The 144179-nt window shown below is 37.8% G+C and overlaps 1 protein-coding gene across 1 annotated transcript; it reads right to left on the bottom strand.

The window, feature by feature from the left end:
• Positions 1 to 32089: 32089 nt before the first annotated feature.
• THEMIS (thymocyte selection associated) lies at positions 32090 to 135277 on the bottom strand. The gene is made up of 5 exons (XM_056126237.1): positions 135187 to 135277; positions 89145 to 89303; positions 61347 to 61796; positions 40732 to 41780; positions 32090 to 32164 (listed from the first exon to the last, which is right to left on the bottom strand). The coding sequence occupies exons 1-5, from the start codon at positions 135275 to 135277 to the stop codon at positions 32159 to 32161; spliced, it is 1755 nt and encodes a 584-aa protein (XP_055982212.1). The 3' UTR covers positions 32090 to 32158.
• Between the last annotated feature and the right edge of the window lie 8902 nt (positions 135278 to 144179).

The following is a 144179-nucleotide window of genomic DNA, read 5'->3' as shown; positions in this document are numbered from 1 at the left end:
CTACATAACTCTCTCTCTACTTTGATTACATTCATTATTTCGACAAAAGATGTACCATTATTGTTTGGAATTTCCCCCTCAACAATCAGAACTTCTGAAAAGGCATTGTGAAATAATTTGTTTTCTATTGCTGGTTATGAAACCATATGATGTCACATGGTTGTGATTGTGGCCATGCAATTTTCAATTTCTAATATTTTACTAATTGAGTCTGGAGGGATTTCTGCCAAGAGCTGGATAATTACGAGATTGGTTTCTGTGCGTCTGGTGCCATGGCCGTGCTGGACAGCTGCTAATGGGGGGCAGCTCGTGGCCTCGGTTGGTCGTGAAAGACGAGCCGGTTTTGCCCCCCTTCCCATGAGGCTGAAGTTGCCCTGTCACAGTCGACTCATACCTGGCTTTCCAATAAGCTCTAAGGCAGCAGCCACCATGCTTCCGGGGGATGAGGGGAGGTGGAAGATACACTGTATTTACTTTTAAATACACTAAAATAAGCAAATTTAAAAAGCATATGCGATTGGGAGTGCATGAAGCACTTTTCAGCAATATTTTTTTTGATCTCCCTCAGGAACTTGCGAGGTAGACATCTCATTTTAACAGAGAGAGACAGAGACAGAGAGAGACAGAGAGACAAAGAGACAGAGAGAGATTGGGTGGGGAGGGAGAGAGAAACACAGAGGACATGCACATATACATATACCTGGTGGTGCATGAGGTAAAATCAATACTCTCAGGCGTTTCTCTCTGGTTCCAATCTGACTTGTTGCTTTGGTTTAAGAAACTTTTAGTTCCATTTTATTTAATATAAACCTATAAATTACCTTATAATCTATAAGCAATCATTAACCACATATTGAAGGTTGGAATGGGCTGGAGAGAGAGTGCAGGGGTTGAAGAGCTTGCCTTGCATGCTGCCAATTCTGCTTTGATCCCCAACACCACATATGACCTACCAACTTTATTTTTTTAAATTTTTATTTATTTATTTATTTATTTTGAATACCCATCCTTCCACCAGTAACCATTTCCCATCACCACGGATCCCAGTATCCCTCCCACTCCCCAACCCCCCCATCCCACCCTGCCTCTGTGGCAGGGCATTCCCTTTTGTTCTCTCTCTCCTATTGGGTGTTGTGGTTTGTAATAGTTAAGCCTGATTTTCAGGGAGAAACGTTGGATGATTTACTTTCCATTGATCACTTTGTATATAAGGAGATGTCGTGCAGCCGCTTATGCGGCCGCGTGGTTTGGAAAAAAAGTCCTGGTTCTCGCATGACTGAGCTATGCTTGTAGAGGCTCATGGTCACCGTGGTTCCGTCTGGAGAAGGCGGGATGCGGCACCTACCCCATCATTGACTTCCCGGTGATCTCGGTTCTGTTTGGGACCTGGAGCATTCTCCGGGAGCTGTGGAGCCTCCCAGCGGTTTTTCTTCTTTGCTCCCAGCTTTATTTTAAGGGGTTACAATTAGTAACTTCTGAGCAAAGAACCAGGAATAACCCCTGAGCAATATCAAATATGTGCCCCCCCCAAAAAAAAAACATAAAATAAGATAGCACTGTAGCACTGTCCTCCCGTTGTTCAACAATTTGCTCGAGCGGGCCCAGTAACGTCTCCATTGTGAGACCAGTTGTTACTGTGTTTGGCATATCAAATATGTCACAGGTAGCTTGCCAGGCTTTGCTGTGTGGGCAAAATACTCTTGGTAGCTTGCTGAGCTCTTCGAGAGGGGCAGAGGAATTGCAAGATAAACGCCCTACCCACTGTGCTATAGCTCCAGTCCTAAAATAAGACGTCAAATAAAAGTGGGAACAGTAAAAGTGTTTGTTTATAGTTTTCCTAGGCAGAGTTCAGAACCAAAGATGGATTTTCCCATTTCCTTTATTTCACATAATTATAAAATTAACATTTATGCATGGCCCCGATATCACTATTTCTCCTTTCTTTATCCAAGACTCATAGTTTTCAGCATGATATGGGGGACAGATTGATAATGCAGTGAGTAGCGTACTTGCCTTTTATGTGACCAATGCAAGTACCATCCAACCGAAAGAACAAAACCCAGCATTATAGCTGCCTATTACAGCAGAATCCTGTATCAAAAGACATATATGATCTGATGTAAATGTATATTTTAATTTTTAAATATAAACTTTAAATTATAAAATTTTATAAAATTATACCATCGATGATCGAGAATCAGGGACACTTTCTCATTTGCCAAGTCGTCAAAAATCAGATGGGCCGGACACATAACGCGATTTAGAGACTACCGCTGGGCTAGAGCTGTTACCGACTAGATTCCACGGGACGTCAAAAGGAGATAGTCAGACTTCTTCAAAACCCTGAACAAACGGTTTGAGACTATGTTCCTAGAGCAAGAAGATGCCATTGGACTACACCAGCATGCGAGAGGGACAAATGGAGACATTACTGGTGCTTGCTCGAGGCAATCAAAGATCAATGGGATGACAAGTGATACAAGTGATGATTTTTAATAAATTTCCAGATGATCTATATTTAATTTGCAGTTTTCTTTTCTAAACAATACATTTTAGTTACTTATCTTGCAACATTCCCACAATTGTCTTATTTAAAAAAATATTAGCAATATCCTTAGATGATCCATACTTTTCCCTGTTGCTTTCTCATTTTCATTTTTTAGAACAATGCAACAATATTCTTCTGAATGTGCATAAGTGAAAAGATATTTTAAATGAATGAGAGCAAGTGGAAATGTTGAGTCAAAAAGTATTCACAATCTATTTGACAACTTACTTTTTGAAAAATTTTTTGGCCTTTGGTAAATTAAACTATCTGTGGCGGAGGTGGTTACCAAGAGGTACAACTAGGTCAGGGTCTCTTCCCAGTTATATTCAGCTAACAGTGGTGGCATTTCACTGAAATGATCTAAGCAAGTAGTGTGAGTCCAGCCCTGTGGTGTGGGGGTTGTCTGTATGGAGGGCCTCTAGTGCTGCACCTACTGGTGCATGGGGGCTCCCTGTACTCTTAGAGATAAAACTCGGGTCTGTCACAAGGAGACATGTACCTTAATCCTTATACTAACTCCCAGCACCTAAAATATCTTTTGTTGACATCTTCATAGAATTAATTTTCAGTAAAATTAAGAATAGTTTTGCATATTTATGCCTCCTTTGGATTTCTATAGTTTCATGCTCATATCCTTTTCCCATTGGCAGACTTTCTCCATTTACTGAGGAATTTTAAGGAAGAGTCATTATATTTGAACTCTAGTTGTTCTCCATATAATTTAATTACTTAACAATTAAGCTCATGATTATCCTCTGGAATATGATGACTCATTTCTTTAGAGAAGAATCACTCAAATATTTCCCTATTTCTGCCCTTTTTTGTAGACAATATACTTTTCTTTAGCAAGTGTACTTGCAGATATACTTTAATTCACATGGCTTTTATCCTGGAACCAACAGCAATATCATTCCAATGTAATGCTATTACGATGTTTATACTTCCATAGAAATCTAAAAACACAAGAAGTTTTGATGAATGATTTAGAGGTCCAATCTTTTCATTTAGGCAGCTCACAAAGAAAGAGGAGAGGGAAAACTCAGTTTTCAAGGAATTGTCATTCTGTAATAAGTAAAATTTGTTTATTAGATTTCTCTTGGGTCTGTCAGTCATGATCTTCTTAGCATAAAAATGCAGTTATGTTAAATCAACTTGATAGTACTGGATAAGTTCCAGAATTTAATATCTGCATGCATGTAAAATATGCTGATTCAACTTAAAAACTAAAAACCATGTTATGTTTTTGTATGAGTTTGAATGTGGAATAATAAATAAGAAACTAGAGTTAATCCTAAGATTTTGTTTGATAGGAGAAGAGATCTTTGGAAAGAAGTGCTCTCCCTTGGGAACAAAACCAAAAATATAGCTTTTCATAACGTTCCATATCATTATGCTAAGGTGATTGTATTGAGACCATCACAGAGATTTTTGAGTACCCACTTATTTTTTTACAGTATCTCTGATCATCATACTCTGATAGATTTAGCATAATAGTAATGCAAGTTTTAACGCTAAAAGTTACAAAAGAATTTACATTTTTAGAACATGCTTGAGCCTCATTATTTCATTTTGCATCATTACAATAAAGCCAATTAAAATAGTGATTTCTTCAAAATACTTTGTATATTTAAAATTACATATCTGCTTTCCCATGACTGACAAGCAACTGAAAGTCTAAATTTCCATTAGAGAACTTTAAAGTACATTTTTTACTGACAAGAATACTGTGTATATTTTCATCACATACACGACATCTGCTATTTTCTTCCATGCCAAGATCTACAAAATACTTAAACTGTTGCTTAACTTTGTCAAAAGCTAAGCAAATCTAAATAATAATTAATATAGTAACAACTGAACAAGGGTCTAATATTTGTGGCTATGCAATTAAGTGCTAGAGAAAGAGAATTATGATTCACAATTGCCAATCTGTTCATTTTAAATGTGCAAAATCTTTATTCTCATACAAATTACTAGCTGTGTGAGGACATAGTTAACTTTTACTAAATACCAAATCATCCTTAAATATAGTGGTTTAAAAGCAACTACAATCACATGTTTGTATGACAGAGCCTCAGGTTCAATCCACAGCACCACCAGTTACTCAAAACATCACTGAAAGTAATGGCCAAGCAACAAGCCAAGAGCATCCCCAGAGAACTGCTGGGTAGGGGCCACACTGGGTGCTGCTGGTGTGGCCCTAAAAACAACAACAAAAATGCAACCAAACAAACAAAAAACACCATGTTGTTCTTGCCATCATTCTATGAATTGACTAAGCCATCCACCTCCAGGTGATGTGGTCCTGGTCCCCAACAACTGCATTTGTGGAGGAAGCTGGTATTGGTGACATTCTTGCTTGGTTGTAAGGTTTGTGTATTTCGTTTTATCTGTATTTTATTAATCTGTCAAGGGATATTTAGGTTGTATATATATTTTGGCTATTGACAAACAAACACTGGAGTGCACATAACTCTTAAAATCCTGATTTAAAATGTGTTAAAAATAATTACATTAAAAAACTATATACTTCTCAAGTGTACATCATTTAAAAAAAATCAAGTGTATTTAACCCAAGAATAGTTGAGATAAGTACCAGGAGGTCTACTCTATGGCTTGGAAGCCAACAGCACATGCTGGGGAAAAGGTAGCTCAGCTAGAGAAGGGAACACCAGGAACACCAAGTAAAGGATGTTTGGAGGACTCGCTCGGGATGTGAGATGCATGCTGAAAGTAGACTATAGACCGAACATGATGTACACTCAATACCTCTATTGCAAACTATAACACCTAAACGAAAGAGAGAGCAAAAGGGAATACTCTGCCACAGAGGCAGGGTGGAGAGGATAGGGGAGGAGAGTGGGAGGGCTACTGGGATCATTGGTGGTGGAGAATGGGCACTGGTGGAGGGATGGGTACTCAATCATTGTATAACTGAAACATAAGCATGAAATTATGTAAGTCTACAACTATACCTCAATGTGTTTCACTAATAAAAAAATCAAGTGTATAAGCTACATAAAGTCCAATACACAAAATGTCTAGTCTGTCTTTCACCACTTATTAGGGGAAGGACAACTGTCTACATTTACTCACCTTTCCTCTGGCAGACACTAATTGGTTGTACAATCTGTAGCTAATTTTTGTTTGATTTAGTTCTTCTATTTGTTTTCTCCATAATGCCAAATAAGAGTGAAAATATGGTTTTTTTTGTCTTTCACCACCTCGTTTACTTTACTAGACATAAGTACCCTTTAAGTCAATTAAAGTAATACATGTTATTGAATGAGACCCATTGTAATTACCAAGAGAGAGATAGCTGCAAAAAAACGCCTGTCTTCGAAAACTCTTGAGCTCATTCCCCAACGTGACTTGGTGCAAGCCTCAGGCAACCGCAAGCAAACGTCTGAGCTCGAGCTCGCAAAGCACTGCAGCGATGAGATCAAGGAAGACCTCAAAGAGAGAAGAGCAGCAGTGCTGGCAGATGGATCAGAAGCCAGGAAAAGCATTCGCAACGCTTGCCTGTCCTTTGCCAACTACAAGACCAAGATGACTGCCCTCCAACGTCCTGATGGGATCTATCACATCTTCCAGAAGGGCAATGGAGAAGATTATCCATGACTTCTACTTGAATCTTTTTGATAGCCATGTCCACCTGCCCATACACCAAATTCCACAGGATGGATATGTTGTTCCCAGTGTTCTCCCTTCTGAAATCCAACACTCCATTTTGTCCGTAAAGAAGCGAATAGCACCGGGCCCAGACAAGGTCAAACCTGAACACCTGAAGAACTTGCCGTGAGTACTTACCAATGCACTGGGTTCGCTCTTCATGCACTACCTGTCTGAATGTAAGGTTCCGTCCCAATGGAAAACCAGCAGGACTGTACCACTGTACAAGAAGGGAGATATCCATGATATTGGCAACTGTTGCCCAATCTGCCTGTTGTCTGTCGTCTACAGGCTGTTCACTCGAGTCATCCTGAATAGGATTAGCAAAACACTAGACGAAGGACAACCATGCAAACAAGCTGGGTTCCACAAAGGATTCAGCACCATCGACCATATCTATACGATAACCAAGCTCACTGAGGTTTCTCCGGAGTTCAAGATGCTGCTCTGTTTAACATTCATTGATTTAAAGAAGGTCTTTGATTCTGTTGAGATGGAAGTGGTCACTGAAACCTTAGCCAATCAGGGCATTCAAACTCAATACATCAGGATTCTCCGTGAGCTGTATTATGAATTCAATACCAGGATCTCACCATTCTACAAAGAAGTGATCATTGATGTCAAGAGAGGGGTTCGGCAGGGTGATACCATTTCACCGAAACTCTTCAGTGCCACCCTCGAAAACATCATGAGACAACTGGAATGGGAAGGAATGGGAGTGAAGATAGTCGGCAACTATACCACCTCCGCTTTGCTGATGACATTGTTTTAATAACACCAAACATTAGCCAAGCGGAACAAATGCTGACCAACTTCGACAGTGAGTGTGGAAAGGTCAGACTACAGCTGAATCTCACGAAGACAATGTTTATGAGAAACAGTCTCACTCCTGACATTCCATTCGCTCTCAAGGGAACGACCATCTCCGAATGCAAGAGTTATGTGTACCTAGGTCGAGAAGTCAACATGACGAATGTCCTGGCATCTGAGTTGCGCAGGAGAAAAAGAGCAACTTGGAACACCTTCAGGAGCATTGAAGAAATAGCTAAGAGGACAAAAAACCTCCAGCTCCGGGCATATCTCTTCAATTCCACTGTTCTTCCTGTATTGACATACACCTCAGAGACCTGGGCCCTACGAAAACAGGACAAGAACTCTATTTGGGTCTCCCAAAGAGGAATCGAAAGAGCTATGCTTGGAGAATCACACTTCACTCAAATGAGAGTAAGAATCTGTAGTTCTGACCTCCATTGAAGGTCAAGAATCAAGGACTCTGTCTCGTTTGCCAAGGCGTTGAAAATCAGATGGGCCGGACAGGTAGTGAGATCTGGAGATGACTGCTGGACTAGAGCCGTTACTGACTGGATTTCACAGGATGTCAAAAGACTGTGTGGCCACCGACCTACAAGATGACTCTACAAGTGATGTTGAAAATGTCAAAACCTTGTCTTCTCTTTATATAACTTAGTCAAATTCCAGTAAAATGCACTGTAGCTCTGTCCTCCTGTTGGTCATATATTTGCTCAAGCAGGCACCAGTAATGTCTACATTGTGAGACTTGTTTCTGTGTTTGGCATATTGAATATGCCACGGGGAGCTTTCCAGGTTCTGCCACGGCGGGCAGGATACTCTTGTTAGCTTGCTGGGCTCTCCGAGAGGGATGGAGGAATCAAACCTGAGTTGGCAGCGTGCAAGGCAAATGCCCTACCTACTGTGCCATTGCTCCAGCCCCACCAGTATAATATATAGAAATATTTTCTTTTGTGGGGAGGGGCGAGTTGGGTCACACTAGCCACTCCTGGCTCTGTGCTCAGGAATCATTCTTCACAGGACTTAGGGGACCACATGAGGTGCAGAGATTGAACCTGTGTTGGCCATGTGCAAGGCAAATGTCTTACCCACTATGCTCTTGCTCTGGTCCGACACTTATTTTTTCTTTATATATTTTTTCTGCCAATAGATATAAGTTATTTCCAACTCTTGGTTGTTGTAAACAATGCTGCAATCAAACATGAAGGTACGTGTATATCATTGAATTAGTGTTTTTTCTATTTTGGGCTAAATACTCAGAAATGGAATTAAGTAAATCATAAGGAATTTTCTTTTAATTTTAAAAGGAATCTTCATACCTCTTTCTACAATGGTTGCACAGATTTATAATCCACAAGAGGGCAATAGGAGAGGTTTCTTAGTTCGAGTCTTTCTAATATGAACCTGAAGAAGGATTGCTGGATTATGTGGTAGCTCTGTTTACAGTTTACAATTTTTTTTATCAAATCAGATATTGTTCTTAGACTAATTACATTACTTCCATAATGTTTGTTTTTTTTTTGTTCACAATTTCAAAATCCCTTGGTTTGTCTTTCGTCTTTTTCTCTCATAGTATCTGTCCTAATAGAGGTGAGTAATCTTTCACTAATATTTTGATTGGTATTTTTATGACTCTTAGTAATATTAACACATTTTCACAAACCTTTGCTTATTTTTATGCCTCATTTGAACAAATGCTTTTTCAGTTCCTTTGTCCATTTTAAAATCAAGGATATTTAGCTTTTTTTACTGTTCAGTTGTATGGAATGCTTTTGTATTTTAGAAATTAAACCCACATAAATTGTATAGTTTGCAAATCTTCTCTCATTCAATAGGTCCATGGTTGGAGTGAAAATATTATTAATTAAAAATTACTAACTGAAAATAAAATTAACTAAAAATATGAATTTTTTGGCCAGAGAAACAGTAAAGCAGGACAGGTTCTTCCCTTGCAGCAAGCCAGCTGGGTTCAATCCCTACCACTCCAGGAATGTTCCCTCAGTGTAGAGCCTGGAGTAAGCTCTGAGAACTCCCAGATGTAGTCCCCAAAGAAAAGCAAACCAAAACTTGAATCTTGAATTTTAAGAAATAATTTTTTTCAGTGATACATCTTACAATAAAAGTTTTGTGTGAAATATATTTCTACCCCTGGATCTCATTTAGTATCCTGTTTTCCTTATGAAAATATTTCAGCTGAGTCTTAAAGATGACAAACAATGGGGAACCAGTAGAGGAGTTATGTTTCCTTGCTAATTCAAACCCAATTAAAAAATACTAACAAGTAGGGGAATGGAATATGGCTCAGTAATTTAAAAGACCCAGCTGTGAGTTGAAACACTGGTGCTGTCTCCTCGTATCAAGGTAATTTAGAAAATTCTGCTGTTTGGGATTTCTGTCAAGAGCAAACTTTGAAGAATGGCTTCAGAAGTGTCCAGGACAATCACAAGGCTATGAGTATAGTTCCAGTGTTCACATATGCCAAGTCAACCCTAACAGACCTACTGTTTGGGGATCCCCCAAAATGGGAAAATACTAATAAATATATCTCCCTACAGAAAATGAGAATTTCTTTTTTGTTTTTTTCGCTTCACACCCCCCAATACACAGGGGTTACTCCTGGATTTACACTTAGGAATTACTCCCGGTGATGCTCTAGGGACCACATGGGATGCTGGGAATCAAACCTGGGTCGGCCGTGTGCAAGGCAAATGCCCTACGCACTGTGCTATCATTCCAGCCCCAAGAATTTCTTTAGTGACATAATTTATTGCATAAATATTTTGCTGATATTTGCATAGAATAGAAAACAAATTAGTTTTTAAAGAATCATGTATTATTTTTATGTATTTATTTTTTGTATTTATTTTTTAAATTTAAATTTATTTTTATGAAGTTATTCATGATTTATTACATTCAATATTCCAACACCAATCCCACCACCTTTGCACGTTCACAAAACCATTATATTCAATTTTCCCAAGCATACCTCATGCCGGCCCCCCTAGTAAGCCCTGAATAATTTATTTTATATTGCTTGTATAATTTGCTAAAAATTATTTGAAAAATTGTCTTAGAAGAAAGTATGTGAATATTGTTGTATCTCACCGTGGAGCCGTTAAGCACTCTAGAAGAAATTACCAACATGTTGTTACAGGTTAAGCCTTCTATGTTTATATTTTACATATTTTAGATTAGCCATTTTAGTGGGTAGGGCATTTGCCTTGCATGCGGCCAACCTGGGCAACCCGGGTTTGATTCCTCCGCCCCTTTCGGAAAGCCCAGCAAGCTACCGAGAGTATCTCGCCCGCACAGCAAAGCCTGGCAAGCTACCCATGATGTATTCGATATGCCAAACACGGTAACAACAAGTCTCACAATGGAGACGTTACTGGGCCCGCTCGAGCAAATCAATGAACAATGGGAGAACAGTGCTACTGCATATTGAATCCATTTGTGGAATTTCCATCAACTTTATAATAGGTTAGAGAAAAAGAAAAATAATAAGTTAGTAATTTGTGATGTATAAGGCACAAAAATAATCTCTCTCTTTAAGTTCTATTCTCCCTTTTAAAGACATTGATTGAGGAAATATTTTTATCATAAAAATTTAATATTTCATGAGACTCACTAGGTATCTCACAAAATGATGTACATTTTATATTTTCACCTTAAGACAATCCTCTAGAAAAGTGTGATTTTATAAGCCACATTGGAAAAAGTACATAAAGTAATAGTCTTATTTTTCTGAGGTAATAAAAGGCAAAATTATCCTGTTTTGCTGTGGTTTTCAGCTTACATATTTGAACAGTAAATATAATAATAATATCTCCTACATATTGGCCATCTGTTATTGTTTCAAAAGCCTTAGGGAATATTTAGTGTAATGAAGTGTAAAACATTATCAACTGCTGTGATCTGAAACTTTAAGAAATATAATCCACAAATCCATATACCCAGGTATACCAACTGATAAAAAGTAAATAAATGTGTCTCAAACTGTGAATATAAAATCAAAATTTGAGAATAAAGCAGTTATAAGTTTGTTAACATCTTAACCATATTGAAATATACATGTATGTATTATTTATTTATTTTTTGGCTTTTGGGTCGCACCCAGCAATGCACAGGGGTTACTCCTGGTTCTGCACTCAGGAATTACCCCTGGCAGTGCTCAGTGGACCATGTGGAATGCTGGGAATTGAACCCAGGTCGGCCACATGCAAGGCAAATGCCCTACCTGCTGTGCTATTGCTCCAGCCCTGCATGCATATATTTTTTAAGATTGTGACTAGCATTGAGCGTTGGTGTTTATTATAAGCCTGATTCATTATATGCCAAGTATTATTCTCAGTGCTTTTCCTAAAATTATTTGCTTAATCTTCACAACAACTTTCTGAGACAGTATTCTTATTAAATATGAAATTTGAAAAAACAAGAGGCTAAATAATTTCTTCAAGATCAACCATTTACAACGAGGGACCTAAATTCTCTTTTTATTCATAGAAATAATGAAAATTTACAGTGAGTAAAGTGCTTACCTGGCACACCATCAACCCGGGTTCAGTCCATGGCATAGGCATGTGGTCTGCGGAGCACTGCGAGGAGTAATCTCTGAGCACAGAGTCAGGAGTAAACCCTAGCCACCTCTGAGTGTAGCTCAAAATCCAAAATAAAATTTAAAAGTTATTAGATGAACATTTTTAGATCACTAGATGACTAAATAGTCATAAAAATCCAACAGTGAGCTCTATTCCTTTATCCATCTTTCCAGCTCTATGGTAGAGCTGAATACCACCAGAGGGCACACTGGATTTGAAATTCCTTAAAAGAGTAGTATAAAGGTTTCTCAAAAATTAAAGGGAGCTCCTATTTGGTCCAGCAAATCTTATTCTAGGTATTTCTCTTAAAGAATTGAAATCAGGGACAGGAGTGATAGTGCAGCGGGGAGGGCATTTGCCTTGGAGGCTGATCTGGCTTCTATATCCAGAATCCCATGTGGTCCCCTGAGTACCACCAAGAATAATTCCTGAGTGCAGAACCAGGAGTGACCCCTGAGCATTGCCCAAATACCATTTTTAAAAATGTAATCAGGATCGCAGTCATATTTATTGCAGCACTGTTCACAGAAGCCAAGATGTGGAAATAATCTAATGATCATAAGCAACGGTCGGATAAAGCAAATGTGGTATATACCTCCAATGGGATACTACTCTGTCTTTAAAAATTGAAGTTCTGAAATATGCAACAAGATGGATAAACCTTGAGGACATTAGTCTAAGCTATAGAAAACAATCTGATAGGGGCCAGAGCCATTGTATAGTGGATGTGGCATTTATTTGCCCTGCACATGGCTCGCCCAAGGTCATTCACAGCACCACACATATTCAACTGAGCTCTGGCAGTATTTATCCTTGAGCACAGACCCAGGAGTAAGTCCTGAGAGTAGCTCACGCTCCTACCCCTCCAAAAACAAACAAACAAAAAAACTCAAACAACCAAAAAAACCCATTGTCCCATAAAGTCCAAGAGTACCTGATTCCATTTATATAAAAGATCTAACATTGATTTGTAGTTTTAAAAAATGGAATGATATCTGATTGAAAGGAAGGGTAAATAAATGACTAAATATAATAAAAAGTATTTACCCATATCCATCTGGACTATATGGCGCATATAAAAATTTGTCAAGAGAATAGATCCTGTCAGGGATGTTTCTCCATGTTTGAGCACTTGCCTTGCATTTGTGAAGTCCAAAGTTTATTTCGATTCCTGCTTATCCCCCTACCCCAAAAGAAGTAAATATCTCCAGCTATTTTCTTATAAAATAATTATTTTTAAAGTTATTTTCTTGGAGAACCCTCTCTAATATGCCAGTAATTGTCATCAGTATACCTCACTCACCTGGCAGTTTTCTTGAAAAGAAAAAATAAACCTTTAAAGAACTAAAAAAATAATATGCCTCACTTCACTATATTCCACATACTCTCTAGAAACGACTGTCTTTAAAGTATTTTTCAAAAAATGATCAACAGCAATTGTTTAATATTGTGTTTTCCTAAACCTGTAACTTGTGGTGAGAAAAACGTAAGACACTAACTACAATTCCTATATTCTAAACACCTCCAACTTTCAGTTTTGATGACCAATTTTTTAGCACACACACCACACACACCCCATACCATCTGCTTCCTTTAACCAGAAAGTAAATCCTTGACATATATATTTATGCAGATAAGAAGCCAAGCCTCTAATATTACCAGTCCACTGGGTCTTTCATGTGATCCTGCTCTGTTTGTGTCACTGTGTTCTTCACATGATGTCACTGTCACTGTCCTCCTATTGTTCATTGATTTGCTCGAGCGGGCCCAGTAACGTCTCCATTGTGAGACTTGTTGTTACTGTGTTTGGCATATCAAATAGGTCATGGGTAGCTTGCCAGGCTTTGCCATGAGGGAGAAATACTTTCGGTAGCTTGCCGGGCTCTTTGAGAGTGGCGGAGGAATTGAACCCAAGTAGCCCAGGTCAGCCGCGTGCAAGGCAAACACCCTACCCATTGTGCTATTGCTCCAGCCCTTCACATAATATTATACTAAATTTAGTATGCTTTTGCTTTCTATCTCAAGTCTTTCCAGATTTTGTTGCAACTTGGATGAATTTGAATGGGTTCATGATAAAAATAAAGTGAGTCAGGAAAAAAAAGGGATGGAGCAATAAATAGTACAGTGAATAGGGCACAGAACCCACCCAGGATCAATCCCTGGAGCCCCCATGGTCTCCTGAGCGTTGCCTGGAGAAATTCCTGAGGGTAAAGTTAGGAGTAACCACTGGGTGTGTCCCAAAACAAAAAGAGAAAAGAAAAAGAATACAAATGCCAGGTGATTTTACTAATATGCAGAGTATAGAAAAAGAAAGTGAGAGATTACAGAGTTCCCATGGAAAACTGTTAACAGAAAATGCAGGTCCTGGGGAGGGGCTAGGGAAAGGAGCTAGGGATTACTGGACGGATGTTAGCATCCTGGTGGTGGGTATGGTATACAGCACTGATGATGATACCAGTATAATTGTAAACTAAAATACCTCAATAAAAATGGAATTTAAAATAGACCTGCAATTAGATGTATAAAGAGAAGTTCATATTTATGCACACATTATTTCTGTGTTTTTTTAAGATCATAGAAAATAAATGGTGTATAGGATGATTTAATTATACTATAAAATGAGAATCATTCCCATCAGTGAAAACATCAGCATGCTATAAAACTTCTGTAGAAAAAAATCAGTGTTTAATCTTAAATTTGAAGTTTCTCAGATGCTCTGCTTTATCAGTTAATTAGAAAGTAAGTAGATCAATGATGGATAATTGAATGAGTGAATAGACAGAGAGATATAGATAGATAGATAGATAGATAGATAGATAGATAGATAGATAGATATCTTAATGGGAAACAAAGTTCCTAAATCCTGAAGCAAAAGAGAGTTTATCATTCACATCTTTGGACTGATAAGACTATACAAAGTGTCACTGTTAAAATTATCCTTAAAAAATGCAGTTGAGATATCTATTTAATAATTTTTGGATGGGGTGAGGTGGTAGCTCAGTGCTAGAGTTTTAGACACATAAAACCATGTTAAATCCCAGGTACCAAAGTAAATAACAATTGAAGGGTGGATGTGGATTTTGCACATATATAAGGATTATTCTACAAATTCATAAAAGTAGGACATAAGAGCATTGTCTGGCTTACTACCCAATCATCATCTCACAAGAGGGAAAATCTTTTACTTTAGAATGCAAGCAAATATATAAAGGAGAAAGAAATATCTAAATCTCTCTGATGTGAAATACTGCCACTGTCTTTCAGGAAATGTTTGCAATTCAATCATCCTTTAGGCAAGTTTGCTTAGGGATTTTTGCTCAGAAAGTTTGGTCATGCAGTGACATATAAGCATTCACAGAGAATTGCCTTCCTACAATCAGATCTATGGATTGATGTAAGCAATCTTGTAATATTTTTTGATAGACTAGAGAACTTTCTATTATTGAATAACAAAAGGTTCAACCTTCAATTAAGGTTGAATAACACAAGAGAAGCTTTCATTCAATAAAAAAGTCAAATGCATTATTTAACATTATTGACAATATTATTAAGAAAATTAATAATCTTCGTAATAATCACCTTATTTGATATACCTGAACTTTTCAAAGTAATTATTCATTGGCAGGAACAGAAAACTAAAATTTATTTTCACACTTCTGTAGTCTATTTTCAAGCATACTCATATTACATCTACATTATTTAATAGTCTATTTACAAATATACATGATTTTTTTCTTGTGATATATCTACATATTCAAGCTACTGGTATATTACTTGATAAAAATTGAAAGTAGTTGATATGTAGCTAGAAATACATCCTATAATTAATGAGCTTTGAACTGAAACTGGATGAATTCTGAATATGTTTTTCCAAAGAATATTCTTAAGTTTTGTAAACTTTGTTCAACACCAGAGAAGCTTACTTAATAGCTTTTGTTGGTAGCCACACTCATTCAAAACATGCAGCATTAATGAACAAACTAACCCATATCTAATTAAAGAGATAATATACTTACATCCATATTATACTAGCAAATAAAACAGTAAAAATAAATTAATAAAATCACTTGTATCACTCGTATCACTTGTTATCCCGTTGCTCATCGATTTGCTGGAGTGGGTGCCAGTAACATCTCCATTCATCCCTCTTGCATGCTAGTGTAGCCCAATGGCATCTGCTCACTCCAGAATCATGAAGAGCATCAAACTGTTCATTCAGGGTCTTGACGAAGAAGTCTGACCATCTCACAGGTGGGCAGCCAGGCATTCTTTTAACGTAGCATGTAATCCAGTCGATAACATCTCTAGTCCAGCGGTCATCTCCAAATCACATTACGTGTCCAGCCCATCTGATTTTCTATGCCTTGGCAAACGAAGCAGCATCCCTAATCCTCGATTGTGGGTGGAGGATGGAACTCCTTTAGCATAATAAAATAAATGCTAAAGAAAACTTTGTTCAAGATAACTTGATAACATTATCCAAACAGAAAAATTCACCAGGCTGGAGTAACATAGACTTGCTCAAACTCAAAGAAAAAAATCAAAACAATAAATTAATAAAGTTAAAAAAAATATGTATTGTCAGTGATCAACATATGTGTTGGTTTCTCACACAGTGTGTTTATCTGATTAATACTCAGAACAGTATCATCAGCATGGATTCAACCAGGAAATAGTATATAAAATATTTCTTTCCAACAATGTATCAGCACACCATCTTTGAACGGAAAATGTGTTTATTTCTAAACATGCTCCTGACACACTGAATCACAATGTCTTTTACCCAGAAGAAATAAAATTGTTTCAAACTATAAAAATTACTATGTGAACAAATGAAATCACTAAGATTCACTCTGTTTTAGGTGAGACTTAAAATAGATTGATTGTCTAAAATATATTTTCTTATATCACTGTTTCTTTCAATTTTGCTCTTACAACTATCCTGTGGTAAACTTTATAAACTTTATGAATATAAAATACATAAAAATTGTAAAAAAAATAAAAATAAAATAAAGGAAAAAAAAGAAATATTTAGGTTCTGCAGGCAGGAGAATAGAAAAGAGATCTGCACTTAATCTGAGTGCAGATATATGAGAGTACAGTCATAAAATTGGGAGAATTTGGTAAGTTTTCTTTGATATTTGGTGGTAGTATTTGTACCATGAACTTTTGTTATAGAAATCAAATGATATGACAGATACAAAACCTCTGGGTATTATTAGTACCAGTGTTAAGGAAGATGCCACTTAATATTTTATCAATATCTCAATGTTAGCTCAACTTTGAAAATCATCATTCTAAATACTCTTTTCTGGCTTTCATAAAATGCTTTTTATTTTGAAGTAGTCTCTGAAAAATCTACATTGCCAATCAAATCTGAATTATTGTTTACCTCTAAGGGCAACTCTCTTGCAGACTTATTACCCTCTAACCATGATTTGAGATTTAGGTTTTTATAATAGAAAATAGCAGTTCCTCAGAGTGATCTGGCAGGGCTTTATAGCACGGCTTCATCAGGATGACATGTGCTTTTATTAACCATATTTCCTGTAGTTACACAATAAGAAACCCACTTCGGTGAGCAGAATCCATTAGAAGTGAGCAGGTTCATTGTTTCCCCTAGCTTAGACATGATGTCAAATGTTTTATTAGAAAGGTCTTGTGCTTTTAGCTAAATGGAGGCAAATTTCTTTTCATTGGCAGAAATAAGCTGTTTCTGTCCTTCATCCCACAGAGTCTTAGTATCTTAATTCTGGTTGCTCAAAGTCAAAAAAGAGCCACAAATATAATACCATTGAGATAAGAATAACATTATTATATCGGTTTGAAAACTAATTGAGTTAGCTCCAGGAAGGAACAGATGAACATGTACAAAATTGAAAGCCCTACGTTGTGAAGTAGAGAACAGAAAGAAGTTACACACAAGAATTGATCCCAGTGAAGGCAATAGAGGGATCGAGTTGGTAGCCTCAGAAAGGAATCTTTAGGAAGTGCAACAAATACAAAGGGAACTGGGAGATGAAACAAGACAAAATGGTGGGTAGGAACATTTCTTGTGTACATCTAAAGTAACCTCACAACCATAACAAATCAGTTTTTGTACGTGCAGAACTGATATAGAGATAGATAATTATGAAAAGAGGCAGCTGCTAATAAATTCTTTCTAGGAAACATCAGAAGAGATAAAAAAGAGCTATGTTCCTAAATCCAGTGTTACGAAGTAAAAATGGGTCCCATTAAATCAAGTGTTACATTTTCTGATATTTCTTCAGATCATAAAAATCTTTCACCTTCTACTAAGGATTTCTTTGGAGAGAAAATCCTGCACCTTAAACCATTTTTTCCCCGGGCTTACCTTAACAAGGCTACACTGTTTCCTGAAAAAGGCAAAACAAAACAAGCATTACACCCTTTCCCCTCTGGGCAGAAATGATGGCCTGGGTTAACTCATCGTCCGTTCGCTTTTCTGCTCTAAGCTGCTGGGTTCTGCTCATGGGTCGGGGGGCGTTCCGGTCCGTCCTTCACGCCCTACCGAGGTCACCAGTCGCCCCCCGCGAGCGGCTCTCCAGCACGGCCATGGCCCCAGAAGCACAAGGACTTAATGCAGAACCCAGCAGCTTGGAGCAGAAAAGTGAACGGACTATGCGTTGATCCAGCCCATCAAGTCTGCCGGCGGGGAAAGGGTGTTGCCCCATTCGCCCTCTCCTCTCTGGAAAGAAAGATGGCGGCCACATGGGAGCCTTGTGGACAGCAGGTATGAGCCGGGAGTGTGGGGCGACTAAAACTTCATGGGAAGGGGGGCGTTTCGCTCCGCCCTTCACGCCCTACCGAGGCCACCGGTTGCCCCCCGCGAGCGGCTCTCCAGCACGGCCACGACTCCAGAACACAGAAACCAATTTCTTAACTATCTGACTTTCAGTAGAAATACTTCCAGGGTCAATAGGTAAAATAGCAGAAATCCAAAACCAACATTTAATTCTTGAACCCAGCTGTAGAAAGCAAATCACTTCACAATGCTTTTTCAGCATGTCTGATTTGGGGGGGGGGGGGTAAACTCTAAATAATAGTGGCGAATCTTTTATTGAAACAATGAATCTAATCAAAGCAGATAGATTGTTAACTAGAATTCATCTGCCTCACAGGGACGGGGAGGGGTGGGGGGTGGGGTTTTATTGGGGTTCTTCATGGTAAAAAATAAGTATTGGTAAAGGGAAATGTGTTTGATATTTGCATGACTGAGACATAAACCTGAAAGCTTTGTAACCTTTCCCACAGTGATTCAATAAATAAATAAAAAAAAATAAAATAAAAAAAAAACAAGCATTACAGATGAGGAGGGGTCTTATTTGAATCCTAAAGAGAGAGAAAAAAAAATGTCACCAAGAAAACTACCATCTACATAAAACATCAAAAACTCATGCTGTGGGGCGGCAGTGATAGCACAGCAGGTAGGGCGTTTGCCTTGCACTTGGCCAACCCGGGTTTCATTCCCAGCATCCCATATGGTCCCCCCCCTTCTCCCCCAGCACCGCCAGGAGTAATGCCTGAGTGCAGAGCCAGGAGTAACCTCTAAGCATTGCCAGGAGTGATGCAAAAAAAAAAAAAAAAGAAGAAAACAAAAACAAAAACAAACTCATGCTGAGATACTTCCTGTTTCTTCTATTTAAATTTAGTAAGATGAAGTGCAGTAAAATTATTCAGCTAGAGAAAAGCATCCTGTTGATATTTTAAGGGAGCCAAATGATAATTTTCACTACTTTCTAACTCTGTGTTAATCAACCCATTGGTATAAAATGAGATTGGTAGAATATTTAAGCTAAAAAAATTAATTCTGATCATTTGCTCTGATATCATGTTAGTCAGTGATGCTAAGATTATCCTAGATAGCATGGTAAGCTCAGTAAGAGCTCAGACAAGAATTATATTCTCCTGGCCTGAGCAACAATATAGCAGGTAGAACATGCCTTACATGCAGCTGATGCGGATTTGATCACCAGCACACCATAGAGTTCTCCCAAATCTTCCAGGAGTTACTTATCAGTGCAGAGCCAGGAGTAAGTCCTGAACACTGCCTGGTGTGGCCCCAAAACAAAAATAAACAAAAAAGAATTATTTATCCTAATTTCTAGATAGGGAGGACAGTGCTACAGTGCTACAATTTCCACATAGGAGTATCTTTTACTATCACTCTCTAGAATTAAAATTTTAACATTTTTATTAAATCTTAACTGACTATTCCAATCCTGAATAAAATCTCGAGAAAATTCCAGAGCTTTAAGTGAACAAATAGTTCATATAAATCCACATTTGTATAATATCCTCTTAATTCCAGGTGATTTAGTATAACAAACATATCTCAAAGTCCTTCATTAGTTTAAGGCTTTGAAGTCCAAAGCGGGGTTTTCAAATCTATAGCAGAGAAGAAAGTATGGTTTACTTTTAATTATTAACTATCATCCACTTCCACAGCTGAGTAACATTTAAAAAATTTTAAAAAAAACTCTACATAAGGTCTAGAGAAAAAGGAATTAAGGAGAAAATAGGCACAGTCTAGGGGTTCTGACCTCTCTGTAACTGGATGAAAGGAGGAGTTAAAACCTAGTAATTTCATAAGATACTTCTACGATTCACTTGAAAACCATTCCTAAGGGGAACCATCCTATACCTTCTTTATATACTACCACAGTCCCTCACCAGACATCACAAAATAAATCTATTGGTCAAGTTTTCTTTCTTTCTTGCAACTTCACATTTGTTTCCAGAGAACTAATTTTTGCTCTGCCACTGATGAAAATGCATTAAACTTTCAGTGTCATTCACCCCGAGGATATAGAATCTTCTTCATAGCCCTCCCCTACATGAAATGCACATTTAATCTGTCTCAAACTTTCACACCCATGACAAGGATCCCAGATGAATCATTTGATGATTCCATCACATAATTTAACATGAGAGAAAAAAAAAACTTAACTTCCTTCAAAAAAAAAATCAGAACATATGGCTAAGACTGCCAAATAAATATTTTCTTTGCCAATTTTTTAACTTTTTCTTAACCTGAGATAAGAAGGATACCCTAACACATAAATGGCATTTGTTGCTGGATTCTAAGATGTGAGACTGGCTAATGTTGGTACTGACATTTATTTTAAAAATCTTGGTCCTATGCAGATCATCTAGGATTTACTTTTAAGTGTGGAGTTAATGGCTAATAATTAATTTTCAGTTTGGGGCCTCTCGAATAATTCCACTACAAAGGGTCAAATGTAACAATCTATTAGACTATTAACTTGTAAATATTGACACATTACTTTATTACAGAAATAGTCATACAGATATGTGTGTCTGGCTCTGTTTATGAATAACTGAAATATATTTATATGGAATAAACTGTCAGTGTAATAAAATTACTGGTGATTTCTTTTTTCTATTTGTTTACTGGGCCACCCTGAGCAATGCTCAAGGCTTACTCCTTGCTCGTCGCTTAGGGATCACTCCTGGCAGTGCTCAGTGGACCATATTCAATACCAGGGATCAAACCTAGGTTGGATATGTACATACAAGCACCCGACCTGCTGTGTGCTTTCTCTGGCCCTTCTTTATATTGTTATTTTTTAAAGATAGCATACTTTCTTAAGATAGTATACCTTATTCCAAACCACTTATTTTTGTTTGTTTGTTTGTTTATTTATTTATATCCCTCCCCAAGAGCTCGGCAAGCTACCGAGAGCATCCCACCCACATGGCAGAGCCTGGCAACCTTCCCATGGCGTATTCCATAAGCCAAAACCAGTAACAACAAGTCTCACAATAGAAATGTTACTGGTGACTGCTCAAGTAAGTCAATGAACAATGTGAGGACAGTGCTACAGTGCATTTTTATTCAGTCACCACACATACAAAGTTACAAAGCTGTTCATGATAGGGTTTCAGTCATACAATGATCTAAAAACCATCCCTCTACCAGTGTCCTTCTCCCACCACCAATGATCCCAGCTTCCCTCCTGCTACCCACAACCCCAGCCTGCCTCTATGCTCTATGGCAAACACTTTCCTTCTCTGTCTGCATCTGTCTCTGTCTGTGTGTGTGTATGTGTGTGTGTGTGTGTCTGTCTGACTCTTTATGTGTGTGTATGTGTGTATATATAATTTTTTTCTTTGGACATTATGGTTTGCAATACAGATACTGAAAGGTTATCATGTTTGTTCCTTTACATACTTTCATCACAGTTCTTACCCAGAGTGATCATTTCCAACTACCTTTGTCATAACGGTCCCTTCTCTATCCCAATTGCCTTCTCCCCTAGTACTTGAGGCAAGCTTTCAACCTTGGATTAATCCTCCTTGCCATGTTTCTACTGTTCTTAGGTATTAGTCTCATATTATGTTTTCCTTTTAAATTCCACAAATGAGTCCAATCATTCTATGTCACTCAGAATCACCTAAAAGGCACATTGATTGATTTATTCATTGATTGATTGATTGGGGACACATCCATCTGTACTCAGGGCTTAGTCCTCACTGTGCTAAGGAATCACTGTTAAAGGTGCTCCGGACACCATATGTGATGCCAAGGAACAAACCAGGGTTGGCCACATGCAAAGTAAGTGTCACAATTCCTGTACTATGTTTCTGCCCCTTTAAAAATGTATACAACTTTAATAATAGATTTTAAGGACAAAAATTAAAAGACCTCTGAAAAATAAAAAATTACACAGAAATAGGCTATTGTACATAAAAATGTATTATGTTACAGTGTGGAAACCAGGAAATAATTATTTATAAAATGGTATTGAGATATTTTAAGGGACAGAATAATAGTAGAGGTGGTAGGGGAACTTGCACTGCATGTGACTGACCCAGGTTCAATATCCAGCACCCATATGGCTCCTGGAGTCCTACAAGTGTCCCTGAGCTCAGAGTCATGAGTAAGTCCTAAGCACCACTGGGTGTGTTCCCCAAAATGGTATTGAGATACTTGTAATAATATTCACATTAAATATCAATGATGTTCAATGGTATAACATACATATACATGTATATCTTAGATGTACACATGGTCAAATTTATAAATATTATTGAAATAAATATAATTTATTATAATTTATTAGATCACTGACATGGGATACATGCAAATGAATTATAAAGAGGCACAAATGGGATTTAAAGAAGGAAGCAACAAATGGCCAAAGGTAGCAGAACTGAAGAGTACACATAACTGAACTGGCTGTGTCAGATTGTATAGGAAGGACCTGTGGGAAGTATGGCAGAGAGTGTGGAGCTGGAATGATGTATGCATGAAACTATCATTAACAGTATTGGAAGTCATAATATCTCAATAAAATTTTTATGAAGGCTAACAGACTTGATTTATATTTAAGTTATTTCATACAGCAGTATTAAGAACCATTATTCAACATATTTACAACCAGATTTACGTATATGAAGGTTATAGTATGCAGACAGCGCAAGACTTGATTTGAAGCAGTGTTCTTCAACTACTTGTGTGCAGACTAGTACCAGTCCACAGGTGTTGAAACCACTGGTCTACTGGCTCAGTTATAATTGCTGCTTTGTGGACCATCATGCAGGATAGGATGAAAAATGCTTATTCAGAGGAAAGTGAAATAAAGTTCCTTCCTTCATTTTATAAACATTTATTGATTATTGTTCTGTATCAGGAACTAAAATAAGCAACAAAGAAGCAAAACACAAATACATATTTCCAGGTTAAAAGAATAGTCTAATTGGTGTGATAGATAAGTAAAAGAGTGACTGAATTTTATAGTGAGTGCTATGATAACAATTTGTAAGGACTGTTTTGAAAACCCCAACTAGGAATGTCAAACAGATTTGTGAGTATGGGAGTTAGAAGAGTGTCACAGAAAGTTATTTGGAATAGGTAATAGCAGAGTAATGTAGATAAAAGATAAAAGATAATTGTTATGGTTCTAGATTTAACAATCAATTAATAGCTCTTTCTTTTTCAATTGTTCTCTGAAAGTCAAAATTGAAAAGAATAACAATACTTTTAAGGATACCGAGTAGATTTAATAAAAATTATTCATTTGTAATTTAATAATCTGTCAACAAATTGTTCCGAACAAATAAAATAATAAAATACCATTTGGAAATATTGGAAGCTCAAAGAAGAATAAAATCCTTCCAAACTACAAATTGAGTGTATCTGAACTTGAATGCTTGCAGCAACATATGAGAAGGACTGTGTCTTTAGAATAAATAAATAAGGAATCACTTAATCACTTAATCACTTAATCCCCGTTATTCATCGATTTATTCGAGCGGGTGCCAGTAACGTCTCCATTCATCCCAGTTGCGTGCTAGCGTAGCCCAATGGTATCTGTTCGTTTTAGGAACATGTAGAGCCTCAAACCGATCTTTTAGGGTCTTGACGAAGAAGTCTGACCATCTTATAGGTGGGCGTCCACGTGATCTTTTGATGTCTCGTGGAATCCAATCAGTAATGGCTCTAGTCCAGCGGTTGTTTGTAAACCTCATTACGTGTCCAGCCCATCTGATTTTTGATGTCTTGGCAAATGAGACAGCGTCCCTGATTCTTGAGCGTTGACGAAGATCAGAACTCCGGATTCTATCTCTCATTTGAGTGAATCGTGATATTCCAAGCATAGTTCTTTCGATTCCTCTTTGAGAGACCCGAATAGTGTTCTCATCCTTTTTTCGTAGGGTCCAGGTCTCTGAGGCATATGTTAATGCAGGAAGAATAGTGGAATCAAAGAGATGTGCTCGTAGCTGGAGGTTCTTTGTCCTTTTAGTTATTTCTTCAATGCTCTTGAAGGCATTCCAAGCCGCTCTCTTCCTCCTGCGCAACTCAGGTGCCAGGTCATTCATCATGTTGATTTCTCGACCGAGGTATATATAACTGTTGCATTCGGAGATTGTGGCTCCATTGAGAGCGAATGGAGCATCAGGAACAAGGCTGTTTCTCATAAACATTGTCTTCATAAGATTCAGCTGTAGTCCGACCTTTCCACATTCACGGTCAAAGTCGTTCAGCATTTGTGCCGCTTGGTTGATGTTTGGTGTTATTAGAACGATGTCATCAGCAAAGTGGAGGTGGTGTAGTTGCCGACCATCTATCTTCACTCCCATGTTTTCCCATTCCAGTCATCGCATGATGTTCTCGAGGGTGGCACTGAAGAGTTTTGGTGAAATGGTATCACCCTGCCGAACCCCTCTCTTGATATGGATGATTACTTCTTTGTAGAATGGTGAGATCTTGGTAGTGAATCCGCAATAGAGCTCACGAAGGATCCTGATGTATTGAGTTTGTACGCTCTGATTGGCTAGGGCTTCCATGACCGCTTCCCTCTCAACAAAATCAAAAGCCTTCTTTAAATCAATGAACGTTAGACAGAGTGGCATCTTGAACTCCCGAGATACCTCAATGAGCTTGGTTATTGTGTGGATATGGTTGATGGTACTGAATCCTTTTCGGAATCCAGCTTGTTCACATGGTTGTCCTTCATCTAGTGTTCTGCTAATCCTATTCAGGATGACTCAAGTGAATAGTTTGTAGATGACAGACAATAGGCAGATTGGGCGATAGTTGCCAATGTCGTGGATGTCTCCTTTCTTGTATAGTAGTACAGTCCTGCTGGTTTTCCATTGGGATGGAACCTTGCATTCAGACAGGTAGCGTGTGAAGAGTCGAGCCAATGTATTGATGAGTACTGATGGTTAGTTCTTCAGGTGTTCAGGTCTGATCTTGTCTGGGCCAGGTGCTCTTTGTTTCTTTACCGACGAGATGGCATGTTGGATTTCGGAAGGGAGAACATTGGGAACGACATATCCATCATGTGGTATGTGGTATGTGGGCAAGTGGATGTGCTATTAAAGAGATCTGAGTAGAAGTCATGAATAATCTTCTCCATTGCCCTTCTGGAAGATGTGATAGATCCATCATGATGTCGGAGGGCAGTCATCTTGGTTTTGTAGTTGGTGAAGGACAGGCGGACATTACGAATGTTTTTCCCAGCTTCTGCTGCATCTACCAGTACTGCTGCTCTCCTGTTTTTGAGGTCATCCTTGATGGCTTTTCTGCACTGTTTTGCCAGTTCGGACATTCGCTTGTGGTTGCCTGAGTCACGTGCCAAGCCACGTTGGCGAATAAGTTCAAGAGTGTTCGAAGAAAGACGGTTTTTTGTGGTTATCTCTCTCTTGGCATTCCTTGCACAATCATGGAGGTGCTGAATCATTCGATCGTATTCCTCATCAATGTTGTCAATGACGGCATCTTCCCATGTTGCCGCAATAGAGCCAAAGAGCTCCCAGTTGGTGGTTGTTCTGGGAGTCCTCTTCTTAAACCTTGCATTCTTTTCTCCTCGTTCTGTGAGGTAGAATTTTGCACGAAGAAGACGGTGGTCTGATCCCATTTGGAATTTTGGGACAACAGCAACATCGGTTAGGCAAAACTGCCGATTGAATATGATGTGGTCTATTTCATTGTGGAACCGTCCATCGGGAGACTCCCATGTCCAACGTTTAGATTCAGCCTTTTGGAATTGTGAGTTACCATGGAAGGTTTTGGTTGACATGATGAACTCAGACAGTCTGTCACCCTGTTCATTCCATTCCAGGCCATGGGTTCCGATGTGGAGTTCATCGACTGATCTTCTTAGTCCTATCTTGGCATTAAAATCACCGACAATGATCTTGTAGAAGGTGTGATCTTCTTTATAGAACTTCTCCAGCTCCATGTAGAATTTCTCAGTTTCTCTTTCACCATAACTGGATGTTGGTGCATAGACAACAAAGATAGAAACTGCCGGTAGTGAGCCACATTTATTCAAATGTAATCGTCCGATTCGGGTTGTTAGGCATTCAAATGAATCAATGCTCGTGACTAAGTTTGTGTTGACAAGGATACCGACACCACCGACGCCTCTTCTATCACATGTTCCAAGGAACAGTTCTTCTCCAGTGTCGAAAACAGCATGATGGGATTGATGTCTTCTCGTTTCGGTCAGACCAATGATGTCGTACTTGATCTTTCGTGCTTGTACCATAAGGTCTTCAATGGATGCAGCAGATGCCAGCGTACGAGCATTAAAAGTACAGACAATCATTTTTGTTTTTCTGCGTTTTGGCAGCCTATGTCTGCCTTGGTGTTTTATCAGCCTCTCCTTCCATATCCTTCTCGACTCTGCATATTCAGGGTTAGGGAAATGAGATCCATTTATTACTGGATTTGGCATATCAATTTGGTCTATTTGGCATAGACTACGGATAGCTTGCCAGGCTCTGCCGTGTGGGTTGGATATTTAAGGATATTTAAGGTACCCTGAAAACATAGAGAAAAGTAAATTTGTTGTGATAATCTCTGGATCCTGGCCGTTGTTGGGGTTACACGGCAGTTGGAGGGTGTAACTGTCTAGCTACTGACAGGTCCAGTCCCAAACTGTGCAGGCTTGGAGATCTCAGCCCCGGGTCCCACACACCTGGGTTCCTCTGCCAGTTCTGTTATGTCTGAGGCTTATCCAAGTGTGTGGAGAGTGGCCCCAGTAAGGCCTTGGTTTATCACAACAAGCTCTCCATAGTCTACATATGTACACATGTCACTGTCACTGTCCTCCCTTTGTTCACCGATTTTCTCGAGCGGACCCACTAATGTCTCTATCCTGAAACTTGTTGTTACCGTATTTGGCATATCGAGTACATCACGGGGAGCATGCTAGGCTTTGCCCATGTACACATATATATACATATATACACACATAAATATATATATACATATATACAGTGCTACATATTTATGTGTATATACATATGTACATATATATGTACTACATGGGTTTTTCTGGTCAACCAATTTATATTTATGTTTTACATATATTTATTTATATTTAACATAAGGGCATTTATTCATAGTTTGTGGCTGTCTACTTTTCATGAATCACATAATAATCAGTCATGTTCCAAAAAAAGGAATTCATATCATTGTAGTACCCTAATTGAATGTGTTTCCAAAAAAATTTTTTGACAACTTGAATATCCATGAGATTTTAAATGATACAAAATACATGTATCATTAAGAAGAAATATTTTTGCGAAGCCCAACAATTAAATATCAATCAACCAAAACTTAAAATTTTATTCTAAATCCATAAGTGTATTATATCAAGACTCTTAAAATATTGGACATTATTTCTCTCTGAAAAATAAGAATCTTTTATTTTTGGATTATAAGACTTTTAGTTTAGGAAAGAAAGATATCCAACTTTCTTGATACATTTTCAGGTGGAAATTAGGATGATAATATTGAAAGTAACTTCACTTGATTTTTGTGAAGATTTAGTGACCAATGACTCATTCACTGTAAGCACACAGTTAAGAAAACTTTTCAGTTTCATTTTTTCAGACTTTTTGCATTTTGAATTTTCTCAAAGAAGACCATCCTCTCTTTAATTTTTCAACCAGCATTTCTAAAGCTTCATCTCATCTTCTCACATAATTCAATTCATATTTACTGACACCTGAATCACCAAGTTAACTAGAATTATTTCCTAAACTACAGGCCATAGTTAACTTCATCCTAGATATCTTACAGACAGTGCAAACTTTACATACACTCAGATCTTGTTCCTGCATTTTCTCTTGTATCTATGTCCTGTGTTTCTATCTATGTCCTGTGCTTCTAATTTAGTGAATTGTAACACCATTGATCTAATTTTCATTTCTGGATATTTCTTTTTTATTATCTGTTGTTATTTTCTACATTTCACTAAACACACTTCCCATAGACATCATGTCCTAAAACCCTATTTCAATCACATAAGCCAACATCCTCTCTCTCTCATATTCTCTAATATTCCATCTGTCTCTCTGTCTTTATCTGTGTTGACTATTTGCTGCATAGAGTGATTTCTAAAATAAACATTTTAATAGCTTGAATGAGTTATAATCAACATAACACTAATGCAACTGTACAAACTAGAATTTAATAATTCACAAAATGTTGTGGCACTCTTGATCCAATCTAGTTGTATAACCTTTAAATAAACTAAAAAAATTCTTTCTACCTGCTTGTGATTCACCCCATACCTTCTCCATACTGTAGGCAACCATTTACCTGTTTTCTAGCACATGAAACTGCCATTTCTAGGCGTTTTGTATCTAATGAAAAAATTTTGGTAAATTCCACACTGAACTCTCAGTATCAGTTACTTTTTACCTATGTTTAAAGTCCAAATTCTTTCAAAATTGGGATAGTTTAGGAGGAATCCATCTTTATTTTACTATGCAATGCAACTGATTTTGTTTTTTAGGGGCACTGGAAAATGCAATATATTTTGTACCACCAAGTAGGAAGAAAATAAACAAGGAACTAGTTTGTTTCAGGTACTACAGTTTTTAGCTATAAATTAAATGGGTGACTACTGTCAAAGAAGGGATAAAAGCTGTCGGGAAAAAAAAGAACGTATTGTGGAAAAAAAGAAATCAAAAGGTAAATAGGAGAAAAATAAGGCAGAGCAAATTCGATTTCCTATATTGATAACATAGCAGCGACCCTTGTAAAATTAACCAAAGAGAGAGAAGGAAAAATCACATGAACCTAATGAATAAAATAAAAAATAAATTAAATAGTATGAAGACCAAAGTTCTGACAGCTGATAGACGTTGGTGTGACTACTGATACAGCTCAGAAAAATCTCTTCAGTCATACCTGCAACAAAATATTTAAGTGACTCAAATATTTTTTTCAAGTCTCAAGCAATAAATATGGTATTAATACATCTTTAATTATCTGGCCCTCTCTTTTCTTCCATTATTACTCCATACTATCACCATTATAAGCTTTCCCAGATGCTTATATAGCTTTCAATTTTTCTGTTTTTTTTTTAATTTCTCCACTTAAACACGGGTTTACAAAGTTGTTCATGATGCATTTGTTACAGGCATTCAATATTCCAACAATCTCACCACTGCTGTTGTCTTGCTTCCACCACTGTGTCCATTTTCCCAAACAACCCCCAATTTCACCCCCTTAGCAGGCTCACAATTTATTTTATATTTCTTGCTTACCACTAAATGGCAAGCAGAATGGTCAAAAATATTTCCATGGAAGAAAATTTGTGAAAATTGTTTTATCTCACCATGGAAACATTAAGTCCTTGTCTGAGAATTTTACTAAGCTGTTGTTGCAAGTTAAGTCTTCTGTGTTAATGTTTTTGTTAGTCAAGATTGGTTGGCTTTTACATTACATCCCATCCAATCTGGTGTGCTACCACGAAGATGTCAGTGTTGTAGAGTTTGGATATGCCACTCCAGAAAATCTAGAATATTTAACTGGGCAGTCTGGAATGGCTGCCTGAGCTTCATTACGGTGGGAGCTGGCTCACCCTCTCTCATGAGATCTCCTCAGAGGTCAGTCCTAACACAGTTTGGATCATATTAAGCAATATTCTGCCAACAAAATAAGTGAATGAAATGTGATCCCTTCTGACTACTTATCTAAACCCGAATATAACTATTTCAACCTGAATATCTAAATACATTTTTCTGAGTGTATTCCCAAATCTTAGTATGTAATCTTATTAAGTTTTTTCCATATTATAAAACTTTTCTGTCCATTTTCCTTTTAATGTAATTGTCTTTTTCTCTGTTTAATCCTCTAGACAGAAATCCCCTGAGTATGGATACTGCATTTCATTTGCCTAATATGTCTCCAGTGCTTATCACAACAAATAGCACATAGCTAGAATTTTATAGCTATAGAAATAAATAAGTGTAAATAATTGTGTTAAAAATCATAACTTTAACATTTTGAAATAATTACAGATGTAAGTTATTTTAAAGTATTGTACATATAATGTACAATTAGTGGATATTTAAGAAAATCACTCTCCCAATCTTCTATTGCTATTAAATAGTTGTAGCAAAAAAGAATTTTCTTGACTTATTAGATACATCTTCATTGTTCTGGATTCCTTTGCAGACTAATCCTTATTCACTTTGGTGCTTTTACAGATCTAAATCTTCCTTAATGAAGAGAGAGCTTTATAAATGCTCTTGATCTTGTGTTACTGCCTACTTGATGTGAAATTCCAAACTTACTATTTCCAGTTCTATGATTCTTTCTAGTTCCTAAAACGTATTTCATCTAAATCCCAAATTGTTCGTTTGTTTGTTTGTTTAAAAAGAGGTTTCTGTGAATACCAAGAATGATACTAGATCATCCTTAAAATTTTAGCCGCTGAAGCAATAGCATTGAAGATGAAGAGTGTGGTATTGAAACATGAATCCCTGTCACAAACATTATTATAAATCACAGTACCTCAAATATTTTTTTTAATTACTACTTTTTCAAGACAACTAAAGATAGCCTATATTTTTTTCATCACTGAACTAGTGATGCAGAGCCTGGCAAGTTCCCTGTGGCGTATTCGATATGCCAAATACAGTAACGACAACAGGTCTCATTGTCCGGACCCTAAAAGAGCCTCCAATCGTTGGTACAAGACGAGTAAGAAGAGGCTGCTAAAATCTCAGGGTTGGGAGAAATGAAGACGTTACTGACGCCCACTCGAGTAATTTGACTATTGATGGGATGACAGTGATACAATGATACAGTGAACTAGGAAAGAAAAATATGAAACATGATAGACTTACATTTATAGAAATAACAAGTTCAGAGGAAGTTTCTTTACTTGACTGCTTTTTCCATTTTGATATCTTCCAGAAGAAGTTCTGGTTAAAACTTTGTATCTTCTGCAGTTCAGGCACAGTGCAATGGCCTGACATCTCTCAAAGACCAACCTCCAAAATGACATCTCAGTGCAGTTAAGTAGATTTTTTAAAATTTTAAACTTTATTTAATCAGCGTGTTTTACAAAGTGGTTGATAATACAGTTGATTCAGGCATTCAAAGTTCCAATAACAATCTCACCACCAGGGTGACCTTCCCTTCTCCAAGGTCCCTAGTTCCCCACCCACCACTGTCCCCATAAGCCAGCCCCCTTACCAGGCACAAAATAATTTACTTTATACTGCCTGTTTCAACAAAATAACAAATGGAATCCTTAAAAAACAAAAGTTCAACTAAAGAGAATTTTCAAAAATTGTTGTATCTCATAATGATGTTATTAAAGTCATTGTTTGAAGATGTACTGAGCTGTTGGTATTGATTGAGTCTTCTTCTGTATTATTGTTTTCACTCACTGAGGTTAGTGGACTTCTGTGAAACTTTCCATTTAATTTGCTGTGCTCATACTGGGCTGTCAGTATTGTGAAATTTGCAGGTATCACTCCAGGGACTGTAGAACTTGGAATATTCTTTGGTTCTTCATCTCTTCCAAGATTAGTTGTGAAGTTTTGAAGCTGGCCTGTTTATATGCTGGAGTACATGGCATGTGGGTGGGGATGCTGGACCTTCCCGGTAAATGGAGTGGGATGTGGGGAGGCTGCCTGCCCCCTACTCCAAAAAGGGCCCAGGGTTCTCAGCTTGGAAACTGGTGTACTTGGGAGTTTCATCCACTTGGCATCTCTTCCAAGATTAGTCCTGCAGCAGAAGAAAAGAATTAATATATATAAATATATAAAATGTAATTCATTTTTGTGTTCCTTAATACATCTATTTGAGATTCAGTTTATTTGAATAAAATAAGAAATGTGTGAGTTATAGGAACTTTAGTAATAGGAACTTAATCAGTAAATATAAGAGAAGAGATTGAGATTGCTGAGGGATTCTAATGGTATTTGAACACTTCAAGTTAAAAGTAAAAGGTAACAATAAAGATATGTTTCATAAGACAAAGACAGTATTTCAAAAGAAGAGGTGTTCAAGTATGCCATTTATAAAATGAACAACTTTGTAATCATGGTATGTTAATGAAAATAATTTTTAAAAAATGAAAAAAGAGAACCAGTTTGGGAGGTTTATGAATAGCCAACGTGGCTTGTGATTTATGAGCAAATGTACAATCAATTGCCCTCATTTTAAGTGTAGTACTTGAACATTGCAAATAGCTGATTCTTCTCTTTCAGCTGTTCATTTCTAAATAGGGATTCCCAAGGTCATAATCACTTAAAAAAAGTGACAACTATTCTAACCTATTAAAAACGAACTTTAAATGATTTATTCAAAAATTTAATTCAATCATCTTGCCAATCTCTTGGGGAATAGTTTTTCAGAATACACTTTTCTTTATTCCATTGAAAATTAATCCTAACATTGAAAATATGATTGTCACACATTTGGTGATATTTTAGCTCTCTTGATTCTACAGATGGGAGAGGAGGCGGGGAACAGTAGTAACTAATGCTTATCCTCACTTTCCCAGAGAGAACATTCTCTGTTGTTTGAAACTTCAAATAGGGCCAAAATTTTGCTTCATTCAAATATTTTCATTAATAGTGTACTTCATTATTTCGGTGCTCATTATCACTGTCACTATCCTCCCATTGTTCATCGATTTGCTCGAGTGGGCCCAGTAACGTCTCCATTGGAGACTTTGTTGTTACTGTGTTTGGCATACCGAATACATCACGGGTAGCTTGCCAGGCTCTGCCATGCAGGCAAGATACTCTCGGTAGCTTGCAGGGTTCTCTGAGAGGGGCAGAGGAATCGTCTGCTCCCCATGGAGCACATCTAGAGGCTCACCAACAAGCGGTTGAGTTCAGGGAACAAGCAGTGTTCACTAGATATATAAATTCACCAGAAAATTGCTATTATGTTATTAATTTGATAACTTTTTGTTGAAATTTTCTTGAAGTCAGGCAAAGTTTTCTAATGCATTACTTTAACAAATTCTTTTTTATTTAAAACTCAAAACTATTCTTTGGCTATGCAGCTAAGTATTAATGTAGTACCTGCTGGTTAATAGCACAACTTTAAAAATTATGATTACTCTTGTACATCTAGAAACACACACGACCTAAAAAACAAACCTAAATAGAAAACTCAAAACCTTAAAAATATTCTGCATTTCCAATTGTGTACAGATTTCTACCTGCTAGGTTTCAGTTGCAATTCAAGTTTGGCTGCTTTTTTAACTCAGCATGCCATTTATACTTTACCATGTCTTCCTGACTCTTTCATTTCTTCCTGCTAAAGGTAATAGTTCAACAAGGTTCACGCCAACTACAATCCTCAGGCAAGTTAAAAATCAAGGTTTATGAATCTGTCTGTTTCTTGTCCTAGGAACAGCTCAAATATCTGCCAAAAAATTTACTAATACTGAATCTCAGAATACACATATTATGAACTTTTTAAAGGAAGATCAGGAGTTCCCTTTAGGTTTTTTTCACAAATGTTGTTTCAAATCTAAATAATAAGAAAAGTAAAGGGAACTCTTGATCTTCCTTTAAAAAGTTCATATTTGTATATTCATGTTCTACCTTCACTGACTATGGTCTTTGAAAATTACTAAAACAGTCATTCCCATTCATAAGCAAGAAGGCTTATAGCATTTACATAAGACCAAGAGAAAATACCCCAAATTGGTAGTTATCAATCTTCAGAGGCACAAATTCAAATGCACATTTTTATACCACATCAGGTTAACAAAAACAAACCACATCTCTTAAAATCAAATGCTAACAGATGAAAAATTAAGTGGATATAATGCTGTTCTCTGAAGATCTAGATTTAGAGCTGGAGCGTGGGTTCTTTAACACTTTTCAGCTACTCTGACTATCACATGGGATCAAAACGAGACTTCACACTCCAGAGCAGCTGCTGAAGTGCTCTCCCTGCACTCCCAGGAATTTTTCTCTGCCTTTTCCTGCCTTCACTCTAATTCTGGTAGAGGGTATGAATTTTGGCTCAATTCGCAGTACCTTGCCATTACTTCCCCCCTTCCTTTTTGCCTTAATGTCTCCTCTGGGTATTCTTGTCTGAAAGAAATCTAGAAATTCCTGCAGCAAAGTGGACACTTGGGCATTAAATGCACAAACAGAGTTAGTGAAATGCAAGATTTCTGGTCCCACTTGCCATCTCTGAAGGAGTTGAATATCTCATCTTTCAACCAAAGGTTTGTTTTTCTATCTGGTTATAGACCCTTTCATCAGAAAACAGAAGTTACATTTCTCCTGTGTGGCACTGAGAAGTCATAGCTATATATATTCATGACAGTCGAAAAGCCCAGTGAGTATCTGTTCTTTCCAAGTATCTGGCACTACTTCTGACACAGAAGTCGATCCTCAGGGAAAGCAAATCTAAAAATATTCCTATTGAGAATATTATTGAAGACTTGGTTGCATTTATTTAGTCACTTATTAATGTGGTTTTCTAAAATCTGATTAAGAATCCAAATGAGCAAATACTTTAAAGAACCTGAGGGGTCACTTTATATAGCCTCACCTTTATGTTTAGACCCTCAATTTTATTCTCCCAGTTAACTGTCACACTTTAGAAAAAAGAACAGTAAAGTCCTCAATACAAAATTTTGCAGGCTTTTAGATGTGCTGTCATCTCTACTCATATCATTTTTTTACCACATACCTGCATCAACTTATAGTCACAGAAGATCCTCAAAGTACTACTACAAAGATTTTTTTTCTTATTCATGCTTTACTACACCAAGAATGCTTTGACAATCATACTTTGGTAAATTTTTTTTAATGTAGGAGTACTGCTATTTATGCATCCACTAGCTAAACTGATTGAATTGGGCATGAAGTCTGCCTTACTTTTTTAAAAAAATATATAATTTTATTTATTGAATCACCAGGAGAGCAGTTACAAAGCTTTCGGGTTTAAGTCTCAGTCATACAATGAAACACCCTTACCTTCACCAGTGCCCATTTTCCATCACCAAAAACCTCAGTATACCCCCATCTCACACCCTCCTCCTACCTGTCGGGCAGATGATTTCCACATTACTCTCTCTCTGCTTTGATCACATTCAATATTTTGACACCAGACCCACCATTATTATTTGGGATTTTGCCCCAATTCTCAGATCTGCTGAAAAGGCAACACTAGACAATTTGTTTTCTATTGCTGGTTGTGAATAACATATGGTGTCACGTGGCTGCAGTAGTGTCCGTGTGATTTTGGAATTCTGAAGATTTAACAATAAAATCTGGAGGGATTTCTCAATCTCTATACATCTTAGATGAATTTAAGAGGTTCAAAACTAAAACTGAATACCTGTCTTTGGTGAATTTGTCTAAAACTAAGTACATTTATATCCTTACTTTGAGATAGTCCATAGATCTTTTCTATTATTTAACAGTGAAGAAATGACCTAGTAAAGTTAATGACCCACTGGGAAGGCAAAAGTAAACTTTCATAATAGAGTATCCAATACTCCAGTACATCTGTAACAAAGTATTTTAATGAGTTAAGTTAGTTTGAATAGTTAAGCTCTGAATTAGCCTTATAAACTGTGCCCTGAATTTAAATCAATATTCTACATTCAATTAAAATTCTTAGAAATTTGTTTTCAATGGCTGTTTCTTGCCCATAAAGTACAAAAAGTATTCTTTCCAGTTTCTTCAAAAGCATACATAGATAGAGAGCTTTAATGTAGATATCAGAAGAAACATAAAAGAAATATATGAAAGGGTGACATTGTGATAATAATAGTTGGTTGCAAGACTTTTGTTTGAGTGGAATATGCAGAAACTGACAGAACTCAACTTGTATTTCAAAAGAGATCCACTGAAGATCCTCCTCTTTCACAATGTAAAATAGTATTGAAAATGAAAAGGTCTGGGGTTCCAGGACATAGCACAGGTATGAGGTTGCAACGTAGTCATCAAACGTATGGCACTGCCAGGAGTCAGTCCTAGAGGACTGATCCCAGGGTGCTGAACTTGGAGTGGACCCGAGGCCTTTGAGTATTGCTTAGGGGCTTTGACAAAAAGAAAAGAAAACTAGGGGACCAGTAGGTCCAAACAAAATTATAGCAAAATTATTTAATTTTTTGGTTATTAAAAAATAAACCTTTATCTATTACACTAGAATTGATGGGATTGACCACAAATAAAGAATCATAGACCTTTCTTAATTGACTAATAAATTTTCTACCAAGTAGGAATTTCCTGGTACTACTGGTCTAGAGTGGCTAGACCACTACTTACTTTTTGCTGTAACATTGCTGGAGAAAAGAAATCTGTTTCAAGATATTACATCAAAAGTATCCTTTTGACTCTCATCCAATCTTTTAAGTGGGAAATACTAATATGCTTTTTGTCACTTAGTGTTTTTAATGCATCAAGTATCTAATATCAGTTACTACAAAGTCAGGTTTTGGAGTTGGAGTAATAGTATAGGAGGTAGGGTATTTGCCTTGCATGCATATGACCCAGATTCGAATCTCAGAACTTCATATGGTCCCTAGAGCCCCATCAGGACTGACCCCAATGCATAGCCAGAAGTAAGCTCTGAGCACTGCTGAGTGTGCTACCCCTCAAAATCAAAATCAAGTTTAGACAGTCTTTTTGCTCTTCTGTTTGTAAATGAAAGTGATTCCTGAATCATTAAACATATTAGCTATTCACATCTTAGTAAGCTTCTAGTTGAATGCTGTTCTTCAGAAATAAAATGCAGAACTAGACAGAAAAATTCATGAGTAGGAATTACTAAGTGATCTAGAATCCTACATGTATAAATTTAGTCAAAAGTTTTGTCAATTTTATCTTAATAGCTGTGAGATAATAGACGTTATATCTGTTGTCTATTGGTCACTGTTCCATATTCCTAGCACAGTTTCTGAATCTTAGTTAATTGTAAGGAGAAAAAGAGTACCTAGAAAATCTTTTGTTCAAATATTTGACCTTTGATCCTGATTCCTGACTCTAAGTGTCTAAATTCTTGTAATTTAAGAGAAGTAGGAGATTGTTTGTTTTAATGAGACAACCTGGTGGCTCCTTTATAGCTCTGGTTACCAAGAAGACTAAGCCATAATTAGAAAATTGGAATTTTCAACAGCATTCTATCTCCAGAGAGAGGGAGACTGGAAATAGAGCTAAAAATGCATCATGCAGCTATGAAGCAGCTTCAAAAATGTCGTCAAATTACTGGATTCAGAAAGCTTCCAATTGGTGAACACATCAATAACCAACTTTATAGGAATAGAAGTAACTGGAGAGTCCTTCTAGACCTTATTTTATGTATGTCTTCATCTGACTGTCATAATATCCTTTAAATTCTCCCTTAATAAAAAGGCAAACATATTTTCTAGAGTTCTGTGAACTACTCTAGAAAATCATTCAAAATTATGGGAGGGTTTTATGAGGTGCTCTAATTTGTAGTCAAGTCAGGTAGAAGCTGTTTGTTTCCTGGGGAACTGCTAGTGACTGGCACCTGTGGTGGGAAGAAGTCTGGCAGGACTGGACCCTTAACCAGAGGTAAGGTTGGAGGTAAGGTGGCAAATACCCTACCTACTATACTATTGCTCCAACTCTAACTCCTTAAACTCTCTCCAGATAGAGTTTCAGGATTGAATAAAATTGAGTGAAATAAAATTGCGTGGTGTGTGTGTGTTGAGTCAGTATTAGAGGGTCACCCTACCATCACTGAATATGGCTGTAGTATGAAAAAAAATGGGAGGCACAGCCTTCTCAAACCTGACTGAAATTTCGCATCAACTAGTAGCCTAGACACAAATTTGTTGCTTAGTGACTGCCTCTCTTAATAAAACACTTAGCCCATTTTCAGTGACATTTTGACAAAAAGTCTTCAAAATTTTTAAATCTGATTTCTATGAATACTTATTTAGGAGTTCAGGGTTTTTTGACCACCTTTTTGTTTATAGTGGACAGCTATTCTTTCTGCACTTCCGATTTTCACATATTATTTAACAACTATATTATTTGAGACTGCCAGTTCTCATACACTTTCTTTCAATTTTCAGTTACAAATTGGGTGGCCAGTGAGTTGACTGAAATAGGAAATGGCATGTGATCCAATCAAATGACCTTAATTTTAAAAAGAAATTATATTTTTCTATGGTGATATCACTGTGAGCTATAATATATAAGAAGTATGTCTCTTTTGACTAATGCCAAACTGAAAATAAAATAATGTGTAATGAAAATGACAACTCATTCTAACAGTTTCAAGATCCAGCTTCCAATTTTTCCTGAAGCTTACCTCTACCCTTGAGTTCTCAATGGACACATGAACTAATTTACTGAACTGGGATAGAAGAATGTCTCTTTGCAAATTAAACAAGTCTTCACTTACATAAAGATTTTACTATCTAAAGTTTCTACATATTATTTCCTCCCCAATTTGTGCATGTGTTTGAGGTGGGGCTGGCAACACTCCTGGAAGGGATCAGGGTTTATTCCTGGCTTTGTGCTCAGAGATCATTTCTGAGACTCAAGGGATTCCATTATATTATTAGGGATAGAACCCTAGGAGCCAAGTTCAAGGTAAGTGCTCTACCTGTTGTCCTATTTCTCCAGTTCCTATTCACTTCCAAGTATATGTTCTATATTGGCTTTCTGTGGTTGCTTTGACAAAAACTTGGTGGCTTAAAAATACAGTCACTGTCTTAGAGTTCTATAGGCCAGAAATCTGACATGGGTGTCAATGTTTAACATTAAGAGGCCAGAAGGCTTACTGAAGAGCATGGGGTGGGGGGGGGAATGTTTTCTTGTCTTTCTTAGCTTCTAGAGGTCATCTGCATGCCTTGACTCAAAACCTCTGGGCTTCATATTCAAAGATGCAATACAGTGAGTGTTTCTTTGACTATTCTTACATCTGACCCTAGGTTCAACTGGGAAAGTTTTGAGTCACCTGTGATTAAATTAGAACTACCCACACAATCTATATAATATTCTACTCTCAGGCCCTTCATTATAAGCATGGGAATCAGAGTTTCTATTGCCATGCCTGTAACATGTGAACAAATATTGGGACTTTAGGAGTGATTGACATAGGGAAATGATGAGCATTATTCTGCCTTCCACCAAAAAAATGAGAGTAATATTCCACTTCTCAGTTGAAGTCATTTAATTGGACATCTTCTATATTAATATCAGCCTGTTAATCAACATAATTGGAAACAGTTGTTTTATTCAAAACAACCCCTGAAAAAAAGTTTTTTTCTAGAGTGGAAATTTCTGCTGGTTTGATCTTTTTTTCTGAAGATGAGTTTCGAGATCCTTACTGGTACTCTCCAGCATATGATCAGAACGCAACCTTTGAAATATGGAATAAAAAGTATTTCCATACTCACATACTTGGAGCCTGAGGCTTCTATCATTCTTGAGAACAGAAAATAAACACAGCATCCTCTTTGTTTTACTAATTGCTTTGTTTCCCCAAGCAGCGAGCACAACATCTGCCAGACCAGAATGCATTCTTTCCACACACCATCTAACCACTGCCGGCCAGATAAACGACCTACGCTTCATGGAGTAAGGGCAAATGCTTTCCAAGCACTCAGCAGGCAATTTTCAAGAGGCAAAGACTTCAAGCAGAAATGAAGTTGAATTCACCAAATCTTTAGAGTGATTATGGAGTTGTTGATTCTGTAATGATCTCATACTGTCTGCAATTTTATTGATTTTGTTTTTCAATAGAACTATTAAAGATTACAATTCTCAGATAGGCAGAATGTGGGCAGATGCTCATATTCTCACACACAGTTCTGCCAGGATATTTTTACATCTTTCTGCACATAAAACAAAATGAAGACATGTGTTATAGATGCATGCTACCACTAACTCCCCCAGAAGAAGGGAGTTTATTGTATGCTCATTTCCTGGATGAAGTATTAAAACAACGCTACCTAGATAAAATGAACAACACTTCCAAAAGAAAAGTGATTTGCTTTGAAGGCAACTTATTAAGCATTCTTAATTACCCAAGCACATTGAAATGGAAATTTGGGTCATCGTAGCCAAATGTTACTCCTGTCATTTCTTCATTTCTAATTCAATATAAGCTTCATGACATATCTACTGATGAAGCATTAAGTATAAAATACGGCAATGGCTTATGCATCTACTGTGCATCAAAAAGTTTCTTTTCAAATGTGGTTTGAAAGATGGAAAAGCTAACTAAAAAGCTAACTAAAAATTTTTTTAAAAAGCTAACTAAAAAGAGACTAAATTCCTTTAAGAAAACATTCCAGAAAACCCACACAACTAAAATCATAGTCTTACCTTAGGAGCTTGGAGTTGAGCCAATCGTCTTTGTTCTGCTATGGTCATTGGGGTTAACTCTCTCTGTTCCACTGAGGGATGTTTGGGAGGGAGAGGTGGGGGTTTTAAGAAAGAGTTTTTATATCTCCTTATCATGCAATACTGCTCTTCAGTGAGCTCTTCCACCGGAGACTTAAGTAGAAGTGATTCTGAATCCTTAGATAAATACCGTAAGATCCGCACAGACATATTCAAGCGGTTGACAGGAATTTCCCAGCATTCCTTGGAGTTAGCGACGTCGCTTATGAGTAAGTAAGAGTCTATGATAGCATCCTCCAATTGCAGTTCTGGTACTGAAGCCAAAATGTCTTCTTTAATTGAAGGATCTCTCACAGATACCTTCACATTGAAGGGAAATCGGAAGGAAGAGGAGATGGTAGGAATCTGGTACTGTTTCATATCATGTATCTCCTCTACAAAACCTCCGTCCAAGTACAAAGGGAGCAGTGCGGCCTCGCAGGAATTTTTGAGGAGCTTTTCACAGGTGAGAACCTCTAGTGCTTTCTTCATTCCCTCATAGTGAACTTCAATAGTCTGTAAGTGATGCACGAGAAAATGGTCACCCACAGACACTGATGACAGCTCATCATGAGGGGCATGAAAGGCTTTGGTGGCCACCACGTAGAGAGGCTCCCTGGCGTTCCTCGCTATGTTAAGGTCATAGGCAGTGGGGAACTCCCGAGGTCGACGCTGGAATTTACCTTTGTAGCTAGTGGGGATCAAGAAGTGTCTCTTAGGAAAAGTGCTTTTACTTTCTGAAGCGAGGATCCTTGATGCTTGATACTTATTGTGGATCAGGATGTTTTTACCAGGCTGTAAAATACTTCTAGGCATCTGACTTCCTTGTAGGACTTCTATAATTTCAACCTCTATTGGGAAGCTTTTACTGTTCATTTCAAAAATATCTTGTGTGGAAAAGAACCGAGAAAATGCATGACCATCATAAGAGTCAGTAATGTCTTTGACTTCAATATCTAAGTTGGAAAGAATGTAAAATATATCCTTTGGGGCTGAAAAAAAATAAGACTGTGATTACCTTGTGCATTAAAATGTTACTGTGAGTTTATACTCTGCCTTATTTCTGTTTTGGCTCAGGGGACAACGGATAGTTCAAAAGCTGGAACACATGCCATTCATGTCAGATCCTGTGCACCATATAACCCTATCCTTACCATAATGTTGGCCTGAGCAAAACTATTAGACTCAAACCACTGGCGACAGCATCCTCCCCACCACAAAGAAGCTCAAATTATCATGATATAATATCCTTTAACATGCTGCTCTCATTTTTTCAAATTTAAAACTTAAATTGATTGCACATAAAACCAAAACTCATCAACTTGAAATTCAGCCAAAAGAAAGACATTAAGGGGTATGTTTGAGTTCTAATGAACCTCATCAAAATCACATCCTTCTCATTACAGCCTAACAATAATTGTTAGTTTTGTTCTACTGAATCATTCCTGAGTTTTCCTTTATGTATAAATGAAAATATATGCATATGTTTAATGTATAGACACATTTTTCAGGAAGAGTCATATCATTTTGAGTCATACCCTTGGTGCACCAATAGTAGATATATAAAGTTAGCTGAGAAGAAAGTTCAGCTACTTGAATTAAGACTATGTCTGCATAAAGCCTAAGAAATACAAACTTTGCAGGGGAGGGGAGGCTCCCAAGAGAGCTCGGGAGGCCTGGAGGTCTTACCTGTGATTTTTGCAACTAGCCAGCAGTTCATCGCATGGGACTGAGGATGTCGTGCTGCTCAGGCACTTTTGTGCTGAGGATTACCTGAATCACCTCACTAGTGCTTGGGTGTCTCCAGGGATACATTTAGCCATGCTTAGGGGACCGTGTGGTCCTAAGAACCGAGGTGGGTATATTTCAGTCATGCACACTTACCAGTCTCCCAGCCCAGGAATAAATTCTTAACCTATAATTCTATAAGATACAAAAGCATTACAAAATAATGGGCCATAAAGTGCTTAAGATTGCTAATTACAATTTTTTTTCCAATGAGAATTTTGAAGATGGAGCATTAACACATGGATAGAAAAAAGGTGGCATAGGATAGGATGCCAACAAGAGGAGCCCCAGGGGTCTTGCTTGGGTGCTTAGCATCATATACTTTGCCTAATGCTTCACTGGTGACTAATGAAATTTTAAAATTCTTTCCAAACTGCTACTCTCTCAAAACTCTTTCTCTGAATCTATGGAAATGCTTAAAATATTGTCTTAAAATCACTATCTGTTCTCCACAAACTAGCCCACATAGATCATTATAGTTCTTACCTTAAAAATAAAGTTACATGTTAATAGTAACATTTTATGCTGGCTTATATTTTTTACATAATTTAAAAACACTTTTTATAGCACTTTCAAGATATGCCATCATTTCCCAGTAACTCCACTAACTCCCTTCTGTCAATGTTACATACTTGCCTGTTTTTGAAAATGAGTAATTTGGAAGAGTACAGACTGCATTTCCTTTTATAAAACACTACCATTTCATTACTTATAATAATATTGTCTGCAGTATCTCATCATACATAATTAAGTTTGTGCCATATTTTTATATACTGTATAATAGAGTATGAAAAAAATTATTATTTTTATTTTATTTGATATAAGAGTACACTTTTCTAAAGACTAGGGCTGGAGTGATAGCACAGTGGGTAGGGTGTTTGCCTCGCACGCGGCTGACCCGGGTCCAGTTCCTAGCATCCCATATGGTCCCCCCAAACACCACTAGGGGTGATTTCTGAGTGCAGAGCCAGGAGTAACCCCTGTGCATCAGCAGGTGTGACCCAAAAAGCAAAAAAAAAAAAAAAGACTGAAGATCTATAAAACTTACAAAGATTTTGCATAACAAAAAGCCTAAATGAAATAGTTTTTGCTGATTAGCTTACTTTATAAAGTTTGGCATACTAAAAGTTCCATGAGTCCCATGGAACTTTTTAAATGCTAAAATCTTGGTTATATGTCATTACCTAATCTGAAAGTATACTATAAAGCTATACTGATCAAACAAACAAGGTACTGGAATAAGTACTGATTCTCTGACCAACGGATTAGAAGAAAGTACCCAAAGAAAAATTCCTAGATCTATAATGAACTAATTTTTGATTAAGCAGTAATGAATGCTTCTTCAACAAGTGGTATTGGGGAATCTGGATGTAAAAAAATATGATGCTCTATCTGTTACACTTTAAATAGAACTTGATTCAAAGTGGATTAAAGACCTTGAGGTGAGAGTAGAATAAATAAAACACACTCAGGAAAATGAAGCAAAATTCTTTAAAATTTGAAAGTCATAGTTTTCAATTTTATGGTTCTATTGACAAAGGCAACTAAAACAAAAGTAACAAATGAACTGCATCAAATTAAAAAACTTCTGCATGACTAAAAATAAAACATTAGCCAAAATTGAAAGACACCCAACTGAATGGGAGAAAATATTTGCATTCAACATGTCAGATAAAGAACATCCACGATACATAATCACCAAAACATCGCAAAATTCTATTAAAAAAATCAAAAGAGAAAATGAACAGACACCTCCCTAAGGAAGACCAGTAGGAACATGAAAAAGATAATCATCACTTATTATCAGGGAAATCCAAATCAAGATGACAAATAAATATCTCTACCAGTGAGAATGGCACATATCAAAAAAGCTGGGAACAACCTGTGTTGGCAGGGATGTGGCAAAAAGGAACTTTCATCCACCACCAGTGAGAATGTTGTCTGATTTAACCCTTATGAGAAATAGTACAGATTAATCAGAAAAGAAACAATAGAATTACTATATGAAACCTTAATTCCATTTCTTGGTATTTAGCCTTAGGATGCAAAAACATTTATTTAGAATAATATATGCATACCTAAATTGCCTAGATATCCAATGACAAATGACAGATGAAGAGATATAGCACAGCTAGTAAGGCATTTGCCTTGCACACGGCTGACCTGGGTTTGATTTCTCTGTTCCTCTCAGATAGCTCAGCAAGCTACCGAGAGTATTCTGCCCGTACAGCAGAGCCTGGCAAGCTTCCCATGGCGTATTTGATATACCAAGAACAGTAACAACAACACTCACAATGGAGACATTACTGGTGCCCGCTCATGCAAATTGATGAACAATGGGAGGACAGTGCTACAGTGCTACATATAGACAATAGAACACTATGAAGATGCAAGAAGGGATGAAGTCACGCAATTTACTGCAACTTGACTGGAACTGAAGGATATCATGTTAAGTGAAGTAAATCAGAGGAAGGACATTTACAGGATAATCTCACTAATCTGTGAAATAGAGAATAATAGGATGAGGGAATACAAGGGACCAAATGAGGGAATGCAAAAGATCAAAAAATGTCTACATTAGGGGCTGGAGTGATAGCACAGCGGCTAGGGCATTTGTCTTGCACGCGGCCGACCTGGGTTCAATTCCCAGCATCCCATATGGTCCTCTGAGCACCGCCAGGAGTAATTCCTGAGTGCATGAGTTAGGAGTAACCCCTGTGCATCACCAGATGTGACCCAAAAAGCAAAAAAAAAAAAGATATCTACATTATCCTTGACATTATATTATAGAAAATGAGAAGGTTAGGGAGGGAAACAAGTGTAGAAGTTGGAAGAAGCTAAGAAGAAATAGACCAGGGGTAACAGGGTTATGAGTCAGTCATCCTGAGACACATCAATAGTGGAAAGGTGTGATATATGTATATATTTAAACCATACAGCCAGCAACACTCTAAGCATGAGACACAAACTGCCACAACCAAACTTAAAAATGTGCCTGTCAGGTAGCATGGTAGGTAGGGTGCTTTCTTTGCCCACAGCTGACCTGGGTTTAATACCTGAAATCCCCTGTGGTTCTCCAAGCCTTGTCAGGAGTGATCCCTGAAAGCAGAGTCAGGATTAAATCTTGCAGACCACCAGTTGTGTCCCAAAAAACAAACCAAAAATAGTGGATGTCAAGGAGGCAGGCTGGAGGGTGGGAGCGAACCTGTGGACATTGGTAGAGGGAAGCTGACACTGGTGGTTGAATTAGTGTTGGAATATTATATGCCTAAAGATCTTCTATGAATACCTTAGTAAGTCACTATGACAACCAAAAATTAATCTAAAAGATCCAGACACGAAATTTTATTATTTGATTAATTTATTTCAGATTTTTAGGCCACACCCAGCAGAGTTTTGTCAGAGTACTGTGCCGTGTGGAGATTGAATGTGTCACATGCGAGGCAAATGCCTAAACATCTGGGCCTCTCAGGCCCAAACCTCAGAATTTAAAATGAGAACAGGGGATCTGTACAGGAATCCCATTTTAAGAATTCTCTGAAGATGAATTGAGTACTTGAATATCACTTTGAGGAATGTATAACTATTTCAGAAAATAAAAAATATTTGAGATAAATAATGATGAAATTAAACTAAGAATCTGGAAAATTAATTTGTCAGCACAGTGGGAAAATTAGCTGTTGTCAGAATAACTGTCTTTTTCTATTAACTGACTTAAAGCCAACAAATACCCAGTGAACCCAGATTATGTGAACCCACTTAAAATGCCAATCACTTCTCTGTCTACTTCAAATTTTATATGTTTTTTTTTTCAGCACAGCAGTAGGGCGTTTGCCTTGCACGCAGCCAATATGGCCAACCCGAGTTCGATTCCTCCGCCCCTCTCGGAGAGCCCGGCAAGCTACTGAGAGTATCTCACCCGTACGGCAGAGCCTGGCAAGCTACCCCTGACGTATTCGATATGCCAAACACAGTAACAACAAAGTCTCCAATAGAGATGTTACTGGGCCCGCTCGAGCAAATCGATGAACAACGGGAGGACAGTTTCAGTTTCATATAATAATATATTAAAAGGCGACTATTCCCTTTAATCTAGCATATTTTATAAATCAGAAGTCAAAATTTAAAAAGTGTTATAATTACTAGCATTTGAACATGGTATCCTTAAACTTTATGTTTTACTCCTTTAACTTTTTTTTTGCTTTTTTTGGGGGGGTCACACCTGGCTGTGAACAGGGGTTACTCCTGGCTCTGCACTCAGGAGTTACTCCTGGCGGTGGTAAGGGGACCACATGGGATGCTGGGAATCGATCCCGGGTCGGCTGCATGAAAGGCAAACGCCCTACCTGCTGTACTATCTCTCCAGCCCCACTTCTTTAACTTTTTATAAAGTTGTTTACAATACTGTTAATGATAGGGTTTCATACATACAACTTTCCAATATCCCCCTACGCCACTAGTGTATGTGCTTCCTTCCAACATTGTACAGAGTTCCCTTGTCAAATACTGCCTTTCTGTATTCCCATCAAGATATACTAACAAGCTCAGTTCTCTAAACCAGTTCACAGATTCTGTGGTGAATGCTTTGAGTCATTTGTCATTCCCTTTCTATGATTCTTTAAATCCCATATGTAAGAGAGATCATTCTGCATTTTTCTCTCTCCCTTTGGCTAAGTTCACTCAGCATGACTAATTAGCATGAGTTAATATTATTCTATTATATTCAAAAGTCTTTCCATGAGAAAGACAAAGTATTTACTATGTTGCTGTTTTATCCTGTTAAAAAATAGAAATAATATTTGTTTATAGCAGTATAATTCCATAATATATGGTTTAGTTTCATATATGGTATAGACATATTTTATAAAGTGAAAGCTATATGCATGTATATAATATTTTTTAAATAAAAGAGAAGAAAAATCACTGCAATGGTTTATAAACATATTGTTTTTAGATATCATTGTTCATACATTAGTATGATTCAATTATGGCCATATATGTCTGTTACAAATTCCTTATACAGCATGTGCTATTTTATACTTGGAAATGTAATTTTTGTTTTCCCAAATGACTTTAGAGTGTAAGGTAATTAGAAAAAAAGGGACTTCCCCAACCCCATCAAAAATATCTTGAGGTCTGGGAGATCACACAGTGCCTTGCACAAGTCTGACCCAGGTTTGATTCCTGGCTCCTGAACCAGCCAGGTATGATCCTGGAGCCACAGATAAGCCCTGAGCACCTCTGGGTATGGCCCCCAAAGCAAAAAAATATATATATTGATAAAGAGAGAAGAAAGCAACAACTCAGAGTACAAAAGATTTATTCTTGGAAGAAATTTTCCAATTTCAAATTCATCTGGTATAAAAATTAATGAGGCAAAAATTTCATTCTTGAAAAATATCATTTTAAAAATCTTCTAAAATATTTTCTTTCTTGATAAAATGAATTCTTACAGTATGTGCTTTTTGTTTATTCGAAGCAGCATCTTCGGAGAACAACAATTTCCATTCCTCTCTACAAAATTGAAATTCGCAAAGAACTCATATATAAATGATGTTATTCATTTATTTAAATGTATACCTTATTGTAAATATTAAAAAAGCCATAATCTCCAGATAATAGATGAAAAAATTAAAGGATAGAAGACAAAAGATGGAGAAATATTAGAAAACTAAGAATATTAGAAAACTAAGATATTGTTAAATGATTTTCAAAAGATATAATATAGCATCCTTAAAACAAGAACATGGTAACATTTAAACAATAATATAAAAAATAATTCTTGGAAACTATAAATATGAGAGCTGAAATTAATAATTCATTAAAACTGTTGGAAATAAATTTTAAAAAATTTCTTTGAAGTTTAGCCAAATATAAGGAGACAATCACTGTATCACTGTCATCCCGTTGTTCCTCAATTTACTCTAGCGGGCCCAAGTAACGTCTCTATTCCTCCCAGCCTGAGATTTTAGCAGCGTCTCCTTACTCATCTTTCCCAACGATTGGAGGCTCTTTCAGTGTCAGGGGAATGAAATCTGTTATTGTTACTGTTTTTGGCATATCGAATATGCCACGGGGAGCTTGCCAGGCTCTGCCTGTGCAGGCAGGATACTCTTGGAAGCTTGCTGGTTTCTCCAAGATATATATATATATATATATATATATATATATATATATATATATATCACTTAACTTAATCACTTAACTTCCCGTTAGTCGTCGATTTGCTCGAGCGGGCGCCAGTAACGTCTCCATTTGTCCCTGTCGCGTGCTAGTGTAGCCCAATGGCATCTCTTCGCTCCGGGAACATGGAGGGCCTCAAACCGATCGTTCATGACCTTGACAAAGAAGTCTGACCATCTGGTAGGTGGGCGGCCACGCGGTCTCTTGACATCCCGTGGAATCCAATCAGTAACAGCTCTAGTCCAACGGTCGTCTTTAAATCTCATTACGTGACCAGCCCATCTGATTTTCGACACCTTGGCAAATGAGACAGCGTCCCTGATCCTTGATCGTCGACGGATGTCAGAACTCCGGATTCGTTCTCTCATTTGAGTGAAACGTGATATTCCAAGCATAGCTCTTTCTATTCTTCTTTGGGAGACCTGAATGGCGTTCTCATCTTGTTTGCGTAGGGCCCAGGTCTCTGAGGCATATGTTAATGCAGGAAGAACAGTGGAATCAAAGAGATGTGCCCGGAGCTGGAGGTTCTTCGTCCTCTTAGCTATTTCTTCGACGTTCTTGAAGGCGTTCCAAGCCGCTCTCTTCCTCCTGCGCAGCTCAGGTGCCAGGTCATTTGTCATGTTGACCTCTCGACCTAGGTACACATAGCTGTTGCATTCGGAGATGGTCGTTCCATTGAGAGCGAATGGGGCGTCAGGAACAAGGCTATTTCTCATAAACATTGTCTTCGTAAGATTCAGCTGTAGTCCTACCTTTCCACACTCACGGTCAAAGTCGGCCAGCATTTGTGCCGCTTGGCTGATGTTTGGTGTTATTAAAACAATGTCATCAGCAAAGCGGAGGTGGTGTAGTTGCCGACCATCTATCTTCACTCCCATTCCTTCCCATTCCAGTCGTCGCATGATGTTCTCGAGGGTGGCACTGAAGAGTTTTGGTGAAATGGTATCACCCTGCCGCACCCCTCTCTTGACATCAACGATCACTTCTTTGTAGAATGGTGAGATCCTGGTAGTGAATCCGCAATACAGCTCACGGAGGATCCTGATGTATTGGGCTTGTATGCCCTGATTGGCTAGGGCTTCAATGACCGCTTCCGTCTCAACAGAATCAAAGGCCTTCTTTAAATCAATGAACGTTAAGCAGAGCGGCATCTTGAACTCCCGAGAAACCTCAATGAGTTTGGTTATCGTGTGGATATGGTCGATGGTGCTGAATCCTTTGCGGAACCCTGCTTGCTCACAAAATCTCAAGGCCGACCTAGGCTGCCACAACGAAGGAAGACAAAAATGATCGTCTGTACTTTCAATGCACGTACGCTAGCATCAGATGCATCCATCGAGGACCTGATGGTACAAGCGCGAATGATCAAGTACGACATCATTGGTCTGACCGAGACAAGAAGACACGAATCTCACCATGCCGTTTTCGACACTGGAGAAGAATTGTTCCTCGGAACATGCGATAAAAGAGGTGTTGGAGGCGTCGGTGTCCTTATCAACACAAACTTGGCCAAGAGCATTGATTCATTCGAATGCCTAACAACCCGAATCGGACGTTTACATTTGAATAGATGTGGCTCACTGCCTGCAGTTTCTATCTTCGTTGTCTACGCACCAACATCTCATTATGATGAAAGAGAAATCGAGAAGTTCTACATGGAGCTAGAGAAATTCTATAAAGAAGACCACACCTTCTACAAGATCATTGTGGGTGATTTTAATGCCAAGATAGGACCGAGAAGATCAGCTGAAGAACTTCACATCGGAACCCATGGCCTAGAATGGAACGAACAGGGTGAGAGACTGTCTGAGTTCATCATGTCGACCAAGACCATTCATGGTAACTCACAGTTCCAGAAGGCAGAATCTAAACGATGGACATGGGAGTCTCCCGGTGGACGATTCCACAACGAAATAGACCACATCACATTCAATCGACGGTTTTGCCTGACTGATGTCGCTGTTGTCCCAAAATTTCGAACGGGATCGGACCACCGTCTCCTTCGTGCAAAATTCTACTTCACAGAGCGGGGAGAAAGGGCTGCAAAGTTCAAAAAGAGAACTCCCAGAACGACCACCAACTGGGAACTCTTTGGTACTATTGCGGCAACATGGGAAGATGCCATTGTTGACAACATTGATGAGGAATACGATCGACTGGTTCAGCACCTCCATGAATGTGCGAGGAACGCCAAGAGAGAGATAGCCACAAAAAGTCGCCTATCTTCGAAAACTCTTGAGCTAATTCGCCAGCGTGGTTTGGCGCATGCCTCAGGCAACCGCAAGCTAACGTCCGAGCTTGCAAAGCAGTGCAGAGATGCGATCAAGGAAGACCTCAAAGAGAGAAGAGCAGAAGTACTGGTAGATGCGGCAGAAGCCGGGAAAAGTATTCGTAACGCCCGCCTGTCCTTCGCCAACTATAGGACCAAGATGACTGCCCTCCGACGTCCTGATGGATCCATCACATCCTCCAGAACGGCAATGGAGAAGATTATCCATGACTTCTACTCAAATCTCTTCGATAGCCATGTCCACTTGCCGACATACCAAATTCCACAGGATGGGTATGTAGTTCCCAACGTTCTCCCTTCCGAAATCCGACACGCCATTTCGTCAGTAAAGAAGCAAACAGCACCCGGCCCAGACAAGGTCAGACCTGAACACCTGAAGAACCTGCCGTCAGTACTCATCAATACACTGGCTCGGCTCTTCACTCGCTACCTGTCTGAATGCAAGGTTCCATCTCAATGGAAAACCAGCAGGACCGTACTACTGTTCAAGAAGGGAGACATCCATGACATTGGCAACTATCGCCCGATCTGCCTATTGTCTGTCATCTACAAGTTGTTCACTCGAGTCATCCTGAATAGGATTGGCAGAACACTAGATGAAGGACAACCATGTGAGCATATATATATACATATGTATATTTCTTTGTATGGTTTTGTTGCCAACTGTCTGAACCCCATCAAATATGGTGTGGTAATTATGGAAAATGGGTAGGAAGTGTCTAATGTGTTGTGTTGCCTCAAAGCGGCCACACGGTCCAGAAAGTGGCCTGGAGTATGGTGGCAGGTGGATAGTGGAGGTCAGCTGCCAGGGCTATAAGGAGACAAAGTACATAAAAATTCTTAATCAGTAAAGGGAATTCATAAGAAGTAAAAAGACGAGTTAAAATGAAATTATCAATTAAATAATCTCACAAAGAAAGAATCTAAATTTCCAGACTGAGATTGCAATTGCAATAAAATAATTTACACACCACAAACCATATTCTTGTGAAAATCCTGAATACCATAGAGGCTAGACAGATAAGTAAACCTTTCACAATTCTGTGGAAATATTATTTTCAACCTGGAATTCTACAATTAGCCAAGCACGTATTTCTCTCCCATGAGTTAGTCAATATCCTCTGCACCCTCTTAGAGGACACAGGTAAGACAGGTACCTCACAACTGCATGAAAATCAGAAAGGAGAATGTTATTTGATTCTGGAAATTGCTAGTAAGCACAGAAACAAATTCAAGAAGAACCACTTTTGGTTCCCATATATTGACACCGTATACCACCAAAATGTTGGTATTAAGGAGAAGGGTTGCTTAGGTTATGTGGTTATGTTAAGAGTTGCCTTGGTTGTTAAGATGGAGGCCTCATGAATGAAATCAGTGCCTAGCATTCCTTAGATAGCAGATTCCAACTCTGCTTTCTTTTGAGGACACGGTAGAAAGTCAACAATCTCTATCACGTATAAGGTCTCTCATTAGAACTAAATCACACTGTAAACTTGTCTCACACTTCTGTTTTCCAGAACTGTGGAAAATAAATTTGTTTTATTTTTTTATGTCACTCAATTTATGATGTTTTTTGGTTACAGCAGCCTGGGGTAAGACATGAACTTTTGCAATATATCTGGAGGGCAACAAATTTAGATTTTAGCAGAAAAAATAGAAAGTTCCAGGAGGAATAATTCTAGAAAGAGGGAAACAAAATAATAGAAAAGATAGATTTTCTGATAGTTTAGGCTCTATGAAAACTGCATTGGTGACTTTAAAAAAGGAAAGAAAAGAAATGTTGGAGCCTTCTTTAAGAATTTAGTAGAGCACTGAAAAAAACATAACAATAAAACAGTAAGATAATCTTTGAAGTAAAAAACAAAAATACTGAAATGAAGCTATAGCCTTCTTATATTACTTGATTAAGAAATGAAGGGTCACAATAACAAAAGCGCTAATGCTTAACCACAATTTACTATATTCTAAGAAATGTGAGTAATAAGGAGGAAGTAGAGATATAAAAGTTAAATGTTAATCTCCATATGCAACAGTCTATAGTAACTGTCTAAAGTTGGTGAATTGGAAAATAGAAATATCTAAAAATGTTAATGAAAATATTTTCAAAAAGCCTGGGGAAAATAGAAAAATACTTCCAGTTAAATCTACTAGCAGAACTATATTATCAGAACTTTAAAAAATATTTTATTTATGAAATTCTTTTAAAATTTATCTGGAGTAATTAAAGTCCACTGATTAGCCAAAATAATCCTAAGAAAAAAGGAGAAGGGAAGGCTTTCCTTTCCCAACTTTAAATTATATTATAAAGCTGCAGTAACCAAGAAAATGTGGAGCAAAGACAAATTCTTAAAGACAAAGATGGTTTCTCAGACAAATGGAATAGAACTGAGAGTCCAGAGACAGATGTTTGGGTGTATGGTCTTTAAGAAAAGAGCAGAGCATGAGAAGAGCCAAGAAAGTCTCATCAACAAATGGCATTGGGAAACTGTCATTCACATGTTTTTAAAAATTGAACTCCCATTTTATCCAAAAGTCTATTCAAAATAGTTTAAAGATCTTGGTAATCAGACTTCCATTCATATATTATATTAAAGAAAATATAGTCGTAACCCTTCATGAAAATGAATCTAAAGACATTTTTTATGTTTGAATGCCATTGCCAAGCAATAGAAGCAATGAATCACTTGATACCTGGTTACTCATCGATTTGCTCGAGCGGGTGCCAGTAACGTCTCCATTCATCCTTGTTGCATGCTAGCATAGCCCAATGGCATCTGCTCGTTCTAGGAATATGAAGAGCCTCAAACCAATCATTCAGGGTCTTGATGAAGAAGTCTGACCATCTCGTAGGTGGGCATCCACGTGATCTTTTGACATCCCGTGGAATCCAGTCAGTAACGGCTCTAGTCCAGCGGTCATCTCTAAATCTCATTACGTGTCCAGCCCATCTAATTTTTGATGCCTTGACAAATGAGACAGCGTGCCTGATTCTTGAGTGTTGACGGAGATCGGAACTCCAGATTCTATCTCTCATTTGAGCGAAGCGTGATACTCCAAGCATAGCTCTTTCGATCCTCTTTGAGAGACCCAAATAGTGTTTTCATCCTGTTTTCACAGGGCCCAGGTCTCTGAGGCATATGTTAATGCAGGAAGAACAGTGGATCGAAGAGATTTGCTCAGAGATGGAGGTTCTTTTTCCTCTTAGTTATTTATTCAATGCTGTTGAAAGCATTCCAAGCCGCTCTCTTCCTCCTGCACAACTCAGGTGCCAGGTCATTCGTCATGTTGACTTCTCGATGTAGGTATATATAACTGTTGCATTCAGAGATGGTGGTTCCATTGAGAGTAAATGGAACATCAGGAACAAGACTGTTTCTCATGAACGTTGTCTTTGTGAGATTCACTTGGTATCCGACCTTTCCACACTCACGGTAGAAGTCACATTTGTGCGGCTTGGCTGGTGTTTGGTGTTATTAGAATGATGTCATCAGCAAAGCGGAGGTGGTGTAGTTGCTGACCATCTATCTTCACTCCCATTCCTTCCAATTTTAGTCGTTGCATGATGTCCTCAGGGATGGCTTTAAAGAGTTTCGGTGAAATAGTATCACCCTGTCGAACCCCTCTCTTGACATGGATGATTACTTCTTTGTAGAATGGTGAGATCCTGGTAGTGAATCCGTAATACAACTCACGGAGGATCCTGATGTATTGAGTTTGAACACCCTGATTGGCTAGGGCTTCGATGACTGCTTCCATCTCAACAGAATCAAAGGCCTTCTTTAAAACAATGAACGTTAGACAGAGCGGCATCTTGAACTCCCGAGAAACCTCAATGAGCTTGGTTATCATGTGGATATGGTCGATGGTGCTGAATCCTTTTCGGAAACCGGCTTGCTCGATGGTTGTCCTTCATCTAGTGTTCTGCCAATCCTATTCAGGATGACTCGAGTGAACAGCTTGTAGATGACAGATAATAGGCAGATTGGGCGATAGTTGCCAATGTCGTGGATGTCTCCCTTCTTGTATAGTAGTACAGTCCTTCTGGTTTTCCAATGGGATGGAACCTTGCATTCAGACAGGTAGCATGTGAAGAGCCGAGCCAATGTATTGAAGAGTACTGATGGTAAGTTCTTCAGGTGTTAGGTTTGACCTTGTCTGGGCCAGGTGATCTTTGTTTCTTTACTGATGAGATGGCGTGTTGGATTTCGGAAGGGAGAACATTGGGAATGACATATCCATTCTGCGGAATTTTGTATGTGGGCAAGTGGATGTGACTATTAAAGAGATCTGAGTAGAAGTCATGAATAATCTTCTCCATTGCCCTTCTGGAAGATGTGATAGATCCATCAGGACATTGGAGGGCAGTCATCTTGGTCTTGTAGTTGGCGAAGGACAGGCAGGCATTACGAATGCTTTTCCTGGCTTCTGCCATATCTACCAGCACTGCTGCTCTTCTGTCTTTGAGGTCATCCTTGATTGCTTCTCTGTTTTGCCAGCTCGGACGTTCGCTTGCAGTTGCCTGAGGTATGCGCTAAGCCACGTTGGCAAATAAGTTCAAGAGTGTTCGAAGTTTTTTTTTTTTTGTGGATATCTCTCTCTTGGCATTCCTCGCACAATCATGGAGGTGCTGAACCATTCAATCGTATTCCTCATCAATGTTGTCAATGACGGCATCTTCCCATGTTGCTTCAACAGAGCCAAAGAGCTCCCAGTTGGTGGTCGTTCTGTAAGTTCTCTTCTTAAACTTCGCATTCTTTTCATCCCGCTCTGTGAAGTAGAATTTTGCACAAAGTAGACTGTGGTTCGATCCTGTTTGGGATTTTGGGACAACAGCAACATCGGTCAGGCAAAACTGCCGATTGAATATGATGTGGTCTATTTCATTGTGGAACCATCCACCGGGAGACTCCCATGTCCAACGTTTAGATTCGGCCTTTTGGAACTGTGAGTTATCGTGGATCGTCTTGGTTGACATGATGAACTCAGACAGTCTCTCACCCTGTTCATTCCATTCTAGGCCATGGATCCCGATGTGGAGTTCATCAGCTGATCTTCTCGGTCCTATCTTGGCATTAAAATCACTGACAATGATCTTGTAGAAGGTGTGGTCTTCTTTATAGAACTTCTCCAGCTCCATGTAGGACTTCTTAATTTCTCCTTCACCGTAATTGGATGTTGGTGCATAGACAACAACGATAGAAACCGCCAGCAGTGAGCCACATCTATTCAAGTGTAATCGTCTGATTCGGGTTGTTAGGCATTCGAATGAATCAATGCTCATGGCTAAGTTCATGTTGACAAGGATACCGACACCACCGACACCTCTTTTGTCACATGTTCCAAGGAACAGCTCTTCTCCGTTGTTGATCGTGGCGTTATGTTATTGATGCCTTCTCTTCTCCGTCAGACCAATGATGTCATACTTGATCTTTCACGCTTGTACCATCAGGTCCTCGATGGATGCATCAGATGCCAGCATACGTGCATTGAAAGCACAGACAATCATTTTTGTCTTTCTTCGTTTTTGCAGCCTAGTTCGGCCTTGAGATTTTATCAGCCTCTCCTTCCACATCCTTTTCGACTCTGCCATATTCAGGGTCAGGGGAATGAGATCCGTTTTTTTTTACTGGATTTGGCATATCAAATAAACCACAGATAGCTTGCCAGGCTCTGCCATGTGGGTGGGACATTCCAGGTAGCCTGAAAGCATAAATAAATTTTTCAGGTGTTCCTATTCAGGCATATGTGCTGTTATGATACTCTCGGTGGCCTGCTGGGTTCTCTGATAATGAGAGTTAGAGAATAAGAAGTTGCACGGCTGCCAATGTGGCCGTGCACTCCCAGGAGCTGGATCCTGGCCATTTTGGGGGTTACATGGCAGTTGGTGGGTGTTAACTGTCTAGCTACTTGAAGGTCCAGTCCCAAACCGTGCAGGTCCGGGTCCTGCACACCTGGGTTCCTCTGCCGGTTCCTTTATGTGTGAGGCTCATCCAAGTGTGTGTGTGGAGAGTGGTCTCAGCATGACTTTGGCTGGGTCCCGGAGGTCTTCAGCTGTCGGGCCCTGGTGAGGACAGTCAGGCACGGGGTAGTAGACTCTGCTTTGTTCTCTTCCGCAAGCTCTGGATCCTGGCCGTTTTTGGGGTTACATGGCAGTTGGTGGGTGTAACTGTCTAGCTACTGGAAGGTCTAGTCCCAAGCCGTGCAGGCTTGGAGATCTCAACAAATAAATAAATAAATAAACTATTTTTTATTAATGAGGCAACATTAAATTGTGAAGAATCTGCCCTGCTAAAGGAATTACTTGGATTGCTTTTCAGGCCTATTTCACCTTTCTTGCTTGTATCTTGCTTACTTGTCTATGTTTCTTTGCTTGCTTATTTTTACTCTGGAGAAGCCTATATTCTCTCATGAATACACACTTCTCTCTCCCTCTCCTTTCACATCTTTCTAAATAAGTTTCTGTGAAAACTGTTTCACAAAAATAGAAGGAAGGAAGGAAGGAAGGAAGGAAGGAAGGAGGAAAGGAGGAAGGAAGGGAGGGAGGGAGGAAGGAAGGAAGGAAGGAAGGAAGGAAGGAAGGAAGGGAGGGAGGGAGGGAGGAAGGGAGGGAAGAAGGAGGGAAGGAAGGAAGGAAGGAAGGAAGGAAGGAAGGAAGGAAGGAAGGAAGGAGCGAGGGATGGAGGGAGGAAAGAGGGACAGAGAAAGAGAAGAAGGAAGGAAGGAAGGAAGGAAGGAAGGAAGGGAGGGAGGGAGGGAGGGAGGGAGGGAGGGAGGGAGGGAGGGAGGGAAGAAGAAAGGAAGGCAGGCAGGCTAGAATGAAGACACCACACAGATTTGGATAAAATAGTTGCCCACCATTCATATGACAAAGGGTTAATATCCATGATTTTATAAAACACTTGTAAAATTTAGAGCAAGAGTTTCTAGAGAGAGTATAGCTGGTCTGATGCTGATTTGCACACAGCTGAACCGATTAGGATTCCTGTACCTCATAGGTTCCTGTGACCTCTCTCAGAAATGATTTCTGAGCAAAGAGTCAGGAGAAAGCCCCAAGCACTACTGAGTGTTCCCCCACACACCCGATAATTTAGAACAACAACAAAACTTCACTAATAATCCCATAAAAATTAAGGAAAATACATGAATAGATACTTCCTTAAATAGTAATATACCAATGGCAAACATGTTTTTAAAAATCCTCATCATTAGGGAAATGCAAATCAAAACAACAATGAAATATAACTTCATACCACTCAGATTGGCACACATAAAAATGAAAATAAATAATCAGTGTTGAGTTGGAGCGATAAGACAAACGTTAGGGTTCTTGCCTCACGTGCAGCTACAGCTACAGCACTGTGATAAGTCCCAGTACTGCCAGGGTCCGGGAATGGCCCCTCAACACCACCAGTATATGAATATAGCAGTGTCTATATAGAGAGTATCAAGCTGAATGAAGTAAGTAAGAAGGAGAAAGACAGATACAGAACCATATTTCTCATATGTGGGATATAAAGAAACATAATAAGAGAACAAAAAAATTGCCAAGGTATCACAACTGGAGAGTTGGTCTTACCTTTGGAGGAGAAATAGAGAGGAGTGTCCTTGGAACAATGGTAGGAAGAAGCAGGTACTTTGGTGGTGGTAGTGGAATGTTGTACTGAGAATATCATTAATGATATCATGAGAACATCATTAGTAATGTTGTAAATCATAGTGCCTCAATAAAAATGGGGAAAGTGTTTTGTTTCAAAGAAAACTCTCAGACCATATAGTACAATGGTTAATGTGCATGAATTCTCTGCAACCTACCTAAATTCAATTCCTATCACCACACAGTCCCCCAAACATCTTTGGGTATGGCCATAAAGGCCCCTGGACACCACAAGGTGCATTGTTGGAGGATTTCCAAGCATCACTGGAATGACTAGGTAATCCCTAGCATCATGGGACCTGAGCAGTACTACATCCTTAGAACCTTGCATTGAACCACCTACCCAATCAAGGATACCTAGTTGGGGTCCTGGATTTCCTGAGAGTCACATGGGAACTATCTCAACAAATTAATAAAAGAAAAGAAAAACACCTACTATTATAAAAAAAATTTTATCAGGGATTTTGCACTGAACTTAGTTTCCTCAATTCTAAGTAAAACCCAAAGCAGGCCAGGAAGAAAACACAGAGGTCTGAGGAATATGATTTGCAGCTGTGGGATCTGGTTCTGTTCCCTGCCCTGAGCACCTCCTGGGTTTCTCTGTGGTCACTGGCACTGCAGATCCCAGGCACCCTGCCCACTGCTTCAGAGGGCCATGCACAAAATAAATAAGCAAATATAGCCCAAAGAGCCCTGGCGCCGTGTAATCCCATCAGCAGCCAAGACTCTGAGACTATAAAAACCAGCTCCCGGAACCACGACATCTTATGATGACATCTCATTCCTACTTTGACAAACTGGCAGGCTACCGAATGTAGCCTGCCCACACGGCAGAGTCTGGCAAACTCCCTGTGGCGTACCCAATATGCCAAATACCAGTAACAATGATGGGTCTCATTCTCCTAAAGAGCCTTGAATATAATCTCAGGGCTAGGATGAAGGAGACGTTACTGGGGCCTGCTCGAGGCAATCGACGAATAACAGGATGATCTGTGATCTGTGATCTGTGAGCCCAAAGAGTAACAACAATGTTTCAACATTTTATAAGTAATCAATAATTAGAGGCAGAGATAAATAGAATTTGAAATATCCAAAGGGTACCCAGTCACCTAATATTTTTATGTACTCTTTTATGTTGTCAAGTATTTATAGATCAATTTCATTTTCAAAATTCCAATCTGTAGGAAAAGTAGTATCATCAAGTCCTGGCCTTAGAGGGTGTAAACAGTTATCCCAGTATTACCACCTACTGCTATTAACTTTAAGTTACATTCCAGTATTTTTGACTGCAAGCTATAACTGTTTGTACTATATGTTCCCCCTACTATGAGACATAATCTGATAAATGAATGCATTAATTATTTAGGGCAACAAAAATTTCTCTAGCTATTTGAACTTTTGTAGGAAAACAACCCCTTGAAGAGTGCATATTAAAATACTCGACTATGTTAATTCATAAGTCATATCATTGTCTTTTAAGAATAGAGGGACTGGGGGCTGGAGATAGTACTATGAGTAGCACATTGGCCTTACATGCAGTTGACCCAGGTTTGTTCCCTGGCATCCCATATGGTTTCCAGAGCACTGGCAGGAGTAATTCCTGAGTGCAGCAGAGCCTGGGTTAATTCCTGAGCACTGCTGAGTGTGCCCCCCTCCAAAAAAATAACAGATGGACTGAGTCAATGGAGACTTATAAACAGTTATAGGTGACAGAATAAAAAGACTGTCAGAAAGACTGGAGTAATGGACACATTAAGGGAACTTTGCATATTTATCTCTTTCACTGACCACCCTCCACTTAAGCAGCATTAAAATGTGCTCTATTCAAAATATTGGAATATTGGGGGGAAGGGTTCTAGCTATGGTAAAAATGATCAATACTTTATCTTTTCTGTACCTTATAATTACAGCATTTTATGTTTGGGTAGTATTTTTAGATTTTATTTGTAGATGAAGACAACTCTCAGAGGATTTAGAACCACTTTTTCTCTTATGGGCACAAGTTTTTCATATATATATATATATATATATATATTCCTGAACAGTGCTATACATATATAGGCTGGAACAATAGCCCAGTGGGTAGGGCATTTGCCTTGCACGAGGCCCACATGGCCGACCTGGATTCAATTCCTCCACCCCTCTCGGAGAGCCGGCAAGCTACCGAGAGTATCTCACCTGCACGGCAAAGCCTGGCAAGCTACCCGTGACTTATTCGATATGCCAAACACAGTAACAAGTCTCACAATGGAGATGTTACTGGGCCTGCTCGAGCAAATAGATGAACAACGGAAGGACAATGCTACAGTACTGTGTGTGTGTGTGTATAGTGTGTATAGTGTGTGTGTCTGTTTGCGTGTGTATAGGTATTTTTTAAAACACCATTACTAGAACTAGAGTTTTCTTTACCAGACTATGGTCTCATTTGTTCCAACAGGATATCCAAGGGAGCAACAAACAAAAATCTTGTACAATGGAGAGCGAAGCAATAGGATGGGAATGCATAGCAAGCTAAAACTTCAGAAGGGGTACATGGTAAAAAAAAAAAGATAGAAAAGAATTGTTTTAAGCTCTCAAGTCTTTCTCTTTCGGTGACCTTACAATGTACATACTCATAGAACATCATTCTCAGAGGATACTTACAGTTCATCAAACATTGAATTTCATAAACAGGCTTGAGTATCAGAGCACCATTAAAGCCTTTAGGGAATGACTTGATTAAGTCCCACTTATCTGAAACATCAGTAAGTTTCACAGTTCGTGTTCTGCTCTTCGGGATCTTCCATTCTACAATCTCCTTTAGGGTATAAGTATATTCATCTTCACATTCGTAGAATTCTCCTTCTTGTGATAAAGGCAGAGTAAATGTGTAATAGCGATGATTCCTTGTCAGTCCACATTTCACCACTGTTTCTCCATTGATCTCTTCAACCGAGTAGAGTCTGATTTTCTCACCCTGCTGCACAACGAGACTTTTCAGTTTTATATCCTTCTGATGATAGAAACAAGGAGATCCTATTCCAATATGGGTGGTTCTTGTAATTTCTTCCATATTATGATAGGGAGTTTTATCAGCCACAACTTTGAAAAGACCTAAGAAGAATTGTTGAATTAAAAAGCATTCTTACAATTAAAGATCTCATAAGAAAATTACAATAGTAAGAGTTATAGAAGGCTATATGGCATGGTTCTTAAAAGTAATGGATCGGGGTGAGGGTGGTGGGAGGGATACTGGGATCATTGATATTGGAGAATGGGCACTGGTGGAGGGATGGGAACTCAAACATTGTATGATGTAAGCACGAAAGTTTGCAAATCTGTAACTGTACCTCACAGTGATTAATTAAAAAATAAAATAAAAAAATAAAAGTAATGGATCTGGTCAGGCATAGGTATTTGTGGTAAAAGACTAGACTTGCATGTATTTGTTCCTGCGTGGATTCAATCCCACACAGGTTGGTTCTGCCAAACACTACTTTACCAATCCCCAAGCACTGAGCCAGGAATAATCCTTCATCTATCAACAACACAAAAGATAAACTAGGTGTGCCCCATAGTAATAAGTATGATCATAGTTATAAAGTAACTGATCTTATTTCAAATTTAGAGATAGTTATTTTAATCCTAAATTCTTCTAGATAAAATTTTAATAATTGCCTATAGATTCCTGGATCATGAGACCCCGGCATCACATAGACAAAGGAAAAGTAGAAAAAGGGAAATTAAAAATCTGGATGAAATATTGGCTGTTTGATCTTGATAGAGGCAATTGATTTTTCTGGTGCATATTTTGTAGTTTAAATTTTTTTAATTGGGGCTAGAGAGATAGTACAGCGACTAGGATGTTTGCTTTGCATATAGCCCACCTGGGCTCAATCCCCTGCACCATGTAGGGTCCCCCAAGTCCTACCAGGAATATTCCTGAGTGCAGGGCCAAGAGTAAGTCCTGAACAGTGCTAGGTATGGCACCCCAATTTTTAAATTAAATAACAACAAACAAATAAAAATTGGCTAAAAGACGGATTTAATTGGTGTTTAAATAGAAATATTTTTTTCAGACATGCAAACATTGAAAGATATTTCAGAAGGAAAATGTTTCAGGATCAAATTAATATTAACAAAGCTATACACCTGAAACTAGATACTGATGATCATTTTACAATGCTTTGACTTTGCCTAAAGACACTGAATTTTACATAGCAAATTTTCTTTCTGTGTCTATTAGAACAATAAAGGATCTCTGTAATTACTTAGCTACACTGTATCTCAAGGCAGGAATAATTCATGTAGAATTTCCAAAATTTCTTTAACCATAAAACTCTTGGGTAAACACCGATTAACAAACCACAATATAATATACTGGCTGGAGCAATAGCACAGCGGGTAGGGCGTTCGCCTTACAAGCGGCCAACATAGCCGACCCGAGTTCGATTCCTCCGCCCCTCTCGGAGAGCCCGGCAAGCTACCGAGAGTATTCGATATGCCAGACACAGTAACAACAAAGTCTCCAATGGAGACGTTACTGGGCCCGCTCGAGCAAATCGACGATCAACGGGAGGGCTTTACCTTTACCTTTACCTTAATATAATATACAAAGTTACAATAGTGTTCAATGTGAATTTTCTTGGAAATTACCAATGAGATCATTGTGCTAGAACAATAATCTTGAATATGTATCTTTCATTCTTCTATAGTTTTGCCCTAACTTCACTGAAAACTTTGGTTTAACACTGTTAGAATGATAGCTAATATAATGATATTTTACTGCTTCAGATGCAGTTTTTTTATACTTGTATGTTTAATTGTTTAATTCTCTTTGAATTATTTTACTTTTATTGCATGAGCTCATCTACTTTGTATCTCTTTCAAAAACTTATTGTACAGAGTTTAATAAATTACTGAGAAAATAAGGCCATAGGAAAAAAATTAGGTATATGTTTCCATACATAAAGTAAATTAGTGATTATATTATGCACAAATTTGTACTATTAAGAAACTATAGTTTTAAAAAAAGATCCAAAATTTTAACTTATAGGGAAAACAATTTAACTTGCTTACCAACCTAAGTATATTCTGATACAATTCATTTACACAGCAAATCATTATTAACTAGGTTCTACTGTCTCATAAAAACAAAGTACAGAGATTTATGATTAGCTTTTTAAAATAGTCAAGTCTTGTGTGAAAAATATAATCTTTCAATTATAAACTCAATTTCAAACTCATAAACTTCCTGAAAAGATGTGGCATATAATCCTGGTAAGAAATGAGTAAAAACGTATGTGAAATCTTTCCTGAAAACCTTTAAAAATTGAATGGTGCTCATCAACTGCATGGTGTAAAGACAGTGGGTTAAACAATTTACTTTGATGCAACTTCTTATTTTATTGTGCCATATATTTGGTAAAATCCAATAAAACAGTATTCTTGAATTTACTACAGTAAATGAATTTGTGTGTGTATGTTTATGTGTGTGGGTGTATAGGCACACATATAATCTCATTTATCTATGTGTGAAGATTTATTTCTAAAAGTCCTCCATCATTATCACATTATAGAAAATTCAACAGTTTTATGAAATAAGTTTAAAATATAGCTACCTAGAATCTCATAAATAGTAGACACACAGCTTTATTTTTATCCTAGCAGTACTGATGACATAAGTCACTGAAAAATTAATTCAATATCTTCTTTCTTGGGGAATTGGGCCCACCTAAGCTAATAAAGGATCTAAAATGTTTTGAAATAGAAAAGCCTGAAACCCTAAGGGTCATCATTATTTCCTGTTAATCACATACTTCAGAGCTGTCTTGCTGAATGTCTCTATTGCAGGAAAAATCTATCCATGAATCTGTGTGTTTTTCCTTAGAAGATGATGAAGTGCACTTTTTAGCATACTAAGTAGCAGAGTACAGGAAATATATTTGATTAACTATATGTTTATATACTTGCGTAGTCAATTTAAACATTGCTGTCTTATGAAAAGCCATTTATTATCATTTTTAAACTGAGCAGTTTTATATATTATACAATATACATTTTATATATTTTATATGTATATTTCATATTAAAACTTAAACTTCATAATAAACTGTAAACCATAAGCCAGATCATTTTTAAATTGGGAAGAGTGTGTTTTGGATATAGTTGGTGATTCTCCTGACTTACTCCTGGCTCTGCACTCAGGGATCACTTCTGAAAGTTTTCAGGTCAACCAAATGCAGTGCTGGAGATTGAACCAGAGTCTACTGCATCAGATCAAGCACTTTATCCCCTGGACTATCTTTCCAGCACAAGCTTTAAATTTAACTAACTTTTCTTCCACCTTCCTCATGAAAATTATAATCCTTTTATTTTGGGTAAGGTAAAGGTAAAGGCCCTCCCGTTGATCGTCGATTTGCTCGAGCGGGCCCAGTAACGTCTCCATTGGAGACTTTTGTTGTTACTGTGTCTGGCATATCGAATACTCTCGGTAGCTTGCCGGGCTCTCCGAGAGGGGCGGAGGAATCGAACTCGGGTTGGCCATGTTGGCCGCTTGTAAGGCGAACGCCCTTACCCGCTGTGCTATCGCTCCAGGCCGGGGTTAGATATAATTTTATTGTTCTCCAAAAGCAAAGATCCGTGGTTTGATGAAGTAACCCACAGCAGGTAGGGCTTTGTCTTGCACGTGGACGACCTGGGTTCGATTCCTCCATCCTTCTTGGAGAGCCTGGCAAGCTACTGAGAGTATCCCTCCCGCACGGCGGAGCCTGGCAAGCTCCCCGTGGTGTGGCGTACTCAATATGCCAAAAAACAATAAAAAAAAAGTCTCACAATGGAGAAGTTACTGGTGCTCGCTTGAGATGAACAATGGGACGACAGTGCTATTGTGCTATCCTCCAAAAAGAAATAAAATAAATCTCAGGAGGGTGATTATATAATATGCTCATATGCAGTCGCATGAAGCTTGTTATAAAGGAGAAAAAAATAGATTTATATTTCCAAATTCGTTGTCACGATTTTAAAAACAATTGTCACAAATTGTGAAAATGTCAAATTATTAATGGATATTGTTGATCTTGACTGATATAGAAGTTATATTTGTGAGTCCTTGCGGTTTCTGTGGGCATACTTGGCTTTGCTCTGGGAGCTTGTGGTGCTGGATCTCAAACCCCAGGCCTCACATGCAAGGTTTGTGCTGAAACATTAATCCAGATACTTGAAATTTACTGTTTTTCATTCATAAAGAGTATGTCAGTTTTCATTTCTCCTAACAGCTGCCTAGTATTCCATAGTGTAGATGTAACAAAGTTTCTTTAACCAATTGTCTCTTCTCAGGATGGAAACAAACAGAAACAAATGGGACTGCATCAAACTAAGAAACTTCTGCATCTCAAAAGAAACAGTGACCAAACTACAGAGAGAGCCCACAGAATGGGAAATAATATTTACCCAATACCCATCTGGTAAAGTATTTAATATCCAGGATATACGATACACTAGTAGAATTATACAAAAAGAAAAACCTCCAACCCCATCAAAAAATGGGGAGAAGAAATGAATAGAAGCTTCCTCAAAATAGAAATACAAATGGCCAAAAGCATATGAAAAAATGCTCCACATCGCTAATCATCAGGGAGATGAAAATCAAAATAACAATGAGATGTCATGTACACCACAGAGACTAGCACACATTCAAAAGAACAAAAGCAACCAGTGCTGGCGTGGATGTGGGGAAAAAGGGACACTCACTGTTGGTTGGAATGCACACTAGTCCAGCCTTTCTGGAGAACAATATGGATAGTCCTTCAAAAACTAGAAATTGAGCTACCATAAGACCCCACAATACCATTTCTGGGAATACAACCCGAGGGTGCAAAAAAGCACAGGAGAAATGACATCTGTACATTGTTCATTGTAAGCACTATTCACAATAGCCAAAACCTGGAAACAACCCAAGTGCCCAAAATTAGAAGAAATCTTGAAGTAAACTTTACCTACTAAATTTTCTTTCTTTCATACCAACAAAATTTAGATTATTGACATATTAACAGAGGTGAGAGAGATGACTTAAAGTGATGAAGCATATTGGGGGTATGGTGCTGCCAGCAGGTCAATCTGTACCTGTGAGGCGAGTGCATCAGCAGTCTGATGGTGCCATCAGACTTTCAGATACCCCCAAATTGCTGCTGTGCCTTTGACCAAACCCCAAAAACTTAGGGCAAAGTTTAGCAAGAAAGTAAACGGCCAAAAGTTAGGTATGTGGGAGACACACCCACAAACCACCTCCGGCTATGTAATTGGAGGCATGGCCTCTCTGGTTCCTGATCAAACTGCTTAACGGCCATGATCCCAGAGACTCAGAAACAAATCTCAAAATCCAGCAGCTTTTGGCAGAAATGCATCCAGTCCCTGCAGTAGATTACTGGTGCTGGGCCACTCCAGGTGGGAATAGGTTTCGTGCCTTGGCCTGTTCCCCCTGGAGGCCCGGTGACCACCATCCTCCAGAGGCCACAGGACAATTAGGTTTGGGCCTGCAGTGACGAGACACGTGGGGCCTCATGGAATGGGGGTGGATTCGGCCCTTTCCTCCCCACTCCAACGAGACCCTGTGTTGCTGCCCACGAATGGCCTCTCTGGCTCCTGATCAAGCTGCTTAATGGCCATGATCCCAGAGACTTAGAAACAAATCTTAGAACCCAGTGACTTGGCAGAAATGCATCCGGACCTGCAGTAGGTTACTGTCACCAGGCCACCCAAGGGGAGAAAGGGTGCTGTGCCTCTGCCTGCTCCCCCTAGGCAGCTCGGTATCTGCCATCCTCTAGAGGCCATTGGACAATCAGGTTTGGGCCCTCAGTGACAAGACATGCGAGATCTCATGGGATGGGGGTGGAGCCGGCCCATTCCTCCCCATCCCAATTAGACTCCAAGTCATTGTTTATGAATGGCCTTTCTGGCTCCTGATCAAGCTGTTAACGGCCATGATTCCAGAGACTTCGAAACAAATCTCTAGGAACCCAGCAGGTTTTGGCAGAAATCCCTCCAGATTTAAGTGTTAAAATTTCAGAATTTCAAAATTGCTCAGCTACTACTTCAGCCATGCGACATCATTATATTATTCATAACCAGTAATAGAAAACAAATTGTCTACTGTTGCTTTTTCAGCAGATGTGAGTGTTGGGGTAAAATCCAAATAATAATGGTGGGTGTGGTGTCAATACATTGAATGTAATCAAAGTAGACAGAGAGTAATGTGGAAATCATCTGCCCCACAGGTAGGGGGAGGGTGTGAGATGTGGGTATTCTGGGGTTTTTGGTGGTGAGGAATGGGCACTGGTGTAGGTACGGGTGTTTAATTGTATGACAGAGAGTTAAACCCGAAAGCTTTGTAACTGCTCTCATGGTGATTCAATAAATAAAATTATATATATAAAAAAAAAGGTAAGGTAGAGTTCATGCCCATTTCAGTCAGTCAATCAGTGGCTGAATAAATAGCAGTACTCCTACATAAAAAAAAAAGTGCTGAAGCATATCAGGAAGCTCCAGTTCAATCCCTAGTACCATGTGGTCCTCCAAGTGATGCTAAATGTGACCCTCAAAATAATAGCAGTTTCAAATCTGCAGCATGCTTTTTGATGCTGGCCTGAGAGATATAATGTGGGACTGAATCTGTATCTTATATTGCACACAAAAGATAATTCACAGTTGATTAAAGGTCTCTAGATAAGATCAGAATCCATAAAATACATTGAGGAAAACAGAGGAAAAATTCTCTAGGGTCTAGCTACAAAGGTGTCTCCAATTTTTTTTACTCCATTGTCAAAGACAACATAAAAAGAAAAACAAACAAATGGAACTACATAAAACTAAAATAACAAAACTACACAAAAACAAAAACTAAAATGGTTTTTCATAGTGAAATAAATGCATGTCAAAGTTGAAGGATATCTCCCCAAATGGGAGAAAATATTAGTATGCTGTTAGTAAGTCAAAGGGCTAGTTTCAAAATATTTACAGCATTCACAAAGCTCAACAAGAGCAAAAGCAATAATTTTATCAAAAATCCCAAGAGGAGATGAACAGAAACTTCATGAGAAGGACACACAAATGGCTGTAATCATTTGAAAAATTATTCAATTTTATCTGGTACCAGGAAAATTCAAATTAAAACAACAATAAGATGTAATTTCATGCCAGTGCTAATAGCATATATCAAGAAGTGTTGGTGGGGATATCATGAAAAGAAAATCCTTTCTCAATATTAGAAATGGGAATGCTGTCTGCTCAGCCTCTGTGAAGACTCTTGCAAAGATTTCTTTAAAAACCAAGAGTAGAGCTTTCTTATGACACAGCATTTTCACTTCTTGGTACCTGCTCCAAGAATGCAGTATATTAATTTTAAATATACTTTTAAATATAATTTAAATATTTAAATATAATTCAATATATAATTATATTTAAATATAATTTTAAATAGGGCTGGAGCGATAGCACAGCGGGTAGGGCGTCTGCCTTGCACGCAGCCAACATGGCCGACCCGAGTTCGATTCTTCCGCCCCTCTGGGAGAGCCCGGCAAGCTACCGAGAGTATTCGATATGCCAGACACAGTAACAACAAAGTCTCCAATGGAGACGTTACTGGGCCCGTTCGAGCAAATCGATGATCAACAGGAGGGCCTTTTACTTTTTAATTTTAAAAAGAGATCTGTACACCTATGTTCATGTCATCACTTAGTGTGATAAGCAGGATATGGTCACAATCAAAATATTTAACAAGATCACTGGATACAGAAGTTTGTGAGAAATACATATACACAATTAAATACTCTGCAGCTGTAAGAAAACATAAAATATTGAAGTTTGTCTAATTTTTTTTAGAATAAGAGGGCATCATGATAAGGAAAAGAAGTCAAAAGGAGAACAAATACTGAATAATCTGACTCATCTGAGGTTTATAGAGAAATAAGAGAATAGACAGATTTGAATGGTGATAAACACGTGGCCCTGGATTGCAAAATTGACATTTTCAAGCAATGGCAGGAGAGGGCCAAGAGGCAGACTAGACTAGAGACGACACCCGGATAGTGGGGAAGGAGTTTGGGCACTGTAGTGGTAGCGAATGTACAGTAACTTTGTTCGTTAAAACCATGAAAGTTTACTACTAATCTAAAAAAAATCGTTTTTAAATATCACCAAAATTAAAAGGCATATTTCTGAATTAAAAATATATTTGTATATCATATATCTGATCAGCGGTTAATAATTTAAAAGTATCTGTCTCATAAAATTTAACAACAAACAGTTCAACTAAACTATGGTCAGAGAATCTGAATGGCCTATTCTCCAAGGACAATGCAGACAGCAAGTAGGATGTGAAAACAGTCTCACCATCTTCTATTATTAAGAAAACGCAAATCAAAATAATGAGTATTACACATCTATGAAATTAGCAGTGATCAAAAAGATAAGAAACATTGGAGAAGACATGGAGTAAAGGGAACTTTTGTGCACTGTTGGAAGGAATGCAAATTGTTGCAGCCATTATGAAAGGCAGCATAAAGATTTTTTAAAAAAATTGAAGAGCAGGATGCAAGAAAGACAGTTCAGTGAGTAGGGCATTTGCCTTTCATGCAGCTGACCTGGGTTAGGTCCCTGGCTCCCCGTATCATCCCTTGGGTGCCGCCAAGAGTGATTCCTGAGTCAGGAGTAAGCCCTGAGCACCGCCAGGTGTGGTCCAAAAGCAAACAAACAAAAATGCTTTAATTTAAAAAACAAATTACATATAACCCAGATATTCCATATCTAGGTATTAACTGAAAGACTGAAAGTATTAATTTGGAGACAGAAAGAAACACACACACACACACACACATACACACACATTCATAACATTATCCATCATATCCAAGAATTGGAAACAATATAAGTGCCCATTAACAGAAGACTACATTAAGGATGATGTGCATATACATAATAGAATAAACCCTTTTATTAAAGAGTGAACTGCCAAATACAGCACTAAGGATAAATCTAGAAGGCAGATTTCTCTAATATGTAGAACAAAAAGTTAAAAGTAATAAACTAGATAATGAAAAAAGAACTTTTATAAGATCAAATTACTAGTCACCAGAGGGAAATTGAAAGAAAAGTTAATCAGATTAAGAGACTCAATCATATCATGAAGGACGGATAGATTTTCAGTGGTGAGCTTAATGCACATATGCAGATATTGATTCATAATTACATAAACATAAAATACATGTAATATTATAAACCCATGTTACTTCAATGTTTTTAAGAGACATGTGAATCATATCAATACATATTGCAGAATGAACACAAGATTGAGTTGCTAAAATAAGTAACTAAAATATTAGCAATTAAAAATTTTCTGGAAATTTATATTGTGACATAATTTAATTTTCCAAATAGAAACATAAGCAAAACAAAACATTTTATATATGTATGTTAGGGATTAAAGAAATACCATAAAATCTCTATTATCTCTATTATCATCAAGCTCATAATAAACAGAGGAAGTATGAATGTCTCTAAAGTCCAAAGATGCAATCAGAGCTTTAAAGTCTCATTATTATTATTATAAATCATAAATCATCTAGTTTTTCATCAACTAATAAGGAGGTTTTCAGGATTCAGTTTTGATACTCTCCTTGAGGGTTCAGAAAAATTTAGAACTTTTAAAGTGTAACAAAGTAATAAAATGTACATCACTGATACTTAAAACACTTGGTTAACACTGTTCTTATCTATTCACATCAGAAGGCTGTGCCTGTAGGTTTGTATGAGACCTGTCCAGAGGACCTCAGAGTCAAACAAGCAAAGGGTTTGGCAGTGCTGACTCAAGTTCTGTACATTCAACATGCTACAGGTCACAGGCTATGTTCAAATTGATTTCCAGACTATCTTGTCATGGCTTTTGGATACAATAATTCTCTCAAAATTGATACGTGACTTTATACATTTTCTGCATAGAAATAATGCATTGAAAGGAATAATACAATAAAAGTGACAAGTGAAAAATGGAAGAGTTGACATTTCTACTCCCACTCAAGGTTTTCTTAGTCATATATGAAATAAGACAAATATATTCTAGTATAATGACATGTGAAAAGTAACTAAAACTAACACTTTAGTGTTATCAAAATACTCTTACCCTCAAGTTAAGAAAAGCTGCCCTTGAAATGTAGGTCAAGATAAATCAAATATCCAGATTAAAAATTTTAATTGTCACTGTCCTCCCATTGTTCTTTGATTTGCTCGAGGGGGCCCAGTAACGTTTCCATTTTGAGACTTCTTGTTACTGTGATTGGCATATTCGTGAGGGCGAGATACTCTCGGTAACTTGCTGAGCTCTCCGAGAAGGGCAGAGGAATCGAAACTGGCTCGGCCGGACTGACTGCATGAAAGGCAAATGCCCTTCCGCTGTGCTATTACTCCAGCCCAAAAATTTTAATTAATACAAAAATACTTGAGATGCATGTTCAAAAATTTCTAGTAGACTAAATATATGAAGAATAAGATAGGAAACTTAGACTTCTGCATATTTCTCATCATGCCTAATCTCTTCATTGAGAAAGCAAAATGTCTCTGATTTATTTTTATGTGTTCACCTCAGCTTCAAGAAAAAAAAATGGTTCTGCAATAAACCTAAAGAACCTTGTTACTTTTAATACCCTATGTAGATTCTTACTTCATGTACTTTATGCAACATTTTTAGCATTTTTATATTCTTAAAACAGTAAGTCATGGTATCCTACAAGGCTATTTCATTCAAGACTATTTTAAATCCAATATTTCCACTAAACAGTATAGCTTTAGTATTTTATTTAACCATAGCCTTAAATGATAACATGAAATACTCTTGCAATATTAAAACTCAAAACCTTTTTTTTATTTTATTGGGTCATATCCAGCAATGCACAGGAGTTACTTCTGACTCTGTACTCAGGAATTACCCCTGGCGGTACTCAGAGGACCATATGGGATGCTTGGAATTAAACCCGGTTCAGCCTCGTACAAGGCAAACACCCTACCCGCTGTGCTATTGCTCCAGCCCCAAAACTCAAAACTTTTTGAAAAAAAAACGTAAAATACATAAAAATAGTAGTAGTAATAGTAATAATAATAGATGTCCAAACAGAAAATTCTGCAGTTTTCTCATAGTTAATTATGGGATCACTGAACATCAGCAACTGTTTGAATAATTTCAACAATCTTAACCAAAAAAATTTTCTTTTAAAGGCAGAAATAAGAATTTGAGAAAGTCAAACTTTATAAAAATAATTTTTATGGAGAAATTCAATTGCTAATTTGGGATTGAAGACATACCAAAAACGGTAATTAAGTTTGTTAATTGATTCAAGAGACTGAGGTTGGAGAATCCCTGTGTTTGAATGCTTTTATATTTATTATGGGATAAGATTGTTTATAAGGGCTGCTAACAGCTTATAATAGCTTGTTTATTTAGATATAAAAAGAGTAAGCCATAAAACTGGTTGTCTCTTTTTGATTTAACCATTATATATAAAAAAAAAAAAACTTTTTTCCTCATACGATTTAAATTACTTGAAAGTACAATCACGATCACGACCATCCTGTTGTTCGTCGATTGCCTCGAGCAGGCCCCAATAACATCTCCTTCGTCCTAGCCCTGAGATTTTTTTTTTAAATCTTGAAAGTACAGACTATGCAATATTTAACACACTTGGGATGTTTAACAAATAATATAACGTAGTAATGTTAGGGTTTGAAATCAAATTATATAACTTTGTAACTATGCCTACAGCATAGTTAATTAAGTGGTCATGCAAATGTGTTCATGTTTAACCTTTATCTCTCCCAAGCCATGGACTGAGTTAACAGATTTTGGGTAAGGACGGGAAGGAGAAAATTTCTCTTAAATCTTGGTCTCACAGCTGTCTGAACTTCTCAGTTCTATAAAGCACTGCCCTTAGAGTACAAATGATACATACAGATATTTGGATTAAAAAGAACCTCCATAGACCTTAGATATCCACCCCCTATTTCTTATTAGGTATTGTTAAAGAATATTCAAATTACCACCCATTTTATATTTCTGATCCTGGGTGACTTTGTAGAATTATCAGGGTTATTGTTACCCAATTTTCAACAGTAAAGAAAAGTGCTTGAATCAGGCAGACCAGGTTTAATTCTGGCCTCTGGCCCTTCATTGCTGTGCAAACTTGAGAATTTAAGCTTTCACAGCTACAGTTTCCTTTTATGAAAAATGAAGAAAATTTTATCATTTACATCATAAAAGTTATTGTGATGATTGAAGGAGTCAATACTTGCAACACAGTATTTAGTGCTTAGAAAACACACAAAAATGTTATTATTTCATCTCATTTTCTTTCACTCTGGAAATCTAAGCCATGGCAGGGTAGTTACAAAGTCAGAGTGATTTAGAACTATAGAGTCCAAAAGGACAACTTGAAATTCCAGTCTGAATCAAATTAGATGACAGAAAACACATACAATCAAAATTCAACCTTTGACACATATTGAGCAAAATAATCCCAGCAACAATAATTTTCACAGATTTCACCAGGGTTTGAATCTGACAATAAAGCTCAGGTAGCCAAACCCTTTAGGTGCACTGCCTTGAATGAAATGTTTCCAGTTAGTTTTGAAGAGTTTAACCCTGTGCTTTGACAAATTGTTTAGAATTCAACCACTGTAATTAAATGCCCATAATAAGCAGATTATAGGGGGTTGTGAGTACCTTCTAAATGCACGTATTTGCTGATTGTAGTTATTTGCAGGGTATGTATTATACCCAGTTGCTGAAGTCCCCTTGAACAAAAGAAACTGCAAAATGCCACAAAATTTTTGAAAATTCCTTTTGTTCACAGGTCTAAAAGGTGGTTGAAGTCAACTGAGGGAGGAGTATGCACTCCGTCTACTTTAATGATTTTAATTTTGCTAATGAAATGTTAGTGGAAAGAGTTGGGAGCCATGTGACACTGAATGCCTTGTTCAGTATTGATGTTGCTTGCAAATTAAATGTACCTAAGTAGCCACCTGTTTATGCTTATGATTATGTAATGTCCCATATGTTTCCCTCTCTACACATGGGAGGTAAATATTGAAAAAATTATTCTGGTGTGAAGGGTGAAAACAGCAGCAATTTTTCTGTAACTGTCAACATATGCTGTGGTGTTTCCTTTAATGTTGTGCTTTGTCTGACATGTCTGCTGATTTTTGCCATCCAGCTTTCAAAAAAATCTGTTACCCATGGTTATACAAAACAATTAAAAATCCGTTTACATTAAATTCAAATTAGGAAGAGATATAATTTTTTGATGTAACCATAACATTTAAATGGATTTTAGAGCTTATGATTTAAATAGATTTTGATTTGCATGGTAAAGAGAACTGAACTTTTTCCCTGAATTCACGAGCATATAAAAAGGCACATTTTCTTTTCAAGCACATACTTTTGATCCCATATTACCAGGCAACAAAATAAAAACAACTTGAAAAACAAACTTGAAAGTACTGTCTTAACTCAGCACTGAACCCACCACCACTTCTGCCCTAGATTTAATCAGATTTAATCTGGAAAGCTCCATGTTGGGTGCCAGATATATTGGTACCTGGCCAGTAAACATTAAGAAGTGTTGAGATCGAATAATGCCTGTCAAACTTCTTGAGACTATATAGATATTGGCACAGACAGTTTTAAGGAAGAACAAAGAGACTAAGCTTGAAATTGTTCTTATCCTCTGAGATAAATAAAGACGAATTTCCTAATGTTGGGAACCTTTATTAACAAGGGTGCAAATATGGACGTGCTAGCTTCCCTAGTACAAGTATCTTTGGCTTCTCATTAAAATATTAGCTAAAGTCAACTGAGGGAGGAGTATGCACTCCGTCTACATTTTAATATAAAAATTGGCCACATCATTAAAAACTAACAATAATAGACTCATTACTCTGAAAAGCCAGAGGATGCTTTCAAACTAGGAGAGAACTGGAACGTGGCCTACTCAAACTGGAGCTTCTAAATTTTGTGAAAAAGAAAAAAAGAAAAAAGAATGAAAAACAGTGGGGCTGGAGCAATAGCACTGTGGGTAGGGCATTTGCCTTGCATGCAGCAGACCTGGGTTCGATTCCCAGCTTCCCATTGGTCCCCCAAGTACCGCCAGGAATAATTCCTGAGCGCATGAGCCAGGAGTAATGCCTAAGCATCACCGGATGTGACCCCCCCCAAAAAGGAAAAACAGTCACTGAGTACTTCCTAACTGCAAAATTTTATAATAAGCACTTAATAGTCACCTCATTTCATTTAATTCTTTGTTTATTTGGGGCTGGGGGGAGGGAGTGCAGGTTGGACCTCACTCAGCAGTGCTCAGGGGCTTCTCCTGGCTATGTGCTCAGGAGTCACCCTAGCTGTTTCAAGGGATTATTTGCAGAGCCAGAGATCTAACTGAGGCTGGCCACATGCAAATCATGTATCTTAACCCCTGTATTATCTGGTCCACTCATCTATAAAAATTTATTTTAGGGGGTATGGTGTCGCCAGCAGGTAAATCTGTACCTGTAAGGTGAGTACATCAGCAGCCTGATGGCACCATCAGGCTTTCAGATACTCCCAAATTGCTGCTGTACCTTTGGCCATACACCAAGACCTTGGGGCAAAGTTTGCCAAGAAAGTAAATAGTCAAAAGTTAGGTATATGGAAGACACACCCACAAACCACCTCCAGCTCAGCTATATAATTGGAGGCATGGCCTCTCTGGTTCCTGATCGAACTGCTTAACAGCCATGATCCCAGAGACTCAGAAATTAGTCTCGGAACCCAAAGGCTTTTGGCAGAAATGCATCCTATTACTGCAGTAGGTTAGTGGAGCTGGGCCACTCCAGGTGGGAATAGGCTTCGTGCCTTGGCCTGTTCCCCTTGGAGGCCCAGTGACCACCATGCTCCAGAGGCCACTGGACAGTCAGGTTTGGGCCTGCAGTGACGAGACAAACGGGGCCTCACCATATGGGGGTGGAACCGGCCCTTTCCTCCCCATCCCAATGAGACCCTGAGTCGCCACCTACAAACAGCCTCTCTGGCTCCTCATCAAGCTGATTGATGGCCATGATCCCAGAGACTCAGAAACAAATCTCAAAACCTAGCGGCTTTTGGCAGAAATGCATCTGGACAGCATAAAAGTGGCCACCCTCTCAGAGCTTATAGGAAAGCCAGGTATGAGCCGGCGGTGAAGGGGTAACTGCAGTCTCATGGGGAGGGGCGTGGTATCGGCTCGTCCTTTACACCCTACTGAGGTCACGAGTTGCCCCCCACAAGTGGCTCTCTGACACAGCCATGGCTCCAGAGGCAAAAGTACTTAAATCCAGAGTCCAGCAGCTGGTGGCAGAAAAGTGAATGGACCAAGTGTTAAACTATGGTGCCATGACTCCCCGGGAGGAAAAGGGTGTTGCTCCTTTCTGCTTCCCCCCCCCCCCCCCCCCCCAGCAACAAGGTGGCCGCTGCCTCAGAGCTTACAGGAAAGCCAGGTATGAGCCGGAGGTGACGGGGCAACTGGAGTCTCATGGGAAGGGGGGCGGTACCAGCTTGTCCTTCACACCCTACTGAGGTCACAAGTTGCCCCCCACAAGTCACTCTCTGGCCCAGCCATAACACCAGACACACAGAAACCAATCTCATAATTATCCGGCTCTTTGCAGAAATCCAAAATCATTATATGATTCTCATAACCAGCTATAGAAAAGTATATTTGCAATGCCTTTTCAGCAATTCTGATTGTTGGGGGGGGACGAATTCAAAACAATAATAGTGCATCTTTTGTCAAAATAATGAATGTAATCAATGTAGAGAAAAGTTAAGTAGAAATCATCTGCCTCACACGCATTGGGAGGGGTGGGAGGGGGGTATATTGGGGTTCTTGGTGGTGAAAAATGAGTACTGGTGAAGGGAAAGGTGTTTGACCATTGTATGATCGAGACATAAACCTAAAAGCTTTGTAACTTTTCCCACAGTGATTCAATAAATAAATATAAAAAGAAAAAAAGGGAAAAAAAAGTAAGGTGGAATTCATGCCCAATTCAATCAGCTAATCAGTGGCTTGAATAAATAGCAGTAACCTTACATTAAAAAAATTATTTTAAATTAATTGTTAAAAAATTTTATAAGATAGATAGTATTAACATTTTCCAAATTTAGAGAAATTGGTTAAGAAATTAATAAATAAAGCCAGCAAAACACATCAGTGTGCGAAAACAGTCCTTAGTTTTTTAAATATTGATTATTTTTTTCAATCTTAACGAACATAGAAATATTTTGACAACATTGAGGCTATAGTATGTACATTCATTTGTGCCTCACTTGTGTCATTTAATATCAAACAATGATTACATCTTTAATTTTAAAATATTCATTAGATTGGAGAGATAATCCAATGACTAGGGCACTTGCCTTCCACTCAGCAACCGGGTTCTATCCCTGGCACCACATATGGTCCCCCTAGTCAGCCAGGCCGAATCCCTGACACACACCCAGGAGTAAACCCTGGGCACAGATGTGGTCCAAAAATAAAAAATACACAAACATTTTTTCACAGATATGATATTAGTGCTGTTTAGTATAAAAGGTGTGTCATAATTTACTTTTTCCATATTTTCAGGCATTAAAATTAATTATATTAATTATTTTAATGTTTAGGTTGGAGCAATAGCACAGCAGTAGGGCGTTTGCCTTGCACGCGGCCGACCCAGCCAACCCGAGTTTGATTCCTCTGCCCCTCTCGGAGAGCTTGGCAAGCTATCGAGAATATTCGCCCACATGGCAAAGCCTCGCAAGCTACCCATGACACATTCGATATGTCAAACACAGTACCAACAAGTCTCACAATGGAGACGTTACTGGGTCCACTCGAGCAAATCGATGAACAACAGGAGGACAGTGCTACAGTGCTATTTTAATGTTTAGTTGAGTGTTTAATTAGTTTAATTAAATTAATTATTTTGTTTTAAAAATCATTTAGGGTGATTATTTCCTTAGAAAAAACTCTAATACATGGAATCACTAAACAAAAGTCTCAAACAGTAAAGAGTGATTTTTTTCCACCCAGGAGACTACTATTTCTAGGAGGGCAGAAATGAAAAAATAAGTATTCTCATTATCTACCTTTGTTTCTACATGAGCCCTCATTGCCAGATATGACTCTTAAAATAGTGTTTCAAATTTATTTTCAGAAATAATGTTAAATCTATTATCAAACTTATTTTCAAAAGTTAGCTCTTTACACCCTTCAGATGGACTTAAGGATGTCCATTTGACAATAATTATATATAATTATATAATAATTATATAATAATAATATAGTTGTAAAAGCAGCAAACGTAGTAATAAATTATCTCTATTATTTTAATTTGCATTAATAAGAACAAACTAATTTCTAAATCATTGAAAGTCACCTGAATTTCTTCTGTCTTTTGTCCATTACCCAACTATTTAGGTTTTTTTGTTTTGTTTTGTTTTACATTTTACTGATATCATTTTTTCAAAATATTGTCACTTTGTTATTTAAGAAAAAGTGCTTTTCTTCCTAGTATCTGATGAACAGAAAGTTCCATTTTATGTGAATAAATATACAATTGGTTTTTTTTTTCTTACATGTGTTCAGAGGACTCCTCTAGGATAACATTGGTTTATCCTTTCTGCCTTGCCACAGGGAGCTTTGTTTTACTGGATTACTCCAATCATGGTGCTCCTATTCCTCTGTATTTATTTATTTATTTGTTGTTGTTGTTGTTGTTGTTGTTGTTTTTAATTGTTATTATTGAAACACCATGAGGTACAGTTGTAGACTTACAAATTTTTGTGCTTGGGTTTCAATTATACAATGATCAAACACCCATCCCTCCACCAGTGCCCATTTTCCACCACCACGGATCCCAGTATCCCTCCCACCCCGATCCCCCCCACCCCCCTGCCTCCATGGCAGGGCATTCCCTTTTGTTCTCTCTCTCCTTTTGGGTGTTGTGGTCTGCAAAAGAGGCACTGAGTGGAAATCATGTTTGGTCTATAGTCCACTTTCAGCATGCTTCTCCCATCCTGGGAGAATTCTCCAAACACTCTTTATTTGGTGCTCCCTTCTTTATCTGAGCTGCCTTTTCCCCAAGCATGTGTGGCTGGCCTCCAAGCTATGGAGTAAACCTCCTGGTACTAATCTCGGCAATTTATGAGTGTTAGTCTCCTATTTTGTTACTAATGTTCCCCAGATGAATGCAATCTTTCTATGTCTATCCCTTTCTTCCTGACTCATTTTGCTTAACATGATACTTTCTATATTGTACCACTTGTATGTAAATTTCATGACTTCATCTTTTCTAACATTTACATAGTACTTTATTATGTAGATGTACCAAAGTTTCTTTAACCAGTCATCTGTTCTCGGGCACTCAGGTTTTTTCCAGATTCTAGCTATTGTAAAGAGTGCAGCAATGAACAAACAAGTGCAGATGTCACTTCAACTATACTTTTTTACCTCTCTGGGATATATTCCCAGGAGTGGTATTGCTGGGTCAAATGGGAGCTCAATTTCCGTACTGATTTGTAAACTCTTTGTGCTCTGCTTCCCCAACCAGTGAATCACCTTTATCTCCTAATCAGACTCTGTTAACTTGTAAATATTGCTTTTCTCTTCTCCTTAAGTCCTCTGCATAGTTAATTCAGAGGAGTGTCCTTTTTGTATGGACACAAGGGGACAGTTAATGCTACGCTTTTGTAACTTGGGAGTTAATTGACTCCGAATGATATTCACTCCTGGGCATCTGCTCTCTCGACTTAAGCCTCATTGCCCTTACTTCCTAGCACCCCAAAAGCAGGGTCCTGACACGGGACTGGATGGATCCAGGGCAAGCTGTGAGCATCGAAATGGGCCAGGCCAGAGTGCCATAATACTTAACTGCATGGCCATGGACAAATTCATCCATGATCTAAAAGTAACAACTAGATTAGGACCCTGTTAGGGTTAGTAAAGTTTAATCTGGCCTGAGCACTGTAGTCTGAGATATATAGTGAGATGTCCCCAGGAGAGCCACCTTACAAGCTCAGTGTATCTCTTACTGTATCCATACAAAATAGCTAATATTAAGAAGTAGAATTAAGATGTTAACTAATTTATTGGACTAGGGAGAGGAGAAATATCTCTAAGTGGCATTTTGCCTTTGAGCGGAAGAAGGGCTTTCATATATTAATTGTGTTACCAGATGGGGTGTGGTGGCTACCCCCAATGCACAGAGTCAGAGAGAGATGAGGGAGAGACAAGGCAGCGAGAAGGAGCACGGAGAGATGAGCGAGAGAGAGAGGAGGAGACAGGAATGAGGGGCAATGTGGGACTAGAATGGGGAGCTTCGTGAAACTGGAACAGGCTCATGGAGAGAATGGAATAAACGGCAACTGATCATCAATCAGCCTGGCCCTTGGTTTCCCTCTTCGCCTGCCCATGACATTGGCCGACCTGGGTGGGGGAGTGGCCCGAGTTCATCGAACATAGGCAGCGAGAGAGAGCCACTGGGTCCTCTCCTAGCTGCCTGCAGAGTACACAGACTCCCTCTAGTTGATATCCAAAGCTGAATCCCCTGAATTTATGAGCATATGATTTTCTACCACCTTTTTTGTCTGGACTAACCATTCTCTAGGATTCTGGAGATTTTTAAACTCCTGTTACTAAAAACACACGAGGCAGAATTACTATAAAATCATTGAATTGTGTCCTTTAAACAGCTGAATTTTATGCTTTGTGAATTATCATTCAATAAAGCTATTAATTTTTGAAAATAGGAAAGGGAAAGGGTGGACAGTTAAGCAATGGCTTCAAAAAAGCAATTAGATTGGTCTTCTTATTAGCTCCTGATGGGAATGCAAGTTGGCAGACACTTTATGAAATATGATTTAGCAATATTCATCAAAAGCTCTAAAAACATTTTTACTTCAGAAGTCATAATTTCATGTATATGGAGTTATGATAATAAGAATTGCAGACAAAACTTTAGTTAAAAGACTGCTCATTATATCATAAATTGCATAAAAGGCTGTTCTGGATGGATTTAATAGTCACACAGTATAAATACATGAGGGACAAGAAAATCAAAATTATATTTAGAAGAACATTTAATGACATAGTCAAGCTCTCAAAAATAAGCTTCTTTCCTTTAGCATGAAAACATATGTCTATGGGGCCAGAGAGAGAGTACAGTAGGTAAGGCATTTACTTTGCATGCAGACAACTGGCGTTCTATCCCATATGGCCGAGCACCACCGAAGATCCCCAAAACGTATGTCTACATGTGTGCACATGTACAATAAAAGAAAATACACCTGGAAGTAATGCCCTGGTGGGACTGGAGAGATTGTACAGTGGGAAAGTGCAGCAGAGAGGTAGTACAGTATAAAATTACCCTGGACTTGATATCTAGCAACCCATATGATCCCATGAGACTACTGGGAGAGATCCTTGAGCACAGAGCCAGGAGTAAGTCCTGAGCTCAGGCAGGTGTGGCATCCAAAACCAAATAATAATAATTATGATGATAACCTGGTGACAAAATTTTAGTAAATTTTAATTTATTTCTCTGTAGATTCTTTGCTCTGCCCCTCTCAGAGAGCCCAGCAAGCTACCGAGAGTATCCCACCCACACTGCAAAGCCTGGCAAGCTACCCATGATGTATCCGATATGCCAAAAACAGTAACAACAAGTCTCACACTGGAGACGTTACTGGTGCCCACTCGAGCAAATACATGAACAATGGGAGGACAGTGCTACAATGCAGTATCATAGATTCTTAGATTTTCTAATTTCCAACAAGATATGGATGGTCAGTGGAAAAGACTTATAAGAAAAAAAAATGGTCAAAGCAATAGTCATTGTGGTGCAAAGGAGCCTTCATTCACTGCTAGAGGGAAAATAAACTATTTCAACTTCTATGGAGAGCAGTATGGAAATTTAAAAAATAGCCAAAAATAGAACTATCATATGATCCAGAAATTCTACTCCTATAGGTTTATCCAAAGAACATAAAAACACTAGTTCAGGAAGATATATGCACACTATACCAATTGCGTATTATATCACACAAAATAGATCAAAAGGAGAAAGATAAATACCAGATGATTTACTTGTAAAAAATACACAAGGAAACACAGCAAGATAATAGAAAATGTCCAATAGAAATTAACCCTTAGATTACTGAACATAGAACTTAGGTAAACATGAAAGTGGAGATGGACAGGAAGGGCCCTAAGGTGGAGGAGTTTGGTGCTGGGTGTTGTAACACTGCACATCTAAAAAAATTTTTAAGATTTATACTTTTTATTTGGGGAGACTCCCAAGCAGTGCTCTTTTCATTTATTTCTTGGCCAAATAACTGCCATTGAATTCAAGCACCAGGATATATGGTGCTGCTTGAGTCCTGCAGTGCCCAGGCCCTGGGGCCACCAGGGTGATACCCATGTTGCTGCAAAGAGAACCAAGATCAGCTGCATTCAAGGCACATAGGCGTATAGCTTTAACCACAGTGCTATCTTCATGCCCTATATTCTCTTTCTTTCTTTCTCTTTCTCTTTCAGATAAAATCTATTTTAGTTATGCAAAGACTAAGAACTAGCATAACAATGTGATCATGCACTAAAAAGTAAAGGAAAAAATTAGACCAAATATGGAACTAAAAATTAGTGTAAAATCCCAAATTTCTTGGGCATTTCAATTATTTCACATTTTCTTGCATCATACATCCTAGGTTTTTTTGGTCTAGGAAAATACTCTGGGGAAAATAGGTAACAGACAGAGCTATATTCATTTTGCTTAAGTGAGCACAGTGGGGAAGAGATGCCTTTAGAAGTTGACCCAGAAAATTTGGAAAAATAGCCTGTGATTCCTTGAATAGCAAATTGCTGAAAAGGTAGGGAGCCTTATTTAGGGCTTTTCTGAATTATGTGTCATCATAACATCCAGATGGAAAAATAGGAGCAAATTCTGCCATATATTTTGCTTCTTTTAATGAAGAGTCCTTCAAAACCCAGAAGATAAAATGTTAACTATGAAGTCGTATATTTTAAGTATTTTTCCTAAAGGTTTTCTGATTAGGTTTGAGAAAATGACATTTTAGTCAAATAGTAGATGAAAAGTGAAAAGTAACTGGAAAAAATCAGTTACAATCATAAAATGGCTAAACATGAAAAATTTTGTCATTTCAATGGTAGATGAAACAGAATGAGTGACCATTGAATGTAATATTGAGTGTTATGAATCAACTAAGTATATAGTTTTATAAATTTAACTGTTGGGAGAATAATGTTTTTAGAAATAATTTTATAATATTAACATAAAAATATTTGCAGACCAGTGCACATGAGACAGGTTCCATGAATTTTAGCAACTTAACCTTAATTAATTTCTTAAGGAAGTATCTCTATTATTAGTCCAGTTTTTTTGCTTGTTTGGGGGCTGAACCTGGCTGTGCTCATGGTTTACTCCTACTCTGCACTCAGGAATCATCACTAGTGGGCTGGGGGTACCGTATGAGGTGTTGGAGATCACACCTGAGTTCATGCAATGCAAGATTCCTACTTGCTACCCTGTCTCTCCAGGCTCTGTCAACCATTTTTTAAAATACTTTTCTAAATATGCCACATGTATATTTAAAATTGTGCTAATGAGTCTTATTGTAAGGGATATAGCTATCACAGGAGATAATTTCCTATAGCAATTTTACATGCCTCAGGCATTGTACGCAATAGATTTGTCTCCTGACCAGTATAAAAATGATGCAGAATATCTCTCTCTAGAGAAATATTGCAAGATATCTCCTCTCCCCAAAGGAGCTTTTCTGACTCCACAAGTTTGGAGAGATACGATGTTTTTGTTTCTTCAAGAGCAAAAGTAGCCAAGTTTTCAGCTGCCGCTCACAAATACAGGACTTCCCAAACTCTGCATTCCTCTGTGATGTTTTTGGCACCCACCTTGCCTGACTATATCACCCCATGGGCTTGTTGCTCAGGGTGAACCACTAAGGCGTGAAGCTCATGCTGTTTGCTTTGCCAAGACAAATAACAGAAATACTCTTTTGCTCTCTTTGCTTCATTGCTGACCTAATTAATGAAAATGTGGTAAATCAACCCACTAGCTACAAGGCTACCTAGGGATTGTTTGGTCACCTGATTGCCATTGTTCTAATAGAAATAATTTAAGGAACATTGTCTGAAGCTTGTCTGTAAAAGCATGATTTAAATTCATTGACCATATAAAGGGCTGAAGTGATAGCACAGTGGCAGGGCATTTGCCTTGCACGCAGCCAACATGGCCGACCCAAGTTCAATTCCTCTGCCCCTCTGGGAGAGCCCGGCAAGCTACCGAGAGTATCTTGCCTGTGTGGCAGAGCCTGGGAAGCTACCTGTGATGTATGTATTCGATATGCCAAACACAGTAACAACAAAGTCTCCAATGGAGACGTTACTGGGCCTGCTTGAGCAAATCGATGAACAACGGGAGGACAGTGATCAATGACCATATTTAAAAAATTGTTGTATATAGTGAATTTTTAACAATCTTATTTATTTATTCTTTTTGGATAGGGATGGCAGGAAACACACTGGCAGTGCTCAGGGGTTACTCCTGGCTCTTCACTCAGGAGTCACTCCTGGCGTGCTTGGGGAGGCACTTATAGAAGACCGGGGATCGAACCTGAGTCAGTTGCATGCAAGGCAAGCGCTCTGCTCGCTGCGCTACAGCTCAGATCCCCATTCTTATTTCTTGTGAAGTGTGACTTTAATTCTTTTTGGCATTAGAAAATTCACTGAATGTGACAAAAAATAGATGCTGCATATCCAGGGATTGTCTTCATATCTGTGGATCTTCATTATCACACTGGCTTTGGTAGATTGACTGTCTCTTATGATTAAACATAATATATTTCAAAGCATGTTCTTGAAACCATACTATTTAGTTTTGCAAAAGTGTTTTCTCACCCAGTACCACTACTGAAACAATGTATTTTGAAATATAGTGGATAGCGTGGCAAAGAATTAAAGTCTCTGAAATAGCCATGAAAATGACTTAAGTGAGTGCACAGAAATATGCAGTTTCATACATTTCTACCAGTGAATTAAAACAGTTAGATTTAATGCAACCACCCTCAATGTGATCTTAGGCAGGTTATTTGACCTTCCTTCATTTTCTCACATGTAAAATGTGAATTCAATTAATATTATTTACATACACATAATTTAGATCGGTTTTCTTCACAAAAGTATTTATAACCGTGTCTGGCTCATTATTAGAATTTTCATTTTGATGTGAGAGATGGACAGGATAAAATATAGATTAGTAGAAATTTCACCACTCCTAAACTCCACTATCACATTTCTTATATGCCTCTTACTTCCAACAACAGAATTTGTATGCCATAATAAAACTCATAGACTATGATCTAAAATTCAAACAAAAAAATTCTTCTGTCTAGTCTTGTAACTGAGGTTTTATAGATGCAATCACAACTTTCCTTGAACATATGGTTCAGACACTTATGTAAATGCCATTCAGGAAAAAACTGATCATCATAAAAATATATTGAAACACGTTCAGGATATTTCTCATGTCTAAAGAAAAGACATTTATTATCCATGCTTCATAACACTACAGAGTAGGAACAAATCTTTCCAGGAAGTAATCCAGAAATTTGAGTTCACTACATTCCAAACATTACATGATTTACCAATCTATGGGGCTAGTGCAATCAACTACCAAATATCAGAACATATTTCTGTTGTTTTTGGCAGGAATGACATATTTTCTTGATCATAAAAAGCTCAGTCAAGAGAACTGTCTTCTAAAAGAACAAATTGTACTTTTAAAGTAGTACATTTATTTTCATAAAAAACTGAAATGACTGCTTTTTATTTCAAACCGTATAGAAGATTTTAAAATAGAGACGAATGAAAACACAACATTAGTATAGGACTTAACCAGTGACATATACTGCAATTGAAGTCCCTATTCACATTTTAGCAAATCAACTCCTACTTAATGCTGTAAAAGTGTGCTTGCCAGATCCAAAAAAAAAAAAAAAACCCTTCCATTATTGACTATTGCTTGAATTTGCAATTGTTATAACTACATCTATAAAACTATATTCGATGGTCAAAGGCTGAGTAGGACATCAGTAGAGTATTTGAATTCTCTAAGACCTTATTAAGTTATCCTTTTCATGATCATGTCCATATGAACCTTGGAAATGTCATGAAAATTTTGGATCTGTATTAATGTACTTCAGCACAGAAGTACATTAACTTGTATATTTAGCACAGATATCAGCAAAAGAGGTAAAGACAAGTGAAAAACTATATCTCCTTCATAAAAGTGAATTGTCAGAATTAATTTTTCTAAATTCTGAAAATTAGCCAGAATACTGAAACAATCTGGGAAACATTTATTTAAAAAATGTCTGACTTGGTAAGAAGAGAAAGCTTGTGGTATTTCTCTATTCCCATCTTCCCACACCCTTCAGCTCCACAAGTCTTCAAAGGTAACAGCCAGCCTTAATAGCAAAACCAGCAGCTTGACCATCATAGAAAGGTCAGCTTCCTTGAAAGTTTAATCTCAGAGCTTTGTCATTATTTGACATATCTAATGACTCTGAAAGATTCTGCTTGCAATACTGACTTGATTTGATCTGATTCTGAGCTCACTCAGTGTGAAAAAACTGTCCTTGTGGCATTTGTCAAAAACAATGAAAAACAAATATTGTGTATATGTGGCTGCCTACAATAGAGTATGAATAGTTGAGGAAAACAATAAGCTAATAAATCAGCTCAGGGGGTCTAGAGCTTGCAGAACTGGTCCTCGCTCTGTGCTCTGGAGTGATCCCTCTCAGTGTTTGGGGAACCATATATGGTGCCAGAATTTGTACCAGAGTTGGCTGCATACAAGCCCAACTCCTTACCTCTTACACTATCTATTCATCCCTAACCAAATGTTTTTTTTTCTTTTTCTTCTTGGGTCACACCTGGTGATGCACAGGGGCTACTTGTGGCTCATGCACTCAAGAATTACTCCCGGTAGTGCTTGAGGGACCATATGGACCATATGCGACGCTGGGAATCGAACCCGGGTGGGCCTTGTGCAAGGCAAATGCCCTACCCGCTGTGCTATCACTCCAGGCCTGTCCCTAACTAAATGTTTTAAAACTTAAAAACTCCTTTGTGAGTTACCAAGGTCCCTGGCCCAAGGATGGAGTGGAGGAGAGAAAGAAACAGAGGAAAAGAGAAAGCCTGGGGGGGAAGAGTGGGTATAAGAGGAGACTTTCTTGTAGACTGTGCTTGCCTTGCAAGTGTGCAGCCACAAGATTGATCCCTGGTGCCACCCACATGTACCCAAGCATGATCAGGTTAGATATGTTTTCCATACCCCCAGGTGCTGCAATTGGAGTGTGTGACATGTGGTAAGCACAGCAACTAAAGGTGTGCAAACACCTTGGGCCAGGAGTGCATCCCACTGCACATGTGAACACCACAGTACCCAATGACAAGCATCATAACCAGAATGCACAGGAGTTTCAAAACTAAAAGATGTGACCACTGAGAACAGTCATGAACACATCACAACCAGGCGCATGTGAGTTTTGACAGATTCTGTCTTTCATGTAATAAGTCTATTTCAAGTAAGTTATGACCTCGACCTTAATAGGGAAAGTTTGACAACCACTGGTCTAGAAAATAGGACAAATAAAAAAATCGTCAACAACTACCCAACAGAATAAAGGGAGAAAATCTGCTTTAATGAAACCACCTTTACTTCGGAATTCCTCTTTACTGTTAACAAATATATAGTAAGTTCTAATTATATGCGCCATTAGGTGCAAGATTTTATGCAAAAAGAAATAAAACATATAGTTTTTTTCATAAGGTTTGTAAGTGATTTTTTAAACGCTTTGTTAACATTTGAAAGTCACTGGTTTAGTGAAATAAGTGGAGAAGTATAAAAACCTTATGATTTCACTTAAAAGTGGTTCACAATGAGAAAAAAGACATATGATTAAAATCAAATGTTAAGACCGGATGCAAGGTAGGAAAGAAGGTTAGTAAATCAGGCAAAAGGTGCCTATTTCATGGTAAAGTATATAAGTAGACTCTTAGTCATTGTCCTGATGTTATGTAGAAGCTGACTAAAATGATGGTTGTATGAACATACATTGTAATGCTATGTTAGTGAAATTTTTTTGAAGTTAAAAGATGCAATAAGTAGCATCTTTGCCTTCTAACAATCCTTGAAAGCATTGAACTACAAGAATTTGAACTTTTTCACTCATTGCTCTGGAATGAAAAACTACCACTTTTTTATTATTCTCACTTATATACATGCACACAACACAAGATAGTTTAACAAATGAGTAATAGGTAAGAGATACAGTACCTGGAAAATTCATAGGCAGTTCCACCAATTGTGAATATTCACGACCTTCAATATGCTCACAAATTTCAGCTATGATTTTCTTAATTTTAAGACCAGTAATTTTTATCACATCTCCAGTTGACAAAGAATATTCATTCTTCGACATCTCATAAGCAGAATCTGAGAAGGAAGAATAAAATAGATTTTATAAAGGATTAACCAGTGAAAAACAAGATAAAGGTCAAAAGTTTCAGAAAAAGTATTTTTCCTTAGATTCTTCACTGCCTACTGAACAAGAACTTAATGAAGCTTGGCAAAATATACAGCGTGTACCAAGAGAAATACTCGATTTTTTTACTCTACTCCCTGAGAAAAATATAAAAAAATTGTATTCTTCTTATGTATATTAAAATTTGGGCCAGAGAGAGTACAGCATCTAGGGTTTTTGCCTTGCACATGATGACCTGTGTGTAAGGCCTACACCTTGCACTATAAGGGCTCAGTCCCTACGGCCCCAACAGGAATGATCACTGAGCAAAGAGCCAGGCAAAGAGTGTACAATCTGAACACTCTAAAGTTGACCAAAATTAAATTTAAAAAAAGAAACAAAATCAAAATGATGATTTTTTTACGAAACTTTGGCTCATCTTTCCAAGATCTATCTGCCAGTTGTCACCTTTGCTGGCATTAAGGATTTTTGTTTGCTGCATCACAGAATTAAACAGGTATGAGACAACAATGATCTAAGTACTGCAAACAAGATCCTGCTACTAAGATAGAAAGATAGAAGGTCTGAATATCAGAACTTTATACTAAGAACATCAGATCTACTTAACAGACCTGGGTAATATACCCATCATTGTAAATAACACTTTGGTAATAGACCCATCATTGTAAATAACACTTTGTTCTCTTGACGTTTGACGCAGAAAACAACTATCCAGATCTTTTTGGCGATATGGAATCTAAATAAAATGGAAAAACTTCCTTTTAATGGAAAATTTCAGGATCCTTCCAGACAAATCCCTTGTCATGATGGCATACTAAAATTTTCATCCATTTATTTACTTTTATATATCCTGATGGTAGAACAGTTAACAGTGAAATACCCAGAGAAGGTAGTGGGAAATGAGGAGAAAAAAATCTAGAAAACATACCTCTAGTAAAAAGGATACAATACAAAAATGTTTTATGATATTAATGCCTTATGTTAATTAGGCATTAAAAGTCTAATGTAAACAAACATTATAAAAATATGAGATTTGAAACATACCAATTTTTTCTTGACTCTAAGTTGTAGCCAAAAACTAACACTAAATTGTGAATACGATGAGGATAAATTGTGATCATTTCTGTTTTTCAAAATTTTTCAGTGCTAGACTCCCTTCTCATAGAACCTTAGATGATATATTTAAATTTCCAAATTTCAAATATTTTTATTGCATTAATGGCTATCAAAAAATTAAGTAAACCTAGCATTCAATCATGCTTTAAACCACTTAGAGATTGTATCATTTCAATAAAGGAGCAGAGGACTCATTCAAATGAGAATACTTTTAAGGAATTTTAATAAAGGAATAAATTACTAGAGGCCTGCTCTAAGCAACATAAGAAAATTAATATCCTAACCTCACTTTACTCTCTTCCTTTGATCCTTTTCCAGGGCAGCCCATTGGCTAAATTTAGCCAGAGTCAGTAGATAAGGGAGTAGCAGATGCCTTTGCAGAAGTCAGTCTCTGAGGCAGAGAACAGAGATAAAAACTCAATATAACCTATCGCTAATTATTTAATGAAGACCATTTTGGCTGGCATGCCAGAGTGTTTCCTCAAGCTTTGAGTACATACTCTCACACTCCCCTCTTTTTCTCATATTATTATTCTCTTAGCTACACATTTTTCATTAGCTCCAATACATAATATTATCAACTGTCTAAAATTCTTTGTGGAACAAGTGTGTTATTAAAAGATAATAATAAAGCTACAATGACATTTTCCTCAAATGAACTCATAGTCATTTTCTGTGATTCTCATTTGGTGCTTAATTACATATGAACATTTTATGTCATTAATATTACTTATTCCTGTACTTAGATTTTTGTGACCTTAGTGTTATTACTCTCTATTTAATTTTAAGGATCATGAGAGAATATATTGGTTGCATATTTGCATAACTGCACTCATAAACCTTCCTTCTTTCATTCAACAAACTAATACAAACCTTCTATTTGTCATGCATTGTAGGCGGGTCAAAGATAAAATACAGGCCTCCCACTAACCCAAGGAACACTATTGGTAGAAAATAGACAAAAAGCAGACAATAGTATCAAATTATGATGAAATACTGAACATTGTGGGAGCATGTAAGAAACATTTAAGTAAGCACTTACACAGAGAGGGAGATGAAAAAAAGTTTCCTGGGGAAACTGAGAGCTAAGCAGAGTTTTATAAACAATTGCATATTACTGGGATATAAGAAAAGTTGAAATCTTGATTTGGCTACAACTTGAACAGAACTAGAGAGTATCATGGTAAACAAATATTCAGAAAGAAGAGGACAATGAGATACAATCTCACTCATATGTGTTATAAAGGAACAAATTAAGGGAATGGAGAGTACGATCAAAACTAACTGTGGGCCAGAGGCACAAGGACTTAACGCAGAAAACCAACCGTTTGGAGAAGAAAAGCGAATGGACTATGTGTTAAACCGCTCCAGCATGCCTGCCTGGAGAGGAAAGGGTGTTGCCCCATTCGCCCTCTCCTCTCGGAAAGAAAGATGGCGGCCGCACGGGAGCCTTGTGGACAGCAGGTTTGAGCCGGGGGTCGGGGGCGGCAGGGACCTCATGGGAAGGGGGGCGTTCCGGTTCATCCTTCACGCCCTACCGAGGTCACCAGTTGCCCCCCACGAGCGGCTTTCCTGCACGGCCACGACTCCAGAGCACAGAAACCAATCTCTTAACTATCTAACTTTTAATAGAAATACTTCCAGGGTTAATAAGTAAAATAGCAGAAATCCAAAACTGCGCGGCTGCTATTGCGACATCTTTTAATTCTTAAAACTCAGCTGTAGAAAGCAAATCATTTCACAACGCTTTTTCAGCATGTCTGATTTGGGGGGGGGGGGCGGGTCGTAAACTCTAAATAATAATGGTGCATCTTTTATCGAAACAATGAATCTAGTCAAAGTTGATAGAGTGTTAACTAGAACTCATCTGCCTCACAGGAATTGGGAGGGGTGGGAGGTGGGGTTCTATTGGGGTTCGCAGTTAAAAATAAGTATTGGTAAAGGGAAATGTGTTTGATATTTACATGACTGAGACCTAAACCTGAAAGCTCTGTAACTTTTCCCACAGTGATTCAATAAATAAATAAATTATAAATAAATAAATAAATAAATAAATAAAAACTAACTGTGGAAGTAGGGATGGATGCAAAGACAAAAAAATCTAAAGGTAGTAATAATATGTGCACTACCAGTACTGTACAACAAAGCATAGCACTAACACTGTTATAAATCCTGCTACATCGACAATAAAAAAATAACTTTTTTTTTAAAAAAAGAAGTGTCACAAATTATTAAGACAGGCAGAGGAAATAGTATTTGAAGGATGCTGATATGTGAAAAAGTCTATTATGTTCTGGAAACTTCAAGTAGTTTTTTTTCTATATCAGAAATGTAAATAAGAAAGAAGAAATGAGATAAAGAACATTAGAGAAGTAGAGAGCATTCAGATCATGCAGTGTGTTTATGAAATTGCCAATAAACAAACAATACAATGGAAGTTTAAAACAATTTAAAATGCAAACAATCTACAATTCCAGTATTAGAGCCCAGAAACTAATACCAATTTAATGAGAGGTCATATATATCTAGGAACTTGCAATCGAAAATGTGGTCTCCTACATCATCTGGGAGCTTGTTATAATCTTGGCCCATCTCCAGATCTGCTGAATCAGAACATGCATTTTTAACTAGATCCCTAGATGATTCAGAGTACATTAAGGTTTACAAGCACTGTTCTAGGCAACAAACCTATAACTAAAATAGTCTCTTTCCTGAGATTGTTGCAAACTTAATCAAGGAGAGAAGGTTATACCACGTAGAAGAAGCATGAAGTATCATTGAGGTAGAAAGACATTATAAAAGGAGACAGTGAAAGGGAAGTATTTTATGTAGGAAAGTGACATGAAAATATTTTTCTTTGTCATATGAAATAGAATGCCACTTAACATATTTGATTTCAACTGAAATCTGACTTAACTTTAATGTGAAGTGTCTAATTGTAGATATGATATATATTAATCTAACTGATTTAGAATAGCAGTTTTCTTATAAAGATTTGTTAGAAATTCAGAATTTAAACATATATTTTTTAGATTGCATATCAATACACATGGAAGAGAAGTCAGGGAATTCTATGAAGAGAAAAATTCTGTGATTTTTCAGTCACTATATACATACACAAGACATTTGACTTTTCAAGTTTTCAAGGATAGTTCTTTCGAAAAAAGAAAATCACTTTTCCCCCTAGCTATGTAAGTGGGGGAAAGCTCATATAAATGCTAATCCTTAGTATTTCTTTTTAAAATTTTGTGACTTCGATTTTCTCCTGGTGAGAAAACTGCTGGTTCATTTTTGTTCAGTGATGTCCATGACTAGAAACTCCTGTTTTTGAGAGTGGACCAGAACATACAGCAAATCTCAAATCCCTGATCCTTGAAGGAGTCTAAAACTCTATGGCTAGCAATACAATTCTTAACAGTACATTTTTGCTTGATGAAAATATAAATGGTTAATTTTTTGATGGGGGGCACACCTGGTAATGATCAGGGGTTACCCCTGACTTTGCACTAAATAATTACTCCTGGCAGTGTTTGGGGTACCATATGGAATGCCAGGGATAGAACCAAGGTTGATTGTGCTAGGCAAATGCCCTACACACTGTACTATCTGTAGTCCCCACAAATGGCTAATTTTAAAAATAACTAACCTTTTAATCTCAGAACTAGCACATAAATTGTGTATCATTACCTTAGAAATTTGCCAAGATATATGCCTGCACTGTGCATCTGTGTGTGCAGATAGAAAGGCAGATATTAAAATAGTTTGCCTTTCATTTTAAACACAAGACATGTATTCTGAATATGGAAATATCAAATCTGTTAAATCTTTACAGACTGATTCTTTCCAAGTCAGAACATATGTATTCAGGATAATGCCAAACATCAGAGAAAGCTGGAACAAAGCAGCCTGTTTTCAGTGATCAAACATCGCCCCAGAAGGCTTTAATGAAAGAGCCTTGTGCCTTTGAAATCACCTTTCCTGTAATACTACTTTGCTCAATAAAAACGACACATTAATATCCTTTTATGAGCTCATCTCTTATTTGACAATCCATCTAAGCAATGCTGTGATCACATCAGAACAGCCAAAACAATTGTTTCAATAGATTTTCTTCCATTTCCGCTGCAAAGTTAAAAGATATGTGGTAGTCAAATGAAGAGGGAACTTGCAGTATTTAGAGGTTTGGTCTTCATTATTCAAGATACACCCAATTCCTCTATCTCTATCCCCTTCTCCCCTACCAGGTTACTCATTCCCTTATCTCTTCATCTTTATCAACACATTAAAGTTTAACCTGTCCTAAAGACTAAAGTCATATTCAACATCTTCTTCAAAGTCTTCCTTTGTCCGCACACCTGTGTAAGAATAAATCCTCTCCACTGTACTCTAATAGCTCATGTATCATCTCTTTATTAAAGTCTTCATATAATTAGCATCACAAGCTGTTATTGTGGTATTATTATGGTAATATACATACATTGATATGTATATTTTAGGATTTATTATGAGTTCCTAAAAAGGTATCATCTTTACTATATTTACACATGACTTTGCATACCCACAGCTAGCACTGCACTGCACTGCACTGTCCTCCCGTTGTTCATCGATTTGCTCGAGCAGGCCCAGTACCGTCTCCATCATGAGACTTGTTGTTACTGTGTTTAGCATATCGAATACGTCATGGGTAGCTTTCCAGGCTTTGCCGCACGGGCGAGATACTCTCAGTAGCTTGCCGGGCTCTCCGAGAGGGGCGGAGGAATCGAACTCGGGTCAACCGCGTGCAAGACAAACGCCCTACCTGCTGTGCTATGGCTCCAGCCCACCCACAGCTAATAATATAATATTATTATTTAGTAACTTCTTAGTAAGTTCTTAGTTGTAGCTTTACTATAATTTGATAATAAATTATTATGAATATAATAGCAGCCCTTCTACATCAACAGTTTACAAAATGATCAATGCAAGACTTTGGAATATATTATATCTTCATTTTTATGTTTAATAGTAAATGGACAATATGCATAAGATTAGTTGATATTTGATCCTTTCTCCCGTATAGCAAATTAAGTTTGAGTAATTCTCTAAATAAATTTACATTATGCACTTTTAATAAAATGAACTTTATTTACAAACAAAAATGTAATAACTACTTGTTAAGTTTGCTGTTAGTTCCTCAATTTCGAGCTCATAAACTAAGATAAGTTTGAAGCATTAAAAAATTAACTCTTGGGCTAGAGAGAGAGTACAGTAGGTAAGGTGCTTGCCTTGCATGCAACCCCCCTGGTTTTGATCCCCAGCACCACATATGATCCCCTGAGTACCTTCACGAGAGATCTCTGAGCATAAAGTCAGGTGTAAGCCCTGAGCACAGTCAGGTATGATAGAAAGGAAGGAAGGAAAAAAAAGAGAGAGAAGAAAGGAAGGAAGGAAGGAAGGAAGGGAGGGAGGGAGGGAGGGAGGGAGGGAGGGAGGGAGGGAGGGAAGGAAGGAAGGAAGGAAAGGAAGAAAGAAAGAAAGAGATCTTCAACATTAAGTTCCAGGTAAACATGCCAGCTATAAAATGTTTTCAGTCCAATCCTCTACTATGCTTTGTCTTGCATATTTTAAGCTCTGCAGCCTTATATTTATTTTTTTAAGATTTTAATTATCATATTGAATTAATTTACTCCCAAAGTCTTAGTCAAATAGGAAATCTTGCAATAAAATTTGAGTCCCTCAAGAGCAACTGACTAAATTAAAGCATAAAATATCTAACTTGATAATAATCACAACTTTATATAGCCCGATGGAAGCTACAAGATGTTTCAATTTAATTTATATCTCTAAGCAGAGTGCCATTAAGTCTCATGCTAACTTCATAAGTCTCAGTGTCAGGCAGAAGTTCACAAAGTATGTTATCATACTAACACATACTAAGATAACAATGTTTCTTAGTGTCTCTAACCTATATTTGAAAACTTTTGCTGATGTATTACAATTATCCAAAGATGATGTACTCTAATTTTAAACAATTCTATTATAAAGTTCTGCAGGGCTGGAGGGATAGATCTGGATTTAATTTTCAGTACATTGTATGGTCTCCCAAAATAATCCCTGAGCATAGAGCCAGGAGTTTCCTTAAGCACAATCAGGTATGGCCCAAAAACATAAAGAAAATATAACATCTGCATTTTTTCTCCGCCCCCTTCGGAGAGCCCGACAAGGTACTGAGAGTATCTCACCCGCACAACAAAACCTGGCAAGCTACCCGTGACGTATTCGATATGCCAAACACAGTAACAACAAAGTCTCACAATGGAGATGTTACTGGGCCTGCTCGAGAAAATCGAAGAACAACGGGAGGACAGTGACAGTGACAGTGAACATCTGCATTTTATTAAATGTAATAGACATACAATTTCTATAAAACATACACTAGAACTATTTTCAGCTCTTGTAAATATACAGAAAACTTCTATTTTTCTGCATAGAATGCTAAAATATTTGAAAATCATAGTCACAAGTTTATAACAAAATAGCATACCAATTATTTCAAGTATATCCAAGGCTTGCAATGCTTACAGCATAGGTATTTATAAGTTCATTTGCAGCATACCTTACATGAATATGAAAAGCATACAAGGAGTAATACCACATGATACACTGCCTGTTAAAACTGTGCCCCTGAGTGGCAATCATGTTTTCAGCAACTGTACCTCATGGTGTCTCACTAATAAAAATAAAATAATAATAATAATAATAAAAGCTGTGCCCCTGAATTTTACAAAAGAGGCTGGATAACACCCATTAGTCATGTCCAACGGAAGTTTCCTTCCATAAAGCTAAAAATCTTTGAACAGGGAATAAGGCAAACATTTCATAACATCAAATTTTGGTTTTGCCACAGAATGGGTTGAAGTCATCTTTACAGTAGATAAAATTAATATGTCTTAATCCTGAGTTTTAAATTTAAGGAAATACACTTCTCCAATAGCAGTATCCTAGGCGTTCTTTCCACACGTAAAAGCAACATATGAGATTATTTCTGCAGGAAAGTATGTGGAGTCATAGCTTAATTCTGAGACTCGAGGAATTTTTTTTAATATTTAGGATAATAATAATAGTTTTAAATGGACCGTACTTGGAAAGGAAGTGCTTTTCACAGTCACCAAAATAGTCTTATGTGAATCTAAGAATTGAAAAATCTTAGATTATCATAAAGAATATTGTAGACAAAGGAGACTCACTACCTAACATAAAACATAAAGGAATTTCCTATCCTGTTAAAAAGAAATTAGGGTTCTTAGATTGCAAATGTGGAGGGAAAATCCAAATACATATATATATATATATATATATATATATATATATATATATATATAACTTGCAAACGTTTCTCTTTGTGCACATCAGAAGTTTTATATAAATCAAAGCTTTTGATTTACAAGAGCTATTTCTTATTGAAAGAAGCAAAACTAAGGTTCTAAGAAAGAAGATCATAGAATTTGTTCTTTGAAGTAGCTTGTAAAGAGTATAGAAGAATCCTAGATTAACTTCTGGGGACCTGTTAGAAGATAGAGAGTTAAATTCAGAAAGGGTTATCTTGAAAATTATCTAGGTCTGACAATTCAAAGATATTACATGAAGAGAAGGGTATTAAGTGAAGTAAGATAGAAGGAAAAGGAGAAATACTAAATAATCTCGCTAATCTGTGATATATACAAAAATTAGACAAGCAAATGGAAAGTATCAAATGATGGTAACCCTTTTCCTTGGATTACAGAACTGAGAACGCCAACCAAGTGGGAAGTGGGGCAAGAGTGATGAGATTGACTGGATCAAACCTAAAGACATTGATGAGGGTTAATGATGTAAAGCATTTTCTCATGTGCCTTTTTGCCATTCGGATTTCTTCTTTGAGAAGGTTTCTATTCATTCCATTGCCCCATTTTTAAATGGGGTTGGATGTTTTCTTCTCGTGGAGTTCAACTAGTACTTTGTATATCCTTAATATCAACCCCTTGTCAGATGTGTATTTGGCGAATATCCTTTCCCATTCTGTAGACTGCCTTGTATTTTGGTCACTGTTTCTTTTGAGGTGCAGAAGCTTCTTAGTTTTAGATAGTCCCATTTGTCTATCTCTGTTTTCACTTGCTTGGCCAGTGGTGTGACATCTTTGAAGATACCACTAGCTTCAATGTCATGGAGGGTTTTGCCAACTTTGTCTTCGATGTACTTTGTGGATTCTGGTCTGATGTTGAGGTCTTTAATCCATTTTGATCTTACTTTTGTACATGGTGTTAGGCAGAGATCTGAGCCCACTTTTTTGCATGTAGCCATCCAATTTTGCCAGCACAATTTGTTAAAGAGGCTTTCCTTGCTCCACTTCACATTTTCTTGCCCCCTTATCAAAGATTAGTTGATCATATGCTTAGGGGGAGATGTCAGTATATTCAACCCTGTTCCATTGGTCTGCAGCTCTGCCTTTGTTCCAATACCATGCTGTTTTAATTATTACTGCTTTGTAATAGAGTTTGGAGTTAGGGAGGTTGATTCCTCCCATTTTCTTTTTCCAAAGAATTGCTTTAGCTAAAGGCACATGAGAAAATGCTCTACATCATTAATCATCAGGGAGATGCAGATCAAAACAACAAGGAGATATCATTTCACACCACAGAGACTGGCCCACATCCAAAAGAACAGAAGCAACCGGTGTTGGCGCAGATGTGGCAAGAAAGGGACCCTCCTTCACTGCTGGTGGGAATGCCGACTGGTTCAGCCCTTTTGGAAAACAATATGGATGATTCTCAAAAAATTAGAAATTGAACTCCCATCTGACCCAGCAATACCACTCCTGGTAATATATTCCAGAGAGGCAAAAAAGTACAGTCGAAGTGATATCTGCACTTGTTTGTTCATTGCAGCACTATTTACAATAGCCAGAATCTGGAAAAAACCTGAGTGCCAAAAAACAGATGACTGGTTAAAGAAACTTTGGTACATCTACACAATGGAGTACTATGTGGCTGTTAGAAAGAATGAAGTCATGAAATTTACATACATGTGGTATTACTTAGAAAGTATCATGCTAAGCAAAATGAGTCAGAAAGAGAGGGATAGATATAGAAAGATTGCATTCACCTGGGGAACATAAAGTAACAAAATCGGAGACTAACACCCAAGAATAGCTGAGATAACTACCAGGATGTTCACTCCGTGGCTTGGAGGCCAGCCGCACATGCTAGGGGTAAAAGCAGCTCAGATAGTGAGGAGTGCACCAAATAAAGGGTGTTGGGAAGATCCTCCCAGGATGGGAGAAGCATGCTGAAAGTAGACTATAGACCGAACATGAATGCCACTCAATTCCTCTTTTGCAAACCAAAGCACCCAAAAGGAGAGAGAGAACAAAAGGGAAAGCCCTGCCACAGGAGTGGGATGGCATGGGGGAATGGGTATTGGGAGGGATACTCAGTTTAGTTGTGGTGGATAATGGGCACTTGTGGAGGGATGGGTACTCGATCATTGTATAACTGAAACCCAAGCACAAATATTTGTAAGTCTACAACTGTACCTCATGGCGTTTCACTAATAAAAATTAAAAGACATTGATGAGACACCAGAGCGATAGTCAACTGGGTGGGAAAGTTGCAAAGCAACCCATGAAAAGCAAGTGGTCAACCAATGTTTGATCACTGGTATTCCATATAGCCCCCAGAGTTTGCCAGAAATGATCCCTGAGCCAGGGAGTAACACCTGAGTATAGCCAGTTGTGACTCCCCCTCCCCCCCCATCAAAACAAAAGACATTGGTGGAACATCTTAGGCACTTTGGTGGCAGTCAGTGAGGTTATTGTGTGTATCTAAGTGTTAACACTATGATAAACATGTGATCCAAACTATAAGTCAATAAAATGTCATTCAAGATCACATTCTTCCACAGAATCACGATCACAACCATCCTGTTGTTCGTCAATTGCCTCGAGCAGACCCCAGTAATGTCTCCTTCGTCCTAGTCCTGAGAAAATAAAGGCTCTTTCAGGGTTAGGAGAATAAGACCCATCATTGTTACTGGTATTTGGCATATTGGGTACACCACGGGGAGTTTGCCAGACTCTGCCGTGTGGGCAGGTTACATTCGGTAGCCTGCCATTTTGTCCAAAGTAAGAATGAGATAATAAGATGTCGCTTCCGGGAGCTGGGTTTTATAGTCTCTGGGTCTTGGCCATTGATGGGATTACACAGCATGCAGGTCCTGGGGATGAGATCTCCAAGCCTGCTCCGATCGGGCCTGAGCATCCTCCACCCAGATCCTCCACTTTCCAGTAGGCAGGGGTCACACCCACCAATTGGCCCCCTGGCGCCACAAAATCAAATGGTGATTAATAAATTTGCTAGATATTATTCTACCCTCTACTGAAATAATATCTATTTTTCTTATTTTAATAACTCTTGGCCAGATTTTCCTTACAGACTTTGAAGTCTTGAGATGTGGTGTCGAAGAAAGATTAGTAGATCTGATCTGAATGTTAAAGCTACAATTTTTAGAGAAAGGAATGGTCCTTGATTGATTCTTTGGAATATGTTGCCTGATAAAAATATCTTCACATCACATGAAAGTTAGGCCACTCTGAACAGTTTATGCTTGCAATGCGATTTGTGATGACTCAAATGAGCACTACATCCTTATGTGGCTGGTTTTTAATAATATCCGAGTATACCTGTATTAGTTGAGATAACTTTTATGACAAGAGTTGACATCCACCATTACTGGCAGAAATTATCCCTGTCCAAATGTCAGTGTGGGGACAGGACATCTGGAAACTTGTTTCTTAGGCTCTGCACTATGTGCTTTTTTAATTTGCGGATTTTAATCTGTATGATTCCACTGTAATAAACTTTAATTGTGAGTACACTCACTTTTCTGAATTCTGTGAGTTCTCATCAGTCATTGAATCTTAGGGTGAACATAGGATCCTTACACATAAATAAATAATATATAATCTAGAGAGATTTTAAGAATATATAATCAGAGATGAATCCCCCATAGAATCATATATGTGAAATACTTCATGTTTCAAAACCCTAGTAAATGAGTCAACCATATTTAATAATAAAAAGATATATATAAACTAAACTTACACCACATACATATAAATATTTACTCAAACTCTATATGAACTGAAATATAAAGCACATCCCTAAATAATTTCTATTTTATTGATTAATTAGGGCTGGAGCAATAGCACAGCGGTAGGGCGTTTGCCTTGCGTGCAGGCAGCCCGGCCCATCCAGGTTCAATTCCTCTGCCCCTCTCCGAGAACCTGGCAAGCTACTGAGAGTATCTCGCCCACATGGCAAACCCTGGCAAGCTACCCGTGACATATTCAATATGTCAAACACAGTAACAAGTCTCAAAATGGAGATGTTACTGGGCCCGCTCGAGCAAATCGATGAACAATGGGAGGACAGCGTTTGTTTGTTTGTTTGTTTTGTTTGATTGAGGTACTGTGATTTACAATATTGTTAATAATGGTTTCTCAGGAACATATCCCAAAACCGCATATAAAAAAAATATTTAAGTAGAAAATTTTTAGAACCTAAAACTAAGAAAAGAGTTCTAGTGAATGACACTAAAAACTGTCGCACTGTAGCACCATTGTATATCAATTTGCTCAAGCAGGCACCAGTAAAGTCTCCATTGTAAGACTAGTTGTTACTATTTTTAGCATATCGAATACACAATGAGGACCTTGCCAGGCTCTACCGTGCGGGCGGGATACTCTCAGTGGCTTGCCAGGCTCTCCGAGAGGGACAGAGGAATCGAACCCCAGTTGGTCACGTGCAAGTTAAAAATGCCCTACCCACTGTGCCATCAAACTGAACTTTATCAAAATTTAAAAACTTTTATCTGTGCAAAGGAATGTGCAGAGGATGGAAAGTTAAAATTTCTAATGGGGAGAAAATGTATGCAAACATGTGTCTGATAAAGAACTTAAATATGGAATGTATTACATTTCAATTTGAGAGTGTGTGTGTGTGTGTGTGTGTGTGTGTGTGTGTGTGTGCGTGTGTGTGTGCCACATACTTAATGGTGCTCAAGACTTACTCCTGGCAATTTCTTGAAAATATAAATATATAACTACCAGAAGTTCACACAAGCATTTTTCTATATAAATGAAACATGTTTGATACCTCATGGTTCCCTGAGCACTGAGTGAAACACAAGCATAGAGTCAGAATAGGCCCCAGTGTGGTCCAACCCCATCAGTTTCCCTTCTCCCTGTAAAAAAAAAACTTTGACAAATCTCTAGATAATTATGTCACCTGAGGAAATGAAAAGGAGGGAGGAACTAATCACACATTACAGGTGATATGATTACTTCTCTTTACATATGTTTGAAATGAAAAAATTATAAAAAGGCGAAATAGTCAATGGTTGAAGGGCCTAAGGAGAAGATATGGGAAGTGGGAAAGTGGTAGATATGACCATGTTAGGAAAAACTAGTGATGTGCTCATAGAAATGTTCTGTGCCTATGATTGTGCTAATAAACGTTTTGTACCTATGGCTGGAGTGATAGCACAGTGGGTAGGGTGTTTGCCTTGCATGCGGCCAACCCGGCTTCAATTCCTCTATTCCTCTCAAAGAGCCCGGTAAGCTACCAAAAGTATCCTGCCCCACACAGCAGAGCCTGCAAGCTCCTTATGGCATATTCGATATGCCAAAAACAGTAACAACAAGTCTCACAATGGAGACATTACTGGTGCCCACTCGAGCAAATCAATGAACAATGTGAGGACAGTGCTACAGTGCTACCTATGACTATACTAATAAAAGCTCTGTCCCTATGAGTGTGCTAATATCAGTATCCTGAAATTTAGTGTGCAGTCTTGTAAGATCTTATTAGGTGAGGGAAATTTATTAAAGGACACATGGCATCTCTCTGTATTACTTTTTCTTCTAAAAAAATTATTAAAAAGCCTTGATTTACAAAGTTACTGATAGTTGTATTTTTAGACAGACAATACAACAATTCCACAAGTGTCAACTTCCATCCACCAGTGTTCCCAGATTCTCTCCCCACCCCAACCTCCACTCCCTTGCCTGTCAACTTCCAGGCACGCTACTGCCTTCAGGCCTCAACTTTTCAGGCCTTTTAAATCTGTGTTTTGGATATATGGCTATATTTCTCATTCCTGTCATTGATATAACTGAAGCTCTGAGAATCTGCGATCATATCTAAAATAGTTGGTTTATATAATTAAGTGGTGAGTGTGTGTGTGATTGTGTACCCTGCATGTGCTTCAGTGAAACTTTTTACACTTGTGGCAGATGGACAAAGCCTAGATAGAAGAAAACAAAATAAATGCAAACTGGCCAAAGAAGCCAAAAAAAAAAAAAAAAGCAAAGGAAATGTTATAGGGGTTTCCTACTCATTGTATAAAACTCATTTTTATTTTTTTCTTTTGTATTTTTGGGACACACTCGGGAGTACTCAGCACTTATTCCTGGCTCTGTGCTCAAGGATCACTCCTGGTGAGGCTACTGGGACCATGTGGAGTCCTATGTTCAATTCTGAGTCAGTCACGTGCAAGACAAGGGCCCTACCCACTGTAAGAAACTCTTATCTAATATGTAGAGAATCATATTGGTAAAGATGGAGGCAGTGGTTTGCATTGATATTGGGGAAATGCGAGCTTCTTCCCATATTTGAGACTCCCTAAAGGAATTCCAGATTATAATTTCAACACCTAACACTAGAGCTGAAGACATGAGATTAGAAAGTACTTAAAATGAATCTGAAAAACTATTTTAAATTTTATTTACTTGAAATCACTTAAATGGCTACATATGGAGAGTATCTTCTATATTAAACAGTATGTCCCGTTTATTACCAAAAGCTAAGGTCAATTGAAAGCTCAAGTTTTGCTATTGGAAAAGTACTTCCAAGCTTTTGTAATAGTTATACATACATCATCTTGATTGTGTTTCATGCTAATTATTTTTATCCTCTTCTTTTCCAGAAATTTATTTTATAATTGTGTTATCATTTATAGTTTTGATGTACTGTTACCATATACCACCAACGTGCCATTTCCAGCCCACCTTTTCATTACCCCACCCCCTACCAAAAGTCCCCTTGATTGTAATGTTCAATTTTGTAATTCAGGGTCAAGAGTTTTTTTTTTAATCATTTGATACCATTTACTCTCTTGCTTTGTTTCTATATACCACAGAGATCATCCAGTATCTACCTTTTTTCCCTCTGACTTACATTACTTAGTATGATACCCTACTGTTCTATTCAAGCTGCAGTAAACTACAAGATTTCATCTTTCTATATTGCTGAATAACATTCCATCATGTATATATAGTACAACCTTATCCATTTATGTCATTGGACATTTGGGTAGCTTCCTTGTCCTAACTATTGTTCTCAGTACTTCAATGCATATGCTGTGTACGCATATTTTTAATTAATATTTTTATATTTTGAGTACATATCAGAAAGATCTATTACTATGTCAAAAGAAGTTCTACTTTTATTTATTTTTTTTGAGAAATCTCTGTATTGTTTACCATAGAGAGTGAACCAGATAACATTCTCACCAACAGTAAATGAGGGTTCTCTTTTCACCACACCCACAAACACTGGTCTTTAATCTATGTTTATTTCACTGATGTGAGATAATAGCTCATTGTCATTTTAACTTTCACTTCCGTAATACTAAGTTCCTCTAAACACATTTTCATAGACCTACTAACCATCCTATGTCTTCTTGGTAGAAGTATATGTTCACCTCTTCTCCAATTTTTTGATGGAGATATCCTTTTATTGTTCTTGAACTTTGTGACCGCTTTATATGCTTCAGATATTAGTCCTATATCTGATGTATTTATGCAAATATTTTCTCCTATTCACTAGGGTGTCTTTTATTTTAGCCTGAGTGTCTTTTGCCATGCAAACATTTAAATTTAATACAACCCCATTTGTTTTGTATTGCTTTTGCTGTCATTTCCAATAAAGTTAAATCATTAGATAAAACTCTGAAATCCACATCCTGTAAAGTTTTGCCTATTTCTCTTCAATGTATTTTATGGATTCTGTTCTAACCATAAAGTCTTTTTGCTGAGAAAACAGAGTCACATGCATAAAAAATAAAATGGACCTTTATCACACACCATACAAAAAGCAAATTAAAGTGAATCAAAATATTTATTATTTTAAAAATTTGATTATTTATTTAGGGGGCCCTATTGAGGGCACAAGCTGTGGGCCACACCTGGCAATGCTCAGGGCTTACCCCTGGTTCTGTGCACAGGAGACTTATGTGGTATCAGGGATTGAACTTGGGTGGCTAGGTGCAAGGCAAAGATTCTTAACCCCTATACTCTCTGTTTTATTTACTTATTTTATGTATCCTCTTCCCCTTGCAGTTGTTGTTGCTGCTATTGCTGTGAAGCACAAGGGGCTGTGGTGTAAATGCATTGTTGGTTGTGGTGCTGGTCAAGGGGTTGCACATCAGGTTGTGCTGCTTATCACACTTAGTTGTTGGTGAGTGCAACTCACCAACAGTTGCACTCCTTAGTTGTGGTGACACAAGTACTCACAGGGGATCACATTCTCTATTTGGGGTGCTCATGCACATTCTATTGTAATGCTCACATAGGTGCTCACCAAGCATGTTCACCTGAGACCACACTTTGGTGTGTGCTCACACATATACCTGGCTGCAGAGCAGTCATAAATTTCACCTCCTAGGGATCACAGACAGCAGAGCTACCAGGACCACCTGGGTATATATGGTAGTTGGGGATTGAACTCACACCCTTACACTTAAAAGTCTCCGGATACAAGGCACTGAACTGTTCTTCCAGATCTGCAAGCAGATGGATTTTGTATCAAGGAATTTAAAGAGGAAATTTTTAGATATGTATTAATTAATGTGTGATTATAGCAAAATTAAGTGAACTTAGATGCCTAATCCAAAAATGATGGTGAAAGGGGCATTCCAGAAAGTAAAACCATCACTTTTTAGATTTAAATAATCTGTGCCAAAAGCTTATGTGAGATTTCCAACAAATTTTTTACTGGTTTAAAAGAACAGAAGGAGAATAAACTGGAAATATGAGTCATAAAGCCTATTGTTCTAAGACAATTCTTTTTGAGCTGCTGGCAGAGTAACAAAAGGATAATGAGGGACTGAAGTGGTAGTACAGAAAGTAGGGCACTTGCCTTGCATCCTCAGCACCCCATATGTTCCTCTGAGCCACATCAGGAGTATCCCTGAGTTCAGAGCCAGGAGTAAACCCTGAGTACTGCTGAATGTGGCTTCAAACCAAATAAATAAAAGTCATTTTCTAAAAGACAATGAGATGTGTCACAGATGCTATGGTGATGCTAGTGTTCTCTGCTGAGAGCTGAATAGTATTGCAGCTGCAAAAACTGAAACTGCCCCACCGAACTGGTGAAAGGAAATAGAACAAAAGGAATTCCAGACTATGATGCAGGGCACAAGGAGAATATTGGGATACTAAGACTCATTGATGTGAAAAAACTTGGAAGGAAACAAGGAGTTCACTCCTAATAAATTGTTTCTTGTGTCAAATTCAGGAAAGATAATTTTCTGATTCCTTGTAAACAATGGTTTGCCAATAGCTTTATTAGAAACATTTTGGAGAAACTTTAAAGTACATATTCTTAGGCTACATTCAGAAACTATAACTCAGATTCTTTAGGGTGAAATCCAAGAACATATCACCATTTTAAACTTCCCTAATAGATTTCAAATTTTACTTACATTTGATAAATACTGCTGCAAATAACTATATAGGTAAAGGTAAGTCAGGGCTACATATGTCAACTTGGGTAATCATACAAATGTAGGCTTAGTTAAAAGTCTGAGAGTGAAAACAAAATAAAACAAGTCTCTGAATAGATTTGATCTGGCGAGCTTAGAGCACCAGGATCATGTGTAAAAGTACATATTTAATATTATTAAAATATACATGTGGTCGTCTCTCCCATTCTCAAGATGCTTTGCTTTGGGTCATATACAAAAGAAAAACTCCCAGTAATCCGTCATACCTTTGCTTGCATATGTTTTTTTAAATTTGACTCTAATTACACTTATACTGGCCATGCCAATTGTATTCACCTGTTTAATAACATCCATGGTCTCTATCTACTGGATTACAGTACCATCCCCTCATCATAATAAAATAAAATGTTTCCAGACATTGAAAAAATTAAAATAAAATATACATGTGGTTTATTTTAAATGATCAGCATGGAGGGAGAGACTCAGTGGCTAAAAGCACCTGCCTTGAAGGTGTGAGGTCATGAATTTGAGGGCATGAATTTGCTCCCCAATGCTGCCTACATGTGGCTAATGCAGTCCCTGCAGCTCTGCTCTCTTGGAACCCCAGAATGTCACTGGGGCTGAAGTTATAATATACATGATGTGCAACTATTGTCAAGCAACACAGTTAAAGACAAGCAGTAAGTACTGCAAAAAAGATATGCAGGCAATGTGTGACCTCTGATGTGTACCAGTGTGAGCACCAAAGAAAACGCTAGTGAACAGCATTGGCAGAATGTTTGGGTAGCATCTATAACCAGAGCAGCAACAACAGCAATAAAAACAGGAAAGAGGGAAATAGTCAACCTAGACAATGCACCAGTCATAATCTGCAGCTGAAGGAGATGAGAAAAATGTGAGCATTTAAACACTAACTGTAAATATAAACCCAGGGTGGCTGGTTCATGCACATCACCAGCAATAAGTGTTGTCAAGGATGTAAATAGGACCAGCCTCTTTGGGAAATATGAGAAAGACTTTAAAATATTTTTTAAAATGGATCTAATCTATGATTCAGCAAGTCTTTCCCTAAGTGCATATATAAAAAGAATATAATAAAACTAATTTAATAATAAATAGGCACTCCGTGTTCCATGTTTATTGAATAACTATTTACACTGGACAATAGCTGAGGAAAAAAACAAGTCAAATGTCCAACAAAAGAGGAATGCATAAAAATATGTATGCACAATGAAATATTACTCAGCCATAAGAAGTAAGTCTTGCCTTTTGCAACAGCATGGACAGAACTGGAGGGAGTCACATTAAGTGACAAAAATCAGAAAGAGAAAAACATGGGGCAATTCACTCATATGCGGAGTCTAGAGAAACACCCACAAGAGCTGACAAAAATAAAGGAAAGAAACCAGTCACTCAGAAAGCAGTTCCGATGGAAGAGGGGAGGCAGACTCAGGTAAGAAGGATGCAGGGGATTGTCTTGAGGGATACTAGCATTTAGGCACATAATCTCGTGACACTGAACCCTTACAATATATAAATATCTGCACTCTTGGAAACTAAGATTATCAGGATAAAAAAGTAAACTTTAAAAAAAAAAACATCAGTTTTTTTTGGGTATAATATCTGAAAATCCAGTGGTCTACTGAATTGCTGATAGAAACAATTCAAATCCATCAGTGATCACACAACACCAGTTGAGCATCTATGAGTTTAGGTAGGGTCTAGAAACATCTTATACTTTGCAATCTGACACAAGGAGGAGGCATCAACATCTTTATGTTCCGGCTGTAGTCACTGAACAATCTTTGTTGCTGACAGGTACTTATTGGACCCTCAGAGTACAGCTTGACTACATGAATATTCTTGGATATTTACTTGCTGATTGAACAGGGTATGCTTTCTTATTTTAAGTCTTTTCTTCTTTATTTAAATTCCATGGTTTACAAAGTGGTTCGTAATACAGTTGCTTTCAATGTTCCAACACCCATCCCACCACTAGAGTGATCTGCCTTCTACCACATCTACATTTTCCGCACCATCCGCTTCCCCTCAAGACTGTCCCTTTTGCAGACACAAAATAATGTACTTTATATGTCTTGTTACAACCGAATAGCTAGCGAAATTATCAAAAAAATACTTCAGTAAATGAAAATGGTTCTATCTCACCCTGGGGTCATAAAGTCCCTATCTGAGGGTTTACTCAGCTGTTGTGATGAGTTGAACCTTCTGTGTTGTTTTCTATCATTGAGCTTAACTGGCTTCAATGATTCTTTCCCAACTAATGTAGTGGGATGCCAGTATTGTGGAATTTGGAACTCCAGGATCTGTGGTAGCCATGCCTACACCCCACAGCTACCACCATGTAAACTCATATTTAAGTATTACAGAAAAATCTTTGTTGATCCTATTGTTTTTTTGGGGGGGAGAACGTCTTCTCTTTATAAATAACCAGTGAATGGAATAATTGCTCAGAAATGTGACTTGGGTAGGTCTATATCTCTACAAATAAGATGGATTCAGTTCATTAGAATACTGCCTCATTCTGAAAAGGTGTAGATTTGTTTGAAATGCAGAAATTAATTTTCAAAGGGTAAACAGTGTGGGCGGGAATGGGAGTGGGGGCAGCCCCTTATTACAGCGATTACAGGAGGGCGGTAAATCGGGTGCCCTGTGGTGGTTTTGGAGCCCCCAAAATCTGGGGAGGTGGATAAGAGTCCCTAGAAGATCAGAGCTAGAATCCACAGCTTGGGGTTGGCTTTTTAAGTGCACCACCCCCACCTCTAGGAGAAAGCTGGTCCTGTGAGTTTACAGCCCTTCCCCCCTAAATTGGGATGCAGATTACCCCTGGTCGCAGGGCTCTGACTTTCCCAGGGCATTCCCCAAACCACCCTCCTCCCCTGTGTCTCTGGCTCACCGCCATCAGAGCTATCCTTTGGGTTTTCCTGGTTTGGTTCCGCGCACGTCACCAGAGACGGCACAGTTTATAGGCACCACCTCTGGACCTCTGGCATTGCACTCTCGATTCCTTCCTTGGAAAGAAAATTTTGATGACGGTAGCTTTATTTCATATGCTCTTTGCAACTCAGACCCCCAGCCCCCACTGGGTTCCTGGTTTCACTAGTCAAGCTTGGTTCCTCCTAACATCTGTTCCAGAGAGGCAGCAAATGCCCAATTACTGGGATAAAGTAAAGAAGGAAGGGCAGGTGAAGGAAGAAAGAAGGGCCAGTCTGTATCCAATCATTCCATCAAATTGGCATGATAGACATGATTTTATAGACTTGGAATGTGTTGAAAGCTGCTGGTTTAAACGACGAATAAAATCCATATGCAATATCTGAATGTTAAAAATCAGAATAGTCTCTGCTAATGCACAGTTAAATAAGAATTCTTAGATTTTGGGGAAAGGTGTTCTTAAATTCGTTTTAAGCCTTCCTTGATGTCACTAGATTTTTTTTCTTTTCTTTGAAGGTTCTTGGGCTTGTGGTTAGTTATTCACACATCGTTATGAGGCAGGTGTTCTTTCCTTAACTGACACAAAGACCGAATTACTGAAACCAACCCTTCTAAACAGCAGCAAAACTCCTTCCTAGCAATATGTTATAAAAGTCAGAAAACAGAGCACCTAATTATGCAACTTAGGTTAGTAGAAAACTTGCCTCATCTATTAGTAAATTACTTTTCACTAAAATAACAAACTTCTCAAATGATGACTACCAAATGCCACTTTAAAAGCACTACTTTGTGATTGCATTCATCTGGGGAACATAAAGTAACAAAATAGGAGAATAACATCCAAGAATAGCCGAGATTAGTACCAGGAGTTTTACTCTGTGGCTTGGAGGCCAGCCACACATGCTAGGGGAAAAGGCAGCTCAGAGAGAGAAGGGAGCACCAAATAAAGGGTGTTGGGAAGATCCTCCCAGGATGGGAGAAGCATGCTCAAAGTAGACTATAGACCAAACATGATTGCCACACAATGCCTCTTTTGCAAACCACAATAGCCAAAAGGAGAAAGTGAACAAAAGGGAATGCCCTGCCACAGAGGCAGTGTGGGACAGGGGTGGGGTGGGAGGGATACTGGGATCCGTGGTGGTTGTGAATGGGCACTGGTGGAGGGATGAGTACTTGATCATTGTATATTTGAAATCCAAGCACAAAAATTTTTAAGTCTACAACTAACTGTACCTCATGGTGTTTCACTAAATAAAAAAATTTTTTTAAAAGTACCACTTTGTATGAGAAATAGTCTTCTATTAAAAAAATTTCTTCTTTTGCCTTCTGCTAAAATCTTGGTATAAAGATTCAATGATTTCAAATATTTGTTACGCATAAACAAAGTTGATACCTCTAATAAGATGCATAGATTTTGAATTTGTGAATTTGAATATTGCATCAAAATAGAAATTTATAAAGGTATTTGTTTGACTATATTATGTACTGCTGAAGTCATTTTTCCTCAATTCAATACTCACTGGTCAGTTGGCAGGACCTAACATAATTTAGCAGAATTATGATAGATAGATAGATAGATAGATAGATAGATAGATGTTTGCATGCTAGAGGCCCAGCATCACCATAAGATCCATCACCACCAGATATCTCCATCCCTGAGTGCCTCAGGTGTAGCTCATAAAAACAAAATAAGAAAGAGAAAGAAAAAAAAAACTATGCTTAAGACAAATTTTTACATTTTTCTTTATAAACACTGTTCCAAGCTTGAACAATAGTTCAAACAATAATTTGTGCATATTAAAATTCATCTAGGTAATTAAAATTCCTAACCATTTTTATAGTATACTGTAACATTTAAAAGTCAATTTTTAAAAAATAATTTTTACTTTGTCTCTTATCTCGTTTTTTCCTTATAAAATGGAGCATATGAATCATCTATATTTATATGACTACCTACATAAAACCATATGCCAACACTCCATTTTTTTTAACTTTGCATTCCAGAATCAAGGTGGGTACTTAGCAACAACTAAGTTAGAAATATTTAAGTTTGAGCTCTAGACATAAATAATGTTCTCCATTATGCAAAAAGTCCACATTTTATCCTCTTAAGAAAACAACACACAAAAACTACTGGCAGTTATAGTTTTTTTTATAGTTTTTGAAAATAATACCAAATAAGACTGAAATTACTCTTTTCTCTGCTTAGTTTTAATGTACCTCTTTTAAGACTTCTCCTGCTTGAGCTAAACGTTAACCAGCTATTGTATAATTTAACTCATAGAATACCTCTAGACAGATTAATGAGAAGTTGCCCTTTCAATCTAGTTAATTACACTTTAAAAAATCACTATATTTATATGACTACCTACATAAAAAAAAGATGTTCTAGTCCACACACAAATACACTAAAATTTTAAAATTCTTTTACATTTTAAAGAGTTTAATCCTAACTACTTAATTGTATTCTTCTTTTTGTTTGTTTGTTTGGGGGTCACATGCAGCAGTGCTGAGGGTTTGCTCCTGTCTGCACTCAGAGCTCACTTTTGGAAGGGCTCAGAGGAATTCAAGAGGAGCTGGGGATCTAACCCAGGTAAGCCACATGCAAGGCAAGAGTCCAGCTTGCTGTATTAACTTTCCACTGTCCCTCCATTATCCTTTGATGCTAATTTTTATTTTTTATCTGTCAATCACCGTGAGATACAAAGTTACAAAGTTGTCCATGACTTAGTTTCAGATGAATCGTCCATCACTTCGCCGGGGTCCACTTCCCTCCATTAACGTTCCCACTTTCCCTTCCACTTTTCTTTTTTCCTTTTGGTCACTGTGGTTTGTAATACTGTCCAATCCCTAACAATGAAAGCAAGCAAGCCAGCAAGCAAGAGAAAGAGAAAGACAAAAGGGAGAGGAAAGAAAGAAAGGAAGGGAAGAAAGAAGGGAGGGAGGGAGGGAGGAAGGAAGGAAGGAAGGAAGGAAGGAAGGAAGGAAGGAAGGAAGGAAGGAAGGAGAAGGAGAGAAACAATGATAAACAGAAAGAAAGACTTTCTATGTTAAAATTTTTTTAATGTGACAGAGCATATTTCATTAGGGTCTTACATAATTTAGTTCCACTGGAGACTTTATGTACCAGTATTAATGTTATGAATACACATTAAAAAGTAAAAATAGAAAAAGATTTTGTTTTGTCTGAATATTAAAAGTCTATAAAATATTAATAAATTCAAGTTAAAGCATAGTGCAATAATTTTCAAATTTGCCCCAATTTTACTATCCTGTCCCTAGATGATTAAATTAAGCCTGAAGAAAATTAAATTTAATTAGCCATAAAATACTTATGTTGTCATTAAAGCAGGCATAATTTTTTGCCATATGAACTCATATGCATCAAATCCATAAAAGTTATGCTCTTCAATGCATAATTCATTATCATTCAATATCCTTATTCAAAGTTTTAGTTAATTTTTGAGTGTCATACCTATCAAATTATAATTGTTTTTAAAGACAAACCAAACATATAGTAATAACAATTTCTAATGGATAATCATTTCAACAATTCAATTTGTATAAGCAAGTTAGCATCAGAAATCAGTAAACAATTTCTTACAAATACTGCGAGTAATACAGTGATAGAATTCACTATAGGACTTCTACTCTTTTAGTGGGCAAAGCAAAAACATACTTGACTGTTTGACTGTAAACTTTATTCCTAGGGCAAAAGTACATGAAGTATATCCTGAAAATGGAAAGGAAGGAGAAAGGAGAGCAAGGAGGTGGAGAAAAAGATGCTTTTATTAATTAAATCACTTAATCACTTAAATCACCCTACCCAGATAAATACCCCACTGGCAGACTTCCACTCTCGACACTACCTCCACTACCCAGCCATCACCACACTCCAGGACGCTTTCCGGACCCGCGTGGCAGCTCCGGCCGAGACCCACGCACGACTGAAGACCCACAAAACAAGATAAGCGGAACTCTCTGAGACCTTGGACTCCAGGCTCCGCGGACCCAGGGACAGAGCTTCTCTGCTTGCTCCCACCACCACAGGTGACAAAGGGATTCTAATCAGGAGCCCCACCCTACCCTGCCCTGTCTGCTTCCATCAACCACCCAGGGATCGAATTGCGCACAGGAGACCCACCCTACCCAGATAAATACCCCACTGGCAGACTTCCACTATTGACACTACCTCCACTACCCAGCCGCCGCCACACTCCAGGACGCTTTCCGGACTGCGCGACACATCATAAGACACTAAATACTCATCTTCCGTAATTGTCGTACCATATTTGATAGGGTTCAAATATGGTAACACCTACAAGGGTGACTAGAGGTGGCCCCAAAAGCCTCTATCCCTCTCGGAAAGACTGGCAAGCTACCAAGAGTATTCCGCCCACACGGAAGAGCCTGGCAAGCTATCCGCTGTGTATTCGATATATTAATTAAATATTTTTCAAAAACAAATACTTTTAAAATATTAAATAAGTATGTTAATAGATAACATTAATATTTAGTGGGTGTAGATGAACATATACAGATAATTTTTTAAGTTATGTACTTTACTGGATATATTCAGATCTATGCACAGACATAAACATATTACGATATTTGTATATATACATGAGCAATATTCATATATCCATCTAAGTCAACATACATAAAAGGCCTGGCAAATAATTAGACTTCAATTCATAAGGTTGTCGTTCTAATAATCTACCAGAAACCACATGCTAAAAGCAAACTTTTGTCACTGCTATTTTCTCAGTCTAGTGTTCAAGATTATTTCTTTTCATCAAAAAATGGCCTCATGATGTCCTGTTTCACAGCCTAGAGAGTTATATTTGCCTTGACAGATGCTATATCTACACTTCCCATATTGCTGCTCTTTGAGATACATGTTTCTTCAGACCTGTTATATATATTATGGTGCTATCCCAGGAGTAACAAGACTTAATTCACATACTTTAAAAAATTTTAATGTTAAACCTACAAAGTTTATTCTTGCTTTTATCTTGATGTACATTTATGGTGGTCGAATATTCATTTACATTCCTATGTCCTATAAGATCTTTAGCATCAGAATACCACTGAATCATTCTTTCATCTCCAAACCCAATGCTCTTATAATAAGCTGTTTAAGTGTTACTTTTGTCATCTGCCACATTTTCTTAAACTAGAAACTTCAGTTCTATCTTCAACAACTTCCTCTCATTTGTTACTTCTCATAAGCTATAAATTCAGAAATTCTACAACAAAAACCACTAGTTCTGTCTCTAACTTTGTCATAGTTGCTATCAGATATTAATCATATACATATGTCTGCGTACATCATATAAGCCAAATATATATGTAGATACTCTCAGTAGCTTGCTGGGCTCTCCGAGAGGGGTGGAGGAATTGAACTCGAGATGGCCAGTTCGAACGCGTGCAAGGCAAACGCCCTACCCGCTGTGCTATACAATATATTGTGTGTATATAATGTAGCATATATATGTATATATTATAATTCCCTGATGCTTGGTTCACAGCCCTTTAGAAAATCAATACTTGAATGAACATTTATTCATCTAAGACAATTTTTTTACTTACATTTCTCATACATTCATCAACATTTTCCATGATTCTCAAGTTATTTTTATTTATTTTATATTTTTTTCATTTTGGGTCACACCTGTTGATGCACAGGATTACTCTTGGCTTTTCACTCGGGAATTACCCCTGGCAGTGCTCAGGGGACCATATGGGATGCTGGGAATTGAACCCAGGTCGGCCACATGCAAGGCAAACCCCTTACCCGCTGTGCTATTGCTCCAGCCCCTAAAGTTATTTTTAGTGAACATGTTTTACTTTTACAATCATGAAAACATCATAAAATATAAACATTAAATGTCTTTGAATAAAATGTCTAGATCATTAAAAATAATATCCCTTCATTCATTCCTATTGATTACAAAATACTATTAGACCACTAATTAACTGACTGCTTAATATTTTAAGATATTTTGGGCCATATTTTGATTTTTCAAATCTGTATAAGCTTCTGAACATTTTTATAGAATTCTGAAAATTCTTTTTTTTACCTACTCATCTTCCACAAAACCTACAAGCCTCAGCAAAAAGTTTCATAACCTATTGTCAAACTTTTCCATCGGGTTGTAAGTTGTCATCTCCTCAGGGTTCTCAAAATTGGTAACATCTATTAGAGCATTTTTTGCCTTTTCTATAAATACAAATTATTTAGAAATTTATCTTATTTTACAGATCTGTGAAATCCTGCAGGGCAAATATAATATTATGTTCATTTTGTAGAAGAAAGAAGAAAAATAAAGGGAAATGTAGAATTTGAAAGGCTAACTTCCACAATTTTGGCATAATTTGACAGGAAAATGAAGCACACAGCTGTATTTTCTTAAATGGCACTTAAAAATCTTCATAGTAGGGCAAGAGAGAGCATGTCTCGTATGCACTCGTGGCCCCAACTCAATCCCTGGCACCATAAGGACCTCAGAGCAACCCCTGAGCACATAGCTGGGAATAATCCCCAAGCATCAGAGAGTAGGCACAGAAACAAAACCAAATAATCTTCAAGTTAGCAAAAATTTCTATTAGAAATACTTTTAGCATAGTATTTATGGACTAGGATCTCACTTCTGCATTTCTGTGGTTTTACTAGCATTGTCTTCTTTAAGCAATGAAAAGAAATGATAAATGATTAAAAACAAATTCTGACATTGTTTTACTTGCTTTTGCAAGTGTTTTACTTATCTTTGCTAGTTTAAATTGTTCTTTCCAAGTTTCCAGTTCTTCTAAATCTCCTACTATATACAACAGAACCACATGTTTCTCCATTGCCTCCTTGATAACATTTCTCATCACTCTCCCCCTTATATCAGTCTCACTTGTTTCTCACCTTTTATCAAATATGCCAATGCATGTCTGCCATAAAATATTGCTAAAGATTTACTCTCAGATTGGAGAGTCTTTTGCTCCAACAAGTGTTTCATTAGCTCTTCCACCACTTTCAAGTAAAGCCTGTGTTACCAGAGTCATTGCCAGCAAGATTTTAGAAAAAAAATAAAATGCTCTTAGAACAATACAAAACAAAACAAAACAGATAAACAAACAAAAAGCAACCTTTATCTTAGACTATGCTCACAATGTGATTTATGGTGAAATTGTTCATGTTCTCATGCATCTTGTAGCTCTATATCTCCCTGATCTCTGAAAAGGCTAGTCACTCAGTAGTCAGGATTAGTTACAAATACTCCAGGCCTATGTCATTGTACTAACTGAAACCCTACACATAAAAGCCTGGAGCAACTTACCAGGATGAAAGGACTTTTTCCAAGTTTTCATATATTATTGAGAGAAAAAAATTAAATGTTGTCTATTTATCTCCTCTGGGAGCGCAAACATGGTTTTTCCTTTGTGCTTTTTTCCTTGCTGAATTTAATCTTCATCACTTTCCTGCAATAAATCATAACCCTAAATAAAGAAATTTTCTGATTTCTGGGTTTCTAGAAAATTGAGAAACTTAGCTCCTTCTAATACAGAACATAGTGGGGTTATTTTTTACTTCATGTCAGGTAGTATAATCACAAAAGCATTAACTTTTGTGATGATACTGAAAATTAAAGAACAGGAAAAAAAGGTAAATTTTAAGCCATCAGAATTCAAAATATTCTTACTTCAGAAAATATTTAAAAATTAAAAAGATAAGCTTCCTAGGAAAGGAAATTATTTTCAATTGTGTATCTAAAATAATTGTGTATCTAAAATAATTGTAACTCAAATATCTGGACTACAGAAATAAATGTCGTAACTCAATAACACAAAAACAAATGAAAATTAAAAGATAGGCAAAAAATCTTATTGAAATAGTAAGAAATTTCTGATAAGCACATAGAAAAAATTTTCAACATTCGTCATCATTACTGACTGCAAACTGAAATGACAATGAAGTTCCACTGATTATAGAACATAATAGAACATACCAAATTTTTGTAGGGAGTTGGATAAACTGGTGCCCTAACTCATTATTATTTTTAAAAGCATATTTATTTTATTTATATCTTCAAGGGAGAGATCAAAACAAGTGCCTTTCAATTAGTGTGCATAAGCAACGTTTGATATATCCATACAATAAAAAATTACTTTGTAATAAAAAAGAATATGATGCTTATACAGGCACTGGAACATAGATGAAATTTTTTAAACATTTGCTAAGTAAAATAAGTCATATGCAAAAGATAGCAAGTTTATATCATTTAATAAGTCACAGTGTCTCAAAAAGGCAAATAGATTGATGGAACCAATGTTTATTTGCTATACTATTCTTTTAGGAGTATAGTTTTACACATCCTCAAATGCTCGATACCCTTCCTTGCCTACCACTGTAGAACTAATATTCCTCCTCCATTGTTCAGTGGGCCCCTTCCACCCTTTCATCTGCTTCTCTCTTTCTCTTCAGATAACCCCAGTTCTTGCAGGAAAGGCACATTTATATCCCCCCCAAAAAAATACAGTGATTGGATTTAGAATGACAGTTATAATTAAATAGTTCAATGGACTTCTGTGAGGTAAAAGAAATAGTCTAAAATTGGTGATGTCTGTAAAACTCCACAAATTAAAATTCATTCATTAAAATATGTTTACAGTGGAAAATTTTGTAGAAAAGGATGTTGTCAATTATTTTTCCTACAGGGAAAAGACAAAAATAGAAAGCAATGAACATGATATAGAAGAAGGACATAAGGGGATATGGTGCCACCAGCAGGTCAATCTGTACCTGTGAGACGAGTGTATCAGCAGCCTGATGGCACCATCAGACTTCCAGATACCCCCAAATTACTGCTGTGCCTTTGGCCAGACCCAAAAACTTGGGACAAAGTTTACCAAGAAAGTAAAAGGCCAAAAGTTAGATATGTAGTAGACATACCCACAAATCACCTCCAGCTCAGCTCTTTACTTGGAGGCATGGCCTCTCTGGTTCCTGATCAAACTGCTTAACTGCCATGATCCCAGAGACTCAGAAACAAATCTTGAAACCCAATGGCTTTTGGCAGAAATGCATCCAGTCTCTGCAATAGGTTACTGGTGCTGGGCCACCCCAGGTGGGAACAAGTTTCGTGCCTTGACCTGTTCCCACTGGCCGCCCGGTGGCTGCCATCCTCCAGAGGCCACTGGACAGTCAGGTTTGGGTCCACAGTGATAAGACACTCGGGGTCTCATGGGTTGGGGGTGGAGCTGGCCCTTTCCTCCCTGTCCCAATGAGACCCTAAGTTGCTGCCCACAAATGGTCTCTTTGGCTCCTGATCAAGCTGCTTAATAGCCATGATCCCAGAGACTCAGAAACAAATCTCAAAACCCAGCAGCTTTTGGCAGAAATGTGTCTGGACTCTGCAGTAGGTTACTGTCGCCAGGCCACGCCAGGGGAGAAAGGGTGCTGTCCCTCCGCCTGCTCCCCCTAGGCGGCTCATTGGCCGCCATCTGCCAGAGGCCATTGGACAGTCAGATTTGGGTCCGCTGTGACAAGACACACAGGGCCTCACGGGATAGGTGTGGAGCCGGCCCTTTCCCTCCCACCCCAACAGACCCTGAGTCTCCACCCATGAACGGCCTCTCTGGCTCCTGATCAAGCTGCATAACAGCGATGATCCTAATCTTAAGAGACTCAAGAACAAATCTCGGAACCCAGCAGGTTTTGGCAGAAATCCCTCCAGATTTAATTGTTAAAATTTCAGAAGTTCAAAATCGTGCAGCCACTACTGCAGCCACACACATCACATGTTATTCATAACCAGAAATAGAAAACAAATGTCTACTGTTGCTTTTTTCAGAAGATCTGAGTGTTGGGGTAAAATACCAAATAATAATGGTGGGTCTGGTGTCAAAATATTGAATGTAATCAAAGTAGAGAGAGAGAAAGTAATGTGGAAATCATCTGCCCCACAGGTAGGAGGAGGATTTGGCATGGGGCATACTGGGGTCTTAGGGGGTGGAGAATGGGCACTGGTGAAGGTACGGGTGTTTCATTGTATGACCGAGACTTAAACCCGAAAGCTTTGTAACTGCACTCACAGTGATTCAATAAATAAAATTATAAAAAATGAAGAAAAAAAAGTGAGTTGGAGTTCATGCCCAAGTCAATCAGCTAATCAGTGGCTGAATAAATAGCAGTACTCCTACATTAAAAATTAAAAGAGGGAGATAATGAAATAGCAACAACAGAATAAGATAAGAATACTGAAACTGTAAGGAAGGAAATAGAAAACTTTCAAAGTTCAACAGGTGGTCAGAGTAAGCCTTAGAAAAGTGTAGCCGAATTGATACCTCGCAGAAGAGCTTGCCCTCGGAAAAGTGAGCAAATCTTTAAAGCAGGAGCAAGTCTCCATCTTTCAGCAAGTGTGAAGAGGTCAATATGATTTGAAGAAAAAGGAGGTTAATAAGCATTAAAACCAGAAAAGTAATGGGAACAAGGAGGGGGGAAATGGATGTCTGATTGCCCATTGTAAAGTTTTGATTTTGAGAGAAAAATAGAGAAGCACTATGGCATTTAACAGAAGAGTGCCATAACATGATAAACACTTTAAAAGCATGACCTGATGCATTATGAAAGATAGAGTTTAGGAATGAAAGATTAAAATGAATGAGACCTGTAAGGGGATAGTTTGATAATGCCAGTGTAAGTTACGACATATTGAGCCTAGGTAGGTGGCGGCTGTGTATAATATCTCTGTGATAAGATTATGGGTGAATTTGTGCTTCTGCATTGTCGTATTTGTTAGTAATAAATGTGTAAGGTTTTCGCAAATTAAGAGCAATTCTTATAAAATACCCAATTTAGTGCACAGAATCATAGTAAAACAAGCTTTTCTTTGCCATATTTTAAAATAAATATCAAAATGTTTATGAGATGCTGATAAAAGTTAATTTTAGCAATAGTGAGTACTCAAGAAGTAATAGTGCTTGCTGAAAATGTGGTCAACTTTCCAATGAATGAGTAATAAACTTCTGGCATTATGAGTGTTCATACTACATCTAATGTCCCTTTTTCAGATATATACACTGGTGATGGAGCGATAGCACAGCGGGTAGGGCGTTTGCCTTGCACGCAGCCAACATGGCCAACCCGAGTTCGATTCCTCCGCCCCTCTCAGAGAGCCCGGCAAGCTACCGAGAGTATTCGATATGCCAGACACAGTAACAACAAAGTCTCCAATGGAGACGTTACTGGGCCCGCTCGAGCAAATCGATGATCAACGGGAGGGCCTTTTTTTACTATACACTGGTGATAAGTGCAATTTCAGTCAACAAAAGGATAATTTGTATCAGGGAAGTTTAAACTGTACTGAAATAATAAACAGCTTAAGAGTTTTAGAGACTGTAACAGTAAAGCTGTAATTCTTCTTTCAATATATAACCAGTACAGGTAGATGTGTGTCTCGTCTCTAATAACTGCAGTCACTTAAGGATCCTGATCATCAAAGGCTCCATTTTGACAGTCCAGTGTAATGAAATAAGTTAAATTATAATAATTTCTTAAATTATATGACACTAAATGGTACATGTTGCTTCTACATTTATTGCATTAACCAACGGCAGTAAAGCTACAAGAGGGCCAGGGAAAGTGTAAATCTAGAATGTACTTAAACAAAGAGAATAGGAATACACTGAAAACAGGAAGAGAACAGGGATAAAAGTACAATACTTTTTCTTAAAATTTTCTCCCAAATTACTCTGTTCTTCCAAAGAATTAAAAATTATATGATGGCACAGGCCAATTTATCTATGACATGTCTGAATTATTCATAAACTAGCTTACTCAATACTTTAACCTGGACTTTGCCATGGCAGATTTTTCTTAGCAAGAATCTCTAAAGAGATCTACATATTTAATAAGTCCCTGATAATATGTGAAGTAAGATACAACAATCACAACTTCCATTCAGATTAATTTCTGTATAAATCAAATATTAATTAAACTATACTAGTATTTAATATAAATATTGTCTAATACTTTCTTTTAAATATTATTAGTATAATAAAATTAAAATCTACAACTAATCCCTATATTACATGATCACATGACATTAATAGGTCAGGATATGCTAAGACAAATTGGCAATTAACAATGATAGCAATAAGAATTGTCCTAACATCCATTCACTTGTAATCTGCTTCCATATCATATTTTGATGTCAAATAAACAATCGTTCTTATATAAATTTATTTTTGCCTGATTCTTAAGGATGGCAGTGTTCAGGGACTACTCTTTATTTTTTACTTGAAGATCACCTCCAGCAGGGCCCAGGGGACCATGCAGTGCTAGGGATCAAGCTAGGCTGCCCACATGCAAACCCAGCCCTTATCACCTAAGTTTAACTATACTCACACTGAAAAAAATCATACAATAGCTTTGCAGGATGCCTAAAAAGACACTTGGGAATGGAAGATTGCAATTCTATCAAGAAAAAAAGTCAAAAAAAAAAAAAAGAACCACTTTCATTGGTTCTACAAACTTATCATCAACCACATGCAATTGTTATGTAAAGAAACTGACAAATCTGAGACCTGATAGTACTGTAGGCAAAGCACTTGCCTTACACACAGATGACCTGTGTGAAATACCTAACAGTACATATTATCCCCCCCAAGCACTGCCAGGATTGATCCCTGAGGACAGAGCCAGTAATAAACTCTGATCACAGTTGGGTGTGAACCAAATCCAAAAAGGGAAAAGAAAAAAAAAACAACACTAACCCTGCAAAATCTGATTTGAGAAATCTGTTTTACATATAATGTATTCTGGACCTTAAAAGGATATCACTAACAGATAACATTAGAAAATAATAATACTGTGAATTCATTAGAATAACATATTTGATAGGGCCAGAATGATAGTACAGCAAGTAAGTTAGATCTATGGTAATGCCTTATGGTTCCCCGAACCCTGCCATGAGTGATGCCTGAGATTAGAGCCAGGAATTAATGCTGATGTACCAATGGTATGGCCCCCAAACAAACAAAAAGGTAGAATCACATATTTGAATTACTATCATGTGGAATTTAATCAATACTTTTATAAATATTAAGTTCTTCAGAAAAAATTTAGTAGGATAAAAAAAACTTCCCATCAGAGAGATAGCACAATATATAAAACATCCTCCCAGAACACTTTCAGTAATGTTGGTTTTAATAAACTATATCAACAACAAGATATAATAAATTGCGAAAGAAAAATGGTTTTATTCAAGGAAATTAAAAATACTTAAAATATTTTTCTCTTTAGTATACCCATTTACATTTGTATTATTGCTCTATAATGGCTATAAATATAAAAATACATATTAAGGGTACACCTCTATTTTTTAAACTGGTGAGATTTTTTTATTAATTAAAGCTCTGATCATTGAAGTTATGAATGGAACATTTTAGGCATGAGTTCACATTGTGACCAAACAGCTTCTATACTCTGTCTGAAATAGTCTCTTATATAAATAAAGGCAAGCTTTATATTATTTACAAATTGAAGGTCTATGGCAACTCTGCATGGAACAAGTCTATAGGCACCATTTCTCCAGCACTATGTATTTACTTCATATTTCCATGTCATCTTTTGGTGACTCTCATAATATTTCAAGTGTTTTCACTATGATATATACCCATCTATCTCCCTCTTCTTCGGTCTCCTAATTCCCTGAGACTTGACAATATTGAAAACAAGCCAAGTCATAACACTACAATAAACTCTAAGTAGTTAAATGAAAGATAGTATCTCATCTACTCCCCATCCTGCCCCACCCCCCAACACACACACATGCACACACACACACACACATGCGCGTGCACACACACACACACACACTTTAGAATAAAAGCTGGAGGTGAATATGCTAAGGGACGAAAGAAGTATCAAGAACTAAGCTAGATTGAAAATTAGGTCTCTTGCCCCAGTGAAGAGTGAATACAAAGACAAAATTAATGAAGTAAATGAAACATGCTATTCTGGTGAACACACAACTGATAAAGTGAAACTGTCTGATTGCTAATATGATGATTATTAGGGGTTATGTATAAGTCACACTAGTCACAACATTCCCTTAAGCCGATAACTAGTGTAGAACAATGTCCAAATCCTTCAATTCTGTGATGACTGATTAATGACGAGGAAGCCTTTGAAGAAGTTGAAAGTTCACAGAGCCTGGTTCACAAGGTTCAAGGAAGGAAACAATCTCTAAAACATAACTGGTGAAAGCAAAGCAGAAACCCTCTGATGAAAGAAGATGTATAGAATCATTCAGAAGATCTAGCTAAGATAGTTAATGAAGGTCACACTAAAGAATAGATTTCCAATAAAGATAAAATAGATCATCTAGGACTGGAATGAAGAGTATGTCATCTAGGACTATTGTAGGTAGAGATGAACAGTCAGTGCCTGGCTTCAAAGCTTCAAAAGACAAAAAAGTCTCTTAGGACTAAATGTCCTTTGTGACTTTAAGTTGAAATCAATACTCAGTTGCCATTTTGAAAATATGAAACTTATGGCCCTTAATAATCATGCTGCTCTACTCTTTCTATGCTCTGTAAATGAAACAACAAACTTTAATGGCAGTATATCTGTTCATGAAATGATTTACTATGTATCTTAAATACACTGTTATGACTTACTGCTCAGTTCAAAATATTATTTCTCTATATCAATATACCAGGTTACACAAGAGTTTTGATGAATATTTATATTAATAATCATTTTATGCTTGCTGCCACAACATCCATCCTGAATCCATGGATCAAGGGGTAATTTAGACTTTAAGTCTAAAACTATTTCTGTGACTTAAGAAATATTTTAAAATCTTAGTTGAAATAGTGATTCCTCTAATGGATTTAGACAAAGTCAAATAAAAATATCTTAGAAAGGAGATTCTAGATATCAATAAGAACACCTATGATTCATAGAAGAAAGTCAAAATATCAACATAAATAGGAGTTTGGAAGTGGATTACAAGCTTCATAGACACTTTGAGAAGCTCAAAACTTCCATCGAGGGCTAAAGAGATAATATAGCATGTACCATTCTATATGAACTCTATCCCTGGCACCCCATAATGATCCCCTGACAGGAGTGATCCATAAGTAGCCTGAGCACAAAGCCAGGAGAAAGTCTTGAGCACCACCTCATATTGCCCCTAAACAAAAACAAACAATTTGTTTTCCTCTTCATGAAGGAAGTAATTACACATGTTGAAATTGCATGAAACCCAGAATCAGAAGTGAGACTGGAAATGTGACAAAATTGCTCAATCTCATGTTAAAGTTTTAACGGATGAGGTGTTGTTTCTAATGTATGACTAATGAAAGTGGTTTCTTGAAACATAATCTTCTCCTGGTGATGTTTTGAAATTATTGAGATTACAATGAGTAATTAAAATATTAGGTGAAGTTAGTTGACAAAGAAACAATCAGGCTAGAGAGATAGTCAGTAGGTAAGACACTTGCCTTGCAAGTGGCCAATCTGCGTTCGATTCTAGGCATCCTTCCAGGAGTGATTGCTGAGTGCATAGCCAGGAGTAACCCCTGATGGATGTGGCCCAAATGCCAAATAAAAATAAAATACAACTAGAACTTCAGAGCATCAACTCTTGAGAAGTTCTACTGTGGATAAAATATTATAAAATGGCATTGCATGGTACAGAGAAATCTTCCATGAAAGGTAGATTAATTAAACATAGCAAACTTCATTACTGTCTTATTTTTAAGAAATTATCACTACCACTGAAGCCATCAACAGCCATCATCCTAACTATTTTGCAGCTATAATCATTGAGGCAAGACCCTCCACCAACAACAACAAAAAAATGTGGTTCACTTAAGGCTAAGCAATTTTATCTGTAAAGTATTTTTAACTAAGGTATGTACATTAGATATACTTTTAATAGACTACAGTATAACATACTGGAATAACAAAATATTCATGTGATTCATTTTATTGTAACATGCTTTACTGTGGTGGTCTGAAATTGAACTCACAATATTTCTAATGTGTTTCTGTAACAGATATATATATATATTAGCATGTCTAAAATAAAACTTTTTCTTTCCCCACCAAACCTCTTCCTCCCCTTGAGACCTTCGCAACTCTGCCAAATGCATAAACATCACTCTAGCGGTTTAGATAAAAATCTTTGCATTTATCCTTTCACCTTCCCCCTCTACATACATATATCAAGTTCATTAGCAAGTCCTGACATTTCTAACTTCAAAGCTTATCCAGTATTGGTCACCTCACCAAACTAATCTAGGTGCAGTGCCTTGTCATCTGATTTGCAAGATCACTTGATATGTCTCCTTATTCTGTTTTCCCCTTTCTCACATTGAATTTTCTTTTTTTTTTTAATTTTTATTAGTGAGACATCATGAGGTACAGTTCACATTGAATTTTCAAAGAGCTGTCAGTAATTCTCTTAAAATGTCTGCCAGCTCCTGCTAAAGTGCTCATGTTCTCATAAAATCCAAATAAATAAATAAATAAATAAAATAAAGTTCTCATAAAATCCAAACTGCATGAGATTCTCTTGCTCTCTCCTTAAATCTCTTCTCCCACAATTCTTCTACTATTTCTGTAAGTTTGAATTGAAGGGGCATATTTTTCTATTCTTCTCATAAAATTCTCTCCTTTTGATCTCCAGATGTCTGCTGCCTTTGAAATGCTCATCCTCCAAATATCTATCTATCTATCTATCTATCTATCTATCTATCTATCTATCTATCATGGTGGAATCTTTCTCCACATTTATGTCTTTTCTCCTCTTAAATCAACTCTTTCATGTAATATTCCTTGCCTAGTTTATGCTCTCTCCTACTTCCCCAGCTCCATTCTGCAGCAAATTGTCATCACAAATCTCCAAGTCTACAAAATCTGCACCTCCCCATGCTCCCAGTCATTATTATTTTTATTTTTTGGCTTTTTGGATCACACCTGGCAATGCTCAGGGGTTATTCCTGGCTTTGCAGTCAGGAATTACTCTAGGTGGTCCTCGGAAGACCATATGGGATGCTGGGAATCAAACCCAGGTTGGCCGAGTACAAGGCAAACACCCTACCCACTGTACTATTGCTCCAGCCCCCAGAATGAAATTCTTACATAGTTTATTTCTTGTGTGTTTTCAGAGGATATGTTCTTCCGATTTATTTGGGCTCCCTTCTCAAATTTTAACTGATCTGAAATATTCCATGGTCATTCTTTAGAAGATCATCTCTTGGGGTTGGAGAGACAGTACATTAAGCAGCATGCCTGACTTGCATGCAATCAAGCTGGGTTTGATTTTGAAACCCTATAGGATCCCCTAAGCCCTCCAGGAGTGATCCCTGAGCTTGGAGCCAAGATTAAACTCTGAGCACGCCAAGGTAAGGCTGCCCCTCAAAAAACTAAATAAGCTACTGGAATTAATGAGATTTTTATCAGTACAAGAGTAATATTTACTTGTATTTTTCCTCTTATGGTACCAGTCTGGCACTATTTGTACCCATGTGTCTATGTCTGTGCTCTAGGAATTAGTTTAGGATATATGCGATATCTAATGTTTCTAAAGGAGACTTAAAAAAATTAAGCAATATTCTAGATGGCGTTCCTTTGTTTATTTGATTGAAGAAGAGAGAGGAAGTGGCATTAGGTAGAGGGGATTCCTTCACCAGTGATGATTACCAATCTGACTGCCCATCACAAATGCCTGCACTGCTGAGGATTGTCCAAACCACCTAGGTGGTAGTGGGGGACTCTGGGGCCACACTCTTTGATAAGCAGGAGCCTCCAGGGCTGTACTTAATGATGTTCTAGGAATCATGTGGTGCTAGGAATAGAAGCAGATCAGCATATGCTGGTCATGCATTCATACTGTACTATCTCCTGGTCCCTGTTAATGACAGATACATTATACTCACAGATAGGAAGTCCCTACCATTCAGAAAATTGTCATCGCGTAAAACATTTCTAAATAGAGTGATTCTCCTGTGAATAAAATCAATGGGAATTTTGTGGGCTGGAGCGATAGCACAGGGGTAGGGCGTTTGCCTTGTATGCAGCCAACATGGCCAACCTGAGTTTGATTCCTCCGCCCCTCTTGGAAAGCCCAGCAAGCAACCAAGAGTATCTCGCCCACACAGCAAAGCCTGGCAAGCTACCGGTGATGTATTCAATATGCCAAACACAGTAACAACAAAAGTCTCACACTTGAGACATTACTGGGCCCGCTCGCTCAAGAAAATCAATGAACAATGGGAGGACAGTGACAGTGACAGGGAATTTTCATGTGAAATAATGCTACTTTAATTTTTCTAAAAGATGCTTACATTTTCTTTTTAAAAGTTAGTAAGGGAGGGACCAGAGTGATGGTACAGAAGATAGGGCATGTGACTCACCCAGACTTGATCTCCAGCATTCCATGTGGCTCTGTAAGGTCCCTTGGGACCCCCAAGAGAGCTAAACTCTGCTAATTAGTAACTCTCCCTTTCCTGCCATCTCCCCAGTAGAGCTTCAGTATTCCTGGCCCTTCCTTATTGGGATGTAAATTCTAAAACCATTTGTTGACCCTTCCTTGTTGGGATGTAAATTCTGAAACCATTTGTTGACTCTTCCCTGTTGGGATGTAAATTCTGAAGCCATTTGTTGGCCTTTCCTTATCTGTTACCTCTGTTATTTCCCTTATCCACCTCCACTGGAATGCAGGAGCCGTGAGCTGAGAATCAAAGGGAGCCAGGAAAACATAGAAGATAACCAAATGTCTGAGTTACCAGATACCCATTAGCCACAATGCCTATGTTCGTAAATGCTGATCTTTGAATCTATAGGCTAAGGAGTGATGTACTTTTAAATGGATTGGTTAAGAAAGTATATGTTGTTACAAATCTATTGGCTACGAAATGCACGGGCTTTGCTGTAACAGCCAGTGAAGGCTTATATAAGATCCCCTTTGAAGAAGTTCGGGGTCTTGCCTGATGGCTTGACCCTGGCTAGCCAGTCATACAATAAACCTTGCTTGCTGTTTGCAATCTCTGGAGCCTCTTTGTCATTAAAGGGAGATCACAATCCGCGTCCTAACAGTCCCCTGAGCACCCCCAGGAGTTATTCCTGAGTGAAAAGTCAGGAGTAATCCCTGAGCATCACAGTTTGTGGTTCCAACCCCCATCCTCAGAAAAGTAAAATTAGTAAGTCAAGTTCTATAAAATGTCACTAAGTAGGGACAGGAGCCATAGTATAGTTGGTAGGGCATTTATATCACATGCAGCTGACCCAGATTCAATCGCTGGCATCCTTCAAGCATCACCAGGAGTGATTCCTGAGTGCAAAACCAAGAGTAATCCCTGAGCATTGGCAGGTGTGACCCAAAAAACAACAAAAAGTCACTACATTTATTATTTTTTTTACAAATAAAAAGTATAAAATTTCAAACAATACAAAAAAAATCATGGTTATCACAAAACTAGCAGGAAACATATTTTATAAACTAAGCTTGGGAACTTCTTTAACCTAAACCAATTAATGTTGATTTTTATAACACTCTTTGACTGTGAATGAGAAGAAGAAATTCTGTTCTGGAAATAATAGGCATTGATTTAACTACAGAGGGAAAAATCGTGCAATCATAGGAAAGAAGAAACAAGATACATCAAAATTCACATAAAACATCAATGAGTATATTATAAATGCAAAATCCAACAAACAGAACCAAGGGGGGAAAAGGAAACATCAAAAGATCTTCAGTAATAAAATAGAAGGGTGGGATAATCTTTAAAAATTCTTTAATAGTAGATCTCAAATTCTACTAAAAGGTATAATTATCAGTTTTCACAACACCAAATGATAATTTCCTTTGCTTATATTATTTTAATTTCTCTCCCTTTTTTTAAAAGTCTTCCAGGCAGTGCTCAGGAGGCCCGGAAGTCATGACCAGCAAATTTTGGTTCTGCTTTGAAAGACTTTGAAAGATGCTCAGTGTTAGCAGGAGACTACATGGTGCTGAAGAGCAGATTCAGGACTCTGCACCAAAAAAGTATGTGCCCTACACTGTAATCTATCTTCTTGAAACATTCTATTATTTAAAAATCTTTACCTGGTGTAGGATAACACTGTTCTGTCCTTCCTGCATAGCCTCAGGTAGTTACGTTTATTGGGTTGCTCTCATCACAGTGCTCCTATTTCCCTATGTTTATTTGTAACTCCTTTCTTTGTGCTCTGTTGACTTGTGAATATTGTTTTACTCTTCTCCCTAAGTCCTTTGCATAGTTTCTTCAGAGCAATCTCTTTTTTGTATGGACACAAGAAGACAGTGTGACTCTCAGTGATATTTCCCTCCTGGGCATGTGTTCTCTCACCTAAGCCTCAGCTGCCCTGTCTTCCTACTACCCCCAAAAGCAGGGTCCTGATGAGGGACTGGATGGAACCAGGGCAAGCAATAAGCTATGTGCTACCCTGGCATCGAGATGGGCCTGGCCAAAGTGCCTTAATGCTTAACTCTAAGTTAAGAGCTTGGTCATGAACAAATGCTGTCATGATCCAAAAAGTAATAACTAGATTTGGACCCTGCTAGGGTTAGGAATGATTATTCTGGCCTGAGTGCTGTAGTCTGAGTCTGTGGCAAGATGTTCCCAGGAGAGCTGCCCTACAAGTCTCAATGTTATCTCTTACTGCGTCCATACAAAAATAGCTAGTAATTTTTCCTCTGTTTCAAATTTTGTGTTTTTTGTAAAAAGAAAAAGGCAGAGATGTAGGATAACACTGTTCTGTCCTTCCTCCATAGCCTCAGGAATAGTTGATAGTTCATAGTTTATTGGACTGAGGAAAAGAGAAAAATACCTTAGGAGGTATTTTGCCCTTAGACAGTCAGGAAGGGCTTTAGAATACCTTTTAGGTGGGCCTTCAGGAAGGGCTTTCTTATGTTGATTTGGCTGCCTGACTGGGTGGAGTGTCAGTCCAGACTGCAAGGGAGTTGGAGACAAGAGAGTGAGGAGACAAGGGAGCTGGAGAAAGAGAGAGTAGGGCTGCAAGTTGCCCCACAGAGAGACTAGCAAGGAGAACATGTGTTTGAGAGAACCTAAGCCCCCCATAACATAAATTTCTTCTATGGGATAAACTTCCTTGTAATAAACTGCTACAAAGATCAACCGGCCTGGCCCTCGTCTCATCCTTCGTCTGCCCTTGGCCAACAGCCATCCTGATCCAGGCCACAGCGGCTCTAGGGCACCCAACGCAGGCAGTGAGATAGAGCCGTCCAGAGAGCCCAAGAACACACAACCTTCAGCGTGCATAGTTTTTTTACAACCTGGGACTGGAGTGATAGCACAGTGGGTAGGGCATTTGCCTTGCACACAACCGCCCCGGGTTTGATTCCCAGCACCCCATATGGTACCCGGAGCACCGCCAGGAGTAATTCCAGAATGCATGAGCCAGGAGTAACCCCTGTGCATCGCTGGGTATGACACACACACACACACACACAAAGAAGAATCTTTACCTTTTAGGGACAGTACACCATCTGTATTTTTAATATTTCCCAGGTCTTTTAACATGCAATCAAGTTTCAGAAACTTGATTGTGTTTAATTATATTAATTTTAATAAAATGTAATAATTTTGTAAATATGCGTTATGACAAGGTGAAATTTGTGTAAGTAGAAATAAGTGAAAAATAATAGAAGCTGTGGAAAGAGAACCAGATATGTTTGGTCACTGTTTATAACTAAATCAATAAGACAGTTGGCAGTTAGAAAAATCATTTTTTTCAATAAATGTCACTGTATCAGTTGTTCCATAAAAGAAGAAAACAAACATTGATCTCAACATCATATATATTAAAAAAAGAAACCAATTCTAAGATAATTTTGTTCTGAAGTAGAGAGTAAAAAAATAGAGTATCATGATGAAAAATAACTATGACTTGATTATACAAATGTTAGAATTTAAAACTTCATTTGTGAAAATACATCATTAGAAAAATTAAATAAGCTATAGACTAAGAGAATATTTGCAACATAGATAATGAAATGTCAGGAAAGTATCCTATATTTGTGTATGTGTCATCCAATTAATAAAATACTACAAGGAAATAAGAAAGTTAATAAAACACCCTTCATAAAATTGTATGTCCTTTGCTCAACAGATACATGAAACATGCTAGTCACGTTGGTTACTAAGGCAATAAAAATTAAAACCATGAGCTGCTATATTCAAACTAAATTATGAAATGACTAGAATAACCAGAAAAACTAAAATAGGTTGAAGGATGATATCAAATACTTCTAAGTATATAAATTAATTATAACATATACTTCAGCAAGAATTATATTAATTTTTCATTGTTTGTCAAGACTGAAATACAAAGAGCATGTCAATTTATTCTTGTACCTACTGCATATATACATATAATGCACATCCATGACAATATTGCTTTATTATAGCTACATGTTAAAAATAATTCAAATGCCCAGCAACAGTATTGATAGATAAATCATGACATATTTATTTAACAGAATAGAACTCAGATTAAAATTAATCACCTATGAAGGATAGTATAAGCTAATATTTATGAAGATACTACTAAACATATATGAACATTTATATTGAGCATAAAGTAGAAAATATAAATATTATAATTTTCCATTTATACAAAGTCCATAGATGGACAAAACTTATAACAATAGTTTTCTTTGGGGAGTATCATAGATAACAGAGAATGAGTATGAAACAGAAGATTAGGAACTCATAATTTTTTATTTCCTGACCTGATTGACAGTTAAATAAATGTAGTTGTTTTGTGAAAATTAATCAAGAAGTTCACATTTTTAATTTTTAATTGAAGGATATCATAGTAGAAAACTAATAAAGGATAAAGAAAATAACTTCAGCACAAAGACATATACAATCTTCTTTTGTAGCGCGACATGAAAATGCCTCTTTTTCCCAAGTTATATTTTCTTGCATTATGTCTATTATATAATAGACATAATGCAAGAAAATTTTCAAATTGATTTCTTAAGAAATCAATTTTTATTTAAATATTTTAAAATACATATGCATATCTAAGTCAGCTTAGAAAAAATAGAATAGAAACCAGAAATTAAATATAGGAATTAACCAATATTTAAATATATAATGAGCACTTATTTCAGAAGTATAGTAACAAAAATGTAGTGGCTTTGCCACAATTGAGACCAAAAGAAAATTAATGGAATGGAAGATAATATTTTAGAGACAGTATAATTCTGATATCAGTGTCTAATACAAGTTAAAAGCAACAAAACAAATCATTGGTGAAGGATGGCTAGCTTTGATATTGGGAAATCAGGCTATTAAATGATTTGGATCCCTGTGAACCTCAAACCAGAATATGATCAGAATGAATTTTTAAAAAAGTGAAATAGCAAAACTTTAAACTTGATAAGAAATAACATAAAATATTTTTATAACCTCTACATTCGGAGAGCCCGGCAAGCTACCGAGAGTATTCGATATGCCAGACACAGTAACAACAAAGTCTCCAATGGAGACGTTACTGGGCCCGCTCGAGCAAATCGACGATCAACGGGAGGGCCTTTACCTTTACCTACATTGTGGAATTCTAATACAAACCCCAAAAACACAAACTTTGAAACAAAAAATAATTCACTTGGGGCTGACTCAGGAATAGAGACATATTGTAATATCGATAAGTAGAAAAATGTACTCCAATTCAAAATAATCAACTTGGTAACAAATTAAACAGTCCTATGGTAAACTGTTTTCCTATACCAATTCATTGCTTACACATATATATCGAGGAGGCCAGAGAGAGAAGTGTTTCTGATATTTGTTAAACTTTAGAGATTTTTTAAAATGATATTATGTCTAATATACTCTTTTTTATTTCCTGAATGGAAAGAATTGTATACCAATAGTACTTTAATCTAGTTTCTAAGTATTTTGTCTGGACCACTTTAACCATTTTGTGACCAGTTTTATGTTTGCCTAGAAAATGAATCTTTGACTTGCATGCATCCAAGCTAACTATTTAGCTTTTACAATGTATAATGTAGATGTTAATGTTCTCTCATTTAATTTATATTGTAAGTTATATCAAAACATACACACTTATTATTTAATAATTAATTCTTACTTCTTGACATATTATTAAAAATGATTTTGTGTATAATAGATAATCAATTTCTATACCTTCAAATACAAATGCCATTATTGAAGATACTAGGAGTTAGGTCACTACAGAAAAAAAAACATTGACATCAGAATTGTTTACAAATTCTTAAGAAAAATATTAATCAGGGGACTGGAGCGATAGCACAGCGGGTAGGGCATTTGCCTTGCATGAGGCTAACCTGGCTTCAATTCCCAGCATCCTATATGTTCCCCCGAGCACCGCCAGGAGATAATTCCTGAGTGCATGAGCCAGGAGTAACCCCTGTGCACTGATGGATGTGACCCAAAAAGGCCAAAGAAAAAAATTAATCAGTATTTTTCTAAACACTGTACTTTTATTTCGGAAAAAAACTATTTTTTAAAGTTTGGAAACATAAATATGGGAAATAACGGTCACAGTTTTCACTCTCTGGTGAAAATCAATTTAAAAAAAAAGAAAGAATTCACTGTTGATATTGAAGTCTTAAAAGGCAGCAAATAGCTCAAGAAATTTTGTTCATTCCTTGCCCCTACCCTCCAGAGTACGCTATCATTTCTCGCTTCTGCAATACTATTGGGTTCATACCAGTCATCAGTTTTTCTTTCTTTCTTTCTTTCTTTCTTTCTTTCTTTCTTTCTTTCTTTCTTTCCTTCCTTCCTTCCTTCCTTCCTTCCTTTTCATGATTACCTTTCCTTTAATAGAACTCAGGAATCGTCTATTAAAATTTTCCTCCAGTTTCAAAACTTCATACCTTATCAACACCTTTTGGTCCACCAGTGGAGAAGAAAGAGAAAGCTTACCTTCCACATAGAAGCCTGACTGGATTTCCAGGATCCTCGGAAGGGCCTTTACATCAAGGGAGTGGACAAATGTTTCCAGAGACGTGGCCATTGTTCTAGCTGGAGTCCTGGTGCGAACCTGGTACTCAGAAAAGCTTGTGACTTTGGGTAATTCTTTGCGATTGTGATCTTTGCTCTCATTCCTCCCTCAGCCAGATGCGGAAGTCACACTACAGCCAGCTGGAGTGGGAAGAGTGAGATGGGTGGGGTGAGGAGGCAGAGGACAAAGGTACTCTAGCTGGACCAGAGCAATAGTACAGCTGGTGGAGCGCTTAACTGGAACACAGACAACCCTGGCTCCATCCCTGTAAAGTCCTCAGGATCCTTGAACACAGAACTATGAGTAAGTTCCAAGCACTGATGGGAATAGCCATCAACAAAAGCAAGAACAAAGGTGTTCTACCTCTTTCTATCTCCTTTTGTTCTCATTGTGGCTTGGTTTCCTTCTGACACTTAAATAGAACGACAGGATGGGGGTAGGGTAAACCTGTGAACTAACGCTGTGAGAAAGAAAAAATAAAAAAGAAGATGAAGAAGAAGAATCGATAAGAAACTGGCTCTGTCTTCAGTCCAGGTGTGCCTCTGGAGTCAAAAGCACAAAGTTGGTGTCAGCCCTGTGACTTGCTCCCCTGCGGAGAGGAGGAATGTAGGACTAATGTTCATTCAGTGAAAATAGCACCATGTGCATTTTTTTTTACCTTGAACATTTTATTAAATTAAGACACAAAGAGATTTTTTCAAAGCAGTAGTTATTGGATTTGGTCATAAAATCTTGCAAAAATTAATACTGGTGTTCACTGCTACATATTCTTGAGGTTTTAGGTTTAATATGTTCAAAAATTCAAATATGGCAAACTCCACTGAAAATGATCATTTTAAAAGTTAAAAACAGCTGCAAACTTTCCTCATGTTCTGCAAACTCCAGCAGCTGCAACTTTCAGTTAGTAAATATGCTAACATTGCCTTAACAATGGAATAAACTCAAGAAAGAAACAACAACAACAACAAAGTAATGAGCATTCAAATCATCCACAGAAAAGTGATAACCTTCACTTGGCTGATCATCTTTTTTTTTTATTTTTATTAGTGAAACACCGTGAGGTACAGTTGTAGATTTACAAATTTTTGTGCTTGGGTTTCGATTATACAATGATCAAATACCCATCCTCCACCAGTGCCCATTTTCCACCACCATGGATCCCAGTATTCCTCCCACACCTATCCCCCCCATCCCACCCTGCCTCTGTGGCAGGGCATTCCTTTTTGTTCTCTCTCTCCTTTTGGGTGTTGTGGTCTGCAAAAGAGGCATTGAGTGGCAATCATGTTCAGGCAATAGTCTACTTTCAACATGCATCTCCCCTCCTTGGAGGATCCTCCAAGCACCCTTTATTTGGTGCTTCCTTCTCTATCTGAGTTGCCCTTTCCCCTAGAATGCCCGTCTGGCCTCTAAGCCATGGAGTAATCCTCCTGGTACTGATCTCGGCTATTCTTGGGTATTAATCTCCTATTTTGTTACTTTATGTCCCCCAGATGAATGCAATCTTTTTAAGTCTATCCCTCCCTTTCTGACTCATTTTGCTTAGCATGATACTTTCCATGTAGAACCACTTGTATGTAAATTTCATGACTTCATCTTTTCTAACAGCTACATAGTACTCCATTGTGTAGATGTACCAAAGTTTCTTTAACCAGTCATCTGTTCTTGGGCACTCAGGTTTTTTCCAGATTCTGGCTATTGTAAAGAGTGCTGCAATGAACAAACAAGTGCAGATGTCACTTTGACTATACATTTTTGCCTTGGCTGATCGTTTTAAAAAGAGTTTGTTATTATAAATTGTAAGAAAGTTTTTTAAAATTTTTTTTTATTAGTGAAACACCATGAGGTGCAGTTGTAGACTTAGAAATTTTTGTGCTTGGGTTTCCGCTGTATAATGATCGATTACCCATCCCTCCACCAGTGCCCATTTTCCACCACCACTGATCCCAGTACCTCTCCCACCCCCCTCATGCCCCCATCCCACCCTGCCTCTGTGGCATGGACCTTGTGCATTTTTCAATCCCTTTATTTCTCAGGTTTGTCTCTGTGCTTTAATTGTATACTTTATTGCATTTTTACTCAACTGGACTGATGTAGGCAGGCAGATAGGGAAGGCTCCTTCCCAAAGCAATGGCAGTAAATCTGGGAAGCAATAGCCCTGACCTCATGGAAAACTAATTGTCCACCAGTCTGTGACAGACCCTGTGGAGGTTGGCTGCCTACAGAGCTAACAGCAGAAGAAGTAGAGACCAATTAAGAACCTAAAAGAGATTCACCAGAAACTCCAAAGCTGTTCCTTTGGCACCTGACCAACCCCCTCCAACAGAAGCTTCTGCAGAAACAAAAGTCAGGAAAAGAATTTCAAAGACCATCATCACTCCCAAACCCCTTGGTAACCTCCCTAGCATTGAACTTTAACCTAGGTAGAAGCCCCACATAGAGGCAGGCTGGAGAAACCCTATGAAAGGTCACCTTGAATAAAGGAAGCACGCCCATAAGCTGCCCAAGCCTATGTGCTGCTTCTGCCTATGTGGCTGAGCACATGTGGTGGCTGAGCACATGTGTCGTGTGGTCCGCATCTCCCCTCTTGAGATGTGTACATTCATGCTTTCATGCCTAATGTTGGGATGTGTGTAGGGGCTTTCTCCACCCTTGGAGATGCCTGGGTTCTCTCTGTAGCACGTTACCTTCCACTCTCTCCCCCACTTTCTCTCCCTCTTTCCCTTTAAAACTTCCAAATAAAAACTGTGTAATTTCACTGCTCACCTACTCCTGAAATTCCTTTCTGCGAGGGGAGATAAGAACTCAATAAACCTGGGTTCTGGGTGACAGAGGTGGATCAGGAGAAAGTGACTGTTTTTCTCCTTTCCACTTCACAAGAATTAATCCTGGGGTCCACGGACATCAAGACAACAACAGTGCTTTGTTGTCCTTTTTTTTTTTCAAAAATCTGAAACTCTAGAGGGAGAAGATCAAAAGCAATTTTTATTTTTCTACATTAAAAAGTTCAGTGAATATTACAAGTTGGGAGTACGGTAGGAAATGCAAAGTGATACAGTGAATGAGTGTGAAAAGTTACTCGGAATTTCCCAATCACCACACTTGTGGATCCATCTACAATTATGTTAGGAAAGGATTTTCCCATATTTAAATTTGCTGTTAATTTGCAGGTTATGCCAGCTTATTTTGTCTGTTCCACATTAGTCTCATTTGTTAAATGGGAAAAAAAATAGAGATGGAATCAAAAGAATTATTCTATTTCTTCAAATAACTCAAACTACATTATTTGAACCCTGAAATCCAAATGTGGGAGGTGGGTGAATCCCAAAAGTTTAAGAAAAGACTCATGAAAACTAATCTCTGAAAAATCCTCACTCTCTCCAGTCCTGTGTTTATTTGAATCAATGTTTTACAGATAGAGTGTACACTCAAGATGAAATTTTCTAAATTTCTTAAAGTGTAAAAAAAGAGGTGTTGTGGGATCCCTAGGAAGCTCAGAATTACTTAAATAAATCAGCCCCGTTCTCTACCTACGATCATCAGGCTCTTGTCTTCATATCCCAAAAAAGAATATATAGAAAAAATAGATACTGAAATAAAATAGTGTTATTTAGGAAACATGAAAGTTAAAAAAAAAGAAAGAAAGAAAAAAAAGTACATCCTGAGTTAAAATGTGGGTGACCCCAGAATGAGAATATGCCCCAGTTGCTTTAGCAGAATTGGTTTTGCAATTCCTCCAACCTCTCTGTGCTTTGTAAGTGATGAGTCCTTGGCTAGTAGCTAAAGTATTGTTAAGGGGAAGGACTTTGAACTTTTTGTAGTAGTTCTTTTTGTCTGTCAGGGCCTTTTGTTCCTGCTCAAGTTTCTTCTCCTCCCCTGGGGTATCCAGCCATCTGTGAACTGGCACTCCTCAGAGTATTAGCAGAACTAAGTGACTGCATATCCAAAGAAGGTCCTGCCTGGAGCCAGTTTTTGGATTAGCAAAAGGACCGGAAACAGAGTAACTTCTTTTATTAGACTATATCTTGGTATTTTTACACCCTACAACTCATTGCCAGTGGCCATTTAACTGGCTACCTTCCTCTTCCTTAATCTTTCTAGTGTCTGTGATTGGAGATCTGACTTCTGGACCTTGTGTCAAAGTGGTACAGATCTGTCTGTAGAATGAAGTAATATCTCATACTAACTTAATTTTTAATGGGGCCTGTGTTGGGATTCTAAGGTGTTAAAATAGGAAAGTGATTAGATTCTACAGGAGCAAAACTTTGCTGAACTGATCTATGGAGAGCAGAGAAAAATTGCCACAACATAAGGTTTGTTTGGTTCCTGACTTTCCCATAGAAATAAAGTGTGTCAACAAATTTGCCACACAAAGGTGGCAGTTGTTATTGCTAGTGATGCAGATGAGACAAAAACTGCCGCCGCGGATCTGTTCTTTTGTGATTCCCAGGTTCTTCAATATTTTCAAGAATGAAAATATTGAGAAATGAAGATGCTATGACTCAGAATTGGAACGTGGAAGAGTTTATTGAAAAGTAGAAGAGAAAAGAAAAGAAACTCCCCAAGTGGGGAGGAACTTAGTATAGGGCTAGGGTAAGGGAGTTTTGTGTAACTCTTTTTAAGAACTCCTTATTCTTATCAGTTCGTAGGTGTTTACAAAAGATGCTAGAAAATCACAGGATGTCTAAATTTCTCTGGGCATTCTTGCCCCTATCTTAGTCTCTCTGTAGGCCTAGGCTCCAGGACAGAGTTTTATGGTCCTGAAAATCTCTAGGAAGTCCTGGGGCAGAACTTAGGGAATAAAATGTGTCAGCTCAGTGGCGGAAAGGTGGCAAGAGGAAACTGTGGCTTCTTTCTTCACAGGAAAGGGGAAACAAATCTTCCAGGCCTAACAGCCAATTATCCCGATTTCCCTGGCAGCCTAGACTCCAGGATTGCCCATTATCTTAGTTTCCCCATCAGCCTAGATTCCAGGGAGTTTTATGTCCTTGGGAAGCCCCAGGAATGCTGAGACTGAATCTTGGGAGTGGAATGTTTGTCAGTTGATGGAAAAGAGATGAAACATCTGGATAGAGGAAAGTGTTGCTTTCTCTCTCACTGGCAAGGGGAAACTGAGGTTTTCTCTTTCACTAGGAACTGTGTCAAGTAAAATGACATGTTACTTAGCTTTCAGAAGACATAAGTAATGTCAATGTATATAAAAGAGGAGGAGGAGGAGGAAGAGGAAGATTAAAGTTCTATTTCATTTCATCTAATCACTAGTTGACATATAAAGAACTTTTTCTTTCCCCCTGGAAATTTGAATTCCTTGGTTGTTTATTTGTGGCAGGCACTTTCCCTTTTACTCTCTCTCTCCTTTTCAGTGTTTTGATTTGAATACAGCTAGTAAGTGGCCAACATGTTTGGTCTATAGTCTACTTTTAGCACGTATCTCCCTTCTGAGTGGGCCCTACAAGCATCATTCATTTAGTGATCCCCTCTCTATCCCAGGTGTCTTTTTCCTCACCATGTGAGGCTGACTTCCAAGCCATGCAGTGATCTTCCTGGCCCTTATCTCTATTATCCTTGTATGTTAGTCTCCTGTTCTGTTACTTTACATTCCACAAATGAGACTCAGAGCATGTTAAAAGGTACCAAGATCCAATCTGCATAAGCTGTGTATATCAACTCTTCGACTCCTTAGTTACTACTCTTGTTGTCTACTCAGTCTCTTCCCATGAAAGATAGTTCTGATCAATGCCATTAAAGCATCTTTTCCTAGTGGTCTCCCACCTACCAGGCATTGACAGCCTTATACTTCAAGTACATTCTAAATCTAATGGGGAACATGGACTTCTAGTGGCTGTCCTAAAATGAAATTCACCTGACTGAATGAAAGAAAATACTTAGACATGATCCTCTTTCAGTAGATAAAATTTGCTATTTTACTCTCATTATTATTATAAGCACCATGATTGACAGTATTGAATGGTAACATTTTATGTGTATAACATTCCAATGCTACACCCTCCAACATAGTGTCTGCTTCTCACCACCATTGCTTAAGAGTGCCCACCCAAAGCCATATTTTCACCTTTTGGTCAGTTTCTGGGGTTCTCCATTCTTAGATTCTGTTGTCTTTGATCATTTCATATTCCCATACTATGATTACGTATATCACATATATGAGATATATTATTCTGTATCTGACCATATCCTTCTGATTTACTTTACTTAGCTTGATTCCCTCCCATTCACTTGGTGGAAAATTTCATTTTTTTCCTTATGATCACATTTTTATCCAACTATTTATTATACATACCACCATTATATTTTACAATGTATATATACCACAATTTCTTTATCTAGTCATCTAAGTTTGAGCACGGGTTGTTTCCAGATCATGGCTATTGCCATACATGTACATTGAACATAGAAACACAAAAGTACTCTCTCAAAAAGAGATTGAACTTTGGGACCTTTGGGGTATATGTTGAGAAGAGACATTCTGCTTATATGGACATTCAATTCTTAACTTTTTGAGAACTTTCCTTATTGTTTTCCCAAAATGTTTAACCAGTTGACATTGTCAACCAACAGTGGATGAGGGTCCCTTTTCCTCCACATCTGCTCAAGCACTCATTGTTTTTGTCTTACGTATGTTTATTTCATGTATGTCTATCTCACTGGTTTGAGGTGGTATATCATTGCTGTCATTAATGATGGAGAGAATTTTTCTAACTGACCTATTCCTCTGTGTGCCTTCTTTAATAAGTGTCTGTTCATCTCTTCCTAATTTTTGATTGAATTTGGTTCGGGTTTTTTTTTTTTGTTGTTGTTCTTAAGTTTTACAAGTGCTTTATAAATCTTGGATATTAACCTTTTCTGAGTGGTGAACAACTTTATACTCCTCTCACCTTTTTTTTTTGTTTATATGCATTTTTCTTCATTTTATCCCAATCTGCCATTTCCAAATGAATAATAAAGTCAAGGAGGGAGACTTTCTAGCAGTTTGTATTGTATTTTACTTTTTAAATCTTAAAAAGGATAGGTTGTATTGAGCAAAAATAGCAGTGAGGTGCAGAGAAAAAGAGGAAGTACATTTTCAAGAAAAAAACCTGGGTTTCCCAAACTGAAAAAAGATAACAAAGAGACAAAGAGAAGCAAGAAAAATAGGACAACACGGGCTTGAAGAGCAAGCCATAGTTTGTATGTTTCAATTATTCTCTCATTTTTTGCCCTTCCAGTACTAGTGGCAGATTCATTAACTAGTAAAACATTTTGGGAACAATAAGAAGCCCCACTGGACCGGCTTCTTGGCATTAATACGTCTAGTTCACATAGAGAACAATACAAAGTCATTCAGAGTGTGAGAGACACAAGTTTCTCTTTTCTGGTCTTAATATAGCTATAAATGCTTATACATAAGACATTTTTTATACTGTTTCATCAGAGCGGCAGCAACCTTTAAAGAAAAGAAACTAAAACACTGACCCTAATGTTTCCTTACTCAGTTGGCTTTTAATTCTCTCCCTAGAAGGCTTAAGTTCCTAAAGTTTTCAGGAATCCTGCCTTCCTCCCGAAGAGCTGGACTTGAACCTCATCTAGTTACATAGGCGTGGGTCTGACAGCTTCATTCTAATGTAAGAAGTTAGATAGGAAAGAGCCCCCATGCCAATGGAATTCCTGGGAAACAGTAGTCCAGGAGGCTGCAAAAATTCCATCTGTGAGGACAAGAAGTAAATCCTGAGAAGACCTTCACTTGGAGGCAAGAGACTCAGAGAAGGCTAGACCCTGTAACCCCATCCTGGAGAAGCTCCAGCAGCGACAAAGGCCCAGGAAAGAAATGTCAAACAGGACCATCAACCACTTCCTACTATACCTCCTTAGCAACCACCAGAACAACACACTTTTACTGTTCAAGTTAAAAAATGTCCCTCTCCCTCCCTTGGACAGATTGGAGAAAACCTATAAAAGCCACCTTGAACAAAGGAAGAACATTTATATGCTGCACAAGCCCTGTGCTGCTTGTACCGGGGTGGCCAAGTGCATGTGGTGCCCGAGCATGTGTGTCACCCACCTCTTCCCGCTTGAGATGTGTACTGGGCCTCTCTCTGCTTTTGGAGAAGTCCATGTTCTCTCTTGGATGTGTTGCTTCCACTCTCTCTCCATTCTTCCCCTTCCTAAAATCTTCCAAATAAAATCTACTTTTATTTCACCGCTTGTCTACTCCTGAAATTCCTGTCTGTGAGATAGAACAAAGACCTGAAAACCCTGGGTTAGGCTTACAACTGGCTTTCCTTTCCTGCAAAGAGCAATTTCTCGCTCCAGCCTGAGTCTGCACCTCCCAGAGAAGCCAGGTGGTGGGGATCTACTCCCATGCCAAGAAGACCAAGCAGACATTAGATGTGGCTTGGTGGAGCTGGCAGGGCACTGTCTCATGTGGCGTTGGAGGCTAATCTTCAGACTTAAGCATTCCTAGCCTTCCCAGCCAGTCCTCGGGGGCCAGAGGCAGATAGGGAGAAACTGAACATCTCTCTCCTCTCAGCCTCACATAAGCCACCCAAAGGGGCCTACCAACTTTAATTTCAAGTGATAGTCACTGTTCTCAGGGCAAAACTCATTCCATTACGTAAGGGAAAGGAAAGTCCCTACACTTTGCAGTAAGGAGCCTTTAACACCTAACATATGCTGGGAGAGACCTTTTACACCTGTCTGGGCAAGGACTTTAACCTCTGCAAAACTTAATCAGAAAGTCTTTGCAAAACAAATTAAAACTTAGTCTTCCAAAGTCAATAACTGAAACCAGTAGCATTAACAGAAAACTGCATATAGAGTAAGGAAGAACGTACAAATAAGAAAGTAGAAAATATTTACAAAGAAATAAAAACAATGCAATATTAAGAAAATAACAAGGATATTTTTCAGCACTGGTGAA

This window comes from Sorex fumeus, unplaced genomic scaffold, assembly GCF_029834395.1.
Source record: "Sorex fumeus unplaced genomic scaffold, SorFum_2.1 ptg000061l, whole genome shotgun sequence".
Lineage (NCBI taxonomy): Eukaryota > Metazoa > Chordata > Mammalia > Eulipotyphla > Soricidae > Sorex > Sorex fumeus.
This window is presented reverse-complemented; position numbering and strand designations above follow the sequence as displayed.

What these genes read in the sequence shown, in the direction of transcription:
- THEMIS (XM_056126237.1), bottom strand. Translation starts at nt 135,277, where the DNA reads ATGGCCACGTCTCTGGAAACATTTGTCCACTCCCTTGATGTAAAGGCC. An exon ending in ACTGCCTATGAATTTTCCAG is followed by an intron (nt 61,797 to 89,144) that starts GTACTGTATCTC and finishes AATTCTTCTTAG; the next exon opens with GTCTTTTCAAAGTTGTGGCT. An exon ending in AATTCAATGTTTGATGAACT is followed by an intron (nt 41,781 to 61,346) that starts GTAAGTATCCTC and finishes ATTTTTTTTCAG; the next exon opens with CCCCAAAGGATATATTTTAC.